The sequence below is a fragment of the Cnephaeus nilssonii genome, assembly GCF_951640355.1.
Source record: "Cnephaeus nilssonii genome assembly, chromosome: 15".
Classification (NCBI taxonomy): domain Eukaryota; kingdom Metazoa; phylum Chordata; class Mammalia; order Chiroptera; family Vespertilionidae; genus Cnephaeus; species Cnephaeus nilssonii.
The window spans coordinates 45978432-46122610 of NC_137086.1; the positions used below are offsets into that span (position 1 = coordinate 45978432).

Here is a 144179-nt window from a genome sequence, read left to right on the forward strand (position 1 = left end):
AATAAAGCAATTTATTGTGGACATACAATAAATTCCACATATGTAAAAAAGTTAAAACAAAAATATTATATAAACTTTACAGGTACATATTTGCATGTAAATATGTACATAAAATTTGAAGGGCTACACATATGCTTGAGAACAGCACTTTACCCTGAGGAGGAGAATGGGAAATGGAGGGATTTCAGCATTATTTGCAATATTTGAATTATTATTAACAGAATGCATACACATGTTACTTGAATAAAAGGTTAAAGCTTCTAAATTCAGAAACAAAGTTCAAATGTTGATCTAGTAGAGAGATACTTATTTGTTAGATAATAAAGAAAACCCACCACCCAGGATTCCTAAAAGCATTGGTGACAATTTTTGCAAACAAGATAAAAGAAAGCAGCCACACAATTTCTGTCTTAAGGAAAAGAATAATAATCAACGACAAGTCACAGCTGCAGAGACAGAGCACCACGTGCTTGCTTGGGAGACAACACAACACCTCCTCTCTCTACTGCAAAATGAGAGGAAAATGATCTCTAGAAATAAAGTCTTAATATAGAGCTCACCTTTGCTGAATGTAGGAAACCTATTCTCATTTCACCACTGGCTTTTCAGGAAAATGGGAAACATGCCTTGTGAGACAGCCTTTAGAAGGATAATATTTCACAAAGTATTTTATCAGCCGTACATTTTCTTTAACTTACTTTATGCCTCACTATTCATAATTATCAGAGTCCCATGGGATAGGCAAACAAAAGCCATTGCCTTTCAACACATAACCTCATGTTCTCAACACTTATTGGCTGTTCTGAGATGCTGATAGGTCTCTAACCAGTTTAATGGGGGGAAGGGGGAGGGAATGCTCTTTCATGCAAGAAGGGGAATAGAACTTTGTGATTAATAAATCTTTAAAGTGGAAAAACATAAAAATTCATATTGATTAGGGGGCATGCTCCTTCCCAGTAGACACAGAAGAGAGAGGAGGCTTTGTAGTGATAAGTTTATCATCACTGGCTATATCAGTCAGGTTAGGTTAGATTATCCTATTTAATAAAAGAGTAATATGCAAATTGACCATCACTCCAACACACGAGATGGCCGCCCCGATGTGGTCAAAGATGGCTGCCCCCATGTGAACACAAGATGGCTACCACAAGATGGCTGGCAGGGGAGGGCGATAAGGCCAGCAAGGGAGGGCAATTGGGAGGGACCAGGCCTGCAGGGGAGGACAGTTGGGGGAGACCAGGCCGGCAGGGGAGGGCAGTTGGGAAGGACCAGGCCTGCAGGAGAGGGCAGTTAGGGGTGACCGGGCTGGCAGGGGAGGGCAGCTGGGAAGGACCAGGCCTGCAGGGGTGGGCAGTTGGGAGCAACCAGGCTGGCAAGGGAGGGCAGTTAGGGGTTACCGAGCCAGCAGGGGAGGGCAGTTGGGGGGAACCAGGCCTGCAGGGGAGGACAGTTAGGGGTAATCAGGCTGGCCGGGGAGGGCAGTTAGGGGTGACCAGGTCAGCAGGGGAGGGCAGTTAGGGGCAATCGAGCCAGCAGGGGAGCAGTTAGGCATTGATCAGGCTGGCAGGGAAGTGGTTAGGGGGTAATCAGGCTGGCAGGCAGAAGTGGTTAGGGGCAATCAGGCAGGCAGGCAGGCGAGTGGTTGGGAGCCAGCAGTCCTGGATTGTGAGAGGGATGTCCTACTGCCCGGGCAGTCAGACATCCCTCAAGGGGTTCCAGATTGGAGAGGGTGCAGACTGGGCTGAGGGACACACACCGCTCCCCCCGCCCCCGTGCATGAATTTCATGCACTGGACCACTAGTGCTACAATAACAAACATCCCCCAAATTTCAGTGGCTTCAAACAACAAAAATTTCTTTCTTGCAAATACCATATATCTGTTGTAGGTCAGCAAGGAGGCCCTATACATTACTGTTACTCAGGAGCCTGTGCTGATAGAACAATCACCATCTGGAACATCGCTACTCACAATGCAGATGGAAAGAGGGAAGATAGGATTTTGGAGAGTCTTGCATTTCTAATAAAATGATCTGGCCCAGAAGTGATACACATAATTTCTGCTCATTGATGAGAATCCTATCTAATAATAGACAAATATGCAAATTGACCATACCTCCGACACACCCACAAGCCACGCCCACCATCCAATCAGAGCGAGTATGCAAATTAACCCAGACCAAGATGGCTACAGCCACAGAGAGCAAGGTTTCCTAGGTAACAGAGGAAGCCAAGCTTTCTGCCTGCCCTTGCCAGGCCTAAGCCTCCACTCAAGCTACAAAGTTTCAATTATAGAAGGTAAACAAATTCAAACAAATGGCGGCAGAATGGAGCTTGAGAGAGCAGGCCAGGGTTGCCACCGGCAACAGGGGAAGCAAAGCTTTCTGCACACCCTGGCCAGGCCCACCCGCTTAAGGCAACAAAGTTTCAATTATAACCCCAACACAAATGGCTGCGGGACTCGGAGGGAGCCCCAGGCTTGGCTCTGCTCCAGGCTACAAAGTTTCAATTATAGAAGGAAAATAAATTCCAGATACCAGGGCCTCCGCTTGCGTTGCCAGGGGGCGTGGCCCGCCTGCAAACCACCACAGGCCCCTCGCTCAGGCCGCCCCACGCCCCAAGGAATCCCCACCTGATCCGGGACGCCCTTCAGGGCAAACCAGCTGGCCCCCACCCCTGTACCAGGCCTCTATCCTATCTAATAAAAGAGTAATATGCAGATTGATCATCACTGCAACACACAATATAGCTGCCTCCATGTGGTCAAAGATCCTGCCCCCATGTGGACACAAGATGGCCACCACAAGATGGCCAGCAGGAGAGGGCAGTTGGGAGGCACCTGGCCTGCAAGGGAGGGCAGTTGAGAAGGACCAGGCCTGCAAAGGAGGGCAGTTGGAGGTGATCAACCCTGCAGGAGAGGGCAGTTAGGGGTAACCAGGCCGGCAGAGGATGGAAGTTAGGGGCAAACAGGCTGGCATCAGAGTGGTTAGGGGGTGATCAGGCTGGCAGGCAGAAGCAGTTAGGGGCAATCAGGAAGGCAGGCAGGCAAGCAGTTGGGAGCCAGCAGTCCTGGATTGTGAGAGTGATGTCCGACTGCCCGTTTAGGCCCGATCCCAGCCTAAACGGGCAGTCGGACATCTAAATGGGCAGTCGGACATCCCTTGAGGGGTCCCAGATTGGAGACAGTACAGGCTGGGCTGAGGGACAACCTCCCTCCATGCACAAATTTCGTGCACCAGGCCTCTAGTTACTTATATGTTCCCACTCGGTCACAGGGGCAAGGATTTTTAATTCTATTTTGTGCCAAGAAGAGAACCATACATATTTAGCAAATAAAACTAATTAATGTCACCTTAGCTGGTATAGGAGTGTCAGAGACATCTACACGGAGGATCTCAGGCCAACACCAAGTTAAATGAAGGGCAAGTATGTTAAAAAAAAAACTTTGAGCTTCAGGTTGGCTGAACCAGGGAGTAGAAATAATTCATTCTGCCTAGGAACCTTAACATAAATAGAAACATTTTCAGTAATGTCCAGTTTAGGATAATTAATTTATGCATGTGGGTGATGCTGGGATATTCCTCCCAATTGCTCACTAACAATTTATGACCAATGGTTTCCAAAGCTGGCTAATCATCCAGATCATCTGGGCAGCTTTAAAAACTAGAAATGTCTGGTCTCACTCCTAAGGATTCTAATTCAATATATGGCTGGAGTGGGCTTTAAGGTTCTATATACTTCACCCTCGGGCTCCAGAGTTTCCTATAATTATTAGGTTTGGTGACTTTTGCTGAAGACATTCCATTCAGCAGTCTTCATGCAAGGCAATGCACCAGCCTTTCCAACTTCACAGACCACTGAGACTGGTGAATGACCTGGGTGACCCAAAGGGAACCACTGAGCACCATGGTACACACTAGACTCTAGCAAACCATCCCCAAAGTTAGGGGCTTAAAATAGCAACAAGCATTTCATTCACTCATAAATCCACATTTTGGGCAGGGCCCTGTAGATGGCTGTTCTTGTTCCAAGTGTTTCCAGCAAGGGACCCTTGACTGGCGCTGGAGGATCCATTTCCAAGTTGGCCATAAAATGCTGACTGTCAGCAGGGGCTATTGAGTAGGAAGCCCAATTCCTCTCCATGTGTGTCTTTATGGGGCTACTTGGGCTTCCTCACAGCATGGCATCTGAGTTCCGAGAGTCCATGTTCACAGAGCAGAAAGTGGAAGCGGCCAGTCCCTTAAGTCCTCAGTCCAGAAACTGGCACAGTGTTACTCTTGCAGCTCTCTAGTAGCTAAGTAGCTACAGAGCCTGCCCAGATTCAAAGGGCGAGAGCTCTCACTCTCACTGGGAGATGTATCAAAGAATTTGCAGCCACCCTTAATCTGCCATAGTCCTTGCTCTGCCCTTTGGGCATCAGGCTTCTCACCTGTGAAATCAATGAGTGAAATTGGATTATCTCTGAGGGCCCTGCCAATCCCCAAAGGCTATGAGTCACAGGTTCTGATGCATAATTTGCTGATTGACAAAGAAGCCCAGTCTGTGAGTCCTTGCTCTCTGTGGGCCTGCGTGTGGTGACAGCTAAACTCAGATTCGTTATTTTTCACTACAAAGCCACAGCCATATCCTAATCTCTAGAACCTGACAGCAGCTGCCCTAACCATCCACATAATTATTACACCATCTCTTGGACAATAATTCATAAGCTACACATGCAATGAGTGGACAAGAAATTTCAACACAAGATTAGCAATGCTCAGGAATGCAATGAAGGGCTTCAATGAATGGGCTCTATTTCTAGACAGTTGGGTTCAAACACACCCACCCAACACTACAGTCTAGCTGTGAGAACTTGGGCAAATGACTTCATCAGTTTAAATTTCAATTTTCTGATTTTAAGTGGTGATATAAATAGCACCTACCTCATAGAGTTGTTGCAAGAGTTAGTCGCAATGAAGTGTATAAAGCATTTAGCACAGAACCTGATCCGTAGCAGGCACTTGGTAAATAAGCAGTGTTTTTATTGTCCTCATGCAATAGTCACTCTGGTCATTGTTGTGTATTTTCCAGAACCAGTGAAGACGGATCTTGCTGGAGTAAGCGATGTGAGGCCCAAGACGTACTACAATAGACCTGGCCACTGACCACTGGCCTCCTTAGGGAAAAAGGAACTATGATTGTGCAAACATCTCAAGTCTGCTCACCCATTAGCTGAGCACCGCTGGTCAGTCATTTACTGATCCCGGTGTGGACGAAGCTCTCACCTCCTCGGCTACCCAGAGCCTTTGTCGAGTCCACCGTGAGCCTCCTAGATGCTGGAGATGCAGCAGGGAAAACAGAGCTGCCAAGGCCCCTGCCCTCCTGGAGAGCCCTTCCATTGTTCTACCGTATTTGGAAAGCACTACGTTCAGAGCCCCCTGACTGAGCCATTCCCATCTGCCCTGACCTTCAGTCTCACATTCTAGAATCTGCAACTTTTCTGATACCTGAAAGCTTGCCTTGCAGCCTCTCTTAGGGGTGAGGGTGGGGGTAGGGGGATTGGAGGAAAAGACTGTACATGCTCTGGACAGCACTTTTATGACCATGTGGGAGTATTTTGGTGAAGTAGTAAAGTGCAGTTCCTCAATGTTATGCCAGAACTGCCAGCTCATTTCTGAAGAAATGCAAAACACAAACAAGCCGGCCTTGTTTGCTAGATCAATGCCGTACTGTGGTGCTAGTTTTAGGGAGGCGGCTGCCGCAACAACAGCTTGTAATATCCCTGCTGCCTTATTCTTCCTGAATAAGGAAGAAAAGCCGTGTAACATATGGGGGACACATCCAGACGTGAAAGAACCAGGCAACAGGAAACACAGTCTGGCGCTTCGGTGGGCGACAGTCAGCTCTTAGCAAAGGATGGATGCAGGCCAGCTCCATCGTGGCCACGCCCTCGGAGTCCCTCTCAGGCGCGCACACGCTGGCCCTTCCTTCTCAGGCACCCCCTGCATGGACTCCTCTACCCCTTGCAGCTTCTTAACCATGACCTTTCCCAAGGTTTCTCTTCTTAGTCTGCTCCGCTATGTGCTGGGATCACCCCATGCTGTTGTCTCTTTGCTGGCAGGCGCTGGAGAGAGATTTACAGCTCAGGCCTCTCCCTGAGCTCTCACTCACATCTATCCAGAGGCCTCCTGGACATGTCCACCCAAGCTCTTCAAACTCAGTGTCATAGGTTGAATTGTGTCCCCCAAAAGATGTGTTGCAGTCCTACCCCCGTACGTGTGACTGTGACCTTATTTGGAAATGGGCACATATAACCACGTTAAGATGAGGTCATTGGGGTGGGTCCTAATCCATGATGACTGGTGTTCTTACAAAAGAGAAAAATGCCATCTGAAGACAGAGACACACAGGGAGAAGGTCATGTGACGCCAGAGGGAGAGATTAGAGTGATGCAGCTGCAAGCCAAGGAAGGCCAAGGACTGGCGGCCCCCACTGAGGCCAGAAAAAACACGCGGAAGAAAGGATTCTCCCCTACAGGTTCAGAGGGAGCACGGTCCTCCTGACACTTTGACTTTGGACTTCTAGACTCTAGAACTGTGAGGGAATAAATTTCTGTTGTTTTAAGCCCTTCCTTTTGTAGAATGTAACCACCCTGGGAAATAAATACACTCAACACGGCCCAAATAGAGTTTGCCATTTTCTACCTTTCTCAGACTTGCTTCTCTTCTGGAACTTCTTATTGTAATAAATGAAACAAGTTACCAAGTCAGAAATCTGAGAGTCCACTTTGACTTCCTCCTCATCCCCAGGCCAGCCCATCAGGCACCGAGTCATGTCAACCATGACTGATTGATCTTCCTTCGAGCCCACTCTCTGACCTGGTCGCAGTGGAAGACTGTAGTAACCGCCTTTCCATTTGGCCAATCTCCCTCCATCTGATCATCTCCTGCTCCCAGCCCAAACCACCCTCCACATTCTGCCCCTGTGAGCTAAAACCCCTCATGTCACACCCCCACTTAAAACCTTCCCCAGTAAACTCTAAACTCATGGGCATCGCCTGCAGGGAACTTCCCCAATGATTTGGTTCCATTATAACAGCCTCCACTTACCAACCTGATGCTCTCTTGAGCTTTTCAGAATATGCCATGCTCTTTCATGCCTCCACGCCCTTGCTGGTCCTTGTGCCAAAAACATCCATCCTCTTATTTTCCTGGTAAAGGACGATTCATCCTTCAAATCTCTGATTAAATGTTTTCTCAGTTGTGAAACCTTCCCGTCTTTCCCCAGGCAAGTGTGCGTAGCTTATGTTTCCTCTGTCCTGCAAGGATACTTACCTTCTTGTATTATAACGGGACTGTTTACAGGCCTGTCTGTTCACCACACAATTTTGAGGGCACAGAGGGTTTTCTTCTTTGTATCTCTAATGTTTAGCATCCATTCATTTCATTCCTCTTTTCTCCATTCATTCAACAAACATGTATTGTAGTTAGCATCTGCAATGAGCTAGGCAAGGCCTGGGGACCCCATGAGGAGCACTACTCCTGCTCTCTGGGTATTTACTGTCCAGTGGGGGATAAAACTAAGGGAATAGACAGTTACAGGGAAGGCCAGCAATGCCACCAGGGGCACAGGCACACGATGCTATAGGAATAGGTGGGCATGAACTTTGCCCAGTCTCAGGGATCGCCAGGGGAAGAAAGGTTCAGGTATGTGGGGAGGGCAGAGACCTATCAAGAGCGCTCCTGGGCACAGACCAGGGGGACAAAGGGAAAAGGGTAGGACAAAGGAAAAGGACTCCGGTGCGGTGTGCAGATCCCAGGTCCCTTATAAGGGGACTTATCAGTCCTTTAAAGAGAGTGGACTTATCCTGAGAGCCCAATGAGTCACAGACATGTTTTAGGCACTTGGTCATTTCTCTCCCTTTTAATATGGTCTTTATCTAATTGCTTTTAATTAAAAAAAAAAAAAAAAAGGAAACCCATGATTCTTATAGTAAGCAAAAAGCCAAAGATATAGCAACAAGAAGTTCAAAATCACTCCCCGTCATTCCTATGCCCTGAGGTAACTTGTGCTGTTAAGCCTGGCTTCTCCAAGCTGTGTAAATACACGCAAACACAGAACAGGCATATGTATTGGGTTTTATTTGCTTATTCGGCTTTTTTTTTTTTTTTTTTACAAAAATGGGGTCATAGTAAACACATTTTTCTACAACTTGCTTTTGCACTTAATATATAGCATCTCTTCATGTGAATATGTTGAGGGAGGTGCTATTTTACTCCGTCATTTTGTTACTGATGGACTGTCCCGAGTTGCCCAAATATTTTGCCTCAGCAAACAGTACTTCTATAAACACCCTTGTCCTTATATTCTTAGGTACTGGGACTTTTATTTTTTTAATTTTTTAATATTTTTTTTTATTGATTTCAGAGTAGAAGGGAGAGAGAGAGATAGAAACATCAATGATGAGAGAGAATCATTGATCGGCTGCCTCCTGCATGCCACCTACTAGGGATCCAGCCCACAACCGAGGCATGTGCCCTTGACTGGAATTGAACCCGGGACCCTTCAGGCCAATGCTCTATCCACTGAGCCAAACTGGCTAGGGCTGTACTAGGGCTTTTATATCAACCTGAATGATGGCCCAGAATGGGGTTGCTGAGGCCCTGGTACACATTGTGAACTTCAATAAACATTGCCAGAGCGTTTTTCCCTGGACGTTTCAGCGGTTCACACTCCCACTTCAACGTATAAAAGTGCTTGTTCCCCTGCATTCTCTCGAGCACAGGATGTTCCCGGTCTTTTTAATTGTTGCCAATCTAATGAATAAATAATTAAATTTGACTTTCTCTGGCGAATCCTTCTCAACTCCATTAAATCTTCATTTCCTCTTCTGTGAATTGCCTGTTTGTATTTTTTCCTATATTCTCATTGCCCTTTGCCATTCTATTACCAGTTTATATGAGCTTTGGGCAAATTAAGAGTAATATCTTTCATATGTGTTGCAAATGTTTATCTCAGTCTATAGTTTGCTATATGTGTTTTCTTCTTCAAATTGGAAAACAGAATATGCATGATCATGTGCTGTTTTCTTTTTCCCTTCACAGTTTTTGGGATGTCCACTAATATTAAAAATATCCCTTCTGCCCCAAGGTTTATACAAGTTGGGGAAATGAATTTCCCACTATATTTTCCTTAAATACTCTATGTATATATTTGTTTACTTACAATTAGATCTTATACTCAAAACCACCTGGGATTTATTGTTGAATATGGTATGAAATGGTATCTATCTCACTTCACCCCCAGATGGAGAGCCAATTAGGTTAAGACCATTTCTTAAATCAATCACACTTTTCCCACCCAATGAAAATGTCACTTTTATCAAATTTTAAGTATGTAAACCTACTGTGTCCATTCCTGAAATCTGACCTTTTCCACTGAGCTATTTATTCATGGGCTAAAATATATGCTTTTGAATATGTATTTGAAATTTTAATATTTGGGAAGGCAAATGTCCCTTATTTCCTTTTTTTCACCAAAATGATCTGTCAAACTCTACAAGTGCTCTACAATGCTCCATTATAAGTATCCTTTTTAATTACGTTCATATGTCTTTCAAAGAGGATGTGGTTAAGAGAGTCTTAGCGAATCCTGGATGGTTGCAGGAATGAAAACCAAGTCACCCCAGGGGCCCCCTCACCACCCCCACCCCACACAGTCTCACACTCTGGTTCCCTGCTCACCAGACTACCCAAAAGTCCCCTAGGACACTGGACCCTGACTGCTGTTCTCCCCATTCCCTCCAGCCCCGGGGGTCGCCTCACCCAGATCCTAGGGGCATCCTGCCCCCCCTCCACCACTCTGCTCAGGCAGCTCTGTCCCAGGCTGAAGGGCAGCCTTTTGGGGGCTTTCCTGCCCTTCGGTTCCTGCCAGCTGTGAGCACAAAGGCAAGGAGGGCCACATCCCTTCCCCACCAGCTGCTGCTCCCGTTCCGCAGCTGCTCCTGAGCCCCCACAGACCATGCTGCTCTCTAGCACAAGGCTCCTTCCAGCAGAAGTTTCTCTTTGGTATCTGCTGGGCACCACCCCTGACCCTCCCTGGGGTGGAGTCGCTCGGGCCTCCTCTTCACAGGCACTGGTGCTGGCAGCAGGAGGAGGATGAAGTGAGAAGCATGGGGCATGGGCTGCCCTGTCTCCTGAAATCCACACATTGGAGTGTAACCCGCAGGCCCTCAGAGCGTGACCCTATTTGGAAGTGGAGTTGTTGCAGATGTCATTAGTAAGTCCTTAGAGTGGGCGTTCAGCCAATAGGACTGGTATTTGTGTAAAAAGGGAAAATGTAGGCAAAGAGACACCCACAGAGAGAATGCCATGTGAGGATACAGGCAGAGATTGGGGTGGTGCAGAAACACCAAATATTGCCAGAAAACCACCAGAAGCTGGGAGAGAGGCCTGGGGCAGATTCTCCCTCACAGCCCTCGGGAGGAACCAGCTCTACAACTCCTTGAGCTTGGATTTCCAGCTTCCAGAACTGGGAGACATTTCTGTTGGTTACGTACTTTGTTACAGTAGCCCCAGCAAAGTAATATCCCCAGCACCCAGCACAGCTGCAGGCAGGCTGCCTCCCCGCCTGTGCCCCTTGCTCTGATCTTTACGGGGTTGGGTGAGCCATGATTTTGGCCTCAATGGCACGGGTCCCAAGAGCTGTGGCTCTCAACCTGGGACGAAAGCACCTCAGCCTTCCAGTTGCCACCCGCAGCCTGGACCCCAGGCAGATGCAGGCTGAGGGCTGTGGCTTCATGGGGCTTGGGGGGGCGGGGGGGAATGTAGCTTAGAAAGGGGGGCACTGTGCCCAAGCGTCAAGGGTTCAGCAGGAGACAAGGAATTAACAACTGCTCTGCAAACTACCCAGGTTTCTGGGACTTAGCCTTCAGTGCCTCCCAACTCTCTGTTGGCCTCCACCACACAGGAATCCTCGCTCTAGGAAACGTGCAGAGATGACCTGGGAGCATTCACTAGGGCTGTACCCAGTCATTGCTCCTGCAATCACAGTGCCTCACAGTAAGTGCTCAGACTTCGTTTATTGGATGGATGGGTGAGTGGGTGGATGGATGGATAAGTGGATGGACGGATGAATGGACGGATAAATGCACAAGGAGACTCTTTGGGATAAACTTTCTGTGGTACATGATTCAACAAAGCAGCCGTGAAGTCAGTCCCTCGAGGAGCTTGTAGGAACGGAGTCAGCCTCTGAGGCTGTGGATTCCGGCTCCTGCCATGCAGCCCTGCATTCCTTCTCATCCTCTCCGGGCTGGAAGCTTCCCAAGTGCCAACCACCACAGCCAGGCGTCCAAGTTCCTTCCATTAGTGCTCCCTCCTGGCAGCTCTTCACAACAGCCTCACACAAAGGAGGTTTAAACAGCTTCTGGCAAGTCTCCCTGGAATTCACAACCAGCACCCCCACCCCAAAGTCCACCAAAAGCTTTAGACAAAACTCAGAGAGGAAACGCTGTGTTTAAAAATGGACGCTCTCTCACCCTGGCCAGGTAGCTCAGTTCGTTAGAGCATCGTCCCGATGCGCCAAGGTGGCGGGTTCGGTCCCCGGTCAGGGCACATACAAGAGTCAACCAGTGAATGAACAGATGTCTTTCTCTCTCTCTTTCTCCCTTCCTCTCTCTCCCAAATCAATCAAGCAATGAAAACATTTTTTAAACGAATGATCTCTTCTCCTGATGCTCAACAGCTTCTATTCTCTAGAAAGCACAAGCTCATCTGGAAACAACTGTGCCAGCGAGGATGCATGAAGAAAGAAAAATAAAACAAGCCCCGGAGGCCTGTGTGTCATTGTATTCCAGAAACTTCCACAGATGAGACACTGGGGACTTGCGAGCTGGGAATGGCAAGAAAAGTGCCCTGAGCTTGGCCCAACTTGGCTCTTAAAGAGAACCCACCACTCATTAACCAGCCCTAAAACCTGTTAAGTGAAAAAGAAAAATAAATGAGCTCATTAAATCCGGAAAGAGGGAAGACCTGAGGCTTAACCATGGAAATTCCCAACACCCAGTTAGAAAAACAAGGGGGTGTTGGGCACAATTAGACTCATGGCCTGGAGTAGGGCCTGGCCCCCAAATGAGGGGTTGGGCCACCCTGTCTCACCGGGGAGGGCTCCGCTGTGCCCAGCGCTGCACACAGGCGCCTGGGGAGGGAGGCGCTGCAGAGTGCGCCTGGCCAGCGTGGTCGGTGTGCTTACCAGTTTCAGGACCCCAGGTCTCTGGTCACACTGGTGGGGAGGGCCGTTGGGAAGCACATGGGAAGTTCCAGAAGCATGACGAGTTCTCCCAGGAATTATGACATCAACCCAGACTGCGGTAACTGCCTGTGACAAATACAGCCTCGGGTTTGGCTGAATAAAGGCTGTTTATCCTGTTTCATCCATTCCTCCGCCGTTCATCACCCGCTTACTGAGAACCCGCCATCTGTGTGCGCCGTGCTAGATCTGCGCCTTGGGGCCTGCCTGCTAGTGCCTGCTCCCATTAGCCTCTCCAGGTTCCTGGCTCCCGGCCCCAGCTTCAAACCCCCCCCCCCCCCCAGCACCCCCTTTGGCTTGGGGGTTCTGCGGACTCCCTTCAGATCTTCCTTCTTGGATGATTGGGGCTCTGATCATTCCTGGCATCTGCTTTTGTCTTGGTGAAAGGGAACTCCCGCCCACCCAGGCAGCCCCGGGCCTAAACAAACAATGACTCTGCCTCCAACAATGCTCTGGTGCCTGGGCAAGAACAATGGGAACCGAGCGGAGAAGATGCCTAACTCCACCTGTGTGCTGGGGGAGCCCTCAGCGGAAGCAAGCCTTCTTCCATCCACCCAGGTGACGGTCAGACTTCCCCCAATGGGGAGGGTGGGAGGCCATGGACACTTCAGGCAGGGGAGCAGGCAGGGCAAAGACATGGAGATGTAAAAGAAGACACCAGATTAACAAGGTGGACGCCATTCTCGAGAGATAACATAGGCTTCAAGGAAATGAATGAGCTGCAGAGTCCTACGATCTGGGTTTGAATCCCAGCGTCACTAATGACTGGCTGTGTGACTCTGGGCTGGTTGCTGAACTTCTCTGAGCCACACCTCCTCATCTGTAAAATGGCGATAATGAATATCCACACAGAGTGGTCATGAGGATTAGAAATAACCGGTGCCACGTGCTCCACCAGATGCTTTGCATACAGCCCGTGTCCAAAGGTGGCAGCTGTTGTTACCCTGAATCGTGGGGTGTATTGTCTCCCCCTGGGGGCCCTGTGCTCCCCTCGGTGCCTGACTCCGACTCAGTAAAGGTGAGAGGCGGCTTAGTCACCGGCATGACACCCAGCACCCCGTGACTTCCATCAGTGAAGCAAAAACACTCGGTTCCCCACTCCGCACCTCCACGGAGTCTCCCCTTTGCTCTTGGAAGCATTGAACACTAATTGCCATGCATGAGCAAACCCTGGGAATCTGAGGTCACTTCCTGAAGTCAGAGGGGTCGGACTGCTGGGCGGTTGTCAAAAGCGCTCCCAGGGCTCGGCTGTGAAGGTCAGGGCCACAGATTGTTCTAGATCTCAGAGCTTGTTAGACACACTCTGAGACAGCGTGACTTACAAGAAGGGTGACTGTGAAAGATTAAACGATTACATCTGCAATCCCTTTCTTCAGCGAGAAAAGCGCCAACTTCTCAGCCTGTAGACTCCCCCCGAAAACCAACTGGCCTTCCTGGGCTGTTCCCCTGAGGCCAGGGGCAGGGAGGGAAGAGCTGGGGCATCTGGAATCCCCTAGGGAGGCACCCAGGGGACACATCTCAGAGGTCTAGATGGATGGCAAGTAGCCCAGATATCCAGGAAGAGGAGGTGATAAGGGGTGCTCTGTGTGTTGAGCTGAAAACAAAGGCTTGCTGGGATCCTGGGAGCCTGGTCTGCCCTGGGGCTCCTGGGACCAGCTGGCACCTGGACGGCGGCTGTGAGAGAAAACCGGCGGCAGAACTCAGCTGAGCGGCAACCTCGTGAGCTCTAGAGGGGTCACCCCTGGCTGAGGTTACCCTGAGGGAATGGGGTCATCCTTTCCCTGGGAGAACCTGCAAGGCTGCTCGGGACACGGACAAAAGCCGCTTTGTAGAGAGCGGAGGGGCTGTTCAATAGCGCCACCGTGTGGCAGCGGCGGACACAGCGATTCCGGCGCCCTCTCCGTCACACACCTGACCTTGGATCTTACAGGGTAGGTGAGAGGAGCGATTTCAAGGAGAAGTTGAGTGTCTGCTGGGTAGGTGGAAGTTCCCTGCCATGAAACTGGAAAAACGAGAGACTTCTGCCCATATTGCACACCGAGTTGGTGGAGCAATCTTGAGCCCTTCCATGCTCTTTGCTGAATGGAGTCCCAGCCAGTAGCCTTACCTAGGAATTAATTGATCACCTAAAGACAATCCAAATTGCCCAGCCGGTCTTGCTCAGTAGCTGAGTGTCGACCTGTGAACCAGGAGGTCACGGTTCGATTCCTGGTCAGGGCACATGTTTAGGTTGTGGGCTCAATCCCTGGTAGGGAGCGTGCAGGAGGCAGCCCATCAATGATTCTCTCTCATCATTGATGTTTCTATTTCTCTCTCTCTCTCCCTTCCTCTCTCTAAAGTCAATAAACACATATTTAAAACGAAAGACAATCCAAATTGAATGGAATACGGACTGCTTAAGCATCAGGGTTGTCCAGTCCCTGGGGGTTTCCAGCTTCCTGACAAAGGACAGGTGCAGTGGAGTGACAAGGAAGCCCGCCTTTGAGTGAGTGAATTGAGAATCTCTGAGTTGACCCAGCCCACTAGGGTTTCCACCCACCACAGGTCTGCTGGGTGGCACTCTTCCTGCCTCGGGATCCTCTCCCTTCCTCTTCGCCATTTCTGCTGCATCTGCTTCAGCCCAGCCCTCAGGGCTTAGACAATTGCAATACCCTCCAAGCGACCTCCTTGCATCAGTCCCCTTCCCCCCAGCCTGGCCCCCCACTCCCTGGGGAGTGTTCTTCCTGAGCATTCGCCCAGTTCACGTGGATCGAGCACCCCTGTTGGGCACTGTGTGCATCAGCATCCAGTTGAAATGCAGGATCCATGCCAGGGAGCTCACAGAGGGAACGGAATGCAGAGGACCACTTACAATGGTCCAGGGTGAGCCGAGAAGGCCAGCAGAGAACAATGAAGCAACCCAGGATTAGCAACGGGGCCGCAGGAGGTCCCTATGGTGGGAGGTACCCAAGGAGGGGGGCTGTTATCGGAGCCTGGAAGAAGGGGCCACAGGGCAGGAACTTGACTGTGGAGAGAGAGGTTGTCCTGCAGGAGCTGGGGGTTGGGAGGAGTTGCAGCCTTTGCCAGTGGTGCTGCTCCAAGCAGAGAGAGGCAGAGACACACCCTGGCCTTCCCTCTCCCACCTGTGCCTCCCATTGGCCCAACCCAGCAGGAAGCCAATTGACAAGGGGTCCTGGGATCTGTCGTTTGCAAGGGCTGCAGAGTGTGATGCCCAGCGGGGAGCTGCAAGAATCCAAGAGCAAACAGGCCTGTTTCCAGCACGGGCTATGTGTTCACAGTGAGGCTGCCACGTGACCAGGGGAGATGCGGTCCAGCAGAGTGCTGGGAAGGGCACCCCATTCTTGGAGGTGACTTTTGAGCTGAAATTTGAAGGATGAATGCACGTTAACCAGAGGAAAAGGAAGGGGAGACTGGAAGGCAGTTTCAGGGCAGGGTATGCTTGAAGGCAAGGAACCAAGAAAGACCATGACCAATCGTGTAATTTCCTCACGAAGAATCCTCCGATGGCTCCCTCTCCTGTGGCACAAAGCCCTGCTCACTCTCCAGCCTCAGCCCCACGTCCAGGGGGTCCCCAACACGTCAGATGCCTTGTACTTTTCCCTGCACTTGTAGGGCTCGTGATTTCACCCTCAGCGGCTTTGCACAAGCCTTTCCCCCGTGTTTCCTGGAAAGATTCAGCTCAGGCATCTGCGGACTTCTGTCTTCCCTGGTCACAGTTCTGCTGCCCTCGGACCGACGCACAGTGGGCTCACCACGCACCATGGGTTTGTTTCTGTAGCCACTGCCTTGAGCGGTTGTGCAAAAGGTCCTCATGAGTCAGGTCTGCCTAACGCCATTATGTACTCCGGCCAAGCACCTGGCACAAAGTGGGCACTCAGAAAAAACCACGGGGAGAGGGTGGGGAAAGGAGGGAAGGAAGGAAGCAGCAGCCAGCGGTTGATGTCCAGGTCACACCACCGAGACTCTTCACAGCACCCATGTTGGAACGCAGAGACTATGTAAGTGTTTTATTATGATATAAACGCACTATTTTTTGTGGACATACATTTCATTTTCCAAACAAGATTCGGTGACATGGAAAATACCTTACGATTTTTCATTGTTTTTTTTTTTAATTTTATTTTATTGATTTTTTACAGAGAGGAAGGGAGAGGGATAGTTAGAAACATCGATGTGAGAGAAATACCGATCAGCTGCCTCCTGCACACCCCCTACTGGGGATGTGCCCGCAACCAAGGTACATGCCCTTGACCGGAATCGAACCCGGGACCCTTCAGTCCGCAGGCTGATGCTCTATCCACTGAGCCAAACCGGTTTCGGCTGATTTTTCATTGTTGTTCAAGGTTGTATTGCATTTCAGAATCTACCCCCATAATGAACTCATCCGCAAGCAGATGAAGAGTCTGGGATTCTGGCTTCTTCACCTACCCCAGCCCCTTCCCTCCCGGCGCGAGGCTCTGAGATTTCACTGCACACAAACCATGTCTGCATCTCAGGCTCCCGAAGGCACTTCTGCTTATTTGTTTTTCTTGCAAAACACCCAGATCAGCTTTCAAAATTGCAGCTAAATCTAAGGCAAATAACTTACTAAAAAGACAAGGGTGGGTCACTGAGTGGTTAGCACCTGATTTGTCCCCAGGCGCCTCTGTCTCGGCCACGTTCAGGTTGGCACAGCTTCAGCATTGTTCAGTAAATAGCCCCGGTGCCCATCAGCAGGGTGTCAGCCCAGTGACTTGTGGTGCAAGCACAGGATTGGACACTCTGCAAACAGTAAAAATGATGTCAAAGGTCCATGCCTGCTGACATGGGAGAATGTTCCTGACATCTTGCTAGGTGGAAACACATATGGTTCTTTATGCAGAAAATGATCTGAAATATGAAACCCAAACATATTTGTTATTTTTCCTTATTTCTAAAATTTTAATAATGATCTCAAATTGTGAAAAAGAATTAATTTCTAAAAGTTAAAGTTTTAAAGCACAAAGATGAAATATATAGAATTATAGTTAGTTTATCATGGGTCACATTGATATTTTAAGGTATTATGTCACAAGATAGATTTTACAAGGCAGGAGGCCTAGATTCCCCAGCTTTGTCACCTGGCAGTGGTGACGAAGACTTAGCTCACCCTGACTGGTGTGACACAGTTGGATGGAGCATTATCCCGTATTCCAAAAGGTGATAGGTTCGATTCCCAGTCAGGGCACATACCCAGGTTTCAAGTTCAATCCCTGATGGGGCACATGCAGGAGGCAACTGATGATGTTTCTACATCACATCTCTCTCTCTCTCTCTCTCTCTCTCTCTCTCTCTCTCTCTCTCTCTCTCTCCCCCCTTCTCTCTCTCTCTCCCTCTCCCTCCTTCCTCTCTAAAATTAAAAAAAGAGAGAGAGAGACTTAGCTCAATTGCTCTACTTCTGGGGACTCTTCCTGCCAAATCTGTATAAAATGCCATCTCCGAGGGTTTCCCCCAGTCCACTGGAGCCCCCCCCCCCCCCCGTTTCTTCCCAGGAATCACGAGATGGTATTGTGATGGTTTTCTCATAGAGCACTCTGCACCCTTGTGAGGGATGATCCAACTCCTTGCTCCCAGAACTACTTTGCATGTTGAATAAATGAATGACTCAACCCGTTGATGTGTGTTGTTTACTATGTCATTGCCCTTCAGTGTCCTCATCATTAAAATGGGGATCAGTGTGCCCATCGAGAGTTGCCCTAAGGGTTAAACGAACGCTCTGTGCACTCGCTGTACAGCATGATGGAGATCCGTGGTCGGCACCAGGAGGCGCATCTGACAACCAGACCTGGAGTCCATTCCACACCTTCTCCCTCCAGCCCATCCTCCGGCTGTTCACTAACGGGACAGAGAGCTTCATTTAGCAATCACTTGGCCCACGCAGGGAGGAGGAGTTGTGTGCACAGCACGTATTTTCCTTTTGCTGTGTGAAGTGAGAATATGGTGGTCCTCCAGCCACCAGCGGTCCTTTGAGGTCCTCACCAGAGGGCGGTCTAAACAGGCCCAAGCCACGGTCTCCCAAAGTCCAGGCTGGATTCTCCCCATAGCGACATTTTGTGCAACACAACTGTTTTATTTTATTATTATTTTGTTCCTTTCTAAGTTCTCACACAAGAATATGTTTCTATGATATTTAGAAGAAGAGGAATGGAGAGAGAGAGAGAGAGAGAGAGAGAGAGAGAGAGAGAGAGAGAGCCATCTATCAGCTGCCTTCTGTACGAACGCCGACCAGATATTGAACCTGCAACTTTTTGGTGTACAGAATGATACTCCAACCAGCAGAGCCACGGCCAGGGCCATTTTTATTATTTTGAATAAAAGTTATTCTAAACTGTCTTGTAAATGACTACAGTGATGCATACAGTTTTGTTAGCATTTTGTGTCAAATTAGGTTCACTCTGTTTTCTTTGGGGGAGGCACTCCAGTGGACTGGGGGAAACATCTTAACTTCAGATACAAATTGTAATGATAGCTAGCATTCACGTTTGTTACTTACTCTGCTGCAGACTCCATTCTGAACTTTGTACATATATTTGCTTATTAATTCTTCATGACAACTATAGGAGATGGGTGCTCCGATTATCCCCCTTTTTTAGATGAGGAAATCAAGGCTCAGAGAAGTTAAGTGAGAAGCCCAAGGTCACAAAGCACAACATGTAAACCCAGCACCATCGCTCCGGAGCCCACGTGCTTGACACCACCCTACAGCTGTCCAGGCAGCGCTGCACAGAGAGCTCGTGGCGAAAAGGAGAGCTGAGTATGAACTGTGCGTTCACTTCTTATTCTGTTACCCAATGAGCACACACATAGTATAGAACATGTTGAAAATAAAGTAGAAAAAAGGAGTGACGCTAAATCTGCCCACAGTGTGGATACTCCTCCCTTGCTTATCATATCCAGAATAACGGAGCTATTATGCATATTAATAAAGCCATCAGCTGATGCTTGGGTGACAGGGAAGCAACTGTGACAAGAGGTTGTTGCTGAGGAGAGTGTCCTAAGGGTGTGTTAGCATTGTAGTCAGACCACACTAAATAAGGACTGTGTGTCTCATACAGTCACAGAGCTTCACGGAGGGGCCTGGCTCACCCCTGTCTGTACCCTTACGATCATCCTTTAAGTGCCCTAAAGTTCTCTCTATTCCCTCCCTCCCTAGGAATTCTCTCCCAGCGTCTGCATGACATACTTTTCTCCAAGCTGCTGCTGCTTCGTAATCTCTCAGATGTGAACGAGGATTTAAAAGCCACTGGGAGTACTCAAGGCTGTACCCACAGCACAGGGCTCACTCCTACCCTGCACTCAGGCTTCTCCCTGCTCCTCAAGCTGCTAGGCATTTGCTTTTGCTCACTCATTCATTCACTCATTTATTCATCCACTCAGTGGATATTTATTGAGTCACTACTGTATACCACACCCTTAGCCCTCTAGGACCTGGGACCTAATGGAAGAGGGACACATTAGAAGGGTATTACAGCCCAGCCAGTGTGGCTCAGTGGTTGAGTGTCGACCTCTGAACTAGGACAGTGGTCGGCAAACTCATTAGTCAACAGAGCCAAATATCAACAGTACAACGATTGAAATTTCTTTTGAGAACCAAATTTTTTAAACTTAAACTTCTAACACTACTTCTTCAAAATAGACTCGCCCAGGCCGTGGTATTTTGTGGAAGAGCCACACTCAAGGGGCCAAAGAGCCACATGTGGCTCGCAAGCCACAGTTTGCCGACCACTGAACTAGGAGGTCACATGTGAGCTTGGTCTCCAGGAGGGGGTGTGCAGGAGGCAGCTGATCAATGATTCAGCTGATGTTTCTATCTCTCTCCCATCCTCTTTGAAATCAATAAAAAAATAAAATAAAAGGGTATTACAGTGATAATTGTACTGAAGCAAGTTGTGAAGGAAGAGAAGAGGCAACTATGAGAAAAACTTGCAGGGGGAGATGGGTAAGATTTAGATGAGATGGAGAAGACCTCAAGAATGAGGAACGAGATGAGGAAAGGATAGAAATTATTGCAGGCGGAGGAGCATCAAATAAAAGGCCGCATTTGGGGCTCTCCAGACCATCACTGTAGCTACTGAGGAGGGGGAACTTGTCAAGAGATGCACCCAGAACAACAGGCAGGGGCAGGCGCAGGTCAGGGTGGCGTAGGGCCACCGGCAGGACGTGGGGTTTTCTCCAGACTGCAATGCACAGCCAGGGAAAGGATGTGAGCCAGGAAATAACTAACTATCCTTGCCCTTGAGGCATTCCCAACACTATGATTAGGTTATGAGCTTCAAAACTTTAATTTAGCTTTGGTTAGAATGACGAGATGAAAAATCACACTAACATTTTACTAGAGGGCTTGTGAAGCTATAATCAAGTTGATAGCTACTTTAGAATTCCAAGTTCTCTGGCTATTGCCCTTCTAAGTAAACATAAGAAGGAGCAGGCGAGGGAATGATCATGGTCTGGGCATTACAGGGGCAGAATGAACGGACTACATCAGCCAAATAGGGAAAGGTCTTTCTTACATTTAAACGGGCATAGGTTGTTTCTTACTATCATAAATTACTATTTCTTTCCTCATTGTTTACTGGCAAGGATGAAGAAGCCTCATGATTTACTACATTCACTACAAAGTCTTTATTTTTCACAACACTCATACCTTTGATATTCGACATTGCCTTTGTTTTCTTAGCCCATTCATTGACAATCCAGCCCATGGCCCAAATCAGGCCTGCTCTGTTTTTATATGGCCATGTGTATTAACCAAGCCTTTTGTTCTGCATTGTGATGTTTTGACATCTGGGGCCTTGAGGACCCCACCCAGGGTTGGCCAATTCCTTGTCTTATTGCCCTTCACAAATGTTGCATTTTTTTTTACCAATTGAAGGCAAGACCCTCCACCAGCAAAAAGATTATGATTTGCTTTATTGTGAAACTCCTTTTATTACGGTGGTCTGGAACCAAACTCAAAATATCTTTGAGGTATGCCTTTAGTTTGTGATCTCTGCCATAACCCATATGACATGGTAGGTATTTTATTTGCTCATTTAAGCTATAAACATGTGTAAAATCACCTACTGTTCTCTGTGTGGGGTATAGGTCTGCTGTGGTCTGAAAGCTTCAGAACCTCTGGGTTTGGTTTTCTTCCTAGGGTCTACCCATAACTGAGTTTCCAGTGTTTGATATTTAAAAATCCTCACTAAGAACATTTTACACTGTGACTCAGAACACCCACATAGATAAGGGAAACAAATTTTATGAAACATTACTCATCTTTATAATGTGTGGATCACTTTAATGCTTTCCTCTTCTTCTCCAGTTTTAGAATATACTGCTTCTCATCTACTGTTTACACCACCCATTCGTGAGTCAATGTGCACATCTTAGTAAACATCATCATCCAACAGATTTACATTCAAACAACACAAAATGTTTCTCTTCTGCACAGTCTACTGATGAAAACAAACATAGAAATAGATAGTAGCAATAAAAGACAAACAGAATACAGATTTAAAACAATGCTCTAAGTGCAAATAGGAAAAAGAGCTAATTTTAAAAAAATTATTGTTTTTACAGAGAAAGGAAGAGAGAGGGCAAACAACAACATTGATTTGTTGTTCCACTTATTTATGCATTCATCGGTTGCTTCTTGTATATGCCCTGACTGGTGATTGAATGCACAACCTTGGCATATTGGATTTATGCTCCAACTAAGTGAGCTCCCCACCAGGACTAATTTTTCTTCATGGAATTCTTGGATAGGGTTTCATAGAGCAAGTAGGATTTGAACCGAGTCTTGAAGGATTGTCGGGAAATCATTGGTAGAGAAGCAAGAGAAAGGCGGGTTTCACTCCCTTTCAGAAATATACGCTCTGTAACAAAACCTCCAGGAGGCTGAGGACTGGTGTTACTCGATTGTTTATTTCCAGTTCTTAGCATGTTTGACACCAGTAGGTCTCACTAAGTGCTTGGTATGGGTTCCCACAGTAATTACCCCAGGACTTATTTGAGCCCAACCCTATCCACCACTAAATTATGTAAATTTGAGATTCTATGTCCTCTTCCCCCCCCCCCCCTGCTTTTCATTACTTTTCACTTCCCCCAGGGTCTATTTTCTTTTTAATTCATGCAATTAACTTTTGTTAAAGGCACACTGTGAGTAATGTTTGAAATCGAAATCTCAAATTGGTTTTTACTGCTCTATCTGCCGGATTTAGTCCTTGAGAAATTGGTCTGATGGGACCCACCAGCCAAAGCCACACTGTATCACTGTGAGTCTTCCAGCTCTGTCCCTTTGTCTGGTCTACCATTCCCAGCCTCAAGGACCCAACACCATGAGCATAAGGCCTAGAGGCCAGGCCTGCCTGCTCCAGGCTTTCTTCCCTTGTCCTCTCCCCGCTCCGGGCCCACTTGCCTCACCCTCTTACTACACTGAAGCCAAGAGGGAACCTATGGCTCTCTACCTCCTTACACCGACACCCACAAGGCTCTGTCCTGCATGCGACGCTGTGCGAAGTCGGGTGCCCTCTCCAAGATTCCTGCAGATTCCTCCTGGTCTCTTTGGCTCTGAGTCCCAAATCTCTGAGAATTCTTTATATCACTGTGTTTATGTCCCATGAGGGGCTCTTTTCTCTGCCCCATTTCCATGATTTGCCATCTACCCCAACCTCAAGCCTATTTACAGGGCTTCTCCCAAAGTTTGAGGTGATGGAGAGGGTTTACATTACCATATATCTAGGTGTTCTCTTTTCAGGTTTTTTTTTTTTTTTTTTTTTTTTTTTTTATCAGACATGAGTCTCTCTTCAGGTATTCCTTAAGAATCAATAACTTGCTTTATTATGTAGGTAATTTTAGAGCTCTCCTTTCTAGTTCTGGTCCTCTCTCTGCCTGTCCCAAACACAGCCCAATTGGGAAAATGCAATATTCCCAATGGGTTCCTCCATTTCAGTGGTGTACCATAGGAGTGATGGAGCTGAGATTGGGTGCAAACAATCAGAGAGTGCCTTGTTGGTAAAGAATTTAAAAATAATAATAAAACTAACTAAATGTTGGTCTGCTTTCTATTATCATCATGCACCAGCAATTATAAATGATGTCAGTGATAAAATACTCCTGAGGCAAGGGAGGATGAGGGGTCTGGATGAAAGAAATTGAAGGGAGTAGCCAAAGATCATATAGGCATAGCTCATAGACACAGACAACAGGGTGGCCATGGCCAGAGGGAAGGGGGATTGAGGGTTGGGTGGAAGTGAGAATGAGGACATATGTTATAGTGTCAACAATAAAACAAAAATACTCTTCCCTACTGGGCACGCTCCATTGTTACCCTTGTCCCCTCCCCCCACCCTGCCCCCACCTCAGTAAACACTGCTCCATTTAGGAACCCAAAGTGGGCAGGCACCTTGAAATGTCCACATTTTCATCATCTCTGCCAGGGAGTTTCTTTTTCTAAGCATAGGGAGCATCCTCCTTCTTGACATTCTTTCTTCCCTTGGCTTCTATGTGACCACTCTCTCCTGGTCTTTCCCCATGGACTCTGCTTACACTTCCTTTGTCTTTTGCCGAAATTGCCCCTCTCCTTCCCTGAATAAGGCAGGAAGCAGCATTCTTAGTTTATTCTAAAGATCCAGTTACATGAGCAACTCTTGCCCGAGCTTTGCCATGCCAGTGCAGCTGACGAAAAAACAGAAAAGCACCATGTTCCAGAGAGGATTCTCAGGCCCAGGAAGAGACATGCATCCTAATGAAGTGGTTGAGGTGAGCAAAAGAGACGGTGGGGGGGGGGGGGGAGGGCGGGGGTAAGGCTGTCCTTTGTGACGTGAGCGAAGCCGGTTCTCCTGAGGTCTGTTGTGGACACATGCTACACAAGATTCTTGTGCAGGACTTTAGGAACGAGAAAAAGATAGAGCCAAAAACTCTGAGGTAGAATTACATCACTCCACAGTGCAGTGGGAGATGTGAATGTTTTACATAGAGCGGGTGGTGGGTTTCCAGGTCATAACGGCAAAAAGGATCAAGGGGAAGCACCAAGAGTAGGTGAGCAGCCACAACCAGCAGCCTGTGGGTCTCCCTCCTGCGCTTACCTTGATGTGGGTACCTTGAGCGTCCTCCACACAAGAGCTGCTCATCGGTGGTGCCCAGTCTCACACATGGCCAGTTAAGGACACGCAGAAAGTCTGGCCTGTTCAACCACGGGTTCATCCGCATCCGCGGGCTGCCTCTGGCTCAGTGTCTAGCTTTTGTGAGAGGCGAGTGTGTGAAGAGCATCTCCAGCACCGTGGACAGGGGCAGAGTCAGGGCCCACTCCACACACCTGGGGAAGTAACAGGCGTGGCTGGTATCTCAGAGGGAACAGGAACAGGGGCGATTCAGCTCTTACCTCGCGTGGGCTTACAAGTGTAGGAAAAGGCCGGACACCCACATGGTGGGCACTAACAAGGCAAGGTTCATTGTCTTCCGCTCTGGAGGTAGAAGTCTTCAAACCTTCCATACCCTCCGTGAAGTGTATTATCCCGAGAGACAGAGGCAGTGGCCACTTTGACCCAACGTGAAGTGGGCATCTGAGGTCTTTCTGAGAGTGGGTCCTCAGTACCCACTCTCTGCCCACTCCAATTCCTCTCTAGGGTGCTAAGTTCCATGCCAGCTGGCCTCAGCCACACCTCTCTGCCTCTACCCCTCCACCCATATCCCCCGTCACCAGAATCTGGGCATTATAGCATTGGCTCCTGCTTGGCATATGGCGTCACCAAATACCCTGTTCCAGTGAAGTCGAGAGCTTCAGCCAACCACAGAGTCCCCGAGGGTCAGAAGGGCTGCCAGGCTGCAGGAGGGTCATAAACCATTTCTTTGGGCACCCTACCAAGGAAAGAAAAATAACATGAGAAAAGATGAAAATCACATAGGATGAGGGTATTTGTGTAGATATTACAAGACTACTTAAAAACTGTGGGTATGAGGAGTCCTTGAGAAGGCACAACGTCCAGAAACCATGAAGGAAAAGATTGCCATATTCTCTAAGTCCTTACTTAACATCTTCGGTAAGTCCCGTGACTCTAAGTGAAGTGATGTATAACAGAACCAGTTTCATCACAGACAACTGATGTAAACAAGTCAAGTTCCTACAGCATCTCCTTAAACATTATAACCAAACGGCATTGAACAATATTATGTTATTTGAGGACTGCTGTTTTGAACTACTATTTTTTAACCATGAATGATCAAAGTTATCATAAAGAAAATGGAATAAAAAAATACAGTCAATAAAATACTTCTAACACAGGTAACAAATTAGTATATCTAATACCCAAAGAGAGGCCACATATTTATTTAAAAACAGAACCCCCCAAAAATGTGAAAAGCATGTGAACATGTAATTGATACAGGAAGAAATGCAAATAACCAACAAACATACAAAAAGAAACTCAATCTCACTAATAGGAAAATGTAAATTAGTATAAGAATGAAATATTTTTCACACCTGAGATGACAAAAATTTTTTTAAATTTAAAAACATTTTAAAGAATTAACAAGACGAACAAGCAAAGAGGAAATAGACAGGAATGCCTACACATTGTTGGTGGGTGAATTGCTATCATACTTTGAAAGTCATTCTGACAATTTCCAATAAAATCCCAAATCCACATACCTTTTGGCAGAGAAATCTCATTTTAAGGGTCTATCCTGTAGTTACAAAACAGCAGTATTCAGATTTAATCCCACCATTGATTTTTAGTTGCAAACATTTAAGAAAAGAAAAATTGTCACAGGGAAATTTTTCACTTACATTTGCCCTGGAGATGATCACACTGAATAATAGCATATTTCACCCAACTTAAGTGTTCCTGGGAAATCAGACCCTAACAGACCTATGGGAAGACCGTTCCTGACCAGTGAATAATGGAACAGACATTTGGACTCATTTAACCCTTAATTAGCAAAACCAGTTAGAAATTTCCAAACTTTTCCCCATCTGCAAACTTCTCAGTGAACTTTTTCACTGGTGTGTGCTCCTTGTCCAGCAATTTAATACACTTGTTTCTTTTAGGTGTTCTGATAGTTTTTTAAAAAATATATTTTTATTGATTTCAGAGAAGGAAGAGGGAGAGAGAGATAGAAATATCAATGATGAGAGAGAATCATTGATTGGTTGCCTCCTGCACACCCCCCACTTGGGATGGAGCCCACAGCCCAGGCATGTGCCCTGACTGGAAATTGAACCATGACCTCCTGGTTCATAGGTCGACTCTCAACCACTGAGCAATACTGGCTGAGCCTGGTAGTTTTTTGTTTTGTTTTGTGTGTTTTTTAAGTCTTAGACAGAATAAATGAAACAGATGAATGATAGTTTGGATGCACTGAGTTCCAGTGCCCATAGGACAAGTCCTTGGGATAAGCGTGCAGGTGTTACAGGTATGTATCTGAAGCTGGGCGCAGGTGTCTGGGAAGAAGTAGATCAAGAAGCCATCAGCAAAGAGATGCTTATTGAAACCACACATAAGCTGGGATCTCTGCTGAGTAGAATGTGTTGCCTGAGGAGATAAGACTTCCACGGGAGCCCTAGGACCGTGGTCGGCAAACTGCGGCTCGAGAGCCACATGCGGCTCTTTGGCCCCTTGAGTGTGGCTCTTCCACAAAATACCATGGCCTGGGCGAGTCTATTTTGAAGAAGTGGCGTTAGAAGAAGTTTAAGTTTAAAAAATTTGGCTCTCAAAGAAATTTCAATCGTTGTACTGTTGATATTTGGCTCTGTTGATTAATGAGTTTGCCGACCACTGTCCTAGGAGATTCTCTAGAAGATACTGAAGCAGCAAGTGTGACTGGAGTGTGATCCTTGATGTCTGTTCTTTCTTTCCTTGCAGTCAACCGCCAGTGACCTCTTGTTGCTTATAGTTTTCAACTAGTATGTTGTTTCCTTCCACATCTGTAATTCTTTTTCCAGACCTCATTCAGGAAACAAGGGAGCCATGTGGCCATCTCCTGATGAATAAGCACAGATGTTCCAGGTTTTTCCCCCCATTAATTAGTATGACTGTGCAGCATTAAGAAAACAAGACCTGTCCGTGTTTCAGGGAGAAATTTCAGCCCTGAAATTCATGTGAAAAATATAGTTTTATCTAGATTCCACTCTGTTTCTGTTCGGAGCCCCAACACCATCAGCCCTGCCACCAATTCCCTAGGAAGAGTGGAAATTTAATCCCAGTATATTGTGGCTCGTCTCTGCCCACCTCACAGCTCTCGGCCTCCTCTGTGCCACTGAGAATTAACCATCAATTTCCCACAGACATATCACTGCCTGCTCACTGGTATCGAGTGTCCTACGATCTCTCTGGAGTCCAAAGTGCTTTGTTAAATTTGCATAGCGTAATGATAATTATGTTTTTCCACTGGGGGTGGGGGTGGAGGATGGGAGAACTCTCCCCATCAACAAAACATAAATAGGCTTCCCAGTCCCAACAGAGGCAAATGGCAGGTGCTTAAGACTACACTTTCAGGGACCACTGTTCATAGTGTGTAACTAGAGAAGGGTCTGAACAGAGCAGAGCATGGGGCATTAGAAACCCCGAGGAAGAGCTGTGGCGCTCTCTCTGTGTGCCGTTGGCCAGTGGTGCCACCTGGTGGACCTCTGCCTTTCTGTTGAAAATTGTTCTTTTCTTCCTTAAAGGCAGAGGACACAGATTGAGGGATTCTTTCTGATGTAATTGCTTGCATTTTGTTCTTCCTTCTCAAGGTTGTTTCATTTCCGGTCAAGGGAAGGGGTAACATCTGGTTATATTCCTTTATTTCAATTTCTTATTTGGTGTATTTTGTAACAAAACTCTCACAAAGGTAAATTAAAGGTTTAACTCCTCATTGATACTCTTTACCAAAAATTTCCTTTATCAGGGAAAGCAGGTTTGTTTTTCTTTTTTAGATTTTTGTTAAATCCTCACCCAAGGATATGTGTGTTGTTGTTTTTTTAGTTGATTTTATTTTTTTTAGAGAGAGAAACATTGACTAGTTGCCTCCCGTACACTCCCTGAATGGGAATCGAACCAGCACCCTTTTGGTGTATGGGATGATGCTCCAATCAACCAAGCCACTGGACCAGGGCCATTCTGCTTATTTTTATATAACAGTATGTAATACTGTTGTGTGTGTGTGTGTAATACTGTTTTATTTTTGAATCAATATCTTCTCACTGAATGTCCACATCAGTATGTAATTACTGTTTTTATCTCCTCCCAGTACCTTGAATTCTGTCCTCAAAACATGGCCTTCTTCTCAGGCTGTTGTAAGAGTTCGTGTATCTGCAGGATGGCAAAGTGGAGTGTGGAGGAGGCTGCAGAGGTTGGTTGCTTTTTGAGAACTTGATTTTCATCCCATGGTCAACAGAAAACTATGGAGAGCTTCAAACTGGGAAAAGACAAGGGCTCGGGATGCATTCTATACTGTCCTTTTAGCGTTCTATGTGAAGGACTGGCAGGAATTGGAGGGAAGTGGAGGCAGGAAGAGCAAGGAGAAGGCAGTTGCAGTGGTTAGCAGTGATCCTGAGGAGAAATGATGGTGACCTTGATTAAAGTTGTAGATGGGAGAATAAGAAAATATAAGGATTCTCAAGATATTTGATGGTACCAGATATAGTTTTTAGGAACTTTACCTAGGGAGAGACAGGAAGGAATCAAGGATGGAACTGAGATTTTTGGCTTTAAGCAACAGATTGGTGCCCTGTCTGGTGTGGTTCAGTTGGTTGGAGCATCGTCCCATACACCAAAAGGTAGTGGGTTTGATTCCTGGTCAGGGCACATACCTAGGTTGCGAGTTTGATACCCAGTCAGTGTGCATACAGGAGGCAACTGGTCAATGTCTCTCACATGTATGTTTCTTTCTCTCTCTCTCATCAATAAAAAAAAAATTTTTTTTTTTTAAAGTAACAGATTGGATGTTGAAGCTACTCCTTGAGATAGCCAATGCAGAGAAGGTTTGGAGGTGAACATGATGTATTCAATATGGACACATTGAGTTTCAGGTGCTTTGGGAAAATCCATTTAGCTGGACGGATCAATAAGTAATAACTCAGAGGGTCTCTCTGAGTGTGAAACCCTTCCAGGGGCTCATTGTTGCCAAGTGTACAAATTCCAAATTTCTTAACAAGACTTACAATTAATTTACCTTTTTTGGTTTCATATCTGCCACAGGGGTAATGCTCTCTGTCGTCTCAAGGACTTTGTGCCACCTGCCCTGTCAGGACCTATTTTATTCTCCTTGCATTCCACAGAGAGTGACAGCCAGGTAAGGTAACAGGATAACATGGTGAGCAAAAGACCACCTCATCCATGCCCTTGCGGAGCTTACAGCAGAATGGCATAGGCAATGATCCAATAATTACACAGATAAATAAAAATTAAATCAAACATTAAAATTGCAAATGATATAAGAGCTGCTAACAGAAGGTACCTAGTAAGGATGAGAGCTTTGTGGTTTTTGACCTAGTGAAGACTTGCCTAAGAAAGAAAAGATTGGGTTGATTCAGAGGGAGAAAATCTTTCTAGGCTTCGAGACTAACCCAGTGTAGGGTCATAACCTGGACATAATAGGTGTGGGAGCCGGATGTAAGCTGACACAGTCCTTGCACCTGTAGGGGCTAGCAAGGCTGGCGCCTACCCGCACAGATTTCCCAGGCCTGTTTGGATGGCAACTAATCAGTATAACGACAGCAGCCCCTGCCTACAGAGCTTTCCCAGGGTTTGTTTATATGACTGCTATCAGTAGGATAAGAGCTACTTTCATGGCTTACCAAGAAATATGTATCCAACTAGTGAGATTTATTGTAACAAGAAACCTGTCCTTCAACTTATCCCTCCAGTAGTGATTTTAGAGAAACAAAAAATGTTTTCCTTGTGAGTGATTCCCTGCTTAGTGTCTTATGTATAAAAAGCACTGTATTACTAATAAAAGCCGCCAGAAGTTCTCGAGAGTTCTCGGACCTCCTGATCCCGCTGTTGTTTCTCTTGCTTTTGTTTCTCTTATTCTTTTTATTTCTCAAATCCCACCTCCCTACCTCAGCCCGGTTCACCTGTCAGGCTGGTCCCTGACAAATAAGAAACTAGAGAAATATGCACTTTCCCTAAAAAGCCCAGGCTGGGTGAACAGGTAGGTAAGAAACGCCCAACCCCCTCCCCACCCCGCCCCACCCCCAAATTAAAAAAAAACACACCCAAAACCAAACACAAAAAACGCCTATTTTGTCCCTTAGCAGCTGCCATAGGGCCGTAGAAGGCCGCGATCTCGCATTGGTTGCTGGGAGTTGTAGTCTCTACCTGTGCCAGCAGGCATGGCGGCCTCCATGGCGTGGGGCTGTGGAGCAGCAATGGGTCTAGCCCGGAGCGTTGGAGCCGCCGGGGCGCTGCGCCCTGCGCCGACCTCCGTCGCCTGCTGTAAGTGGAGTGAGGCTTGAGAGCCGGGGCGCACAAGGAGTGCAGGGCCAGGCGGGGTTAGGCGAGACGTGAGGTCTGGGGCGACCTTGGCGGAGGGCCCTCGTAGGAATGAGCGCTGGGGGTGATTACAGGGTCCCGGGAGCTCAGGACGGGCCGGAGCCGTCGTGACCCCTGTGTGTGTTCCCGCAGGCGCCCGCGCGGGGCCGGGCCGGCAGCAGAGCACTGGACCTTCGCAGCCGGGCGCGTTCCAGCCGCCCCCCAAACCGGTGATCGTGGACAAGCGCCGCCCCCCGCGCCAGGAAACCCGGTGAGGCCCGGGCCTGGGCGCGACTCCCTCGGTGGGGTCTGCGCTCGCGCACCTGTGTTCGCCTTAGAGCTCGGCTCTCACGCGGGGCTGGAACGCCCAGGGCACGAGCTCGCGTGTCGACCCAGCTCAGGCTTGTCTGTCTCCCTCCCTTCTTCCAAGCCAGGGCTGAATTTCTCTGCAGTCTTAAATCAGAACTTCACCTAGGGATCCCCCAGGTTTGAAGCGCTTCCCACCGGCCTTGGGCATTTCTCTCTGAAGCTTGTCTTGTTTTACCCGTTTACGGTCAGGAGCCGCTCGTTCCTCGCCTGGGTAGAAGTGGGTTCGCCAGGACTCACAGTGTTTTAGCTTCTCCACTCACTGTGGTTTAGTTTCCTGGCAAATGGGTACAGTGGTAAAAATTTCTGCCTATATGGGTTTGAAATTTGCTCTTTAGAACAGTGTGTTTAAAAACCTGGTTTACTTAAAAGAATGGTGGTAGCTTTAGAGGTACATGTGAATTTCGATGACTTAGGATTTGCAGAAAATGTTTCTGTAGACCCAATTAAAAAGCCAGTTTGGGGGTAGGCTTTCTGAAGGGGCTCTAGGTTGCTGTTTTATTATCTCTGCGTGCGTGTTTGACATTTCAAATACTCCGTGGTTCTGAGTTGAAATAAAGTTGAATTTATGGAATCTAGAAATTAAGAAAAGACTTCCTTAAACAACTTTAAAAAAATGTTTTTATTGACTTCAGAGAGGGAAGGAGAGGGAAAGATGGGAACATCAGTGATGAGAGAGAATCATTGATCGGCTGTCTCCTGCAAGCCCCACACTGGGGATCAAGCCCACAACCAGGGCATGTGTCTTGACCTCCTGGTTCACAGGTTGGTGCGCAACCAATGAGCTACACAGGCTGGGCCAACTTTTTTTTTTTTTTTTTTAGGTGGAAAAGGAATATTTCCCCTAAATCGCAGCACTTAATGTAATTCAGTTAAATGAAAAGAAAACTACCTTGGAAAAATACTTAACACAATATAGTATGTTTGAGGTTGTGTATACTGTTATTTTTAAAATTATTTTAAACATATTTTTATTGATTTCAGAGAAAGGGAGAGATAGAAACATCAGTGATGAGAGAGAATCATTGATCGGCTGCCTCCTTCATGCCCCCTACTGGGGATCAAGCCTGCAACCCAGGCATGTGCCCTTGAGGAATCCTGGGACCCTTCAGTCTGCAGGCTGATGCTCTATCCACTGAGCCAAACCGGCTAGGGCTGGGTTGTGTATACTTTTAGTCCCATAAGAGTATAAAACTTAAGAGAGTAATAAGTACAATAAGTGTACAATAATGCACACAAAAGTATTTTTTTTTAAATTTCTTTATTGATTAAGGTGTCACATATTTGTCCTCATCCCCCCATTCCCATCCCACACCCCTCCCCACGGATGCCCCCACCCCCCTGTTGTCTTTAACCATTGGTTAGACTCGTATGCATGCAAAAGTATTGTTTGTAACAAACAAAAATTAAGATGCAGCCTAGATACCCATCAGTAGGGGACTATTACACAGCAGTGAAAAATGAATGAGCTAGAGCTAACATGAATGAATTCATAGAATGTGTGAAAAAAAGCAACCTGCAAAAGAACTGAGAGTACAATAACTTTTTTATATTCCCAGACATACATGCATATGCAAAGTATAAAAAATGTACAGAAGGAATTCTCCACTTTCACAGAACCATAAAACCTAGCTTTCTCAATAGCTGTACAAGCTGACATGATGTGCCTAGTGATGTGGCAAAATAAGATCACATCATCACCTCTGTAATATTTTTACCAAAAATAGTTAACCTTGGTCTAGTCATGTGGAAATAGGAAACAAATCCAGATCCCAGGGACGGTCTATAAGACAATAGGCTTTGACTCTTCTGAAAAGTCAGTGTTATAAAAACCCGAAGATGGGGAATAGTTCTAGTTTAAGAGACGGAAGAGACTAACAACCAGATACAATGTGTGCAGCTTGATTGTAGCTTAGATTGGGCAGCAAACAGCTATAAGAGACCTTTTCCAGGACAATTAGGTACATTTAAATATGACCTATATGTTATATTCGATTATTGAATTAATGCTGAAATTCTTAGGTGTCCTAAAGGAATTGTGATAAAGGTAGGAGAATGTCAGCAGACATTATTGTTAGCAGACACCTTCTAAAGTATTGAGGGATGAATGCCTCGCTGCTTGTCATTTTCAAATGGTTCAAGAACAGAATTACACCTATATAAAGCAAGTACAGCACAGTGTTGGCAGTAGGTGAAACTAGGTGAAGTATATTTGGATATCCATTATATTATTGTTTCAACTTTCGGTAGATTGGAAAATGTTCAAAGTAGGAAATTGAGAAAAGGGAAGAAATTCATTGGTATAATCACCAAATTTAGTTAAATTACATTATATTAATTTAGGGGTAGGGAGGGGTGCACAAGGGCTTCAACCATATTGTTTTTTTAATTCTTGAGATGGGTGATAGAGATATGAATTTGCATTATAATGCCATTTATACCTTTCTATAGGTTAAATATCTTATAATGAGTTTGAAATCAGTTAAAGAGACTAGAGAGATTATTTTTAAAGTCAGTTTGCCATTGATGATTTCTATGTTTATATCCTTTCCAACATAATTTATTATAACATATACAACTCAACATGAGGCCTGTGGTTATGGTCACAGGCTTTGGAGTCTGACAAGACATTTAAATCTTGACTTGATAAGTTTATAGATAATATAATATAGATAATATAATTAGAAGGTTATTCAACTTCTCCAAGCTTCATTTTCTTCATCTGTGAAAAGGAGATAAGGACACCAACCCCGCCTGATGGTTGTAAGGTTTAATTTATGCTGTAGATGTTTAATAAAACTTTCAACACAATGCCAGGTGAGTACTCAGGATTATTAGCTATTTTCATAAGCACTGACAATTTTGTAAGTAAGATTGATTTTTCTTATTTAGAAAAGGAAGAATAAAACACTTCAAAATCATAATCTTTTTTTCTTTTTTCTTTTAAGAAAGCAGCAGATTCTTTTTTAATGGTCTTTAAAGTTCGCTTTTATTTTATTTTTCCCCCTACAGGTTCTTGAGTCCTGAATTCATTCCTCCAAGACAAAGAACAAATCCTCTGAAATTTCACATAGAAAGACAAGATATGTTAGAAAGGAGGAAGGTGCTCCACATCCCAGAGTTCTATGTTGGTCAGTAAGAGCTGGATGCTTTCCTTATTAGTGGCTGGAGGGTCAGTTTTCTTGGCATAGAGAAGATTGTTTTCCATATGTCTGGGTTTGCCCAATGAGGTACTGATTTCTAACAGTATACTAAAATCTTCAGGAAGTTCTGAAGTTACTAGAAATCCTGTTGCTTATTTCTGCATCTTACATGAAAGTTCACTTCACTTGTGAATCCCTAGGAAGCATTCTTCGTGTTACTACGGCCGATCCGTATGCCAGTGGAAAAACCAGCCAGTTTCTGGGGATTTGCATCCAGAGATCAGGAAAAGGACTTGGAGCGACGTTTATCCTTAGGAATACCATTGAAGGACAAGGTAGGCTCCTTTCCATTCTTTTGATTTTCTGGAAAATGTTACCTCAGGATTCCTTTTTGTTTTCTGCATCCTGGGATAAGAAATCGGTAACTTGAAATTGCAAGGGAGCTCCGAGGGATGACAAGGACCCTGTGGCCTAAGAATGGTCTGAAGATTGAGGTTGCTGATTAAATCCAGTTGGTGCTTTGCTCTCTTTGGAAGGCTTCTTGTATCACAGGGACAACAACTGTTAGAAGTAGACTTTCCAAACTATGGCAGTATCACAGGAGGAGACAAGTGACTAAAGCAGTTGTTTTAGGAGCAAATAACCCTTGAGAACACTATAAACATAATGACATCCTTATGAGTTACTTTCTCCTAAAGTGAATGGTCCCAATTTGCTTTTATTACAACAGTCACCACAAGAATACTATCTAATAAGAGAGAAACATCCAAATTGATCGTACCTCCGCTATGCCCACAAGCCATGCCCGCCAGCCAATGAGGAGCAAGTATGCAAATTAACCCAACCAAGATGGAGACGGCCATGGAGCTGGAGTGAGCAGGAGGCTTGGGTTGCCCCTGACGATGGAGGAAGCCAAGCTTCCCACCCGCCCTGGCCGGCCCTGGCCTCCGCTCAAGGCTACAAAGTTTCAATTATAGAAGATAAATAAATCCCAGATACCTGCTTCTAGCTGGCCCTGGCCTCTGCTCAAGGAGGCGCTGAAGAAAAAAAAAGCCAAAAGGAGGGGCTGGGAGCTTGGGTCGCCGGGGGCCGAGGCCAGCCTGCAAACAGCCCTCAGCCCCTCACCCAGGCTGGCCAGGCACCCCAGTGGGGACCCCCACCCTGAAGGGGCTGTGGCCAGCCTGCAAACAGCCACCAGCCCCTCACCCAGGCTGGCCAGGCACCCCAATGGGACCCCCACCCTGATCCGGCAAACCAGCTGGCCCCCACCTGTGCACCAGGGCAAACCAGCTGGCCCCCACCCGTGCACCAGGCTTCCATCTATACTAACAAAAGGGTAATATGCTAATTAGACTGGGAGACCTTCCAGGAGACCTTCCGGACATTCTTCTGGACAAAGCCATGGTGGCGGGGCCGAGGTAGAGGTGGTTAGAGGCCAAGAGGGGACGGCAGTTGTGGGTCATCAGGCTGGTGGGGGGCGGGGCCGTTGGGGGTAAGCCTACCAGAAGGGGGGCCAGTTGGGGGCGAGCAGGCCGTCAGTGGGGGTCAGTTGGAGGTGATCAGGATAGTGTGGGGGGGGCAGTTTGGAGTGAGCAGGCCAGCAGGAGAGCAGTTGGGGGCGAGCAGGCCAGTGGGGAGGTAAGGTGGGGCCAGCAGGGGGGGCAGTTGGGGGTAAGCAGGCCGGCAGTTGGGGGTGAGTACACTGGCATGGGGGGCAGTTGGAGGTGATCAGGCTGGCGGGGGGGGGGGGGCGCGGCATTTGGGGGCGAGCATGCCTGCGGTGGGGGGCAGTTGAGGGCGAGCAGGCTGGCAGGCAGAGTGGTTAGGGGCAATCAGGCAGGCAGGCAGGCAGGTGAGCGGTTAGGAGCCAGCAGTCCCAGATTGCGAGAGGGATGTCTGACTGCCGGTTTAGGCCCGATCCCTGTAAACCGGCAGTAGGTCATCCTTCGAGGGGCCCCAGATTGGAGAGGGTGCAGGCTGGGCTGAGGGACACTACCCCTCTCCCCCTGCACGAATTTCGTGCACTGGGCCACTAGTAGTTTTATAAGAACCAGAGAACTTTTTTAAAAAGGCAATATTACATTTGCTATGCTTAATAAGGCAGAGGGACAAGTGGTGATATTTTAGAAAAATTATGAATCAAAATGGCAGAACAGTAAAGTTTTCATACTGAATGTTCTCCAGCAGCCAAGTATTGTATTCCAAAGAAATTGAACAAGGAGAGCAGTTGCTGTCTTTTATCCTCTAACGACCTGGGGTGCTGTGCATGTAAGAACTCAGTGGAATTGATTGGTTACAGAAACTGGTGCCTCCATTCAGGTCCTGTGCTTGGAGAAACCGTGTCACAGAAAGACATGAGCACAGGTGTGAGTCGGACAGAACTAGGTTTTTCTGTTTTAAAACTGAGATAACAGTTTCTACTTCTCAGGGTTGTAGTCAGTTGATTGTGATGTACATGAAGTTCTGGACACCGTCCTCAAAAGTGTTCGCTCCTTCTCGTCATTCCTTACAGTACATTGTGACTGTCAGCCACCTAGACCTTCCCCAGCAATCCTCCCTTTTTTTGTTGGTTCTTTCTAGTCCAGTGGCTTTACTTAAATCCATTTACTTAAACCAAAAATTTAATAGCTGTTTTTAATTCTCTTTCATACACCCAATCAGCAGGTTTTTATGGTTCAGTTTCCCAAAAAGTGTATCCCAATTTTGTCTACTTTTCCATCTCCCTTGCTACCACTCTCATCCTTGCCACTACTTTCTCCTGCTTGCAACTGTGTAGTGTTGCTGGTTTAATTCCTGCCTCACCAAGTTACTGTGTTCCAGACAAGTGGGCCTTTCTGGTTTTTCAAACACGGCAAATTTGTTAAGACCCGGGGCCTTTGCCTTTCCCATTCTTTCTGCCTGGAGCCTTCTTGGCCCTTCATTGTATCAGTTTAAATGCCATCCTTCAGAGAGGCTTTCCCGGGCTGTACTATTTGAAGTTGCCCCCTCCCCAGTCAGTGTCATCACCTGTGTTGTTTTCACTATATGAAATTACCTGGTTGGTTTATTGTTTGTCATCCACTAAAATGTAAGCTTTATAAGAGAAGCATCTTACTATTTGGGTTTTGCTGTAGGCACAGCTCCCAAATCAGTGCCTGAACCAGAATAGTTGTAAATATTGGAGTAAATCCTGGTATTAACCACTAGATGTTAATGTAGATCATATATTTTACTGTTTCTATTTATTTTGGGATTATTCAGGAGAGCTCAGAATAACCATTTGATGATACAGATGCTGTATATGAAGCTGTCACTTGTAGCCTCTTGGAAACACTCAAGGCTGTTCTTAGCTTGCTTCCTGTGGGAGGCTCCAGAGTGTTAAAAACCTAGGCCATCCTCAAGAGGGCATCTAAACCAGTTAGAACTTAAAAATGTACCTTTTTTTTTTTTTTTTTGCATCATTAATCCTGTTGCTTTTAATGTAGAAGATAGAACTTTATTTAAGTAATTGGGAAATAAACCACTTGATGGTGAAGCATTTACTCAAATTTTCTCCAACTAAGTTAATGCTAGTTAATGCTATCAGAATTGGAGATGTTGACTCAATATGTTTATAGAAGACATCCTTCTTTAGACTTTATCGTTCTAATTCATATTTTCTTATTTTTTAATCTATATAGATTTTACTTTATTTTTATTTCTTTCAACCATCTTCATTTTAAAGATTCAAATTTATGCCATATTTCCTACGTGCAAAACCCTGCGCGAGTTCCTTTACGAAAAAGCTTTCACTTTAGTGGGAGGCTCGTGCAGGGATCTGGACTTAGGTCGTAAGAATGTTTTCTTCTCTCCTTAGGTGTTGAGATTTGCTTTGAACTTTACAACCCTAGAATCCAGGAGATCCAAGTGGTCAAATTAGAGAAGCGGCTGGATGACAGCTTGCTGTACTTACGAGATGCCCTTCCTGAGTACAGCACTTTTGATGTTGATATGAAGCCAGTACTACAAGATTCTGGCCAAGAAGTTCCTATTAATCAGGTATGAGTTGTACATTTGGAACTGGAAGTTCAAGTATAATATGAGCCATCTTAATGAAAACTTTTCAAAGAATTTTATGACTATCAGCCTAATTTATTCCTTTTTTTTTTTTTTTTTAAATATATCCTCCTTAGCTGAAAGTAAAAATGAAGCCTAAGCCCTGGTCCAAACGCTGGGAGCGTCCAAAGTTTAATATTAAAGGAATCAGATTTGAACTTTACTTAACTGAAGAGAAAATGAAAGAAGCTCAGAAGTGGAATCGGCCGTGGATTGAGTTTGATATGATGAGGGAATATGATACTTCAAAAATTGAAGCTGCAATATGGGATGAAATTGAAGCATCAAAAAAGTCGTGATCTAAACATGTATTTAGCTCCTTGCAGAAGATATACTGACTCTCAGAGTATGTTTTTAGAGACCAGTTTAATTTCATATATAAGGACATAATCATTAAATCAACTAAGTATTCATTCTGAGTACTGTTGTAAAAAAAAAAAAATTAGCACATCAGTTTATTACTTTAAAAAGATAAATGTACATGCCAAGTGGTCTGGTGTCTATTCTGTTTCTGGAGGCAGAGCTACAATAGAGTCAAACTATTACAGAATCCCCTAATATAAGCCTGAAATCTGAATAAGGAAGTAGGTACACAGCCCTGACAATGGGATCTGCCCCATCAGGCAGGCACAGCTCACCCTACACCTCGTTAGCAGTAACAGGGCAACACACAGGTGGAATGTGGTGTCTCCTTGTTTAGAGTCATCAGAATCCTCCATTCCCACTCACCTAGTACCCAGCCCTTCATCCAGTGAAGTGAGATGGAGCCGGAGCAAAGGCCAGTGGCTGGGCAGGACAGAGTCACCTTGGGAGGCACCGGGGGCAGAGAACAGAGGGTGGGAGAGAAGGTATCTGACCCCAACTCCCTGGGTCTCCCAATCCTCTGTCCTCCCCACTCACAAGTCCCCCTGAAGCAGTGTCCTCAGCCAGCCAGGAGACCACAGCGGTAGAGGCTCCGGCCTCACAGTGATTGCCAGGTCTCCATGTCTGTTATCCTTGGAGAAGACCTAAATCTGTTTCTAAAACCTAAATCGGTCCTTGTCTCTTCCCTGCTTACAATGCTTCCAGAGCTTTCCATCCCCCTGTGGGGTGAAGTCCACTACAAGCAGACTCCAGGGCCCTGAATGAGCTGGCAGCTAAGGAATTGGAACGAGAGGGTTAGACTCACCAACTGAGCTTAAGAGAAGGAAAATTTAGAGAAAGAACCACTGAATCAAGATCCTGGCTAAAAAAGTGGAACTTGAATCAAGGAAAATTTCCGAGAAGTGCTAGCCTAGGTGTGCCCAGTGGACACCTAAGGGCCTCAGCACTGAGCAGCTTCTCCTTTCCTTAGAAAATGCTTTAAAGCCAATGAGGTGATGGGTGACAAAAAGCTTTAGAACACTGGTGATGTCCTACAGAGCAAGAAACAAATTTTACTTTTCCTACTAGACTCTGTTGAGCTGTCACATAATTGAGGGAAATTCATTTTAGCGATGTAGATAAAAACCAGAACGTATCCAGCCGCTCCCCACTCGAAAGTATTCACTATGAATATGGAGAACATGGGTGCGAACGCCAGGGATCTCAGAGGAAGAGTGGCCACTGACATGGGGAAGAGGCACAGGTGAGTGGTGCCCCAATGAAGGTAGGTTCCATTTTCTTTTTTTTCTTGGGCTCTTGGCTTAGGCTCAGGACTGGATTTGTGGTGAGGGAAGAATCCCAGTTTACTTCCCCTTTATTGAAACTAGGCAACCATAGCATGTACTTGAGAAATTGTTTCACTTGGATGTAACTGCACTTTGGAATTCAATCATAACAAAAACCTTGGAAAAAGATACAGATGGTGAATCTAGTTTTCTACTTGTCATTATGAAGCATGGAGTTTAAGAATTAATTTGTCTTCAGATGATACTAAAGAGAGTATGAAGACAGTCAAGAGGAACTTTCTAGCTTTTTTGCTTATCTCAGTGCACATGAAAAATGACATTTTTAGAGCATTTCTACCAGTAAAGAATTTAAGGAAGTGAGAATCATGTTTTAAAATAGGAGCCTTGCTATTGTGTGTGTTGTGTGTCATAACTTCCTTATTTATCTGTTGATGGACACTTGGGTTGTTTCCATGTCTTGGGGGTTGTAAATAATGCTGCTATAATCCTTTGACATGAGGGTGCAGATAATCCTTTGAGAGTGTTTTGTTTCCTCAGATATATATCCTGAAGTGGAAATGCTAGATCATATGTTAGTTCTATTTTCAGTTTTCTGAGGCATCTCCATACTGTTTTTCCATAGTGGCTGTAACAATTTGCAGTCCCACCAACAGTGCAAAAGGGTTCCCTTTTCTCTACATCTTTGCTTGCATTTGTTATGTCCTTTGGAGGATGACCATTCACATGCATAAGGTGATATTGTGGTTTTGATTTGCATTTTCCGGATGATTAGTGATGTTCAGCACATTTTCATGTACCTGTTGTCCATTCCTATATCTTATTTGGAATCTATTCATGTCCTTTGCCCATTTTTAAATTGGATTGTTATTTTGCTATTGAGTTATAGGAGTTCTTTCTATATTTTGTGGCCTAAAATATCGTCTATCTTAGAGAATGGTCCTGTGTATTCTGCTGTTGTTGGACGGAATGTTTTGTATATGTCTATTAGCTCCATATGGTCTCTAATGTTCAAACCCACTCTCATCATTCTTTGTCTGAATGACTCATCTGTTGTTGAGAGTTGGGTACTAAATTCTCAACTTTTATTATATTGCTGTTTATTTCTCCTTTTAGCTGTTTTAAATGTTAGTTGCTTTGAGTGCATAAATATTTACAATTCTATCTTCTTGATGGATGGACCCCTTTATCATTACAGAATGACCTTTGTCTCTTTATAATTTTTAAAGTTTATTTAGTCTGATATAAGTATAGCTACTCCTTTTTTGTGTGACCATTTGCTTGAAGTATCTTTTTCTGTCCCATTAGACTCAGCATATGTCTTTTTTTTTTTAAATTCTCACCTGAGGATATGTTTTTATTGATTTTGAGATAGATAGATTGTGAGAGAGAAATATCAATCGGTTGCCTTCTGTACATGCTCCGACTGGGGACTGAACCTGCAACCTAGGTATGTGCCTATACCAGGAACTGTACCCACAACCTTTTGGTGTACAGGACGATGCTCCAACCAACTGAGCCACTCAGCCAGGGCAATGTATGTCTTTTTAAATTTTATTTTTATAAAAATTTATTTCCATTTTATGAAAAGCAAGAGAACTTTCTCTGCCCAAGCTAAAAATGTAAGAACACATCCAACACATCTTTAATAAAAATGCAAAGTCAGAGGGAAGTTCCCAAATGTATATTACTTAAAGAGTAAAAAATTTTACAAATTTCATATGCAGTAAAGCAATAAATACTGTCATTTACGTAAACAACAAAGACACACACACACACACACACACACTCTCGTAAAAAGAGAAAAGGTCTGAAAGAGTAACACTGAGTAACACTGAAATGAAAACAGCAATTACCTCTGGGAACAATAATTGTGTGGGAATGCTAAATGCTTTTCAGCAATGGTTTGAATCTTTTAGATGAGACTCTATTCTTATATAATCTGTGTAACTAAAATAAACTTTAAAAAGACATTAATCCATTAAAATATATGCAGCTTCGAAGTTAGGGGTGACAGTGTCAGAGGCCAAATGCTGAAATCCTACCAAAAAAATCCATTTTTTCCTGATTATCTTTTGGGCAGCTATGCAAAATATGTATTTAGGGTTGCCACTGAGTTATTTTACAAATAGATTTAAGAAATATTATTAGTAATCTTTCACTTTGAAAAAGATTCTCAATTCTATCCCTTGCCTCAGATTTTCTTAATTATACAAATATTTTATCCAGAAAATGAATTACATGTTCTGATACTTAAAATACCTATTTCTTATCTAAATTGGCTTTTTATGATAAAAACTGTAATAAAAGAGTAGTAACTACCCAACAAGTAATGCCTTATTATACCAAAAATATACACAAAATTAAATGAAAAATGGCAACTGACACAGGACATTCAAAACATTATCTTTAAATATATGAAGCTCTCACAAATCCATAGGAAAACGACGAATGAACATGTCAAAAAGAATTATAAATGGCCAAAGAACAAGTATTCACTCTCTAATAGCCCAAACACATAATTCAAACAAGATATTTTCACCCATTAAATTTGCAGAGTTAAAAAATGATTGTTGGGGGATTCATTGGCTTCTCTTGCACTTGTATTGGTACATACACATATATATTTCTGAAGGAAAATTTGATAATCATAGTTATCAAAGCCTTAAAAAGCCGTAATCAGTTAATACTTACATAATTCATTCCAATTAAGATTTCCATTTAAACTGATTTGTACACTTTTAATTTACACTTTTGATTTACACTTTTAATCAAATATTAAAATGAAGAGAACTAAAAGGCATTTTTGTGGATCAGGACAGAAGACTCACTAAAGTCAAAGCAGCTACAAGCAAGGTCTTGCCAACTCCTCTCTTAAATTGGAAAAGCTGCCACAAGAATCAAAGGGAAATACATATGTTAAACTCTTAACTGCCCATGTGCTTTAATTTCCACAGAATCAGGAGGGCAGCCTTTCCTGAAACAGAGGGAATGAAGGGATGAAACCAGTGTTTTGTCTTCAAATCCTCGCCTCCATTACTAGGAATAAAGAAGCACCAGCTTTTTTTCGCCCCCAGCAAAGGAGCAGAGTGTGACTGCACTAAAATCTCCTTTAGTACTTTCCTATAAAGTTTACTCAAACTTGGTTAATTACTGGTTTAAGATGGTCTAGGTGATACTCTTCTATGAAGGATTCTGCTTGATTTAAAGCTCTTATTTTCACCAGAATAAGAATTATTTCTTTGACTTCATCCCTGAAAAACAAACAAAAAAAAGCATTTCCCCCTTAAAAATGCAATGTAGGAGAACACAGTGAATCATCAGTTGTTTATCTGAAACAAAAACTTTACCTTAAGCCAATATCTAAAATAGCATTATATATTCAAATGTTACTTTATCCACATACTTATAAATTCATACTATTTCGTGTATTGTATTCTGGCAAGAACGTGAATGTGAATGACTGTCAAATGCAGAAAGGCACAGAGCAGTTCTGTCATCAGAAATCTGAGTTGTGGTGTGCTGCTACCAGCGTGTATGGGCTATTATGGTGGGAGCCTCAGTGGGAGTATTTACCCCACAGGCATCACCTAATGCCACAGATCTGGGCTTTCTAGTTTTGGAGAGGTGGTTCATGAGAACACTACTGTTCTTAAGCCCCAGACATCCAATGCTATGAAATGAGATATGCAAAACAGAGACCTGGCTACTGTTGGGTAAACACCAGGCTGCAAACTGCAGACCTGTACTTAAAAAGTGTTCATACTTTAAAAATGCCCAGGAAAATTTAAAACATATTAAAAACATGCTTAATAAGAAACTTTGGATTTACTTTTTTTTCAAATTTACATTTTTAATTCTAAATTCCCCTGTGCTATAGTTTTCTGGAAGTGCTTATTTTGGAAGAGATTTACATTTAAAAATATGAACTATATAGATGCATGAGGTGTGAGTATAAAATAGTTATTCCAAAGGTTGCACATAAAAAATATCTAGTAGCCCTAACTGGTTTGGCTCAGTGAATAGAGCGTCGGCCTGCAGACTGAAAGGTCCCAGGTTCGATTCCGGTCAAGGGCATGTACCTTGGTTGCGGGCACATCCCCAGTAGGAGGTGTGCAGGAGGCAGCTAATCAATGTTTCTCTCTCATTGATGTTTCTAACTATCTCTCTCCCTTCCTCTCTGTAAAAAAAAAATCAATAAAATATATATTTTTTTAAAAATCTAGTAATTCTACAGCAATAGTCTCAACAAGTTTGTAAAAGTATAAAATCTTTCTAAAAACTGCTGAGAATATAATAGAATCCTTGAGTTATGCTTATGGAGGTACAATTAAATATGCATTACCTGAATTCACTTCTAGATAGTTTCTGTGCAGACTGCAATAAAAACTGGATGAAGTTTTCCAGCTGGGAAATAGATGTTCTCATGGCAGAATTTTCAAACCATTTTTCTGGTAAATATGCTGTTATCTGTTAAAACAAATGGTTGGTTTTAATAATGACAGTTATCATCTAAGGACTTCTGCTAACATGATGCCAGTTAATCTTCATAATGATCATGCAGGTAAATTTTGAGAATTTTTCCTTTCTTTGTCAAGGGGTTATACACATTTTAAGCAATCATACTTCAATACTAAGAGGTTAAAATAGACTACTCTTGACAAATAATTTCTAGTGGTACTTGTAATACTTTCTATACTCTGTATTCCTGAGCCATTAAATCTGTACAAAACACTATTTACAACTAAACACCAGAAATGCCTACACAAAACATTTTTAGTTTACACAGCTATAAAACACATTTGGTATTATTTCACTAAGATAGTGGGTGATCTAGTGATAGGGGTGAAGGGCACACAGTAAGAATAGGACCACAGTTGTTTAATGATTATTCACCTTACTAACTATAGGGAAGAGGTTTTCCTACAGAACCTGGGAAATTGGAGGCCGTGCTACAAGAAGAAAACAGGGCTGTGAAAGGATGAGACATCTGGGCCCGGATGGGTCCATTACTCGAAAAGAAAATACATTTTGAGAATGGATAAAGGACAGGAGACACTTTCATTTGGTTGCTATGCTTGGACCCTGACCCCCTCTGGGAATTGCCTTAGGAAGGCTGGCCATTCTAAGGTCCCAGGAACAGGTGGATCAGTTTTTAACATCACAGAAAATTAACTACCTTGTTATCGGACTTCAAGATCCTGGACCACAGACTCTGAAGCCATCCCTCCACCCTGCCTCCTTGCATGCAGCCTTTCTTCATCTATCTATATCGTATCTAATAATAGACAAATATGCAAATTGACCATACCTCCGACATGCCCACCAGCCACGCCCACCAGCCAATCAGAGCGAGTATGCAAATTAACCCAAACCAAGATGGCTACAGCCACAGAGAGCAAGGTTTCCTAGGTAACAGAGGAAGCCAAGCTTTCTGCCAGCTATTGCAGGCCTAAGCCTCCACTCAAGCTACAAAGTTTCAATTATAGAAGGTAAACAAATTCAAACAAATGGCGGCAGAATGGAGCTTGAGAGAGCAGGCCAGGGTTGCTGCCGGCAACAGGGGAAGCAAAGCTTTCCCACACCCTGGCCGGGCCCACCCGCTTAAGGCAACAAAGTTTCAATTATAACCCCAACACAAATGGCTGCGGGCCTCGGAGGGAGCCCCAGGCTTGGCTCTGCTCCAGGCTACAAAGTTTCAATTGTAGAAGGAAAATAAATTCCAGATACCAGGGCCTCTGCTGGGGTTGCCAGGGGGTGTGGCCCGCCTGCAAACCACCACAGGCCCCTCGCTCAGGCCACCCCACACCCCAAGGGAACCCCCACCTGATCCAGGATGCCCTTCAGGGCAAACCAGCTGGCCCCCACCCCTGTACCAGGCCTCTATCCTATCTAATAAAAGAGTACTATGCAGATTGATCATCACTGCAACACACAATATAGCTGCCCCCATGTGGTCTAAGGTCCTGCCCCCATGTGGACACAAGATGGCCACCACAAGATGGCCAGCAGGAGAGGGCAGTTGGGAGGCACCCGGCCTGCAAGGGAGGGCAGTTGAGAAGGACCAGGCCTGCAAGGGAGGGCAGTTGGAGGTGATCAACCCTGCAGGAGAGGGCAGTTAGGGGTAACCAGGCCGGCAGAGGGAAGTTGGGGGCAAACAGGCTGGCAGCAGAGTGGTTAGGGGGTGATCAGGCTGGCAGGCAGAAGCGGTTAGGGGCAATCAGGAAGGCAGGCAGGCAAGCAGTTGGGAGCCAGCAGTCCTGGATTGTGAGAGGGATGTCCGACTGCCCGTTTAGGCCCGATCCTAGGGATCGGGCCTAAACGGGCAGTCGGACATCCCTTGAGGGGTCCCAGATTGGAGAGGGTACAGGCTGGGCTGAGGGACAACCCCCCTCCGTGCACGAATTTCGTGCACTGGGCCTCTAGTATATATATAAAACCCTAATATGCAAATAGACCAAACAGCAGAACAACCGTTCGCTATGATGTGGGGTGTGCACGGAACATGGTGGACATTGGCCGCAGTGGGATGGTGGAGCAGGTGAGCAGGGGTGCCAGACCAAGGTGGGGTGCCGGTCGCTGTCATTAGGGTGACCCTCTGGTGGTTACTGAAAATTCTTTGCTCCCATGCACCACAGTCCTGCTGCTGGCGCTTGCACCTGCTGTCAGCGCCAGCCCCACTCGCACCCGCTGCCAGCACTGACCCTGCTCGCACCTGCAGCCAGTGTTGGAGCTGCCGCTTGCACCCGCTGCTGGTGCCCAGCACCGGCCTGATCGCTCAACACTGTCATCAGGTGCGAGCGGCAGCTGTCAGCCCCGATTGCCCCTGATGGCTTCTCCACCTCCCCCTGCTCCTGAGGGGCAATTGGGGCAGCAGCCGCAGCTCACACTCACTGACAGCACCAGCCCTGCTCACACCCGCTGCTGGTGCCAGCCCCACTGGCTCCGTGCCGTCAGTGGGTGTGAGTGGGGCCGGCACTGTCAGTGCATGGGAGAGGTGGCGGTGGTAGCGGGGCTGCTGGCAGACGGGACTGGGGGTCATGGCAGGAGGGGCTAGGCAGGGGTGCGGAGGATAAGCTGAGACCCGCCCCTGTGCCCACTGCAGCCTCGCGGTCCACAATTCCCTTCAAGGTGCATGAATTCGTGCATGGGGCCCCTAGTCCCTATATAATCAGCCAGCTAGTAGGAGGTGTTAGTGCAGATTTTTGTGGATGACCTGCAGCTCTCCCATTCTGCCAGCATCCTATGTAACAAAAGGCTAATATGCAAATTGTCCCCAACTGGGAGTTCGACCAGTTCAACTTGGAGTTCAATTAGGGGGTGGGGCCGGCCAGCCAACTTCCCATTGCCCCTCCCCCCTGCCAGCCAGGCCCCATCGCCCGACTGGGGCAGGCTGGCCTGACTCCACTGGTGCACAAATTCGTGCACCAGGCCTCGAGTTACTGAATAAAAGCTCATATATGATTCAAACCTGTCCCTCTTAATTAGCTTAAGTAGTGATAAGCAGCCTGGACCTATTTGTTGTCTGGTTTCATTAGCGTATGATCTACATAAACAAATTAAGAGTTAAGGAATCAAGTAGGTAATTCTAAGATACACAGGAAAAAAGTATGGTTTTGATTTTCTTCTAATTTAATACATTGCTTTAAATCTCTATGGAAGCATAAAAAGTCCATGTAAGTGCATTCAATTTTTCTTTTGGAAAAAAAGGTAAAAGTAATATGACTTGGGGAAAAGTTTTGGTAAAAACAAAAATGTTAACAAAATAAAATAAAAACTTCACAGCAGAGGAAGAATAAAAAGGAAAGAAAAGGGGAGAAAGGAAAAACCTGAGGTCATACTATTCAAAGAAATTCTTAGACAATCAAATAGGTTATGGTCCAGTTGATAACATCAAGATCACTACTTATATAAAGTCAAAGGGAGAAGGGACATGCACCCTATATTATTAAATGTTATATGAAGTGCTTTCTAAAATAAATCTGATTGGTTACCACTGAAAACACAGGTGAGAAAAAAGATGTATCCAACTCCTTAATCACTTTTTGCAATTATCCATAAAAAATGCAGATGCTCTGCTTAGCCTAAAGGCAGAAAGCCCTATAAGTTTTGTTATGCTAACTGCATCTCTTTTTTAAAGTTCTGAAACCAGCCTTTACTGGTTTATATTATTTGCATCAGGCTTTCCCTTTGTTTTGTATTACAAGTCTCAATAAGAGTCTCATGGAACCATGTAGCTTTTTCATAAATGATCCAAGGAAATAAAACCACAAGATCTTGGCTTGGTTTTCTAGCCACAAGCTGTGGAAGGAATGTCATATGTCTTCTCTACTGCATGGCACACTCCTGTGGTCAAAGGAGACTATACGGAACCTGACACACACCGCATGGATGATGATTTAAATTTTTGGTATATAATGTAGTTTAAAACTACATGAAAAAGAAACCATACCCAGAAAAATTATGGTTGGCTAGGATCTGCAACCTAATGTTTATATATATATATATTTAAAATGTAAAGCTTAAAGTAATTTTTCTCATATTCTTAAAAGTTCTTCAACAATGTGATTTTTATCTTATGGATAGACAATAATGATTTTGGACATTTAGGTTGTTTTTAATTAACTTCTGTTAAAAATAATGGTATACTAATATTATATCTCTTATACTTCAAATCTGTATGTACACCTCTGATTTTTAACTTAGCAATGTTACTTCTAGGAATTTATCCTAAGTCAAAGGGTATGAACTTTAAAGGTTTTGTATCAATCATGCCAAAACAGTTTCCAGAGTCGTATCCCTCCTTCCACAGTGCAGAGATTGTTCTCCAGAACTGCCGTGCCACACGTCAGGTGGATCTGGAATGGTAAGGGGCTGTTGCCTCCCAGTGCTTATGACAGCACTGGGAATTAAATGAAAATAACAGCAGTAAGTTTGCCAACATAACAGGTAAAATAATAACCTCATTGTACTATTTGCATTTCTCTATTAGTAATCTTTCCGACATGTTTAGAGGTTATTTTGTATATTATTTTTTTGTGAATTGCCTGTTGAATGTCTTTTGGCCATTTTTAATGGGAATGTTTGAATTGTTTACTGATTTGTAAAGAGCTTTTTTGTACGTGGATATTAATCCCTGTTATATACAGGGGTGGGCAAAAGTAGATTTACAGTTGTAAATAAAAAAGTTTATTCTTATTTTATAATTTATTAATTACTGTATTATTAGTTACTAGAGGCCCAGTGTATGGATTTGTGCACCAGTGGGGTCCCTCGGCCTGGCCTGTGGGGATTGGGCCGAAACCAGCAGTCCCGACATTCCCCAAGGGGTCCCTGATTGCAAGAGGGTGCAAGCCAGGCCGAAGGACCCCACCAGTACATGAATCTGTGCACCAGGCCAGTTTCGGCCTGATCCCCACAGGCCAGGCCGAGGGATCCCACCAGTGCACGAATCCTGCACCGGGCCTCTAGTATGCATGTAAGATCTTTGGTTAATCTCTTCTCACCCTCTCCCTCCCCCTCCCCATCCCCTCTGAGATTCATCAGTCTATTCCATGTTTTCATGCCTGTGCATTGAGCATCTGCCCCCTGGTGGTCAGTGTGCATCATAGCTACCAGTCAAACGGTCGCTTAGGCTTTTATATATATAGACTAGAGGCCCAATGCAAGAAATTCATGCAAGGGTAGGCCTTCGCAGCCCCCTCCCCCCCCACACACACCTGCCTTGGCCTGGCACTGCCCATGTGCACTGCCAGCCACACCCCCCCAGTTTCCTGGTTCTGCAGAACCCCCCAATCGATCGCCCTGCAGAGGGTGGCCTGGGCCTCCCTTTTCGGGGCAATTGCGGAGCCTCCCCCTCAGCGATCACCCTCGGCCAGTGGCCTGGGCCTCCCTCTGTGGGGCGATCAATTGCAGAGCACCCCCATCTATCGCCCCACAGAAGGAGGCCTGGGCCTTTCTCTTTGGGGCGATCAATCGTACCCCACAGAAGGAGGCCACGCCCACCCACCACAGTCCGCCAGTCGGTGGCCTGGGCCTCACTCTGCGGGGTGATCATGGGGCGATGGCTGGGCCCCTGACCAACTGCATCACACCCGCCTTGGCTGGTCTGGCACCAGTGGGTGTCATAGTGTGGTCGTCCTACTGTTCAGCCATTCGGTTGATTTGCATATTATGCTTTTATTATTATAGATTATTATTAAGCTACTTTTGCCCACCCCTGACAACTTTTATTTCTGTTTTTCAATTTACTTTCATTTTAACTTTTTATTGTAGAAAATTTCAAACATAAACAACAGGAGAACGAATAAGTATAATTGGCTCAATGAACCCATCTTCCAGTTTTAACAGTGATGAAAAATCTTGATACCTTTTTGGTTAATATTTTTTGAGCCACTGAAGTTTTATGTCTTTATCAAATCTATCACTTTTTTCCCTAATTTCTTCTGCTTTTATGCTCAGAAAGGACTCCCTTATCATCAAGTCATTTATCTTTTTAGTACAATACTTTATTTCATTTTTAACACTTAATTTTTTATTTCACTTGAAATTTATGTAGGTATTTAGTGGGAAGTAAGGATCTAACATTCTTTTTGTAAACAATTAACCAGTATGCTCATTTTTAAATACTGAGGAGTCTCTCTGGGTTTCTAGTCTGTTAGATAGACTTGTTTATTATGTGAACATCACAATTTTAATTATTTTGCAACAAGATAGATTTTAAAAATTGAAGTAAAAAATGATGATAAAATTAGAATCATATCATATGTAACTCACCTGGTTGCACTTTTTAATGATATCTGGCCCAGGCACGGCATTAAGAAGAGCTATGATAAGGTAACGATTTAGTAGCTTCCCCAGTCCTAGCTCTTTCAAGGTGTCATCTGGGAGGAGTCCAGTCCAAAAAAGAATATTGCGGAAGAGCTAAAATAAAATAACATGTCAAGTGACTATGTACCTTTTCTCCAAAGGAAAACTAGAATAGTCTCCAACAAACATAATAAGTTGGTCAAACTTTTAATCTTTCACTACAAATAGTTAATTGGAACTGTCAATTTTAGAATCAATAAAAAATGTCTAAATAAATACCTGATACATATACATTCCAACCTTGACATATTTGCTCATCCTATTTTCATTTTTTAGGACAACCACCCAAAATCCATCTCAAATAAATTTGCTGGGAGCCTTTACAAATCAACAACCTTCCTCCTCAATCCATACTCTCCCAGAGTCTGGAGCCACTATATGTAAGACCGCAGGCCCCCAGGATTCATAAAGGACTGCCTTTAAGCCAGTGCCACTGCTACCAATGTAGACCTTGAGAAATCAATCAAAACCGAGAGCCTCATTGCGTGTATATATAAGATAAATAATAACCTGTAAATTTGGAGATAAGTTGGATAAAATACTCAAAAGAAATTCTAATACAATTAATATGGGTTGCCTTTCCCTCCTCTAAATCCAGATCTATGAATTTTAGTGCTTTCCACTTTCTTTCCAATACTGTATTTATTACTCTAAGTGCTAAACTACATGAAACTGTACTAATATACAATGCTTTTTTATACATTGTCCTTGTGATATTGCTCCCTCTTCCTGGAAAGCCTTTTTCCTGACTCAACCACATGACAAACATGAATTCACCCTACTGAATCTATTCTTGCTGAGGTCACCTATGATCTCCTAATAGTCAACTCTGATAAACATTTTCAGGCTTTCTCCTAATTCTTTTCACTGGCATTTAACACTGTCTTAATTCTCGATAACTCCTTGCTTAGTTTCCCTGATCCCAGAACTCTTTTGTGACCATTCTAAGTTTCATAGTTCATTCTAAGGCTTCTTAGAAGACTCTACTTTCTCTGCCCACCTGTTATGTCAGTGTTTCTGAAGGTCTGCCCTGGGCCTTCTTTTCATGCTTCATCCAATCTCCTCAGAGATTGTATTCATGACTATGGCTCCAAATACATGTGGTTGACCTGCAAATCTCTAGCTCAGATTTGTCCCTTATGATTCAGACTCACATATCGAATAGCCTCTTAGACCTCTATCAGGAATCTTCAGTTTACTATGTCTAAAACAGATCTTATCTTCCCTCCCAAACCTGTTCTTCCTGTATCCCCTCCAATGGCCCCAAAGAATGTCATAAATTACGAGGCTGCTGAAGTCAGAACCTTGGCTAGCACTATACATCCTTCACATGTTATTAATTAGTCATCAAGTCCTTTCAGTGATTCAGCCTACATATCTTTTGAACCCATCTTCTCTTTACCATCCCTATTGCCACTGATTAATCTTTTAGTCCAGGGGTTAGCCAACTATGGTTTGTGGGTTAAATCCAACTTACTGTCTGTTTTTGTAGAGTTGGTGAACTAAGAATGGTTTTTATATTTTGACGTGATTGAAAAAAGTAGAAGAAAATTTTGTGCCATGTGAAAATTATATATTTAAATTTCAGTGTCCATAAGTGAAGTTTTATTGAAATACAGCCATGCTCATTTTACATTACTGTTGACTGTTTTTACACTATAGCAGCAAAGCTGAATAGTTCAACAGGGACTATGTGGCCAAGAATAGTCTGGTCCTTTACAGAGTTTATTGTTATAGTAATGGAATACATAGTAAACTGGAGATAAAAGAAAATTCTTTTTTATTTTTGCAGTTCTCTGCTTACCTTTAGAGCTGACCAGAATTGTCTTTCTTGGAACTTTGAATGTGGTGATGTTTTGTTTTCTACAGCACTAATGTGAAATGAAAGACAAAGGAGAAAATACAAACAATTGTTAATCTTTCAGAACCAGAGTTTAAAAAACTGAGTGTTTTGTATTTTTTTAACCAAGCAAACTAAGCTTTAATGGAATATAAATGGAGGTGTTCTGATAATATAAAAATTACAAATGCATGCACACTTTGACCTAACAAACCTATTTTTGAGGATGGCTTCTATAGATATACTTACACATGTACAGAATATCTGTAACATTATTCACAACACTGTTGGTAATAGTTTGCCACTTATATGCCCATCACTTATAGTACATCTATATGATAGCATATTTAATGCAGCTTAAAAAAAGAAGTGAGGAAACTAATGATGACAAACTACTTATATGAAGATTTCAAAGATGAACTAAGTCCAAAAAACAATGTACAACTGTTTACAATATACTTTCTTTGCTCTAGAAAGGGGGAGGAAATAAGATTACAATATATAAGTATTTAATTCTAACTGCAAAAAGAAATTGGAAAGGTAAAAAAATTACTGATTATTATTATTGCATGCATTCATGTACACAATGGAGAAAGGTAAAAAATTGGGTGGATGGAGGTCAGGAGTGGGATGGAGTAAGACTCTTCATTTTAAATATAAATAACATTTAACTCTTCAATCCTGTGAGTACTTGATGGGTAGCTTAGATCATGATCCATAACTATAACTGATGTCTTCTTCGCAAATGTATGAACATGTATCAAATACGATTTCTTTCATAATTTAAGTAAATACAGAATTCACAGATAAAGTTTCTGGCCCCTCAGTGATGTTCCGGGCCTTCTGCTGTGCTTTCTCTGTGCCAGGCATTGTTCGGCACACTCTTCATCTTCACACTGTCCTTTAAGGTGGGCATTAATCGAATGTCCCATTTTACATTCGAGGACAGAGAAAGGCCCAAGGTCATTATCTAGTAACTAGAGGCCCGATGCATGAAATTCGTGAAAGAGTAGGCCTTCCTTCCCCCGACTGCCGGCACCGACTTCCCTCTAGTACCCGGACCTGGGCTGGCTTCCTTCCTGCCGCCCGCAGGCACCCGGGACATGGGCTTCCCTCCAGCCCTGGCTTGTCCGGAAGGACGTCCGGAATGACATCCGGAAAGATGTCCGGTCTAATTAGCATATTACCCTTTTAATATTATAGAAAGTTGGTGAATCTGGGCTCTTAATTACTCTGCTATGCCACCTATCATGTTCTTAAGAATAACATTAAAAACAAACAAACCACCCTATCTCCAAGTATCAAGCATTGTACATGGTATATAGAAGGTAACTGAGAAATATTGAAATCTCAATTTGCATCTAAATAGGTATATGTATACTTTGAAAATACTTAGTATAGTTTCTTTTGTATTACATTCTTAAATCTGTATTACATGGTTATTTTATACAATCTAGACATTAATAGCTCTTACCTCTTTGGATACAGAGGAATATAAACATCATCTTCTATTGCTTTCTTCATTCTTGAAACAATGGATATAAGTAAGTCCTATTATTTGAAAATTTAAAAGCATCAGTGATAGTCAGGGGTTGAAATATATTTACCAAAAGAAGTAATTTATTTTGTACACACACAGAATTAGGTGTTAAAATATCAATTAGGTACAAGAGAACTTAGTTCATCCATGTTATTGCATGTCACTGTAGTTGGTACATTTTCACTGCTGTATAGTGTTCTGTTGCATGAATGCTACTGATAAAGACATTTAGATGGTTTCCAGTTGGGGCTATTATGAATAATGTTGCTATGAAAGTTTTTGCTCATGTATATAGGAAGTAGTAGTGGTATCCCATTTATAGTCCCACTGGCTGTGTATGAGAAAACCTGTTTACTTATACCCTCATCAGAATGCGGTTGTTGTTTCTTTATTTTTATTTTTAAATATATTTTATTGATTTTTTTACAGAGTGGAAGGGTGAGGGATAGAGAGTTAGAAACATCGATGAGAGAGAAACATCAATCAGCTGTCTCCTGCATACTCCCTACTGGGTATGTGCCCGCAACCAAGGTAAATACATGCCCTTGACCAGAATCGAACCTGGGACACTTGAGTCCGCAGGCCGACGGTCTATCCACTGAGCCAAACTGGTTAGGGCCGGTTGTTTTTTTAAATCCTCACCTGAGGATATTTTTTCCCTTGATTTTCAGACAGAGTGGAAGGGAGGATGAAAGAGGGGGGAAGAGAGATACACATACATAAATTGATTGCCTCCCAAATGCTCCCCAACCTGGGCGGAGGATTGAACCTGCAACTCAGGTATGTGCCCTGGACTAGGAATCAAACCCACAACCCTTTGGTGTGCGGGCTGATGCTTTAACCACTGAACCACACTGGCCAGAGCCCTAGTTTCTATAAATCAGAACTAAGTATATTTTTTCCCAAATAGTTTTCTGATAATTACTTCTTGTGCTTCTTCTGTAAACAAAGATTTATAATAAATTATATTGATTTATAAATAAATTTCTAACTCTAGAAATTATTACCTGTTTGCCTTTACTAACTTCATTCTCACAAGTGGAATGTTCTTCAAGAATCATCCTGCAGTGAACTATTAAACTTGTTGTCTGTGAGGTTGACAAAGGATCCCATATGAATTCTACAAAGTCTGAAACAAAAATTTCAGTGGTGCACAATTATTTACTCAATTGCTTTGCTTGTTACATGTAAACAACCGAAGCTTTTTAGCAAAGATTACTGCCTCTTGTGGTTTAAAATCTACACCAATCATTACCATTACATATTTGCATACATCCTCAATTTCCTTGTCCTTTTGGGCTTTGCTGAATTTGTCTGGCTAAACCACCCCTTGTTAAATCCACCTTGTCACTGAGTCTGTTCTTGTAATCATGCAATTAAAAAGTGGCTGGAAAAAACTACACTTTAAATTCACCACCGTGAAACTCAAGTGAACCCTGAGCTACACTGGCCAGGGCAGTACTGAGGAGAAACATAAGGGGACAAGTTAAGGAAGAGAAAAAAATACATGTAGTAGGGATAGAAGTGTGCCACTAATAAATGACCTAGGAGTTATAAAAGCAATACTAATGTCACAAATGCTAAAGGCCAAAGATTATTATCAACAGTTTGATAGCAAATCAATTGCACCAACAAGCATTTTTTAACCAGCTTAAATTATGACACCTGTTGATTTTTACTGCTTATTACATTTTCTTGTATTAAAAAACTTCTGAGAAAAAAATTGTGACTGTAACAGAAAATAATGATCTTATACTTTGCCCCAAAACAATTTAATTAAGATTACAAAACAGTACCTATAAGTCGTGGAATAATTGTTTTGTTGATGACAGCAGACAAGATTTTCTTATCAGAACTATCTTCCTTCTTTGAATCTTCCATACTATTATCTATAAATTTTTCTATAGATGTGAACCATGGCATCTGTTTTAAACCTATGGAATCAAACTTATAAATAAAATTATCAGTTATAAATAAATTCTTAAGCATTAGTTTATTTTTAAATGACTAACTTTTTCAGTAACTAATGGAGCTTTCTAAGGATCAAAAGCAAATAATTCCATAATTTAACTCCATATATACAGTACTAGAACACTACAGCTAGGCAGGATGACATGAGTAAGACAGGATGTCTATGCAATATGCATGCGTTTCATACATTTTTATGACAAATCCCAAAATGCCCACTGTGCGTTAAAAGCTGACCATACTGCAAGTACTGTCAGGAGCAAAATACACATTTTTAAGATAACTCAGTAAGTGCTATTCTTATTTATTTATACAAATTTATTTACCTCATGCAAAATTCATTTCTGGCTCTCTAAAGTCTCATAAGCACAAATATGTATTTTGCCTGTGATTTAGCTTACTAGGCAAATAGCAAATGGCCAGTTATTTGTTGAATGAATGAATGAACAGATCTCTGCTGGGCCTAACAGAGTACTCCATTCAGCTTGAGTGGTTAACAACTAGGCTGCTGTCCCATCAACTACCTACCATTTTCTTAGAGATAAGCTTGGTTTCTATACTATACCTAACACAGAGCCAACAGACATGCATGACTAGGGCAGAAAAAGATAAAAGAACATGACGCCATCCTTCTCTTTGTTAAATCTTCACCTTCAGCTCCCCTCTCTTCCTATAATTTCATTATCTCATTTCTGTTTCCTTATTAGGCATATCGAGACAGATGTCCTGTTATTATTTCATTCTCTACAAAGTGAAACTTCCTTCAAAAACTGTTCCCTCTCTGAAAAGTCCCCATTTCTATTAATGAAACTACCATTGTTCTAACAACCCAGAATCCAAACGTCGGGGTTATCTTTGGATGTGAGGTGTTAGGTTTATTCTTAGCATTTTACTGATTCTTGCTTCATAACACCTCTTGTAATCAACTTTTTTCTCTTTTTGTTACTACCACCCTACGTAAGGAATTCATCACCTTGGACTTGGGCTACAGCAAATCCTTCCAATATATACCCCCACCTTTTATCTTCCTTCCCTCTAAGTTAGCCTACTGCTAAGATTTCCCAAACCATTACTTTCACCATGTCACTCCTCCCATTATTTACCAAAGAAAGTTCATACATATTAATTTAGGACCTGAACACTGTGCAGTGTCTACCTCTTGAAGTCTATTTCTCCCTATGCACCTTTATGAAATACATTCTCCTGTTTCCCCTCCTTTTAAGTCCTATATACCTTTCAAATCCCCATTAAAATCCCTCCTCCTCAATGCACTAGCTTCACTAACCAACTATTCCCAAGAAGTCATCTCCAACTTCAGAATTCCTGGTACATGTTGATTTTCCAAGACTAAAATTCTTACGGCCTAAAACTACCTTTATTTTTTGAGTGACCTTAAACTTATCAAAGCAGCAGCTTTAAAAAAAAAAAAGTGTTTCCTTTACTGGTGTTTAGTGTTACTCAGCTTCAAAAATAAAGTGCAAACCAAGAATAAATATAGATTATTACTCCAAATCACCAACTATCAAATCCAACTCTAAAGGTGAGGTATTTTATAGCTAACTTGATAACAAGGGAATTTAAGTAACTAATGTGATCAGGATTTTTCATATGTTAAGCTTAAATACCTTAAGAGGATTCCAATTAATCAACTGAACTCGTATTAGGGGGTTTAAAAGCTTTGGTATGCATAAACCAATGAAAGCTTCATAATAAGAATCAGGAAACTTTTCTCGCCATTGTTGAAATTTTAACAAAATATTCTGGATATTACAAAAATCATCATGCACATCTTCAAAGATCTTCTTATGATCCTGTAAAATGTCACCTGTGAACAAAATGAGTTTTTATTATGCATTTTAACCGAGCTTCCTATAAGCAGTCATATATAACTACTAAATCAACTGAGTTGAAACTTTCCTTTGATATTGACATATAAACTAGTTTTCATTAAAAAGTTACTTTAGTAATAGTAATATCAATACTAACAATCTACCATTTATTGAGCCCCTGCTATATGATAAAACATTACAAATATATGATCTCATTTCATCATAACTATCTTTCCTAAAAGTTAGGTGTTACTAGCCTACCTATTACAGACAATAAACAAGCAAGCAAACACCATCAGATTTAGGGACGTCAAGGAATCTGTACAAGATCACACTGAATGGAGGCCCTCTTCAAAGCCATCTCATTGACTGCAAAGCCCACAACTCTTTCAACTATACATATTTTACCTTCTCATAAAGGTAAAATGGCTTTACTATATTCAATTATTTTAAATGACAAGTGTTAATACAGAAAGTACGTGGTGAGCACTGAAACCCATAATGCTCATGGTTCCTTTGTAACAGGAAATGAGGAAGGCTGAGGGAAAATAACCATAAAGATGCAGTAATACTCACAATGCTCCTCCGTTTTATCCCAGTTTTTCAAAGGTAGGAAAAGTCTCCAAGAACACTTCTTTTCCCTAAAATTTCCTATTGTATACAGCTTATGTATTTAAGGACAATCAATACAAAGCAATTCCCACTTCGAATAAAGATACATTAGAAACTTGGTGGCTGACCTTGACTTTTTTGGAAGTCAGCCGTGTCTGCTGAAGATAGTTCATCATCACTAGATGTCCCTTCCTGATGATCACAATTCCCAGAAAGTGCCCTTGCTTGTCTTCTTTGTGCCCTGTATTTTTCAATAAACCCAAAATCAATGAAAAATAGCTCCTGCTGAAAGTAAATGCTTTAAAACAGTAGAAGTCATAATACAACATTATATTGGCACACAATTTTATGTTAATATTTTTGACATTTAAGCTTCATTATTTTGAATTGGTTGTTCTCCCTCTTTTTTCTTATGATATTCCCATTTAGGATATTCCCATAGGCTACCCAGACTTTGAAGAATGGGTAACAATATAATTAGGACTGGCTTCTACTGAGCAGCAATTTCCAGCCTGATAAATGCCATTTTACTTATTCCTTTTGACTGATCCAAATACACCAGTGTGTCTTTAAACCCTGGGATTGAGAGTTTAAATTATATTTAATTAAGATTGCTAAGCTATTTTGGTTTTACATCATTCTCACAAATTAATTTGTTAGGTTATGGTTAATTATACCATGTAGTTAAGTATATTTAAGTAGTGAAAAATACTTGCTCAATGATGCTTTTAAGTCTTCACTTTATATAGCTACCTTCGAGATTCAATTTCTTCTAAAATCCATTGAGTTTTTTCATCTATAACCAAGCTTCCATTTGTTGATGTCTCAGCTTTGCCTATTTTCAAAAGAAATAAAGTGAAACACTTTGAAAACAAAAGTTATATCTTGGTTGTGTATATGTGTGTGTGTGTGTGTATGTATGTATATATATATATATATATATATATATATATATATATATATATATATAAACATATATTACATGCTTAAGTTCTATATTACATCATGCAATGAAAGTGCAACGTTAATTCCCTATCACAATATTAATAGGCATTGAGTTTGGGAGCTTAAAAAAATATATATTGAGGACAGTAACAAAATTCCTCTAATTTCTTTGTCTCGGATCCTGTTTTAGCAGTTTTCACCAGTTTTTTTGTCCCTGTAGCTAAATGCTAGATACATTTGCATTACCAATATGTTATTCATATTATTTCCTATTTTGGCATGTACCATAATGCATGACCAACTCAATGTCCTGTTTGAAAGTCATTTTGCTTTTGCTATTATCACCTACTTGATAATCTCATTACTTTCACTATCCCTTGAGCACCTTAATCAAAGAAACACATCTTAGAAAATACAAAACCAGTGTGAGAACTAAAAGCACCCCAATCTTAAACAATGAGATTTTATAGATGATACTATACTGAAATCAACCAGAATTTCTTTAACCTCCATAACCAAACTGTGGAAGGGCCATGGAAATTTTATAAAGTTAGATTTCTGACAAAGTCTATGAATTTATGCCAACTCATATCAAAATAGTCATTAAATGGCCATATACATATTTTGTCTTAATACTAAGTAACTGGAAGTTATATTTTTTGGTCTTAAGACTTAATTTAAGACCTTTTAAAATCCTAGCTCTAAATGTTTTGGGACTTTTAGAAGGGAGTCGGTTAAAGATTCATGGAAAAATACGTAAAAACATTATTTTTTAAATACAGGAATATTTTTATTCTCTAGCTAATAATTTAGCATAATAAATAATGAATTATATTGAAGATGTAAAACACTAACGTGATAACTGTTGTAAATACGTTGATTCATGTTTTAATTCATCTTGCCTGCGTTTCATAAAGGTCATGGCTTGTTTTAAAAGGAGTGCATGCATGGATGATTCTATTTCTTGGATGTTGATAATCTGCAATACATATATAAGTAACATTTTGTGGATCATCAATAATAATAAAATGTAATCATTTATGTATTTGCATGTATATATGCTCAATTCTCATATAAACATTTGCATACTATCACCTCTAGTTTAAGAAAAATGCTGTGAGGAACAGAACTAGCTGCTAATACTTTCAATTTAATAAAACCAGAAAATCAACTTACAGTACTACACAGCTATAAATATCATAAATAATAAAACCAAATGGGCTGAAGTCAGGAACATAGGTAAGAGTGGACAGATAAGAATTTTATTTGTTTGAGCTAGAAAGAGGAGAAAACGATGGGTTGTTGGGTGTAGCCATTTTTACAGGCTGAGGGAGCAGTCTGTGTGTGTGTGTGGTGGAGGGGGGAACTTGAGGAAACTGGTAAAATATAAAAAGTGGAGAATGGAAGAGACTAGACAGGTAAAAAAGCTGTGAGGCAGAAATGAGTGATTAATTGAAACTGGCATTCTTATATTTCTGAGGTAATTTCCTCCACTCCAATGATGTTTCATAGATAGATGCTGCTATGGACACATCAATGTGTAGACTAGTAAGACTTTAACAGTGTGATTTTTTTAAGGATGAGTGAAGAAAACTACATTGTAATAAATACTTCAGAAAGTAACTACCAAGTGATATTAAAAGGTGGTCAACTTAAAATAATAGTAAATAAAAAATAATGCAGAAAGTAGAGTGTACTGTATTTCTAAAATGGTTAAAAAAAAAAGGAACAAGATCTTACTATATGGACTTAGAATGTATATAAAAAAGCCAGAAACTATAAAGAAAAAAAATATGATTCATAAATCTGATTAACACAAAATTCTCAAAAAAATGTGATTAGAAAACCATCGCAAAAACAAAACCAGAAGACAAAACAAACTAGAAAGTTTATATACATCAAGTAGGAAAAAGCATTAAAAATTTAAAGCACTAAAAAGCTGCAGAAAAAACACCAAGAAAAAAAAGGGGGAAAAATCTCCAATTGAACCAAAAAGATAAGCGGGCAAGGGGAAAAATAATTCAAAAGGAGAAAAGCTACATGTGTTAGTAAAACAACACATGTCTGAGATAAAAATAAATATATGAAAACAATAACCTTTTTTAATGTAGTAAACTAAAAATAAAACATACAATTTTTCTAGAGAATAGTTTAGCAATGTTTCATAAGCCTTAGAAATATCTAGACCCTTTCACTTAATAATTCACTTTTTAGGAATTTTTCTAAAACAGATGAAAGTTTAACACATACATTTATATACAAAACTTTATACTATCCTAGCTATTCAATATTAAGCAAATGCTTAATATCACAGCATATAAAAATGTATAAGGAAAAATACTAGAGTTAAGTACTTAGTTGTGGAATTTAGGCTTTTTGTAAATCATATGATAAGAGAATTTCTCTATAAAAAATAAATGATATAAATATCTATAGTCATGTACCTTTTCATTAAGACAGTCAATTAAATTGTCCACATAAATTTTCATGCTTTTATAAAATTTAAAATTTAGAGCTTGATTTGATGAATTTTCTAGGTTCTGGATGGCATTCTTTGAGCTCTTGACATCTTCTACATATTTTTCATATTCCCTCTGGTGTGAGCGGTGAGTATCCTGTAGTAATGTTAATCTATAGAAATAAAATAAAGACAAATAAAAACTGACTTATTTTTCAAACTTTCATTTCTACTATAGTAAGTAGCAGTCTGATGAGAGTTTTTTCAAAGCTACCTTACAGAGACCACCAAGGAAACTGACAATCTCATAAACCTGGGCTTATGAGACTTGCTGAGCAGAGGAGAGCATACAAAGAAAGTGGTCTTGAAGGGAAAGGTGGGAAAGGACACTTAGGTTTTTAGGTGCTCAAGCTAATAACAGGGTCGTTTCAGTCCTTTCCTTTTGCATAAAATCCTGAGTTATATGCAATACTACATGAAATAGTTGTAATTCTAGTTCTTTTCTTCCAACTAAAATAGTATTAAAAAAAGAATAAATGATAGTTGTTATAAAAATAATCTTGAATTAAGGCAACCTCATCATTTAATATCACTACTGAAAAGCAATGATGTAGAACTAAGGTTGGAGAATTTTTTTCTATGAAGTCCACATAATAAATATTTTGAGCTTTGGAGGCTAGATGGTTGTGTTGCAACTATGTATTCAATTCTGTGTTGTAGTATGAAAGCAGACAGACACATAAATGCACAAGCATAAGTTCCAATAAAACTTTTATTTACAAAAACAGCCATGTATCTAGAATACAGATAACATAATATTTAAAAACTGGTACAACTGAAGATTTCCATATATTTATTTCACTATAAAATGCTATAAAATGTTTTCTACATCAAACCATTTAACTGAACAACTATGACCAAGACATTATGGCTGCAATATGGTAAAGGTATGAAGTTACTTTAAAGCTGATTTATACAAAAGATACAAGGGAGAAAAAATTTAACCTCTTCCTAGGGTATCAGAAAAAATTCCCAGGTATTAAAAAAAAAAGAAAAAATTTTAAAAACACAGTACTTACAAAAAAAAAAAATACAGTACTTGCTTTGGCAGGAGAAATAAAATCTCTCCTTTTATCAAATCTTATAATAACTAGACATTTACTATCAGACTTATTCTTTTATATATCTAAAGATGAACACTACATCCTGAGTAGTAAAACAGAAAACATTTAAAATGAAACTATCATGGGGTTTGCCTTAATTTTAGCAAAAATGCCATTAAGATTAATACTATTTAAAGGAGCAGTAGAATAAAGCTGTGTTTTGAAAGGTAATCTTTATCAAGAGCCATAAAAATATGCATAACTTCCCAGCCAGTATGGGTCAGTGGTTGAGCATCGATTTATGCACCAAGAAGTCGCTGGTTTGATTCTGGGGCAGGGCACATGCCCGGGTTGTGGGCTTGATTCCCAGTGTGGGGCATGTAGAAGGCAGTCGATCCATGTTTCTCTTTCATCGATGTTTATCTCTCTCTCTCTCTCTCCCTTCCTCCCTCTCTAAACATCAAGAAAAAAATGTTTTAAAAAATATGTATAACTTTTTAATATGTATGACCTTTTGCCAAGGTCAACTTTCCCTGGATATTTATTTTAAGAAGTAATAGATGAAATGATCTACAGAAACAAAATGTCACTATCTGTAGCATTATCTACAATCAAGAAAATTTAGAAAAGTGTCCAAAAGAGAAATACTTACGTAAATGATATGTCAACTATATGGATGAACAAATATTACTATTATGCTTATCTTTTACTAGAGGCCTGATGCACGAAATTTGGAGCAGGCCTAAGCCGGCAGTCAGACATCCTTAGCACTGCTGTGGAAGCGGGAAAGGCTCCTGTCACTGCCGATGCACTCGCCAGCCGTGAACCCGGCTTCTGGCTGAGCGATACTCCCCCTGTGGGAGTACACTGACCACCACGGGGCAGCTCTTGCGTTGAACATATGCCCCCTAGTGGTCAGTGCACGTCATAGTGACCAGTTGTTCTGCCTTCAGGCCAAAACCGGCTCTCCAACATCCCCAGAGGGGTCCCAGATTACAAGAGGGTGCAGGCCAGGCCGAGGGACCCCACCAGTGCACAATCAGGGCCGGGGAAGGATGTGGGAGGTTGGCCAGCCAGGGAGGGACTGCGAGAGGGCTCCAGGGTGTGTCCGGCCAGTCTCGCTCAGTCCCGATTGGCCAGACCCCAGCAGCAAGCTAACATACCAGTTGGAGCGTCTGCCGCCCTGGTGGACAGTGCACGTCGTAGTGAGTGGTTGAGCAGCCTTAGGATATCATTAGCATAATGCACTTTGAATGGCCGACTGAATGACCGGACACTTAGCATATTAGGCTTTTATTATATAGGATTGTAGTCAAGAATTTTTAGCAAAATTTATAATCTTAACCACTTTATGTTCAATATTATAGTATTAACTACATGCACATTGTGAAATGATTTCTAGAACTTTCTCATCTTGCTAAATTGAAACTGTATGCCTACTGATCAAAAATGTAACTGTAATTGCTGCATTTCTAGCTCTTTCCCCTTCTTCCCCATTCCCCTGGCAACCACCATTCTACTTTTTGTTTCTAGAGTTTGTCAACTTTATATACTTCATGTAAGTAGAATCATGTAGTATTTATTTATCTGTGACTGGCTTATTTCACTTAGTTCTCAAGGTTCATCAATTTGTAGCATGACAGGATTTCCATTTTTTTTTTTAGGTTGATAATACTCCACATTTTCTTTATCTATTCAACTGTCAATAAATACTTGGTTGCTTCCATTTATGTTATTACAATTAAAGTCTGTAATGAACATGGATGTGCAAATATCTCTTCAATTATTTTCAATTCTTTTGTCTATGTATCCAAAAGTGAGACTGGTGGATCATCTAATTCTATTTTTGGTAGATAATGTAGTTTAAAACTACATGAGATAGAAACCATAGCCAAAAAATTATGGTTGGCAAGGGTGTGCAATTAGGTTTAACCAATTCACTGAAGTATAAAGTTGGGTTGCTGATTTGAGATATCCCTTCTTTAATGTAAGCAAATAGTTGGATCTTGTTTTTTTTATTTTTTAACTAGAGGCCCGATGCACAAAATTCAAGCAAGGGGCTCGGCCCTTGCAGCCACGGTGGCTTGCCTTGACCCTTGCACCCCTGGCTTTGTCCGGAAAGTCGTCTGGCAGGAGGTCCGGAAGGTCATTTGGCTGTCCTGTCTAATTAGCATATTATGCTTTTATTATTATAGATTCATTCAGCCACTGGAAGTGTTTTGATTGTAGAGTTTAGTCCATTTATATATAAAATGATTACTGAAATTTCAGGAAGGAGTTACTATTGCCATTTTGTAAACCATTTTATATCCATTTTGTCTCTTTTTCTGTCTTTCTAACTTGCTTTTTTTGGGGGGAGGGCGATAATGATATGCTCTGGAGTCTTTTCTCATTTTCTTTTGTGCCTCTTTTATAGATATTTCCTTTGTATTTACCACAGGGATTACAAAAACATTTTATGTATGTATGTATGTAGTTATGTATTTATTTTTTAAATATTCCCAAGGATATTTTTCCATTGATTTTTAGGGAGTAGAAGAGAAAGGGAAAGACTAGACAGAAATCTCGATGTGAGAAAAACACACCCATGGTTGCCTCCTGCATGAGCCCCAACCAGGGCCTGGGCAGGGGAGGAGCCTGCAATTGAGGTATGTGGCCTTGACCAGAATCAAACCTGGGACCCTTCAATCTGCAGCTGACACTCTATCCACTGAGTCAAACTGGCTAGGCTACAAAACATTTTAAAGTTGTAGTAATATATTAATTTGGTAATAATCACATACAAAACTACTACTTTATATCTTCCCCTCCACTTATTATTAATGTCCTACATTACACTTTAAAATTTTATATTCATTAACACAGTTATAGTTATTTTTTTATATTTTAATTTCTATATCTGAATTAAAAGCAATTTTCACACCACCCTTACAGTATTACAGAATTCTGTTTGTCTATATATTTAACTTTACTAGAGAACTTTATATTTGTGTATGCTTTGTGCTGTCTAGTGTCCTTTCATTACAATCTGAAGGACTTTTAGCAATTTTTCTAAGGCAGATCTAGTGGTGATGAACTTCCTCAGCTTTTATTTATTCGAGAAGGGCTTTATTTCTTCATCATATGTGAAGAACAGTTTTGCTGGATGTAGTATTCTCCGTTGGCAGTTTCTTTCTTTAAGAACTTTGAATATATCATCCTACTCCCTTTTGGCCTGATTTTGTTGAGAAATCTATGGGGCTCTCTTGTTCATGATAAGGTGCTTTTGAAGCTTTCAAAATTCCATTTGCCTTTAGAAAATTTAATTATAATGTGTCTCAGTGTAAGCCATTTTGGCTTCATCTCATCGGAGTCCTTTGAAGTTATTGAAATTCATTTCATTCCGCAGATTGTTAAAAGTTTCTGGCCATTATATATTCACACCAGAGGCCCGGTGCACGAAAATTCATGCACTCGGGGGTGTCTCTCAGCCTGGTCTGCGCCCTCACAGTCCGGGACCCCTCGGGGAATGTCCACCTGCCAGCTGAAGCCTGCTCCCCGGGGGATCGGGCCTAAGCTGGCAGTCAGACATCCCTCTGGCAGCCCGGGAGCCCTCAGGGGATGTCCGACTAACGGCTTAGGCCCAATACCTGTGGGAAAGACATCCTTAGCACTGCCATGGAGGCAGGAGAGGCTCCCGCCACCGCCGCCGCTGCATTAACCAGCCATGAGCCTGCTTCTGGCTGAGCGGCACTCCCCCTGTGGTCAGTGTGCATCATAATGACTGGTCATTCCTGGTTGTTCTGCCATTAGGGTCAATCTGCATATTACCTTTTTATTATATAGGATAAACTCTCTGCCTGATTCTGCCTCTCTACTTCTTGGACTCCCATAATGTATATATTGTTCTGCTTGATGGTGTCCTATCAATCCCTTAAACTTTCTTCACTTTTCTTCATTCTTTTACCTTTTTGTTTCTGACTTGATAATTTCAAATGATCAGTCTTACTAGTCACTGCTTCTTTCTTCTGCTTGATCAAACCCATTGATCCTCTCCAGCAAGCTTTTCAATTTAATTACTGTATTCATCTCCAGAATCTTTTTTTTTTTTTTATAGTTTCTCTGTTGATATTCTAACTTTGCTCATGTATTGTTATCCTGAGTTCATTTCGTTTTGTTCTCTTGTAGCACACTGAGTTTCTTTAAGAGGATTAGTATAAATTCTTAGGTAATGCACGATCTCTGTTTCTTTAGGATTGGTTCTGAAGATTTACTTTGTTTCTTTGATTGAGCAATGTCTCCCTGTTTTGTCATGTGTTTGGTTATTTTTGTGTATTTGAAAATGCTTTGTACTGGAGAGGAACTTCACCAAGTAGCCTGGCTAGAGATTCTTTAGGGAGAGGGTGTTTTCTCAAACTTTTTATGAGGGATGCATCTTCTCTAAGCTTCTACATGAAATTTCCCAAACACAGAGGTTTGTGTGTTTCTTTTTCAGGAGTTTGTAGTCTCTTGTTCCCTCTGGCTGGCACTGCAATAAGCCACTAAACTCTCTTTTATCCTCTGTGGCCCCAGGTGTTCCAAGATAGACAAGGCAGAAATTAGTACTTTGGGGAGTCTCCCTAAAAGCAAGAATGTTGGATGTATGTTCCACTCTTCTTTTTCCCTTCCAATGGAGAAGCCATGAGTTCAGTTTTTCTCTCTAATCACAAGCAGTGATAGCTTATGGGAGGGGCTGATGCAGTTGAAATGAAATGGCTTTTTTTACTCACTACAATGTGACTATTCTTGGCTTTGAGCCTGCCTGCAGTACTGTGACTTCCTAACTGCTTTCTGTAGTTCTCATAAGGCTTTTATAACACATATTATTGTTAAGTTGGTATCTCTGTGAAGGAATGACATCTAGAATTTTGTATTCTGGCATCTTGCTGTCATCACTCCCAATATAATACTTAAAAATTAAGGGCTACATAATAATGCAGATAAATGCTTATAACAACACTAAGAAAAAATACATAGAATTTCCCCAGCCTGGGCCCTGGTCAGGGCACGTGCAGGTGGCCACCAATCGATGCGTTTCTCTCACATCGGTATTTCTCTCCCACTCTCTCTAAAAATCAATGGAAAAATATCCTTGGATGAGGATTTAAAAAGCACAAAAAAAAAAAAAAACCCGGCAGAATTTGATATTTATTGAATTTAGCCATGTAATACATACCTCTTATAAAGATCAAAAAGACATATACAAAAAAAGAAATCAGTTGTGTTAGTGTAGTAACACAGGTGATGCTATTTTTCCTATCAATCTATTTAAGATTAATACTTGTAGTTAATAGTTTAAAAGACTATACATATAGTGCTAAATTTTCACTATTAAATGTCTAGGACAAGTGTAAATTTTAATATGAATATTACTTACCTACTATTTATTTGCTTCTTTATAATTTCTAAATTTACTGGTGGAAATGAAATGGAAGTATCAAACTTCTTCACTGTTTGAAATTCACTACTGTGAGAAAGATCTATGTTTCTTCCCTAAAAATAATATAAAAATTAGTTTTCAACATTCATTAATCTTACAATTATTAATAACATAAAAGCAGATTATATACTTCAAGAATTCACTAGGTCAAAATTCTATGTCATTGACATTTTTCATAGATACAATAAAATATTTTTAAATTCTCAGTTTTCAAATAAAGAACTTTAAGTTAACATGTAAGAGGCAAATTACAAAATCTTCTTTTTCTTTTTCTTTAATCCTCACCTGAGGACAAGAGAAAGAGGAAGAGGAGAGAGAGAGAGAGAGAGAGAGAGAGAGAGAGAGAGAGAGAGAAGGAGAGAAAGAAACATTGACTGGTTGTCTTCCATATGCATTTGACTGGGAATCAAACCCACAACCTAGGTGTGTGCCCTGATCAAGAATTGAACCTGAAACTTTTTGGTGTATGGATTAATACTCCAACTGAGCCACCCGGACAGGGCACAAAATTTTATTTTTCACAAAAGCATGGTTCTCAGTGTTTTTAAAGATAGTTTGGTTTATTATCTAAAGTAAAAATTATGCAAACGAGTAGTTAAGAATAAGAACTGTGGCATGTTTTTCCCCAAAAGTATTTTTTTAAATGTTGTTGTTATACTGATTTTAATAAAAAAAAGGGGGGGCGGGGGGAAACGAGACTAAGCCTGTTATAGTCATAAATAGCCTTCTAAATCATTTCCCTGGTCAGAAACTTCTAAATTACAACCAAAGACCAACCTTTACTTAGTTTTTTAATTTTAATAACATGCAGATTTTTACAATACTTTCTTAGCATTTTTACTAAAAGATTAAATAAAACCTTGTATTTTTACAGTATTATACAATTTATAAGCACTGTGATTTAGATCATTATAATTTTGAGCATTATAACCTACTCAGTTAAGTAACATTATCATTCCCCATGTTATTGATTTAGAAAACTGAGATTTAGAACAATTAAATCATTTGCTCAAAGTCATACAAATATTTATAGAGCACTCACAATATCAGGGACTGGGGGATATAACACTAAACAAGATAGTTAATAATTCTTAACTTCATGGGATGTATATTTAATTTTTTAAATATATTTTTTATTGATTTCAGAGAGAATGGGAGAGGGAAAGGGAAATAGAAATATCAATGATGAGAGAGAATCATTGACTGGCTGCCTCCTGCATGCCCCATACTGGGGATGGAGCCAGAAACCTCTGACCGGAAATTAAATCATGACTTCCTGGTTCCTACGTTGACACTCAACCACTGAGACACATCGGCCAGGCTGGAACATATATTTTAATGGTAGTGTTAGAACTCAAATCAAGAACTTCTGACCCCAAGTACAATATTCTTTTTGTTTGTGAGTTTTGTTTTAAACCTATTTGTTTAAACTTCACATTTAAGAAACTTACCATCATACCTAATAAAATGGTAATATGCAAATTACCATCACTCCGCTACGCCCACGATTGGGCCGTTGGGAGGCTGGGGGCGGGACTCGGGGTGGCCGATTGGGCTGACTCATGAGTCCCCGTCCCCCGTTCCTCCTGCCGTCCCCAACGGCCGGAGCTGCGGGAGGACCCATGGGGCCAGCGGAAGGCGCCGGTGGCGGAACTCCAGGTGGCTGATTGCATGGCTGCCGGCACCAGTTTTCCGCCAGCAGCATTCCTCTGGCCACCTGCCGATCAGAGCGCCTCCCGCCAGCGTGATGGGCCACCCAGAGTTCCTCCACCGGCGGCGCGGAAACGGAGCTGGAGGAACTCTGATTGCGCTGGCGGCCAGAGGAAACGGCACTGGAGGAACTCGGGGTGGCCGATCGCGCTGGAGGCCAGAGGAAATGGCATTCCGATCAGCGGGTGGCTAGAGGAAAACTGGTGCTGGCAGAAAACTGATGCCAGCAGCCAGGTGAAGGAAGGTCTTTTGCACGAAACTTCGCGCAATGGGCTTCTAGTATACTATATACTGTCATTTACTATACAATTAAAGATAAAGATACAGCCCAGCTGGCGCAGCTCAGTGGTTGAGCATCAACCCATGAACTAGGAGGTTACAGTTCGATTTCTGGTCAGGGCACATGCCCCAGTTGTGGGCTTGATCCCAGTGTGGGGCATGCAGGAAGATGATTAATAATTCTTTCTCATCGTTGATGTTTCCATCTCTTTCTCCCTCTCTCTTCCTCTCTGAAATCAATAAAAATATTTAAAAGAAAGATAAAGATACATTCCTTTCAAATAGCTTGTAATAAATATGTGGAAGGTGTTTAAAATCTAGTGGGAAAAGCACATATGTACATGGTGTAGTGGGTTAAATAGTGGCCTGCCCAAATCCCTAGAACTTACAAATATGAACTTATTTGGAAAAAGGGTCTTCGTGGGGTATAATTAAGTGAAGCATCTCAAGATGAGATCATCCTAAATTATCAAGATGGCCTGAAATCCATCAAGTGTCCTTATAAGAGACACTGTGTAGAAGCACAGTGAAGTCCATGTGAAGAAGGCAAAGGAGTAATGTAGTCACAAAGCAAGGAACACCTGGAGTGACCAGAACTTGGAAAAGGCAAAAAAGGGATTTTCCTGAGAGCCTTTAAAGGAGCATAGCCCTGCAACACCTTGATTTCAGACTTCTAGACTCCACAACTGTGGGTGAATAAATGTCTCTTGCTTTAAGCTGTCACATTTGTGGTAATTTGTTATAGGAGCCACAGGAAACTAATACATGACATAAAAAAAAAAATTACCTTTGTGATTTTAACTGCTTTCCTCATTTGCTGCTGTTCCCAAGTATCTTGATTTTCATCTTCCTGACTTTCTTCACTTGTTTCTTCATTTCTGGTTGCTAGGAAAAAATAACAGCTCATGTATAAATATTCAATATTTTTCCAATTCTAATACAGCAACTAACATTTTTGGGGGACTCATGTGCTGGCTTAGTAGCCTTTTAGATGTGTTAACTTATTCTTCACAATAATTCTGGGAAGAAGGCATTATTACTACTCTCATTTTATAAATGAGAAAACTCAATTATTAGAAGGTTAAATAACTTGTGTGAAGATAGGGTTGAAGCTGGGCCTTGAATCTATCAATTTAACTCCAGAAACTGTATTCATCACCCAACTGTCCTACTCAAAACATCATAGACTCATAAAAAAAGCTTGAAAAACAAAACAAAAAACTTTTGGTTTTCCCTACCAGTCTCTCAATTCTGCATGAGACTCTAAATATTTAAAAATAACTTTTAGGTTATAAGGAACCAAGTCTCACTCTGAAATAATAGCATTTGAAGTAACAAAAATGTTGGCAAAACATAATATTGTTTATAAATGAGAAATGTGAAAATGGTCCTTTGAGATCTAGATTATTGTTTGAGGAAATTGTTTATTATAGCAGGGAAGATTTTAATACCTGACATCTAAAATCCCTGTAGATGCTTACATGTTTAAAAACTAATCTTTATATGCCCTGGCCAGCATGGCTCAGTGGTTGAGCGTTGTCCCATGTACTGAAGGGTTACCGGTTCAATTCCTGGCCATGGCATATGCCCAGTTTTCAGGTTCAATTCCTGATTGGGGTGTGTGTGGGAGGCAGCTAATCAATGTTTCTCTCTCACATCAATGTTTCTCTCTCTCCCCCTCTCTTCTACTCTAAAAAACCCCCCCAAAAACACAAAATCAATAAAAACCCATCTTTATAAAGGTGACAATGAAAGTTTTTAATACCAAAAATAAGACTGAAATTTTTTTAACCTGTCAAAAATATCAAGCAGAGATCAAATGATCTATCCTATATAATAATAGCCTAATATGCAAATAAACCAAAAAGCAAATGACCGGTCACTATGACACATACTGACCATCAGGGGCTGGCAGACACTCAATGCAGGAGCTGCCCACAGGCCTCAGGCCAGCCAAGGTGGGTGCTAGCAGGGGCCCCCAGACTGCCCCATTGGTCACCCCGTGAAGGAAGGCGACCAGTGGCGGTGGGGGGCGGGGCTGGTGAGTGGGTAGCGCCAGGCTGGCCAAAGCAGGTGCCAGCAGGGGCCCCCTGTTCACCCTGCTGGTCACCCCACAGATTGGCTCTTATTGCTGGCCTGGCCTAGGGACCCTACTTGTGCAAGAATTTCGTGCATCGGGCCTCCAATATATATATATATATATATATATATATATATATATATATATATGTATATAAAAGCCCAGCAACCGTTAGGGAGGAACGACCAGAACAACCAGTCGCCATGACACGCACTGACCACCAGGGGGCAGACGCTCAATGCAGGAGCTTCCCCCTGGTGGTCAGTGTGTTCCCACAGCAGGAGTGCCACTCAGCCAGAAGCTGGGCTCATGGCTGGTAAGCACAGCAGTGGTGGCGGGAGCCTCTCCTACCTCCGCGGCAGCGCTAAGGAGCAGCAAGGCAAGTAGTTAGGAGCGAGCAGGCGGGCGGTAAGGAGCAAGCAGGTGTGCAGTAAGGAGTGGCGAGCCAAGTGGTAAGGAGCAAGCAGGCGGGCGGTAAGGAACGAGCTGGCGGGCGATTAGGAGCAAGGGGTCCCGGATTGCAAGAGGGCACAGGCCAGGCTGAAAGGATCCCCCCATGAAGAGGGCCTCTAGTCCAGCGGTCGCCAACCTTTCGGACCTCACAGACCATCGGTTGGTGACTGCTGCTCTTGTCTATATATATAAAAGCCCAGCAACTGAATGGCGGAATGACCGGATGACCTGTGGCTATGACATGCACTGACCACGAGGGGCAGACGCTCAATGCAGGAGTTGTCCCTTGGTGGTCAGTGTGCTCCCATAGTGGGAGCACCATTCGGCTGACTGGGATAAGCGGCTGCTCCCGCAGTGGGAGCAGCCACTAGCAGGCCCATGGTGAGGCTAAGTCTCTGTACCTATCAAATACCTGAGACAATCCAGACTTTGGCCTGACCCCACCAGCTGATGCAAGCCCTCTAAGGTGTGTTCTAGAAAGAGCACGGGGAGCTGGCATAGGCAGATGGCAAGAGGGTATGTGACTGTGGACCCCCCGGGGAGGCTGTCCTGATGGCTGAGGTTCCTGGAGCATGGATGCCCTGAACATTCCCAATGGTGTCACCGACCTGGCATCACACATCAAGGACATTCACTGAGTGGCTTTGCGGTGCAAAGCTCTCTGCCAGGTTCCTCTAGGACACAGAACATGCTTTTACCCAAGACATTACCCCAAAATATCAGCTCAGACTAATTTCCTCATTCAGCAGTAGCTCAGAGAGGGGGTCCACAGCCGCTCAGCTGACCAGGATGAGCGGCGCTCCCACAGCAGGCCGATCGCCGCAGGCCACACATCCCCATGTGCACGAATCCATGCACTGGGCCTCTAGTAGTAAATAATATACATACCCTTTGATAAAATTTTGATACAGATATGTCTTTTAGAGGTCATGATGTCATTGACCAAGTTGGTATTAAATAAAAAAACAACTTTAATATCCATTAGACTATGAGACACTACATTATGCTTTTATGCAGATTTTAATCATAGTATTATCTATATATATAAAAGCCTAACTGACCATTATGACAGAACGACCAGTCGCTATGATGCACAGTGACCACCAGGAGGCAAACTCTCAATGCAGGAGCTGTCCCCAGCCCCCATGCCCCTATCGCCAATGGGGCCTGCCGGCCAACCTCCTGGTCCTTTCCCCCGGCCGGGGGTGGGTGGCGGTGGATGAAGACGGCAAGGGAAGGAGGAGGGGAAAGGCGGGGAGGCAGGGAACCGTGTGGTGGCGGCATGAGCAGGTGGTGAGGGGAGGAGGAGGCGGAGAGGTGAGGAGGCGGGGAACCTGTTTGGCCCTGATCGCCACCCAGGCCTAGGGACCCCACCTGTGCACGAATTTTGTGTACCGGGCCTCTAATATCCTAATAAAAAGCCTTGATGTTCATATATTGTAAATAAGTTAAATATGTACTTGTTTCTTCAGCCATTCTTTGTCTAAGTGTCTGAGGCTTTAGGGTAAATGGTATTCTTTTTTCATGGTCATCAGGCTCACTCTCAGGATCTTCATCACTATCTTTCTTCGTATCAGCGATGGTAGAAACATGTTTTACATCCAAAGAAATATAGTCTTCTTGGGCCCTGGCCAATTCACGTTTTCTGCGGGCTGCCTGAATAAAAGCTGCATCAGGGATATTTACTAAAAGAAACAAAGAGGGGGATAATAAAAACCAAACACCAACAGAAATAAATACTCTTCACATTAAAAAACAAACAAACTGGTTTTCTAATTTTTTTTCACTATTTTGATATGAATGTAAATGGCTCACAGTGTACTTCTGAAATAGAACACTATTTTGACAGAGATTAATTAATTTTTAATTTTTAAAATTTATTTTTAAATGAACCAAATGAAGAAGTATCAGAAAATATACTGAAACCACTCCAATTTATCTTTTAACTCTTTTATTCATCAGGTGCTGTTGCTGACTTTTTGTTGAGGGCTAGCAATTTTATTTCTAGAAGCTCTGGATTGTTAGGGTAGAGATGGGAGAGGGCCTAGCATGAGTTGCTCAGTCAGTGACAATTGAAGAGGTTAGTTGGTGATAGACCTAATAAAAAACCTTAATGCCCATATATTGTAAATAAATTAAATATGTACTTGTTTCTTCAACCAGGAAGAAACAGATCAGTTGGTGATAGACCAGTTTGACATACAAAGTAACAGGGATACTATACTATGATTCACCCCTCCCCATTGGACATCCAGGCATATAGGGAAGTGAGAAACAGACTAAAATCATCACAGAGCCAAGTTAGCCTTCAAGGTAGTGTGGTGATTCCCATGTGAATACATGTGAGATGCTAAAAAATGTACAGGAAATAATCAGGTTCATTTACCAGGTGAAAAAATATTTAAGTAACAACATCTTTTAATAGAGCTGTGTTTTATTTTTTCTTTATTTTATACAGTATAAACCTTATTAATATGGACTCTTTAAATTCAAAACAAGTTTCTTCATGCATGATCTAAACTGAAATTAATCTTTACACTGTGGGAAGAAATGGTTTCGTAAGCAAAATACTAAGGTAAACAAAATGGCAAGAGAAATTTTTACCATTTCAAGCACTTCAAAATATTAATGAGGGGTGTCAAGTCATTGAGGCTCAAGTAATTATTTTCTAACCTTTCCCACAAACTGGTCCAAATTCCTTTGAAAATAAATAGAAAAAAAGGTCAAATTCCTAGAGATGCAGAAATGTTCCAATTTTTTAAATAGAAAATAAATAAATAAAAAAGAGACAGATTTCAAATAACCAGTGCTTAAGAAAAACAAAAAGTGCTATGAAGCAGTAGCTGCTGAAGTGCTACTGCTAGTACGTGGTAATAACTAGAAACCAATATGTAACCAGGAGGTCATGGTTTGATTCCCAGTCAGGGCACATGCCCAGGATGCGGTTCGATCCCCAGTGTGGGGCATGCAGGAGGCAGCCGATCAAGGATTCTCTCTCATCATTGATGTTTCTGTCTCTCTCTTCCTTCCTCTCTGAAATCAATAAAAAACATGTTTTTTAAAAAAAGGACACAGGCTCTGGGGCAGTGGCTGGGTTTGTATCTTAGCTGTGCTTCTTATAAGCTGTCTGAGGTTGGGCATGTTATGTAATGGAAATGTAATGCAGAAACTTTGACCATCATCAGTAATAACCTACTTGTCCCATACTTGACTACAGTTTATGTTATTAATAATAAGATCAATGGTACAGAAAATACTGATATTAGAAATAAAGTTCCTAAACAAAATCACAAAAATTACCAACCTATTGATGAAAATTCTTCTTCCAGAGAGCTAGAGCTGTCAGAAGATGAACTCTGATCATCCTTACTTTCTGAGGCATCGTATGTTCCATCCTCTTCATCTGTTGAAAGGTCAACTGTTCTGCATTCTAACGGAATATTTTTTAATGTAACAAAAAGAGTCAGGATATTAGAATTAATAATTAAAATTCTGAGCAACACCATGGCATACGTATAATATGGTGTTCTAATTTTACTCCACATACTTAAAGTAGACATACAGATCTTTCTCCAACTTCCGTTCTCTCTGAAACCAATGGACAGTCTAAAAAATATACAAAGACTTACCCTACTTGAGAAGAGGAAAGGGAACACCAGAGAAAAACAAACAAAAAAGAAAAAATAGTTGTAGAGAATAAGTATAAAACAACAACAAAGTTAATGTGCCCTTAGAATGTGTTAGGCACATTGTAACTTGTTTTATACAGTTTATTTCATTTAATATTCACAATTCTATAAAGTAAGTGCTATTACTGAGGACAACTAGCATCTTCATCAGGACTGGAGAGGCTAAATAACACGTCCAATGTCACAAAGTTAACCAGTGGAGAAGCAGGGCTTTCAACTAAATTTCATGTGGGCGGGGAGGGGATGATAAATACCAAAACCCAATTAGGGACAAACAAATCCAAGATAAAAGTAAAGCAGTGAAGCTCACCAAAGAAATGGTCCCACATTCCCCTATTAGCTCATTTTGATTCATCAGCATATATCAAAGGACACACCAGAAAAGCTGTTGAATCTTCTATTGGGATCCTCTCCTTAGACCTCCTCTAAATCTCTGGCCTTTTGAAACCAGATAAAAACCCTTAAGACCAGTGGTCGGCAAACTGCGGCCGCGGTTTGCCGCTCTGTTGACTAATGAGTTTGCCGACCACTGCTTAAGACAAAGGACCCAGTGTGTGCTCTCTCTTGAGCACACCCGCACCCCCTTCCCTTTTCTCCTAAGCTCCAAGCGCCCCCAGGAGACTTGCAACCAGGGGAGCAGCAGGCTGCAGCAGCTCTGGACCTGTCTCCAAGGCCCCTCCTGGTGCCTGGGTAACTTGTTCCCTGAGCCCAGGCAGCCCAGTCCAGGCTCACTCCTGCTGCTGTGATCTTGCCTCTTCTATCTTAAGCCTTTCTTTTGTTTCTCTGTTCCACGCTTTAATAAACACTCGCTCAAAATCACCTAGACCCACACGTTCCAGACCATGACGGGGCAGACCCATTCCAGTCCCAGTCCCTTTCCGGTGACAAGATGACTCACGTAGAGTAGAAAAACATACATTCTATGCAAACACATTGATGCTGCTTGAATCCTATACTTAAGAACACATAGGTACTTAAAAATTACTGCATTGTATTCAACGCTGTTATTGACACAGTCTACAGTGTCATCAACATACTGTTACTTAGTGATATATATATATTATTTTTATCTCCGTTTTCGCAAATAACTGATTTAACTCTTTTGTGACGATTTAACATAAACAGCAAGTCCTGCACTAAAGCTATAACTGGTGATGGTTCAGCTGATGGTACAGATGAGCCTCCAAACCGCGCAGGATTCCTTCTACTCCCCCAGGAGCCCAATGGGGTGATGCGGCTGGCCGACTCGCTCACCATCATCCCACCATTGAGCGTGGCTCGTGGTCGGCAGCGGGTTACAGAACCTCTAGTGGCCTCTTCCCGCTCCGCCCCTAGCCCGTCACCTGGGGCGCCCACCCCGCCGTCCCAAGTCACCTGGGACGCCCGAGCCGCCGTCCGCTCGGGGAGCAGCTCCGGCCGCGCGCCGGGAAGTGGCCCAAACCCGGCCCCGGCCCCGGCCCCGGCCCCGAGGGCCCCGGACGCGAAGGGGCCTTTCCGCTGCCTCCGCGCGGTCTCCATCAGAGGGCGGCCCTTCCTCCTCAGGGCCCGGGACTGCCTGCTCCCCCGGCACCCCGCGTTCAACCGACGGCTCCTCGGCGCTGTCGCTGTCACTGGAGTCGGCTCGACGCTGCCGGAAGGTCCTTTTCGGCCTGTGAGCCATGGCCGAGTCCTGGGCGCCCCGCGCGCGCCCACTTCCGGCGCAGCCAACCCAGGTCACCGCCAGGCAGCACAGCGCGCGCCCCCGCCCCCCGCCGGCCCCTGCCTGCGCGCGCCCGCTCCGCGCACTGGCCACGCCCTCTTCGGCGTGCGCATGCGTGCCTTGCCTTCTGGGAGTCGGTTGACCTGGGGACCCGGGATGCAAAGTGTTCCCTCTGGGAGGTCAGCCTGTGCGGGTGGTGCCGGCACGTTCCCACCGACTCCCGGTACTCCGTGCCTGGGAGAGCAGCGCTCACAGGCTGTCCTTGTGCAACCCTAACTGGGAATCGCTCTGCCCGCGTCCTGGCCGGGAACCCAGTCTGCTGTTTCCTACTTTCTGGAGAGAGTACAGTTCTCTCTCTAACCAGGAATTAAACAAAAAGAAGTGTGTGTATTGCTTCTGAAAGCTAAACAGTAAAAATCTACGTATAAACGATTGGTGTACAAATAAGTAAAAATCTTATGATTGCTTCTAGGCATCAATAGAACCTGGTTAAATGCTTTGGTCCACAAGAAAAAAAAAAAGTATCTGAAAAAAGGGGTGTAATTTAGAAAGATGCGGGGGGAGCGGGAGAAAGAGAGAGTTCACCCTGGACTCAGAGTGGTTGGTCCACTTGGTAAAACCCATGCTTACTTCGGTGCCTCTGACCATATCCATGTGGGGCAAATAAACATTTAGTTTAATTCCTCCGCATGTTTCCTGTTTTAAAGTTCAAGACTTTCCAAGAGGTTCATAGAAAGGATTATTGTAAGGGATAAGTTTCCAGACACGTTGCTCAGAAAGGGAGAAATTTAAGAAAAATATGTGTGATGTTGGTGTTCCAGAAGGCTGTCCTTTCCCTTCAGATGTCACCAATTTACAATCTATGTTCAAGAGAAATGTGACTTCAGTGTTTTCAGCTAGGTTCAGAGCCATCAGCTGATGTGGGATAGTTGCTTACCTCCTCATTTTAAACTACATTGCCTCCACAGACAGCACCCTTCTCTTATGCATCTTGATGCGCCAGTACTTATTATATAAATACTGAGTGAACATGAATTCAACAGACTAAACGTGTGGATGAGGGTATTCTGAAACCCGAGAACAAATTAATCCATGTAACTTGCTGGAGGCTGCAAATATGTTAACAAACAGGTGGTATACTACCTAGACAAACAGAAAATAACTGCTATTTAAGACATAAACCAAATATTTGTTCTAAGGGAGAGAAATGAGATAGTGGTTTTCTCTGGGTATGGCCTGGATGGGAGAGGACGAAAGAAATAGAACTTGTTTAATAAAGGGGGAAACTGTGGGCTTCCTCCCCTGATCCCAGGGAAAGAAGAGTAAATGCTCTAGAGTTGTTAAATTTAGGGGTGAGGGAGGGGGGTGGATGTCTAGTAAAATCTGAATTTCAGATAAACGAGGAATTTTTTTAAAGATAAGTATGTCCCATTTAATATTTGGGACATACTTGCATAGGAAATATTGGAACTCCTGTCTAAGATAAAGAGAAATGGGAAATTTTTCAAAGGGTAGAGTAGTATGTTACATCCTGGGGATGATAGTGGATCTGAAACCTGAGGAATAAGATGGTCAGTGAGAAGCTCCCAGTTGCAGAGGGTAAAGGAACAAGGGCCTTTTAAGATAGAGTGCTGCCCCACTCCCCCGTTTCACCCCCCAAGCCTTTACTGAAACTTGCCTCCACAGTCTTTAGTGGGAATGAAGGGTTTGGCCCCTGAGGTCAGGGTGGTGGCAGCACCTTCTTGATGTCTCCTCCGTTTCTGAGCTGAGAGTGCCGGAGGAGATAGAAGCAGGCTGCTGGGCACAGCGGCTTAGGATTGGCTGTGAGATAGACCTCTTCCCCAAATGTACCCAAGAAGGTGCAACTTTAAAGGGTAAAATGCCCCCCAGGGTTATACATGGAAACAGAAAAAGAGCAGCCAGAGAACAAGAATTTCCTCAAACAACCTTTCTGGGTACCTATAATCATCATTACCTTATAGCATTTGCTCTTTCTCATGAACACTAGGAATATGTTCTCATAAGAGAACAAGGATAATGCCACATCACTTATTAGACCCACAGTATACTTACTTATAATGCTAACTTATTATATCAATTGACTATAAGGAAACTTTGCATTAATCATTAAGGTACAATTTAAAATTTCAGAGGTTAATGATTGAAGAAAATTGACATATGAAAAATTCCCAACTTCTGGAAATAGATGTCATATTTACTCAAACAGACCATTTCCCCCTAAAGTGAAATGGCATTTTCTTCAGCTTCTCTTGCCACTGATTAGTGTGTTCTGAGCTCCCTCTAGTGAGAAATACACTACTTACAGAAGGATTGTGTCAAAGAATCTTTGGGAAATTGCTTCCTTTCTTATTAAAGAGCTATTTTTTTTTTAAAATTCTCTCTTGTTATAAGTAATGGATATATTTTAATTTTTAAAGCAGCCTATGTCAAACTTTCTCAGAAAACAACATTTTGGGAAGTCATGTTTATACGCTCTTTGGGAATTAAAAAATAGATATTGTGAAAATGTATCCATAAAAGTATGCACTGAATTATGCTTTCATTTTTTTTCAGCATCTATTTTTTTAGCACTTACTACGATAGGAGCCTTGTTCTGCAACCAGAGGGTCACAACATACTGGGTCCTGCTCCCAATGGTCTTGTGCTATTAACCAAATTAGCCCAGGAGGTTTACTTATTGAAAAATTTTTTGATTGTGGTAAGAACACTTAACATGAGATCCACCCTCTTAACAAATTTCTAAGTGTACAGTACAGCATTGTTCATTATAAGCACGATGTTATACAGCAGATCTCCAGAAAAAAATTTTCTTTTGTTTAACTGAAGTTTTATACCTGTTGTATAACTGAAATTTTATAATTTGTCAATACCTATTCTTTATTTTTTTTTTAAATTGTGTTCATCTCAACAGGTGTGAAGTGATATTTCATCATGGTTTTCATTTGCATTTCCCGGATGATTAGTGGTGTTGAGCATCTTTCACATACCCGAATAACATACATCAATTCAAAAGAAGCAAACAACATACACCAATTCAAGCTACTTAAGAAAGGGGGGGGGGGGGAGAGAGAGAGAGAGAGAGAGAGAGAGAGAGAAAGAGAGAGAGAGAGAGATAGATTATAAAAATACAGGGTATTTTATCTACCCATTCTCACTTGATCTTTTACATCTATTTCATTCTTGCTTTATCTTTTACTCAAAGTCTTCACTATCTTTATCTACAACTCCAGGAAAAATGAAGAGAACACACAAAATTCTAAAGCTATAACTATCAAAGCTCTATAAACCCTAAAATTTTCAATGCCCAAATTATTGCCACTAACCTTGATGCAGTAAGATCAATCTCCTCTTAAAATCACAAGTTGTCTCTTTGTGAGTTAAAATCAGGTTGCCTCATGCATTTGGACATTATTTCCAATAGTCGATTCTAACCTATTACAAGCTGATATGACAGAATGCTACAGGAGATTCATGTGATGGCTCCAGCTTTTTTTTTTTTTAAACCAGCAAACTGCATTTCTAAAACACCTACCTAAGTAGACTCTACCTATTCTAAAACCTGGATATTGAGTTTCCCAAAGGAGGTATTAGAGAAAAAACTGCCTTCAAGTCTCAATGGAATACACCTCACCTGGTGATGTTAACCATCCACATCCTACTAAAACTCCAGGATGTTGATCTCAACTTAAAAGACATATACTTTCTTCTGACTTTAAATTTAGGATTCTTAGGAATTGTCCAGAAGCTTCTGACTATAGAAATTTTCCACCCAAGGTGATGGAACACATTGTTGACTACAGAAAAAGCAGCTTCCACCCAAGACAATGGAAGAATAATTTTCTTATTCTTTATTACCCATTTGCTTTTCTTTACTAGTAATCTTATTTATTGTTCTATTTTGACAGCCTTTATTAGACAAAGAAAAAGACTTCTCAATATGGTATCCTTTATCTTCATTCTATGATGTGGACTCTGTATGGCCTTTGACCACTTAAGAAAAACAAAACTTTATGAAGTGTTTTTCTCAAGTAATAGCTGTCATCTGACTAATTTAGTAACCGTTCCTTCAAGAAGTTCAAAGGTAGATTATCATTTATAGGACCTTCCGTAAGTTAAATCTCACTCACATCATTAATACTAAGTTCTATTTAGTCTTATAAAAATTAAGCCATGACCTTATATTAGCAAAATACTTTTGCTAAAGTTATTACCAGCAAAACCCAGAAGTAATATTAGGATCTTCCTGAAATCTATTTAACTTCATTCAAGGCATTTTCCCAACTTGACAGACAAACATTTGGCCTGCTCCAGTTGAATTTGTTCTTAATATAATGTACCTACTAGTATAGTACTAAGTATGTGAAATATACCTTTCTGCCTTATGCTAATTTAACTTGTGTTTTCAGAGTAATTGTTAGAGATTTTCAGAAATTTAAAAGTACTAGGAATTATATTTTCCTGAAAAGAATGCTCAGAAACCTGTAAAAATAGGCAAGTGCAAGCAACTTGGAAAATTTTCCTGTAAGGAAAACTAACTCCCTCTTTATGCATATGGGCTATACCTCTCACATTAAAAAAAAAAAAAAAAAGAGTAGCAAAAATTACACAGTTTTGTCTCTGAAAGCCCAATAAACCCATTTAAATTTAAATTCATTAGCTAGAGTTATCATGGATAGTCCCATAGCCTTTGAATTATTCTTAACTAGTGAAGAAAAATTTGTGCTATATCAATAACTTTGTGTGTTTTTTAAATACTAGAGAACAAGTAGAATACTTCATAACTAAACTAAAAAAAGGTACCTGGCTTTCTAAACAAACCCAGGTGTAACAATTACTTGAGGTTTGTATTCAAAGGTGAATAAACAATGATCTTGTTTCAGGTACTTGGTTTTTATGCAGTTGACCAATATGTCTCATCCAGAATCCTAAATGTTACTGCACTGGTCATGTTAGACGATTTAACAACTCATTCTATGACAGAAGGAGGAGGGATTAACCCTCGTTGAACTATAGGCTCTGTTCTCTGAACATCCCTGATTTTGATCAGCAAAATCTCAGCAGTAGTGAGAACCTGAATATCATGGATATCACCTGCCTTTGCTCCAGAAGGAAGATTGAGAAGAAGAAATGCAGTCTCTGACATCCAGAAGTTGGCCTGATGCTATTATCAAGCCACAATGTTGCTACATACTGACCCAGCACTCACAACTAGGCTCTTGTGTTGAGGACATCAACATTAGACAAAGTCATTCAGTGGCCATAAGTGATCAAGACAAAGACAAGACTACTCTGTAATCATGTCTATGAACATTGTCCAAATCACAAAAGAAACTAACATTCCTTATCCTGGCTGATGTGAGTGACTACTGCTTCTTTGTCAATTACAGGTAGAGCTTCACTCTAACTTTCCCTCCTACCTTAGATTTGTTAAGATACCCAGTTACAGAATTGTTTCTGCATTTTGACAGCATCCAGCTCAGAGCAAAGCCCTGCTTCCTTCCCTCTATGGAGGGTTACCATCTAAGACAAGCTCAAATCTTATGTTTTCTAACTCTTGTGGTGTATATTCATTCTCCCTCACTGCAAGGAGCAATCAACCCTGCTCAACTGCAGGTGTAATCCTGGTACTCCTTTTTTTGTTTGTTTGTTAATCCTCACCCGAGGCTATTTTTACATTGATTTTTTTAGGGAGAGGGAAAGACTGAGAGAAACATTGATGTGAAAGAAACACATTGATTGATTGCCTCGTGCACGGCTCATGCAAGGTACCTGCTCTTGACTAGAATCAAGCCCGGGACCCTTTGGTCTGCAGGCTGACACTCTATTCACTGAGACAAACCGGCTAGGGTGATCCTGGTACTGTTTGGCTGGAGGGCATTGACAGACTGAATGATATAAAATTCCCAATTTTGTAAGACAAAAGTGATTGCATATTGGCCATTTCCTGAAGTTCAGGTTACTAGATCAAACATGGTGGTTTCGAGGTTCTATCTCAGAGAGTCAATGGCAATTTTAAGAGAAGAGCCCTTTGTACTACTAGATGCTTGACTAGCTGTGAGAAGTTATGAAAAATGTGGCATTAACAGTTGACTAGTTTTTAAATTAATTTTCTCTGGAGAGAGAGATAGGAAGTAACTAGATATTGGATAGGCTTGAGAGGGTTTATATGTCACGACAAAGATGAAAGTAGAAGAGTTGAAAATACTGCAGAGAGAGGGAAGTCACTGGAATTTCAGAAAGAGTTGGAACTTAGTGGTTGAGAAAGAATAAGCCCAGAAAGTAATTGCAAACAGAAGCACTCATAGCATACTTACCATGTGCCAAAGATTATTCTAAATGTCTTGCAAATCAAACTTTTGAAGAACATTGTACTAAGTCCATGGTCGGCAAACTGCGGCTCACGAGCCACATGCGGCTCTTTGGCCCCTTGAGTGTGGCTTTTCCACAAAATACCACAGCCTGGGCGAGTCTATTTTGAAGAAGTGGCGTTAGAAGAAGTTTAAGTTTAAAAAATTTGGCTCTCAAAAGAAATTTCAATAATTGTACTGTTGATATTTGGCTCTGTTGACTAATGAGTTTGCTGACCACTGTACTAAGTGAAAGGTACCAATCACAAAAGAACAGAGGGTGTATGATTCCATGTAGATGAAATGTCCAGAATAGGCAGCTCTATAGAGACACAAAGTAGATTAGTGGTTTCAGAGGCTACAGTGAGAGTGGAATGGGGAGTGACTGCTACTGGGTACAGGGTTTCTTCTTAGGATATAAAAATGTTCTAAATTAAGATTGTGGTACAACTCTGTGACTATACTAAAAATCATTGACCTTAGAGACTTTAAAGGTATGAACTTTATTGATTATATTGCAATAAATATTTTTACAAAGCCTTACATGGGTGTATTCTATTTATTAATTGATAACTTAATACCACAAATACTCCAGGAGGTCAGTATTATTATATTTTATAGATGAGGAAACTGAGATACAGTGAAGAAAGGGGGGGCAGAAAAAATTTTTTAATTGAAATAAGCGAACAACCTATAAGATAACATAGATATGGTTGTTATGGGTGATTGATCATCAAGAAGTTGAGAGAGAGCCCAGCCAGTTCCTCCTAGAGTGCTGGGTCTATGGGTGAACATTCTTCCTGCTGCAGGACTTAACACTGTGAAACTGTCTACCATACCCTCAGTCCTGGTACCTGGAAAGGATGTTTCATGGAATTCTGGGTGGTTGGTTCTTTTCATTTAAATAATGATGGACTGAGGCCTTGGTCAACTTCTTGACCCCATGTATATATACCAGTTTTCCAGGAAGCTGGACAAGCCTGCCCTAGGAGGTCATGGCATGCCAGAACAAAACATGTAGACCACCAAAGCTTGGGGCAGCTTAGAGAGACTGGGACATTCACAGTGCTCTAGAGAGGTACTATTGGAATGTCATATCATCCTTTATCTGTCAGCCTATTTAATCCCGGAATCTAGAGTGCTACAGGTTCACACAGACAGCTGGCCCCCCTGAGAAACCTGCTAGCCTGGGAATTTTGGCAAGAGCCAACAGGCAGACAACCACACAGAACAACACGGTACTGAAAACCAGTGCCTAAGAGCTGCCAGGTTGGCCTGGGCCAAACAGGTAGGTGGGCGGCTGTCCCTTCTGGGAGACCCCACCCAGGTACTTTGATTATGCCATGGCATCACTTGGCTAGATAAATCCCCCAAAATGATCCAAATGGAGTTTTGTTGGTTGTAAGCTCAGATTAAGTTTTAAAAACACCAATTTGGATATTTTCAGCTGGACCATGAAAAGATCCCCGCGCCTAACAGAACTGCTGTGTGCCTTTGAGATGGTCTTGCCTTGTAGGACGTTCCTTTTAATAGTCCCATTCATGTCATGCTTTGGAAGTGATGGACGTTTTCTCAAAGATGGCGCACCTTTTTGATCCTGCACCTGTTCCCACTGGCATTTGAATACCACACTCACCTGTCTCTTCTTGGGACTGGGTGCACTCCTAGTTTGTGACCTGATTTTAGAGGGTGTGATGCCAGACTCGACTCTGAAGACAAATAGTTAAACAGGACAAATCATTTGACTATTTGGCCAGTCTATGTCAGACCAAAATTATTTATCAAATATTTATTGTTTGCCAAGAAATGCTACTTGTGAATTGAGCATGAATTAGCAAGATGAAGAGGTGGAGAAGAAAGCTTTCCTGCTGAGGGAACAGCAGGATCTCTTTGGTGGGAGAGACAAGGTGAATTCAAGGAGCTGGCTGATGCTCCTTGTGCTGGAGTGGGGAAGAGCTAGGGGAGAGTGGGCCAACATTATGATGGAGGGTCAGGCCAGTAGGAGGGCATACATGGCCTGCTAAAGATGTAGGACTTTATTCTAAATGCAACCGCACTCAAAGATAACTTCCATTTTTATTGCTGCTTGTGGCAACAATTTCTTACTATGATGAATTTTATATCTGTGATAGGAAGGAAAATTGCTATTTTAAACAAAATTTACTGTAGCAACTTTTGTATTGTTGCACAGTGGGATAATCTCAAGGAAGCTGTTTTTTGTATTTGTTATGAGAAAACACAGTAATGTACTTGGAGCCCGCTCTGGACCTTGTCTGGAGGGGTAAAGACAGGACCAAAAGTGAGAATTCAATTGGTCTGTGTAATAAGTAAGAAGAGTTTCCTAAGGGTGTTTATTTAGAAGCATAATTGCTGGGTGATGGAGCCTGCACATTATCAACTTTATGAGATATTGTTGATTGCATGCTGCCTATGCACATTCATACTCCCCTCTGCAGTGTATGAGCTCCCATTGCTCCATATTCTCAATGATACCCAGAATCATCGATTTCTGAAATTTTACCAATCTGCTGAGTGTGCATGTCATCTCATTATTGTTTTAATTTGCATTTATCTGATCACTGGTGAGGTTGAACATTTTTCATATGTTTATTTGTCATTTGTGTTTCTTTTAAAATATATATATTTTTTATTGATTTCAGAGAGGAAGGGAGAGGGAGAGGGAGATGGCAATATCAATGCTAAGAGAGAATCATTGATTCGCTGCCTCCTGTACGTCCCCTACTGGGGGTGGAGCCTGCAACCTGGGAAATGTGCCCTGATTGGGAATCCAACCGTGACCTCTTGGTTCACAGATCAGTGCTCAACCACTGAACCACACACACCAGCTGGGCTGTTTCTTTTTTTGTTGTTGTTGTGTATTTTTTTTCATTTTATATTCTTTGTCTATTTTTCTTAGTGTGTCTAAAATAAGATTAGAGCTGTGCATTAATTTTTTTTTATTTGTTCCTTATTGATGTTTTGGCATTTAAAAAATATATTCCAGATCTATTATTTTTGTTATTCTTATCATTGTAAATATATTTTCCCAGCCTGGGAATGATTTTTGAATTTTGTTTCCATGTTGTTTTCTGTTTTACAGAAGTTTTAAATTGAATGTAGGTAAAATTTACAAGTGTTTATCTAAATAAGTTGTGCTCGCCAAAACCGGTTTGGCTCAATGGATAGAGCATCGGCCTGCGGACTGAAAGGTCCCAGGTTCGATTCCGGTCAAGGGCATGTACCTTGGTTGCGGGCACATCCCCAGTAGGGGGTGTGCAGGAGGCAGCTGATCGATGATTCTCTCTCATCGATGTTTCTAGCTCTCTATCCCTCTCCCTTCCTCTCTGTAAAAAATCAATAAAAATTAAAAAAAAATAGCTTATAAAAAAAAATAAGTTGTGCTCTTGGGATTTTGTTTAAGAAATCTTGTTTAAGAGACCTTAGCACAAAGTCATATTTTCTTTTAGAGTTTTAAAATTTCTTGACTAGAATCATTTCTTACTCATATTTAGGTCTTCAAAACATTTAGCATATATTTTTGTGTAGAATGTAAAGTGGAGATCTAATTTTTTAAAATGTAAATTATGGGTAAAATATTGTCTTAGCACTATAAACTGAACAGGACATTCTTGCCTTCTGTCACCTACCATGTTCCCAATACTGTTCCTTTGGCCTATTTGGTCCTACACCAATATCACACAATTCTCTTACCCTAGCTTTCATAAAAGCTTTACTATCTGGTGGGCCAAGTTCTACTTTCTTGTTTGTTTTCAAATTGTCTTAGATATTCTTGTCCTTCAGCTTTTTCACATGAATTTGATGCAATATATATTTTAGAATTTTTCCATTTATGCTTCAGGTAAGATTGGTCTACAGTCTTTTTCTTGTACTCTTCTTGTTTTGGTGCCAGGCCTTCCCTCTTCTGTTATATGAAACAGCGTGTCTAAAACAGAGATTAGAGCTGTGCTGTACAATATGGTAATCACTGGTTACGTGTGGTTAGTGAGCACTGGATGTGGCTAGCATGAATTGAAATGTCCTGTAAATATAAAATACCCACTGGATTTCAAAGACTTAATATGAAAGAAGTATGTGGACCATCTCATTAATACTTACATCCCTCTCACAATCTGGGACTGCTGGCTCCCAACCGCTCGCCTGCCTGCCAGCCTGATTACCCCCTAACCACTCCCCTGCCAGCCTGATCGATGCCTAACTGCTCCCCTGCTGTCCCGATCGTCCCCAACTGCCCTCCCCTGCTGGCCCGGTAATCCCCAGCTGCCCTCTCCTGCAGGCCTAGTCCTCCCCAACTGCCCTCCCCAGCCGGCCTGGTCACCCCGAACTGCCCTCCCTCCCCTGCAGGCCTGGTTGCCCCCAACTGCCCTCCCCTGCCGGCCATCTTATGGTGGCTATCTTTGACCACATGGGGCAGCCATCTTTGACCACATGGGGGAGGCTATCTTGTGTGAGGGTGTGAGGGTCAATTTGCATATTACCTCTTTATTAGATAGGATTGAGTCAATTTTGCTAATTTATATTTCTTTAGAAAATCATCCATTTTATTCAAGTGTATACTTCTAGTCTGATAAAGTTTTCATACTATATAAAAATCTTATATAAAAATTTCAATTCTATGTGTATATTTTTGGAACTAATATTTTTTTACTCTTTTTAAAATCAATTTTACTAGAGATTTGTGAAGATATTTTTAAGTGTCTTTTGTTTTATTAATTGTCTCTGTTTCTTTTTTTAAATAAACTTTTTATTTTGAGATAATTATAGATTCACACATGTAAAAATAATACAGAGAGATTTTGTGTATCCTTTACCCAGTTCCCCCAAATATAACATCTTGCAAAAGTATAGTGCAACATTAAAACCAGGATGTTGACATTGATATAGTCTTTACTTTCTTTAGGTATTTTCTTTCATTATTATTATTACTAGAGGCCCAGTGCACAAAACTTGTGCATGGGTAGGGTCCCTAGGCCTGGCCGGTGATCAGGGCTGATCTGGTCCTTCCTTCATTCTGTGCCGCCCCCTGGTGGTCAGCCCACATCATAGAGAATGGTTGAACTCTCGGTCTCCAGGTCAAACTCCCGAGGGGACACTTTGCATATTAACCTTTTATATAAATATATAGATTATTATTATTTTGGCTTTTGAGATGAACAGTTAGCTTACTTAATTTATATCTTTTTGGCCTTTTTATATATGCATTTAAAAGCATAAATCTAACACTAAGCATTGCCTTACTGTATTCACTACTTTTGATATATAGAGCTTTCATTATTAATCACTCTTTAGCAATTTCTATTGTTATTTTGTTTTTAACCTATGAGTTATTTAAGAGGCCATTTTTCTAACTTGTCAAACATATGGATATCTTTTCAAAATGTTCTTTTTTTCTATTGATAAGTAATTCAGTTTTATTGTGGTAATAGAATGAGGTCTAATTAAAATGAGTTTTAATTTTCATTTTATTTGTTGAGACTCTCTTGTTGACTTCGAGCCTGGCCAACTTTTGTAAGTATCCCATAAGTAATTAAATTCTTGTGGGGTTTAGGGCTCTGTGAATATCTAACAGACTAGTTTGTAAATGTTATTGCTTAAATAATCAATATCTTATTTTTTCCCTTGCTTAATATATCAACTTATGACTGTGGTAATAAGATTGCATATGTTTTAAAAAACATTTCTCCCTATAATCCTGTCAGTTTTTGCTTCATCTCTTGTAAAGCTATGCTGCTAGGAACACACAAGTTCAAAAGTATTATACTTTTGTAATTATGTAATGCCCTTCTTTATCTCTCTTATATAATTGAATTCTATTTTATCTGGTATAAATATTGTTACACCAGCTTTCTTCTGGTGAGTATTTGCCAGTATACCAGACAGTTTCCCTGCCTTTTATTACTTATTTCCTTTTAGGTTTTTATTTATAACACAATTGTGGAGTCAAATCTTCCATAAGACTTGCAATAAAAAATCTAGTAATTTTTCTAGAGAAATACGGTAGAGGAAAAAACACCGTATTTCCCTCTACCTAGATGAAACAACTTTAAATTCTTTTAGATGAGTCCTTTAGGATTTACCTCCCTTTATATAGTATGCTAATATTGGTACTTCTCCACTTTTATGTAGAATTCTTTATTAGCTTCTTACTATGGAGTAATAATAGCAAACATATTTAGAACACTTGCTTTGTGTCGGGCACTTCTCTATGTGCTTCAAGTATATTATTCACACAATCCTAAAAAGACCTTTGAGAGGATCTGGGGGAACTGCTTTTTAAACACTTTTAACCAGTCTTTCTATTTACACTATAATTTTCATTATTTTTCCTCATTTCAGCGATCGATGGTGCCACCATTCTAAGCATTTTAAGCCTGCAGTGTAAATCAGGTCACTTTATTGTTTTTTTCATGACCAGCTACATCAATTACCAAAATTCTACTTGCATCCAGCCGGTATGGTTCATTGGTTGAGCATCAACCTATGAACCAAGAGGTCATGGTTTGATTCCTGGTCAGGGCACATGCCTGGGTTGCAGGCTCAATCCCCAGTAGGGGATGTGCAGGAGGCAGCAGATCAATGATTCTCTCTCATTATTGATGTTTCTATCTCTCTCTCTTTCTCCCTCCCTCTCTGAAATCAATTTTAAAAAATTCCACTTTCTCTACAGCTTCTTAAATTTATGGTTAGTGATCTTTTACCATTGTCTTTTTTTTTTTCCTTCATCATAGGCCTTAAAAACTATACTGCTATTTTCAGTGTGATTTTAGAATGAATCATAAGTAAATTTATGTATTTCATTTCTTTTTTTTTTAACCTACAAGTCTGGCATAGCTTTTTATCTATTCATTTTCAAACTCTCTGAATTGTTTTCATTTAGGTATATCTCTTAGATATAAAGTTGGAATTAGAAATGCTTCTGTTCGTTAATAGAGGCATTTCATTTGTTTACATGTATTAATTATTTCTACAATTTTGTTTTATATTTTCTCTTTATTATCCTTTTATTTTATTCTGTTTTTCTTGCATACAGGAGTGTGGAAAATAGGTTTACAGTTGAGTATGTGAAACACAGAGTTTATTCTTGTATTATTTATTAATTATTGTATTATTTATTAGTATTACAACTGTAGGCCTAATTTTTGCCCATCCCTGTGTACTGTAATGTGAGGCTTCCCATATTTGTTCCCTGTTGTTATACTACAAAGGCTTGGAAAGTATAGTTTATAATTTTTAGCTTTTAGAGATTATCTTTAAACATTTAATATACAGTTGATCAATATTCCTTTTCAACTTCTAAACAAGCCATTATCATTGAATCCCCATTTTTTTTTGTCTAGAGTTTTAGTGAGCACTATTTTTAAACATAAAATTTATTTAAAAAATTTTATTGAATTTATTGGGGAGACATTGGTTAATAAAATTATATAGGTTTCAAGTGTACAATTCTATAATACATCATCTGTATATTGTATTGTGTGTTCACCATCCTATGTCAAGTTTTTTGTGTCACTATTTATTTCCCCTTTACTCTCTTCTACCTTTCCCCATCCCCCTTTACCTCTTGTAATCACCATTCTGTTGTCTGTCTATGAGTTTATTTTTATTCTTTGCTTAATCCCTTCACCTTTTTCACCAGCTCCCCAAATCCCCTCCCCTCTGATAGCTGTCAATCTGTTTTCTGTATCTATGAGACTGTTTTTATTTTGTTTATTAGTTTATTTTGTTCATTAGATTCCATATATAAGTGAAAGCAAATGATATTTGTCTTTCTATGACTGGCTTATTTCACTTAGCATAATGCTCTCCAGATCCATCCATGTTGCTGCAAAAGGTAAGATTTCTTTTTTTTTTTTAATTGAGTAGTATTGTGGAAATGTACCACAGCTTTTTTATTCATTCAACTACTGATGAGCACTTGGATGGTTTCCAAATCTTGGCTAGTGTAAATAATGTTGCAGCGTACATAGGGGTGCATAGATTTTTTTTTAAATTAGTGTATCAGGTTTCTTTGAATATATTCCCAGAAGTGGAATCTCTGGGTCATAAGGTAGTTCCATTTTGAATTTTTTGACATAGCTCCATACTTTCCACAGTAGCTGCACCAATCTGGATTCCCACCAGCAGTGTGTGAGGGTTCCCTTGCCTCCACATCCTGGACAACTCTTGTTTGCTAATTTATTCATGACAGCCATTCTGACAGGTATGAGATTACATCTCATTGTGGTTTTAATTTGCATTTCTTTAATGATTAGTGATGTTGAGCATCTTTTCGTATGTCCATTGGCCATCTATATGTCCTCTTTGGAGAAGTGTCTATTCAGGACTTTTGTCCATTTTTTTTAATGGGATTGTGTGTGTGTGTGTGTGTGTGTGTGCTGAGTTTTATAATTTCTTTATACATTTTTAAATGGGATTGTGTGTGTGTGTGTGTGCTGAGTTTTATAATTTATACATTTTGGATATTAACTTCTTATCAGATGTATCATTGGTACATGTTATTCCATTCAGTGGGTTGTCTTTTCATTTTGCTGGTGCTTTCCATTCCTGTGAAAAACCTTTTCAGTTTGATATAGTGCCATTTGTTTATTTTGTTTGTTTTGTTTCCCTTGCCAGAGGAGATATAGCAGAAAAAAAAAATTGCTGAGAGAAATGTCTGAGATTTTACTGCCTATGTTTTCTTCTAGAATTTAAAAAAATATTTTTTTTTATTGATTTCAGAGGGGAAGGAAGAGAGAGATAGAAACATTAATGATGAGAGAGAATCATTGATTGGCGGCCTCCTGCACACCCCCCTCTAGGGATCGAGCCCACAACCCGGGCATGTGTCCTTGACCAGAATTGAACCCAGGACCCTTCAGTCTGCAGGCCGATGCTCTATCCACTAAGCCAAACCATCTAGGGCTTATTCTATGATTTTTATGGTTTTGAGTCTAACATTTAAGTCTTTATTCTATTTTGAGTTCATTCTTGTGTATGGTGAATTAAGGTGATCTTGTTTCTTTTTTCTTTTTTTTTACATATCTGTCCAATTTCCCCAACACCATTTATTGAATAGACTATCTTTACCTCATTGTGTGTTTTTGCCTTCTTTATCAAAGAATAATTGACCATAAAGGCAAGGGTTTATTTCTGGGTTCTCTATTCTGTTCCATTGATCTATTTTTTGTTTTTTGTTTTTATGCCAGTACCATGCGGTTTTGATTACTCTGGCCTTGTGATATGCTAGTAGTGTGACATCAGGTAGCATGATTCTTCCAACTTCATTATTCTTTCTCCAGATTGATATGGCAATTTGCCGTCTATTGTGGTTGCATATAAATTTTTGGAATATTGTTCTTGTTTTGTGAAGTACACCATTGGTATCTTGGCAGAAATTGCATTGAATCTGTAGATTGCTTTAGATAGTATGGACATTTTAATGATGTTAATTCTTCCTATCCATGAACACAGTATATGCAACCACTTATTTGTATCTTCTTCAATTTTTCTTCAGTGTCTTATAATTTTCTGAGTATAGGTCTTTTACATCTCAGTTAAATTTATTCCTAATTTTTTCACAATTTTTTATTTTATTGTTTAAAGTATTACATATAGTAGTACATATATCTCCTTTTTCCCCCCATTGACCTTCCCCCAGCCTCCCCTACCCCCTGTAGCATGCCCTCATCCCCCCCACCCCCAGTGTCTTGTGTCCATTGGTTGTGCTTATATGCATGCATATAAGTCCTTCGGTTGATCTCTTTCCCCCCTCCCCTATTCCTAATTTTTAAAAAAATATATTTTTACTGATTTCAGAGAGGAAGGGAGGGGGAGAGTGTGAGAGAGAAACATCAATGATGAGAGAATCATTGATGGACTGCCTCCTGCACACCCCACACTGGGGATGGAGCCTGAAACCCAGGCATATGCCCAGACTGGGAATTGAACTGTGACCTCCTGGCTCACAGGTTGACACTCAACCACTGAGCCATGCTGGCTGGGCTATTTCTAGGTTTTTGTGTTTGTTTTTTAAAAAAATGCAATTGTAAATGGGATTGTCTTTTTAGTTTCCCTTTCTGATAACTCATTATTGGTGTATAAAAATGCAACTGATTTCTGGGTATTTGTTTTGTATCCTGCTACTTTACTGAATTTATTTGTCAGTTCTAGTAGTTTTTTGGTGGAATATTTAGGGTTTTCTATATACAATATTATGTCATTTGCAAATAATGACAGTTTTGCTTCTTTGCCAATTTGGATGTCTTTTATTTATTCTGCTTGTCTCTTGCTCTAACTAGTACTACATTGAATAGGGGTGATGAAAGCAGACATCCTGTCTTGTTTCTCCCAACTGCCGACATCCTTTCATAATAATGCTTTTAGTTATTGCCCATTGAGTATGATGTTGGCTGTTGTTTGTCTTATATGGCCTTTATTATGTTCCCTCTTTTCCTACTTTGCTGAGTTTTTATCATAAACTAGTAGCCTTGTGCACGAAGCCGTGCGCCAGGAGCTCGCTGCCGCCCTCCAGTAGCTCTCTGCTCACTGCCCAGCCCTCCTGTAGCTCTCCCCGTGCCCCCCTCATAGCTTGCTGCCCTGCCCCCTCCTGTAGCTCTCCGCCACCAGCTTGTATCTCGCTGCCCCACCCTCCTGCTGATCCATGATCCAGTCATTACGTGGTTGGTCATTATGCTTCACAGCGTAATGACCATTTGCATATTACATCTTTATTATATAGGATGGGTGCTGGATTTTATAAAATACTTTCTCTGCATACATTGATATGATCATGTGATTTCTATCCTTCAATTTGTTTATGTGGTGTATCACAGTTATTGTTTAGCTGATATTGTATCAACCTTACATCCCTAAAATAAATCCAACTTGATCGTGGTATATGATCTTTTTAATGTATTGCTAGATTCAGTTTGCTAATATTTGTTGAAGATTTTAGCATCTATATTCATCAGGGATATTGGCCTATAATTTTCTTTCTCTGTAGTGTCTATCTGGTTTTGGAGTTAGGATAATGCTGGCCTTGTAAAATGAGCTTGGAAGTCTCGCTTCTTCTTGAATTTTTGGAATACTAGTGGTTTGAGAAGGATAGGTGTTAGTTCTTCTTTGAATGTTTAGTAGAATTCATCTGTGAAGTTACCTGGTCCAGGACTTTTGTTTGTTGGTTTTTTTTTTTTTTTTTTTTTACTGCTTCAATTTTATTAGTTGCAATTGGCCTATTTAGATCTGCTTCTTTCTGATTGAGTTTTGGAAGATTGTGTTTCGAGGAATTTATCCATTTTGTCCAGGTTGTTGTTATGCAACAACAGGTAACTGAAACAGAATTCTTGGACCCATAGATGATACTGCCAGTTCATGGCAGTAAGAAGAGATAAAGAAAGAACAGATCCAAGAATTGGGCTCTGAAATGTTTCCACATTTAAATGTTGCAGAGATTGTGGAAGAGCAAACCAAAATAAATAAATATGTCAATAAGTAAATAAAAATAAGAATAAGACTGACAGTTATTATCCCTCAGTGCTTTTAAGATTTTACTTCATTATCTTCTGAAATCTTCTTTTGAAAATGATAAATCTGCTGTCAATCTAGTGTTTCTTTTAAATAATATACCTTTTCTCTCTGGTAGCTTTTTAGATTTTTTTGATATTTCATAATTCTACTCTGTAGTTAAATATGAATTTATTTTTAATTATCTTAGCAGTTGAAGTCCATGTTTTATCTGAAGATATATGCTTTCAATTCTGGAAAAATTCCAGCCATTAACCTATAAAAAATGCTCCTCTACCTTTCCTCTAGTCTGCGGGATTCCTATTAGACAAAAGTTGATATTTCTCAAATTTTTCCTTCATGTCTCTTACTGCTCTATACATATGCATGCATGTGTATGTGCAGGTATATATGAACATGCACATATGTGCATGTGTGTACAATTTTTTCGGTCTTCACTGCTGTGCTTTTGGTGAATCCTTAGACTATTTTCTGATTAGTTAATTCACTCTTCAACTCTATCTATTCTTTCTAGAATTTATCTTATTCATTGATTTTAAAAGGTTTTAACGCTCATATTTTTATTTTTGAGATTTCTATCTATTTTCTATTCACTGGTCCTTTTAAAATTTCTTCTTACTTTTATTTTATAATTTCATTTTCTCTTTTATGATGGTATTTCCTTCACTTTTGTCATTGAAGGACCCATTTATTGAAAAGTAATTCAGACTCTTTTATTAAATTAGTTCCACTTGGGATAAATTCAAACTCATGCTAAGTTTATTAAATGTCTCTCTAAGCATTTTTTGGAATTTGTTTCACCTCTTCTTTTGTCCTCCCATGGATTCCAAAATCTGCAGACCTAGGCAGATAGTAGATAGCTTTAGCTTGCTTTCATGAATTGGAGATCCTTCACCAAACCCTGTCTGAGGCAGTGGGTTTTGCTCAGATTTCCTGCCCAGATTAATATATAACTTTTATTCCCCATTAATTCATAGGAACTGGATTTCTAATTACTCCTGTTTATTGAGCCCAGCTCCCATTTTGCATTTCTTTGTATTGTCTGGGTACATTTATCTCCTGTTTTTGAACAGTTTTTACTTGTTTTGTTGCTTGCTTTCATATTTTTCTCTATCACTGCTATACATTTTAAGAAGGAGTGTTTCAGAGTGTGAATTTATTGCTCTATATTCCCTGAGCTCCTGCTTTATAACATTTTGTTGGAGGTTTAGTGAAGAGTCTGTTGCCTGAATCCTGCTAATTGCCCCTGTTGTCCACTTGGGTTTGTGGATAGAGTCCCAAACTGAATCAAGAAGCACAAAGTGTTCTAAAGTTCAGGCTCGTCAAATAAAATGTATCGGGGAACTTGGGGCCTTTTTTCCTCTTTCTAATCCTAGACCTTGGGATCTACTAGCTCTGACTCCCTACTGCCTACATCCTTTCTATATCTCTTACAGGTTCTGAGACTTTAAATAGCAGTCTCTCCTTGCTGGGGTTGTAGTGGTGGCAGTGTGGTGGAGTGCACATCACAGAAACCATACCTATACCAGAGGGTATCAGCTCCCTCTAATTCTCCAACCCTGTCAATCAACCTTTCTATGGGAAGATCAAGTTCAGGGTCTACAAAGGTCTGAAAGTGTTTGTACCTGGTCTGTCCAAATCCTGTAAAGACACAAGGAGTTGAGAATACAATATTCCTTTAATACTTCTGATCTAATAATTTCATTTCTGGAAGTCAGTTCTATGGAAATCAGCAGAGATGTGGTTAAGATCTAGGCATAAAAATATTTGCCTAACTTGTACCTATATTAGTGAACAATCAATGGAAAAACCCTAATGTCCAAAAATCATACTTGATTTGGATGATGGAATATTATGTAGCTTTTCTTTTCAGGGTAGTTAGTGACATGGTACATGGTCACAGTATAATATTAAATTTAAAAAGGAGAATTAAATGCTACAATATATGCTATAACTTTAATTTTAAAAAGCAGAGTAAGAAACATAGAAAAAAAGTTTTAGAAAGAAAGAACTGAAGAAAATACATCCATCTATTAATAGATTTCTCTTTCCTATTTTCAAAAGTTTCTTATATAATTATATATGACGGTTACAATCAGAAAAAATACATTGTTAAGTTTAAAGACATCTGTCTTCTAACAGATAATGTTTTGATATTAAAGTGACAAAGTAAAAAATTAGGGATTAAGCTAATATCTAAACATCTGCTGTTATGAAGAAGTTTCATTGTATGTAACTGTATATAACTTTCTGTTCTAAATAGTTAATGCAAAGATAAAGAAAAGACTATGAATTGCTGTATGTAATATTTAAATTTTGCTTGCAGGCATTAAAAAAATCCTAAAAGAAAATAAGATGACATACACTCTTTTTCATAACAGGACGACAAATGTCTCATTAGGTAAAGTGCATGTTGGCATAAAAATGAATGTAATTTATATTTGAATTTTTGGCTAGTCAAATGACATATGTTTTATTGTCTTGTAGTTATAATGAGCAATATTTAATTAAAAGCTAATTGAATATTCTAGGCAGCAATTATCTTGCAATAGAGATGCCAAATTTGACATGAGGATGCAGGTGAGCAGAAAGCAGAACTTGTGTAATTATTCCTCTGGGAGATGGAAAAGAAAGGACTGCACCAACCGTTGCCACAGAGAAAGATATGTGCTGATCTGCCCTTAACTGCATGGTTTCCTTTGTTCAACTTTGTTTATATATTTTTTTATCAGGTAAACTATGTTCAAACTAAAGCTAATGTAGCCAGTATTCATCAGTTCACAAACGCAATTCTATAGACACCCTTTGAACATGAGTCAGGGAGACAAGAGTAAGCCTTGCTCACTTTCAGTAATTGTGACACAAATTATGTGTACTATAACCTAAATAGGTGTCCTTTAACACATGGGATAGAGGACAAAACAAAAACAAAAACACTCTTTTAAAACTAGAGTAAAATTGGGCAGAATCCACCAGTTGAATTTAAATGGAATCTTTTTATTTTTGGAGACATTTCAATATTATATGTATATTATTTTGTACATATATTTTATACATAAGGCCTGGTGCACGAATTTGTGCTCAGGTGGGGTCTGGTCAGGGAGAGGGACCACGGGCGTTTGGCTGGCCAGCCCCGCCCTCTGGTTGAACTCCCGGTTGAAGGGACAATTTGCATATTAGCCTTTTATTATATAGGATTCCCAATCGTTTTTGGCTCTTCTTATAGGGCAGTTGTCCATCCCTTTATTTTTGCTTTACTGGATGATGTTTAAGAAATCTATGAACAGTGGGATACTAATTAATGTATTTTCCTGGCTTTACTGCAAACTGTACCAGTTATCTCTGGAACTTGAGAAGAGACTACAAAGAGAACCATTGCCTCTATTTTGTTGTACTGAGGTTCTGTTCAAGGGAATTAGCAACTAAAACTGTATTCAGTATCTAATGTGGGAATAAAGCCAATAATTAGGTAAAAAAAAAGTTTATAAAACAGATTAGATTGCAATCTAAAAGCCCACACAGCCAGCTGGGCAAAAAAATAATACCAAAATGTGATTTTTGACACATCAGAAAACAGGATCCTCTTTGAGCTACAGAGTAGCTTTTAGTAAATTCAAAAATATGAAAAAAAGATGTGGTCTTTTTATCACCACTATATCATTATCTTGAATCAATAGCTGTAATTAAGCTGAGCCAGACTATCATCTGCTATTGAAATATATGAAACTAATTAGACATGAGATATGTTGCCAGAATAAGATTGGGATGATAAAAATGTACACAAACGAGGCCTTCTGAAATGATGAACACAAGTCATAATAATATTTCTGGAATAAATTAAAAACAAGACCAAAGAGAGAATGAAATCAATCAGGTGGATAGAGATCCTACGTTTTCTACATGTGGGCTAGATAATGACACCATGGGTAAGGGAAGGGGAGTAGGGTAGGGACATGAAGACAGAAGAACGTAAGATCTGAAGATTGTGGTGAACCTTCAATGGAGCACTCATTGCTAACGCCAGGATCCAGTGGGTGTCCCATTGTCCTTCTCATTGCTACCTGGCATATGTAATAAGGATAGCCTTTACACTGTTATTTATAATAGTGAAACATTGGAACATTTTTAGGACCCTTGATTAATGAATTAAAAATTACATTTTAAAATGTTTATTAGTTTTGATTTTACAGTTTTTTTATGTTTTTAAACTGAGGCTGAAGTGCAAAAGACTGACAATCTGGAAAAAATTCTTTTTAAATAAGAGATATATTTGGTATATGCACTTAACAAAATACTAAGCAGAAAATTATAAAAAGTATTTATCTGAAAACATATTTATGTTTTATGTAGTTGAAAAGTGGGCTTCAAAATTTTACATAAATTATTATTCCATTTATTCACTTAAATGTATGTCTCTGTACAGGAAAAAGATTTACCATCAACATACTAATTTAATATTTAGCACTGGTTATCTTTGGATGTTAAATAACATGATTTTTGTCTTTATTTCATTTGTTCATTGTTACATTTTTCACAATTTATTTGCTTCAAGTATACATTAATCCAATGATTAGAAAAAACAATGCTGTGTAGAAAAGAATAATTAAATGTAAAAACCAAAGCCATAAAATAATTAGGAAGAAACAGGTAAATGGTTATCTCAACTTTACTTAGCAAAAAGCTTTTAATTTTCAAAAAAGCTCAAGATATTTTCCATCATAATTTTTACATAGCAAAAACACTATTAACTAAATTTAAATAAAAAAAAACTGGAAAAAAATTGTAATTGTAACAGTAGGAACAGACCAGGTTATGCTGAAGTAACAAACAGCCCCTAAATATAAAAAACTTAACATAATAGTTTACCTCTTGTTCCTGTAACATGGCCAGTGTGGAGCTAAATGGAGGCCCCACTGGTGGTAGCCATTCAGAGATCTAGGCTGGTATATAGGTTCCTATGTGACTAATAAAATTTTTTAAAAATGATAATATCTAGCATTGGGAAACAGCTCAGTCCTACTATTTAAATACCTCACTGGGAGTTTAGAATACATTGAAAATTTTTTGGGAGGAAAATTTCACCAGCATAAAATAATGTAAATATACAATAACTAGAGGGCCGGTGCATGAAATTCATGCACGGGTAGCGTTCCTAGGCCTGGCCGGCTATCAAGGCCTATCATGTTCCTCACCTCCCCGCCTCCTCCTTCCCTTGCTCCCTTAGTGCCCTGCAGCTGCTGCTGGTCACCCGCCATGTTCCACGCCTCCCACTGGTGGTCAGCACATGTCATAGCGAGCGATCGAACTTCCAGTCTCCTGGTTGAACTCCCGAGGGGACACTTTGCATATTAACCTTTTATATATATAGGTGGTTATTTATTAAATATGAATAATCTATTCAAATGCCATAATAGCATAACACCACTAAAAATACTATTTTGAAAGAATATTTAGAAAAATTGGAATATAGTTTCAATGCATTTTCAAGAGTAATAAGCTTTTTTTCAATGCATCACATAGAGAGTATATGATTCTCAGTAACAATTTGCATCCTCTCTAATAAAAGAGAAACATGCAAATTGACCGTACCTTTGCTACACTCACAAGCCACGCCCACCAGCCAATCAGGGCGAGTATGCAAATTAACCCAACCAAGATGGAGGTTAATTTGCATATCCAGGCCAGAGCGAAGACTGAAGACAGTGTAGAAAGAAGCCAAGTACTGCAGAAGGAAGTGAAGCTGCAGAGAAGGAAGCAAGCCAGACAGGGGAGAAGGAAGGGAAGCAGGCGGGGCAGGGGAGAAGGGAGAGAAGCAGGTGGGGCAGCGGAGACCACAGCAGGAAGCCCTATTGCAGGAATCTTCCTGCAAGGGGCCTCTAGTAGAAATATAATCTGTATAGCAAAATTCTTAGAGTGAAGCAAAGCAAAGTATTCTTAATAGTAAATATTTCTGATAGGGGATGCTTTGTAATTATAGGTGATTTCTATTCTCATGTTGCATTTTTCTCTGTTTTCAAAGATGACTAGTATTTGGGAAGGAAAAGGGTTAGTAGCAGCCCTGCTTTTATTCTCTTATTTTATGGAGGGGAGCCTGGGGAAAGAGAGAAAGATGACCTGGTCCAGTTCCTTTGTAAATATGCTTTGTAAATGACAGACCTTCTGGCAAACAGATTAGTGATATTTAATAGTGAGTGATACTCATCTATGACACACTTCCAGCAATAAATATCTGGTCTGTTTAGAATTGCTTATAGTAAAATACACCTGTAATCTGTGGGTTTCTGGAGCATAAGTCATGGGAAGATATCACATAAATTATGTACTTATCGAAATACATAGAAATGCTTCCTGACTAAATTAGCTCCCTTTTGTATAAATGCTACCTGTACCGATCTCACAAAGACCTTGAACACTTTATCTGGGCCAGAGCATGTCCTAATGTAGCAAAAAGAACCTCAGCCATGGTGTTGGCAGTTTGGGACTTTTTCACATGATCTCTGCCTTGTAATTATTTGAATTCTTAAAGTTATTGAGAGTCAAAACTGGATCAGAGCGCTGTGCTTGTGAACCTAATTTGACAATATGATCCTTTGTGTTAGCTCATATTATTTTCACTACCAGAAAAAATATTTAAAAGAGGCAAGAAACTCACAGGAATGTGAGGTACAGTCTAGATTCATGAAAATATAGTAACTGTGATGGTTTATATATTAGCTTCCAATTTTATAAATGACTTTGAGGGGCAAGGTTAAATGCAATGTTCACAAGAAAGCTATTTGACAACTCTGTGTTTTACATTACTATGGTCACTGGGAACACCATTGGAATCTATGAGAATGTCAGTGTTCTAAAACTTGCTATTGCATCTCAGATACATGACCTCCATCAGTTGAATGGTGGCATGGTACACTAGTGGTAGCGAGAACAGTTCTTTTCTGCCTTTTGCTGGAAGGGCTCACTGTACATCCCTCATGAACAAGTCACCTGAGCCAGGAGTTGGGAGATAAAATGGTATATTGGGCTCTGGAATGAGGGTGCCTGGAATTGAAACCCAGGTACAAAATTAACCCATTTTGTGACTTAAAATATTCAATAGTCTTTATTTAGGCAAGAAGCTTACTTATTTATAAATTAGACATAAATGTATCCCTTTTCTCATTCAGAGGGTGTGAGAAGTAAAAGTATAGAGAGGGCCAGAGGAGGTATGGTTATTAACTCTTTTAATAAATTCAGTATTTCCTAAAAGCTTAGCTAATTATGTTCTTGCTGTCACTGAGTTAGGGTCTTCATAAAACGTTCGACGTTTCTCCATATTTATCCATACCTTTTGGAACATGGTCTTTCTCATTATCAGGAAAGCCTGTTAGGTTAGAGTACAAATGAAAACAAAACAAAACAAACTTCTTTGTGGAGTTTTGAAGAGTAAAGCAAACTAAAGGAAAGCCAATGTGTTCATTGGATTTTGATTCTAAGGATGTGAGCCCAGAGAAATTTGGACCCACACTGAGATGGCATTTATGGATTTTGAGTACTTATTGATTTTAACACATCTCATCATCATTTCATTATCTTTCCATGTTTTCAGAAAGCTCTGTAAGATCAAGAAACTTATCCAACTTCCAATGAGTATTCACAAAGCACAGCTAGGCAAGTACCCATTGTCTCCAAGGAAAACTGTTCTATTTCCTTCATAGCTCCATAATTTCATTTAATACTTGCTTGTCAAAGCTGATGGAATTCCACGGCCCTGATTCCTGTCTGCTAGCTTCAGACTGACATTTTCCATTTCTACAAATCCTTTGGTAGTAATTGAAATAAGAACTCTTCATTTTTTTTTCCACCTAAATAGTTTCCTCCCCACCCTGTGGAGACACTCATCTTTAACGAGTTAACAGAATAAGGCAAACCTATTTCTCATGTGTGCCCAGGACATAGAACTGTGAAGTTGGACTGCTGATTCGGTCCAGCTTTGCTTGACACATGCAGGATAAACCCTTTTTCCACCAGAGCCCTGTGCTTGACTGCAGCCAGGAGCCCTTATTACGTTCTATGTGGATGTCACGGAACACTGAGCATTCAACAGTAATGATTCTGGAGTTCCATTTCTTTTCAATGGACTCATCTCCTGAAATCCATCTTTCTAATCTCTGCTGTTCTGAATCCCAGCAGAGATATAATGAGTTTAAGTGATCATCAATTAATGTCAAAACTCTGACTTGGGGTGGGGAAAACACAATGCAATTTACGGATGATGTATTATAGAATTGTACACCTGAAACCTACATAATTTTATTAACCAATGTCACCCCAATAAATTCATTAAAAACCCCTCAATGTAACACCTTCAGAAGTGCCTTTGACAACCACTAGAATGCAAAATGAATTCACTAATGATCAGTTCTGGAGCGGAAGAGTCTAAGAAATCAGTGATGATGGGACATTTAGACTGAGCTCATAAAATATTCATGGATTTTAAAAATGTGGATTTAAAAAAGTTGAGCACAGGGTATAAAATAAGGGCCCAAAGAACAGTAACAGAATATAAGGGCCCTGGAACTATTTTTTTTTTTTTCAAATTTAGAGTATTTCTCTCCTTTTGATTAACAACAGTTTACCCTGGTACTTGTTAGAGAGAAAAATTCAGAGGCCTCTCTGAAATCTGAACTCTCTCAGAAGTCACATTTTCTTAGTATTTATTGTATTGTTATGATAAAACATGGGCCTTCCTATAATTTCAAAGTGCTTCAAATCAATTGTACACAGATGGTTTTCAACAGAATGGGCTTACTTTCTTCTGGGGACAAAGCACTAATGCAATGTGTTCCCATGCAAATTCTCATGCGCTCTATTCCTGCCTTTTTACACATGTCATCCTATATAATTAAAGGCTAATATGCAAATCGACTGAACTGCAGAGTGACAGGTCACTATGGCGTGCACTGACCACCAGGGGGCAGACGTTTGACTCAGGAGCTGCCCCCTGGTGGTCAGTGCAGCCAGAAGCTGGGCTCATGGCTGGTGAGCACAGTGGCGGTGGCGGGAGCATCTCCCGCTTCTGCAGCAGCACTAATAATGTCCAACTGTTGGCTTAGGCCTGCTCCCCAGAGCAGCTGGCCTAAACTGTCAGTTGGACATCCCCTGAGGGCTTCCAGACTGCAAGAGGGCTCAGGCCAGGCTGAGGAAACCCCTCCCCCCCCGCAAATACAAGAATTTTGTGCACCAGGCCTCTCGTGAACCGATAGGGCCTTGCAACAACCAGTTTGGGCCCAACCCACTCAAGGGAGACTTTCAGTGCTCTTTTACCAAGTGTTTGGGGCTCAAGTATGCATAGGACTACATGGCTCTTTGCCCCTTTTACATGGCAAAAACACCGTCTTAAAAATTTCACTTTTATTTTAATAGACAGGTGCATGCATATGCACAAATTTAGTAGATACTGCCAACAGTTTTTTACATTGTTTCTCCAATGGATTCCCCAAATGGCGGTATATGCACATCCTCACTGACGTGATCTCTAGAACCCTTATGTCCAGCTAGCTCACTGGGACCACTAAGTGCACAGCCCTTAGCATGCTGTAGGAAGCCCACTGGAATCTGACCTGCCTGTCTCTACTTTCTCCTCCCATCATGAACTCTAATTCTAGATGTTAAGATAAGCACCAGCTTTCTGGGCAACCTGTGCTCTTTCTTTCACACTTGCACTTTTTTCACACCGTGTTCCCTCAGCCTGGATGCCCTTTACCTTTCTGTTACCCTACCAACTTGTTCTCAGGGTTAGGCAAAGTCAAGTTCTTTCTCCTCTGCATTCTTGTAGCGCTTGCTACTCTCTTACAGTGTTTAAAGCATTTGTTGAAGTTGTTTTCATGTTTGGCTTTTGTATCACTTTACCTCTCAGCACTTAGGAATGAAACCAAAAAGCACATAGTTTGTTTACTTGCTTGTTAAGTGAGCGAATGAGCCAATGAATGACCGAGAACTGCTGTTATACAATCCGGCCTGACGCCCACTCCCATTTTATTCCTAGCTTCACCAGGGCAAATTGGGTTATCATGGAGAGAATTCAAATTCATAGAGTCCTAAGGCAGGAAGAGAACTTAGAGTTTCACAGGTTATTTTATGTCTCCAAATTCCAGCAGAGTCTATTTACTATGCCAGATAGAGCCAGTCATATATGCTTAGCTGGGTAGTTGGTAGCTATGCAGTTTGATTTTGAAGATTCTTCCGCTCTTATCTTCCCTCCCCGGTAAGAAATGCCTAAAATGCCTTTTCTATGCACTGCCAGAGAGAAAATGTGGTCTCAGCACAAATACAGTGATGGATCCAGAGGGCTGGCAGATGAGTCAAAATCGCTTGTTTTTATTTAAACGAACCATCATTATTCAGATAGTCAATTTTGCTCCCTGCAGCAGGAAGTCTGAGAGGCACATTTTCATGGCAGTTGCACAGGCTGTATTCTACAGGTACTTTTAAGGTACCATTTCAATTTGACATACCTATGAAAGTGGAAAGTTCTATTATTATCTTCCTTTTCAAGGCATAGGGGGCTAAGTAACTTGCCCAAGACCCTAGTGACAGATCTGGGATTTGAACCTAATCCCTCTGGTCCCAGAGACTGGGCACTTAACCACTATATTATATTGTTTCACAGTATCCTCTTTTGGAGAACCAAATTGCACCCAACATTTTTGCTATATCTGCTTTTTTATTTCACTCCATCTTATTGCTATATCTGCCTTCTTATTTTACAATGTGCATAACCAGGCTGCTAGAAGTCCTACAGTGAAAACATGTTTACATTGGGTTAGCCAAGTGCTTTCCAAATTTACTGTTACTTGCCTATGGAACCCATGGTTTATGGTACCAGTGTTCTAGAACACATGTGGGAAAATATAGTTTGAAAGGATCAGCAACCAATTCTTTTCAATGCACAAGGTTCTGTGGGAGTTGAAGGAGACACTGTGAAAGCTAGGTTGGCAGAGAAAAGTTGTCATAAAGGCAAAGGGAGCAGAAGTTGAGACTCAGCACAGCAGAGTGCGTGCCTCATTCTCTGATGGGGTGGCTTGGTTTGTTAACCACCTAGTTTAACCTGTGTTTTAGCTGTCAATCAGGGATCACAGTGCTGACTTCCCAGGGTTGTGATTGAAATTAAATATAGGTTTATATAAAGGTGCTTATCCCAGTGCTTGGCACATACAGCTGCTACCCAATATTAATTTCCTTGCGTGGTTTTCCCTCACAGAAAGACTAACTTAATTGACCTTTTAGCTGAGGGCTGATGCTCTCTGTGACAACTGTGCCTGCCTGACCAAGGTGCCATGTCTCTTTGCTTCAGGATATTCACTGGGAAAATTGATCGGAAACAATGCTTTCTGTTGAAAAATGAGTTAGAGAAAATGTTTTTGTGGATTTGAGGGAGTATCCACACTTGGACTTTGATTAATATCTAAGAGGATCTATCTTTTAACCTATCCCTTGCAAGATAAGAGGGCTTAAAAGAATAGTTTTCCTTTTGCTTTCCTTGTATTGTAAAGATACAGATAAAAATTGAATGCTCAGGAATGAAAGGGGGAAAGGCAGAGGAACTATTGGTTCTGAGAGGGAGATGGAAGACAGGCTGCTGTATTCTCCTTATTCCCTGGCCAGGAAGCCATGGCAGATCCCCGTGTTACTGCTGGTCCTCCCCCTCCTTCCCTGCTCTGGGACTCACTGGGCAGCTTTAACCAATGAGCCCCCCACTTCTGTGCTATGGGTGGGCATGGTCGTTAACAGGCTCTGAGCATTAGATCTTACTACACGTGAGGAGACATAGCCCTGGAGACATGATCACTTGCCACTCTTCTACTTTTTCTGTAATCTCAATGGTATGGAATAGTCCCCTGCCTCTCCACTTTCCCCATGGAAACTGGCTTCCTTCTCCCTCCTGGGCTCTGACTGGCTCTTGGGGAAGGCTCCTCCTCCTCTGGCCCTTCCTTCCTCATTCAGCCTTTCACATTTCACATCTTTTTTATCCTTGGGTTGGATCCATTCTTCCTCTGGACCCTTCCTCTTTGTCCCTTCTCCAATTCTCAATTCATATGACTGTCCCACCTTCTTCCCCCTTCTAGGATTTGGGGCTTTCCCAGGCTTCCCCCTGGGACACCTGTGCTGCTATTTGAGTGTCTTTAATCTGTCAGGGCTGGCCAGGGACAGAGACTCTCCCTGCCAGAAGGCAAGGGCTGATTGCTTCTACACACACGTCAGTCTGTAACTGGCTCTGACCTTTATGCTTTTTTTTCTGGTACAAAGAGACAGATACAGCAAAGGACAGTAGGTGGGCCGCTAGGAGAATAACATGACCAGTCTCTTGTCACCAACCTAAAGAAACCAGAGTTTATTTTTGAGCCCTACAGACTGTCTCCCTTGATTACAAATCTTTTATTTTTTTCAGAAATAGGAGGTTTTAGTTCTCCATCTTGTTTTCAAATCCCAATGATCCTTCACGGTTCAACACACATGCCACACCATCTGGGAGGCTTCCCTGATCTTCCTGTCAGAGGGAATGGCTCCCTCCTCCCTGACCTCAGGGCTTCCCTTATGGCCCTCTGCTCATGTGGCTTGCATGGCAGGTGCTGTCAGTGTCATTCTCCTCTCCACTCAGCTGCCAGTCCCCTCAGGGCACCTTCTTCGGCTCTGCAGCACCTTCTTGGAAATAGCTCAGCTGGGTGTTTTCAGAAGAAGAATGATTCTCAAGTTTTAGTCACTGTGGGAGGGATGGAATATACACACAACGGCCAGACTGTATATAACAAAAGGTCCTGACCCACAATCTCTGTAGCAACCAGCCTGGGAAGTCCACCCACAAGCTCTGCAGCAGTCAGCCCAGAACCGTTAGAACTTGGTCAATAACTGCCAGTTTTCATCAATTCTTTTGCCCCCACTTCCAACTCAGAACCAACCAAGAAAGTAAATTATTTTCCCGACCAGTCACTTAGGAAACCCCACCCCTCGTTAGCCTTCTTCAGCTTCCTCACGTTAACTATCTCCAATCGGTGCATACCGGAAGCCTTCCCTCTTTTTCCCACTACAAAGCTTTCCTACTCCTGTGCTTGTCTTTGAGTGGCTGCCAAATGTAGCTAATGGTGGCTGACTCCATGGCTAGAACCAATTCTGAATAAATAGCCTTTGCTTGTTCTCATTTGGAAGTTTTTATCTACTTTTTAATGGCATAAGAATCATTAATAAGTGCTCTTGTTAAAATATATGGTGCTGAGTTCCAACCTCCAAGATTCTAATTCAGTAGGTACAAAATGGGGCCTGAGAGTCTGCATTTTTAATGAGTCCCCAGATGACCTTGATAGCACTGAGATGGAGTGGTCAGAGGAAGGAGTGCCATGATAAAATATTAATTCATGTTCTCCCTTCACCAAATTTCCTTTCCCTTTGCCTTGCTCCTGTCCACACAGGGAGGCTATTCTGAGTTCAGCATCTCAGGGGAGAAACGAGGCACGCCGAAAGGAAATACTTAAGGATTTTTCTCTTGGCTTTTGCTTCACCAAAATTCAAGTGTTTAGGATAGTGGCTCTTAACATGGGGCTATTCTCCCTGCAGGAAATATGCTGCATTTCTGATTTCCCATGTAGGGGGTATCTTATGGGTATGTGTAGGATGCTACCAAATGTCCTAGAATCACAGGACAAGCCTCCACCTAAAGAATTATCTGTTCAGAATGTCAGTAGTGCTGAGGCTGAGAAGCCCTGGTATAGAAGAGTAGAGAGGCACAGATACAATGTTAGGAGTTTGAGGCAACAATGATTTCCTCCATTTTCTAAGATTCCCTAGATTGGGGGAGTAAAGGTAGAAGGAAAGAGAGGAAAGGTTTTCCCTATGTGGAGGGCCCTGTATATGTTTCCTGGAGAGACCTCTGGGGAGACAAAAGGACTTAGAGGGGTGCAAGTTGAGTCTGGATCAAGAGGGACAGTTGAACAGCTTCAGAGAGATGGCCCCACCCTACCCAAAGCTGCGTTATCCCAACATGGAAGTGCGAGTGAGAGAGAGAAAGTGAAAGGGAGAGAGAGAGAGAGAGAGAGAGAGAGAGAGAGAGAGAGAGAGAGAGAGAGTTGCTTTTGGGTGACCATGCCAGGTAAGAGGGAGAAGGGATACCTCAGGGTTAAATGATGGACAGATGACCAAGGGCCAGATGGGAGGGCTCCTTGGAGGACAGATAGCATAAGATAAGCAGAAATAACTTCTTCTCCTTGCCTTGCACTTTGAAAGCCCCTGAAACCTAGATGAGGCCCTGGGAAAAGTGGCATGATAGACCCTAATACACTGAGATTAATTTTCCAGTATAACCAGCACCTCAGGGAAAATAAATCTTCCTATATTTGTCTGTGTTCATGGATAATCTGCTCTGCTTCAGAAACCTCATGTGTTTATTCAGGTTAATATTAATAAGTATGGATATTAAAAACTGAACAGGGTCCAAAATAGAAAATAAGCTGAGTTAGAGAAAAATAAAGAGACTCTTTCCTGCACAGGAGTTTTTGGCCTGTACTGCTGTTAGTCAAAACCATCTACCCCTACATTCAGGCTGGGCATCTAGAATTACAGCTGGGCCTTACTGTTCTCATTAATATGGCATTGTACTATTTCTCTATCTTCATTAGCATAACTTTTCTATTCAGGCAAATGGCTTGAGTGTTCATTATGGACATTTCCCAAAAGACTCATCAACTCTTTAATGGAAAACATCAATAGGTGGTTTAAACCGTAAGATTTTTAAAAAAAATCCCTCTTCTCAAAATCCTCACCTTGCTGATTTCACCAATCCTCAACTGCTGTATTGTAATCCTTGCATGACCCTGATCAAGCCCCAAAGTTGTTCTTCAATCCCCCTCAAAAGACCTGCCATAAATCCATCTTCCATTTCTCAATACATTCTGACATACCTTCTCCATTTCAGTTGCTGACAAGTTGTGCCAGGTGGCCTTCTCCCTTGATGGTGGTGAGCAATAAACTCAGCTTTGTCTACCAACAGGTTGTGTTGGTGATACTTGGGGAGCCAAGTTACTATGCTTGGTGATCATGTTACAGAATTTACCAGGCGACCGAAAAATACACAGAGATACAGGAAAAACCAATTTATTTCCAGATGTACTAGCACCGTGACTCAGGGGAGCCTGTTCTCAAATCCTGAGCAAACCAATATGGAGGAAGCTTTCTCTTTATACCCTTTGGTGTCTTTGTCCCTCAAATAAGGATCAGACTTCCGGACCTTTCACTGGCTTTGCTAAAAGCCCCGTGTGTTGGGATGGGAGCTGTGAGACCACTCCTAAAGGGCTGGCCTGGCACTAGCACTGATAAACCCCTCTGGGGGTTGTGTATTGTTCATGGTTTATGGCCTCTGTAAAATGTGAGTATTTAGGTAAACAGGTCTTGCAAGACCAGATAATTAAGGAAGGGGCAGTGTCTAGACTATAGGCTATCAGGAATGTGCATTAGGGATAATAATTAACTAGATACAGAGTCAGGCTGCTGGTCTCCCCACCCCAAAAATGTCTTATTTTCCTCATCAATCACAGTAACAACTATTGAAAACCAAAATTCAACAGAGTTCATTTGAAGATCTAATTGGTTTTATTAAGCAATTCATGAATCAGGCAGCAGCTCTTCTAGCTCCTAGAAGGGGTTGTACAAAATGTCAGGGTTTTGTAGGAAGAAGGGTGGGGCAAGGGAGTTATTCACAAGAAAATAAAATATTATTTTACCCCAGGACATTTCATTTGGGACGGGGGGGGGGGGGGGGGGGGGGAGGGAGGAAATGGCAAGGATTTTTATCATGCAGATTGCCTCTTCTTACGATGGGGTAAGTGGATGGAGGGACCATGAGACAGATTACCCTACAGGTTCTTGATCAGAAAATTCCAGGCTGGTTGATTAAAATTACATTTCTGGGACAGGTTGAAACTACAATTAGACCAGGTATTCAATCTAGGTGTGCTGTCATGGGCTTTAGTACAAGTGACACCATTTTGGGCCTGTGGTTTTCTCTTTACCAAAACAATCAAGGGATGCTATCCCTGCTCCCCACGTTTCCCCTTTTCCTGGGCTATCTTATGTCCTCAGGCCTCCTGATTGCTCCCACCAGCCCAGCTACGTTACTGACGGCCCACTTCATGCCTGGCGTGGGCGCAGCTTGTTCAGTGCTCTTTTGTTGATTGCAAAAGGGGTCCACATTGAGCCTGGAGACAAGGAGGTAATGACCAGAAGCAAGCAGTCTGGTTCACAGGGTTTTCATCTAGTTGGATGCTTCTGGGATTCATGGTATAGCTGGATAGGTTGATTATTGTTGGGGAAATGTAGCTCAAAACAAAAATATTCCTCCAATCCAGAAAATCTCCACAAAGGTAGTAGGAAAAGGAAACTGTTTTATTACTGAATAAGGATTAAGCCAGAATGTGAAGCTCCTCACAGGCAATCTGCTAAGAGATGGCAAAGAAGAAAGGAAATGCACCCCTCTGTATAGCCAAGCAGATACATTTCATCACCTACGTGTCCTCAAGATAAACAAAAACTTGTTCTCAAGTAAGAGGACTTGTCAGAACCCTTGGTCACACATAGTTCATCCTCACTTAATCTTGTAATTGGGGTGGTCATCTGTGTTAGCTAATCCGCTTTATCTAGAGAAAAAACAAACTTCTCGTATGATTATGACAAGAGGTAGTTCTGCAACTTGGAGCAAGGCACCCACCAAAGTTAGGCTTCTAGCTTATCTCCCTTGATGTTTGCATTTCAAAAAGCGGTGCCCAGGTCTTTGAAAAAGGCATTTCTGGGTTATAAAGCTGACAAAAAGCCTATCTAGTTTTCAAAAAGATTTATATAGCTTTCAAAGAAAGGAGAAAGTACTTACAATTTTATGTTTTCTAAAGTCAATGCTCCAAGAAAAAGGAAGGCATGGAAATCTCTTTATTTTCAACAGGGAGAATTAAGCCTCTTATTTAAAATTTTCCTTTGTCCTTACATTATGCATTGATTTGACTGAGATGACAAGTTCTGCTATAGTGATTATTTCATCTATGTGGGGCGAAAAATTTGTGCTTGTGTCATGCACTTTTTAAAGCCCATCTTCAGGATAGGCTTCCATTGTCTTCGCATTATTTTGCTACTGTATAAGTTGTAGATAACTGAGAGCAATGCAAAACAATTTCTGTATGTAGACATGTGAATTTTGTCTTGTACAGTAGAAGTTCAATTGATTCCCCTCCTCTACTATGGAAGAAGCGAGTTTGGCTTCCATTTGCAAGTTCATTTTAATCTTCCTGATCAATAGATCTGTCTCTTGTTTGGCTTCTCCTTTGAACCAGATTTTCATCTTACCAGATTCTTTATTGAATAATGAGTTAAGTAAAACCTTTAACATGTGTTCGTTTTATATCTGTATGAGAGTTAGGATTTTACCTTTTTTGAAAATTACCTTTTAACACCTGGCATAAATCCAGTCTTATCAGCATTCCCAAGTTCCATTCTCAGCTCTAACCTTGACTGTATGACTTTGGAGAGACCCCTGTGCTAATAAATTATTATCTTTTTAGTGCTACTTAAGAACAAATAGAAATGGACATTGATCAGGAGCAGAACCTGGTCAGATGCCTCTGACAGCTCCATAGATAACTCCTGTGAAACCTGGTTTACCCAGTCAGAAGAATGGGATCTATTTTGTTCACCTGTTTTCCATCTGTGGTTTTCGATGTCCTTTATATTTGATTAGAGGCCCGGTGCATGGATTCGTGTACCGGTGGGGTCCTTCAGAGTAGCCTGCGAGCCAAAACTGGCAGTCCAAGCCACCTGCCACTCCTGCCTGCTGCTCCTGCCTGCCACTCCTGCTCATCCTGGTCCGGCTGTGCCTGCTGCCGATCTGCTGTGGTCTCTGGGCTGCGGCTGCCAGTAAGCCCTGTTTCTGGTGCCTGTTGGTCAGATAAGTGGTGCTCCCACTGTGGGAGTGCACTGACCACCAGGGGGTGGCTCCTGCATTGAGCATCTGCCCCCTGGTGGTCAGTGCACATCATAGCGACCCGTCAACCGGTCATTCTATCGTTTGGTCATTTGGTTGCTTAGGCTTTTATATATATAGATGGCCAGCCTTTTATTTGTCTAATGCACTTTATTCTGATATTCAGGGGGAAGGTGATATTTGTTCATCTTCTTGCTCTATAGTGTTATGGGCTGTTTGCTTTTTACTGTTCTCAAAATGGCATCAGGATTTATGATCTGATGCTTCTGGTTCAGTGAGTCTCATATCTCCTGCCATTGGCAGTGCTCCAACGCCTGGAGTTTCTGAGGAGCCAAAAAATAATAATGACAATAATGATTTGGCCAGGCATTGTAAGATGCTGTACATGATGTGGGGAATTTTTTTCTGATACTTTCGGAGGACAGGCTTTCTATTTGAAGCATGAGATGTGATGAACTCACCAGTGCAATAACTAAGAATGAATTTCCCACAGGCTCCTTCATTATTGGGGCTCTGGTATCACACTTGTATTTGACTCCTAGCTTGTCATTTACTAGCTGCATTGCCTTAGGTGAAGCTAATCTCTCTAAGCATCAGTTTACCTATTTGTCAAATGGGGATAAAAATAATATTCATCCCCAAAAGCCTTTGCCTTCCCTCTCTGTCTGTCTTTGGTGTTCTTCCTCCTGCCAGTCGCCAGATGGTGTCAGCTCAAATGACATTTTCTCAGGAGGATTTCCCTTCGCTACCTTCCAGTTATAATGTCCCAGACTAGCGTCTTACCCTTTTATAATTGTGTATGAATGGGTATGTTTATGTATTTTCTGCCTTACCTTCTAGGGTATACAGTCCATGAGGGTGTAGGTGGGGGAGCATTTTACCACTCTATGCCTAGCACCTCCTACTGTGCCAGGCAAGTAGTCTGTGCTCAATAACTACTGGTTGAATGAGTAAATGAAGTGTTTTAAATAACATCCCAAACAGAAAAGCACTTAATAAATGGTATTAGACATTAGCAGAGCAAGGACAATGGGCCAGGTACAGAAACTCACCAGGGCAGAAAACCCCGAATGCCTAGCAAGGGGCTAAACTGGGAGAACAAGAACTTTGCCCCGTGGTAACCTATCCTCCCATAGTGTATCACTCGTCATGCAGTTTGGACCCCTGATTTTTCATATCGCTGGTCAGGTGGTTTAGATCCCCTGACCTTTTCCTCCCTAAAGATAACACTGAGGTCTCAGTTGTATTTCAGCTCCAGGCTCCAAAAAAGCAGCAAAATCAGACAAGTGGCACCGTGGCTGCCTCAGAAACAGCTACGTTGACTAATGACCCCTGTCCTGGCACTGACCAATCAGTGAAGAACATGACCCTGAAAGAGCACACCTGGAAAGCTGATGCATATTCTGTTAAGACCCTCCCTGAGTCCTCCCCTAAGATTTCCACCTGCAAAAAAGAGATAAATACGCTCAGGACAAAGGACCCAGTGCACGCTCTCCCTCCAAGGAGCATGCCCCTGTCCTTCCCCCACAGGAATGTATCCCCCAACCTTTAAGCGACCCCATGAGACTTGCAACCAGGGGAGCAATGGGCAGCGTCAGCTCGTCCAGGACAACTCCCTGAACCTGTCTCCAAGGCCCCCTTTGAGCCAAAGCAGCCCAGCCTGGGCTTTCCTGTTGTTTCTTCTATGCCCTCCCTTGTTTCACTGACCTAAGATATTTTTGCTGCCATCATGGATCCCACACCCTTTGCTCAGTGCTGTGTAGCCCTTCCTTTTGGATATCCCCATCTCTCATCCCATTTTCCTTAAATAAACTCAACTTTTCTTTATTCACTGCCTGAGATGGCTATTTAGCCTGACTCAATCTCCCCCAACCCCCACCATGGACTTTAAAATGGTAGTTGTTATTGTTGCTGCACTCAAAGGAAGACATTCGGGGCATTCAAAAGGCCGTGAATAGAAAATAGCCTCTTTTAGATATTCAGATAAACTAGAAACACCTTTTAGCACAGCCTTATTCCATGATATATGTTCTTTATTTCCCACTATCTGTTTAAACATCGCATCCTACCCCAGAAAACTCTGAAAAGCTATTAATTTTCTGCTTTGGCTTCTCATATTATATTCTATATACTGAGCATCTCGCATGCTGATGGTATCTGGCTTATCATCAAATTAATTTTTATCAAAAACGGAAAAGGCAATTGAAATGATTTCTTGACTGAGGTTTGCAAAGCTCTGGGCCGGGGCGCTACTAATTCTGTAAATGCCGCTTGGTGAAAACAAACAAAACAATGATTTAAAACGGTTCTGCATCCTCTTCTGTTGCATTGCATCCCAGATTATTATCATGAAATTGTTACCGTGGTTAGCTAGTTATTAAAAGGAAGAAAGCAAATTGTTAAGCATGGTCAGCTGGGGACACCGAGCCTGTTTGCTTCACAACCAAAGAATTGCAGCATTGTCTCTCCAAGGGGAATTAATACCCCTCCCTGTTTCCCATCTCCCCCCCCCCCCCCCACCTCTGGTAAGGGAGTGAGTGTGTGTGTGTGTGTGTGTGTGTGTGTGTGTGTGGAGCAGGGCGGAGATAAGCACATGGGTAATAAAGTAAATATGGCGCAGGGGAGGTCCTTCACCATAGAGAACTGTCAGTCTAAGCTGGGGAAAAGGTCATTGGCTGGGGGGTGGACCCAATGCAAGCCCACAAAAACTTGGGAAGATGCTTGGTTCTTTTGAAAAAACTCCTGGTTACAATCACAAGAAACAAAGATCTCTCTCTCTCTTTCTCTCCCTCTCTCTCTCTCTCACCTGCCCGTGCCCCATGCATTTGCACTCTCTCTCTTGCCTGGCAACACATGACCATGCAGGCCTAGTGGCTGCCTGGGGCCCGCAGAAGGCCACTCGGCCTCCAAAGGACTATGAAGCAAAAGCTCTGGACATTGGCGTTCATTTTGGCCCTGCTGAAGGCATGGTTGGACAATGTCCATGTCGGGATGGAGGTAGATGGGCCATTGGAAACCCAGGGGAGGGCCAGACTTCCTGAACAAATCCCCCCCCCCCCCACCCCCCCAAATGGATCCTCAGGATTCTTTCCTCAGGATCCAACAGAAGAGCCTGTTTCCCACCACCAACAAAACAAGACACGCCATACCGTGAAACCAGAAACACTGGGAGACCAAGAGAAATTCGTTTGTTCTTTGAGACCATTCTTTTGAGAGGGTTAATTCACGAAAATCATGCTTCCTAATTCTGTTTTTGCCTATGAGGGGAGATGTAAGTAAATTCAGGCAGGCGATAAAACCGGGACATTTTATTCCTTCTAAACACAAATTCAGTCTGCTCAGAAGGCAGGTTTTAAATGAAAGCCATGATTTTCCTTTTGGCTCCAGGCTGGGGTTTCTGCAGCACCGTTGCTCCAGCTTTGATGTGCGCACACAGGCTCCCTGCACGTCGGCTGGAGCTCCGAGTGTGTAAAAGGTTAGGTCTGCAGGCGGACGCTCCGCACTGCAACCGGGAGGCTCCGCAGGTGGCCCTCCCATCCGGGGAGACACAGACAAAGCCTCCAGATCTGCCCATGTCCCCAGTGACCTTCCTAAGTGGCGCTTCCTATGATCTCTGCCTTCTCAACGTGAAGCTTCCAGTCCATTACTGTGACTGAGAGGCTCCACATTAGAACAGAAGGGAGCGAGGTTAGAGGTCATTTATTCCAACTCCTTCGCTTTGTAGAAATGGAAGGTGTGGCTCCGAGAGGGTCAACACCCCACCAGTCACCCGCTGGCAAGACAATCCAGATGGTCTGGTTCCAGGGTTGTCCAGCACTGCCTTTGCCAATGAAGGCAAAGGGACTGTCTTTTCTTTACGCTTGGAGTTTGGAACCTGCAGAGAGGACTGTAAGTGGTTTACAACCGTTTGCAGTTGTTAATTGTAGCTGGCAGGTCAGTCTGTTCCCAAAACAGTTCAACAAAGGTTCTTCCAAAACAACTGAGGTCCTTGTAGCCGAGAGGCTAGGTAACAAAACAACGCAAATATTCTTTTGCAGCAGAATCTTCCCATGTTCACACACTGGTGCCTTTGAATACCTTCTAAAGCTTTAGTGAAAATTGCCAGAGTATTTCTTTCTTAAAAAATATATATATTTTTACTGATTTTAGAGAGAGAGGAAGAGAAAGGAGTAGAGAGATAAAAACATCGATGAGAAACGTCACTTGGTCGTCTCCCGCACCCCCATCCCCCCCACTGGAGATCTGAGGGATTGAGCCTGCCACCTGGGCGTGTGCCCCAACCAGCGACCTCCTGGTTCATGGGTCCATGCTCAACCCTTGAGCTACACAGGCCAGGCGCCAGAGTATTTCTTTAATACAATTTAAGTGAGGAAGTCTAGTAGAATCATCCAGAATTTCTATAATAAGTCTGCTTTTTCCGAAATTATGATTATTTTTCTTTCCTTTCCCCCCGTAATTACATGTTGGGCTCCTTTTTCTGTTGTTATACCTACTGCTGTGAATGGAATAGCTTCTATGTCAGATAATGGGCTGCCTGCCTTGGGTAAAGCCCTCCGATCTCACTCCCATTCATGCCATTTGCACGAATCCTCTCTCTAGTAAGCAGGTCTTCTGACAAATTACTTGTACCTTAGCCTTTTAAGGCAGACACAAATCTTCTGTGTTTTTGAAAGCGCTGTGTACACAGCACGCAGAATACTGGCTTACTTAAAACACACCAGAAATATAGCGCGGCACTAATGAACCTCTTACCCACGGGTTTCTGAAATAGGCTAGAGGGCTGGATTCTTTTCTCAAAAAATTCATCAGAGGCAGCTAAGCTGGCACACCAACACACTGAGTCCTGTGACGTGAGCGTCTTCACTGACCCCTTACATTCGGATTATCTTCACCTTCTTTTCTCAGATCCTTTGATGCTCAGATACGCCTCCTGGGGTGAGACATTTCGATGTGTAAAAGGAACGCTAACATTTTTACTTTTCAAAATCAAAGTCGGAGATCAAATAAAAGTTGCATATCCCTTCACATTTAAAACTCTCATCCCCAGCAGTATTCCGAAAGTCCAGATAAAGGAAAGGCATTCTCCTGCCTGAGCCTGATAAATACCAAAGACGCATGGCTTCTCTGGAAACACCGATCGTCATTATTTTTTTGCCTGTGTTCATGGAGACAGGTTTTTTTTTTCATATTGGTTTGTCAGTATTCATGTTCTAAACTCACTGTCATTTAGAATTTCTTCCTAAATGTGCGTGCCGGGATGCTGCCATTTCCTCCACCTTTCGTGTGTCTCTTTGGCATCACTTTGGGGCCTCTTCTTTAGCCACCTGAATCCTATAACCTCTGGGCACGCCTGACAATTGCCAAAATCCGGCAGCAAGGTCCGGCAGCTACCCATATGCCATAGGACTCCCCTCAGACCAGCAAGATGCACACATTGTTAAGTACATGACCCTCACTTTCTTGGACATGCACGTTTCCTTTCTTCCCATTCCACCGTCTCTACACTCATTTCATCCACAATGGCCTTCGGCTTAGACAATGATAGAGTCTTGTTTTCGGTCTCTCAATCTCATCTCTTGCCCCTTGCCAATCTTCTCAAGACTTTTAAATACATATTAAAAAAATAACTTGGATCAGACTATTTTGCTGTTAAAAACATTTTGATATTTCAAGGATAAAAACTTCCCAGTGTGGCCTATATTAGCTGACAGATCCATCCCCTTTCCATCTCAATGTCAGTAAGTTATTCTTTTTTCTTATCCACTTCACATCAGAGTCTTTTTTTCCCAAAAATATGTTTTATTGTCCAGCTGGTGTGGCTCAGTGGTTGAGCGTCAACCCATGAACCAGGAGGTCAGGGTTCAATTCCCAGGAAGTCCTGGGTTGCAGCTTGGTTCCCAGTAGAGGGTATGCATTGATTTCAGAGAGAGGAAGGGAGAGGAAGAGATTAGAAGCATCAATGATGAGAGAGAATCATTGACCAGCTGCCTCCTGCATGCCCCTCCCAGGGTGAACTGGGAGTCACTGAGAATAAGTTGCTTCTTTAGATGGCGTTGGTCATGCCAAGTACTAGAAACCATTTGCCCAATACCCCATACCTCTCATTACTCTCTTTCACTGCACCTTATGCATTTTTCTTCATAGCACATTAATAAGTTATATATTTATGTTAGTTCTCCTCTTCTGTACTGCCCACTGGGCTATATATTCCATGTAGGTAGGAAAAGTATCTATACCTAGTATCTAATACAGTGCCTGGAACATTAATAGGTACTCAATAAATACCAGTAGAATGAGTTAATAAATGAGAGAGTAGAAGAAAATTATAGTAAAACTAAAAATAAATAAATAAAAAAGAAAGATACAAAGAGAATAGATATCACTGGGCTCAAGAATGGAAGCTTAAGGAGCTAGGGTAAACCCCAGTGGTAAAAATAACCTACTCATTAGTTTGCATACTAAATCTTACAACAGTATAAGTGGTTACACAGATGTAGAAACAATAGAAATAATTATGATACTCTTTGCTTATATAGCTCTTTGCTATACAATAAAAAACCCTTACAGGAACTCTAGTCTCTTGCAAATGGACTAACATTTGTTAAATTAGATGCCACAGTGGTAAATAAAAATACTTGCATGTTTTTAAGTGTGTCTCTGTTAGGGTCTATGAAATTGATATGATATCTATATGGTAAGCCAGATATCTTAGTTTTTAGGGCTACCATAACAAAATACAGGCTTACTTCATTATATTTCACATTGCTTTATTATATTTAACAGATGTTTTGCATTTCACAACTTGAAGGCAAGACCCTCTGCCAGCAAAAAGATTACAACTCACTTGAATGTGATACTTGCTTTATTGCGGTGGTCTGGAACCTAATGAGCAATATCTCTGAGGTATCACAGAATGAAAGGCTTAAACAACAGAACTTTACTTTCTCCCAGTTCTGGAGGATGGAAGTTCAACATCAAGGTGTTGGTAGGTTTGGTTTCTTTTGAGGCCTCCCTTTTTGGCTTGCAGGTGATGGCCTTCTCACTGTGTCCTCACATGGCCTTTTTTCTGTTTGCATATATTCCTCTTCTTATGAGGACCCCAGTCATATTGAATTAAGGCCTCACCTTTATGACCTTCCTTACTCCCAATTACCTTTTTAAAGACCCTCTCTCCAAATACAGTCACATTGGGGGTTAGGGCTTGAATATATGGATTTTTTTTTTGGCGGGGGGGGGGGGGAAGAGGGAACATAATTCAGTCTATAACAGCAGAGAAACTTCACAAATAAGAAAAGTTAACTCCAAAGATATTGATTAGAGTAATCTCCAGAAAATCTAGGCCAGGGGTCCTCAATCTTTTTAAACAGGGGGCCAGTTCACTGTCCCTCAGACCATTGGAGGGCTGGACTATAGTTTAAAAAAAACTATGAACAAATTCCTATGCACACTGCACATATCTTATTTTGAAGTTAAAAAACAAAATGGCAAAAACACCCGCATGTGGCCCACGGGCCGTAGTTTGAGGACGCCTGATCTAGGCCAAGACTTACCTTGTACTTTTGAGCCTTATCTTTAAAAAAGAATGTGGACATGTTTTGGTGAGGCCTCTAAATTTTCTATTAATGCCATGGGTCATGTAGGACCTATGAGTGCTAGCCAGTACTTGGAGATTTATCTAGGCTCAGCCTCCAGCAACCCCATGGGTACGTTCTTATTCTTGTTTGATGTTCCTGCTGCCTTTACCTCTCCACCAAGCCTTTTTGCATTGATCCCTGACTCCTTGCTTGGCTTTTAAATGCCTTGAACACAGCCCTGTTTCTCACCCTGCAACCTCAGGCCATCGAAATACGCTCCTGTCAGCCTAATCTTATAAGGAAGAGAGATTGGATCTCGCTTTGTCATGGAGAGTAAAACTGAGCTATTTTGTACTTCTTATAGGAGAAACCAATTTGAATTGAATTAGATTAGTGAAAGACTATAATTATATATCATTCAGAGAAAAACACATCTTATTAATTTGAGACTTGCATAATGAATGGCAAAATCAGTGCAGAGTCTAGGCAGAGTGCTGTCAAGAATTGAAATTGTTGGGTTTGTCCTGTTCATAACAGCATTAGAGAGCTAGTCATACTCAAAGGGTAGTCACACAAGTGCTTTCTGATCCTTGAAAGTGAAATAGAGTATTAGCAAATTATGAAATGCAACGATAACCCTGAAGAAATGAAAAAAAATTATAACCTTGAAGAAGTGAAAATAACAATCTTTATGCCATAAACAGTATAGTTTGTCAATTCCATGCCTGTCTCAACTCTCCATTACTTAGATATTGCTGAATAGATAGAAGCTATACCTGTTTCTCATAGAAAGGACACGCAGACATTGCTTCCAGCTACAGGAGACTGAAAACTGGCTAATGTTTGAAGTATCCATTGAAGGTTTGTAGAAGCAGATGGTTAGAAATGTGCTATATTTGAACTTTAAAACTGCTTTGAAGAAACATACTTGTCTCAAGTGTCTGAAGAGCAGAGATTTGTCTTAAGAAAATCGGTAAGTGTGACAATTTGAAGTTCAAGAAGTTCTGGACGGATGAGGAATTACCCATAATCTAGTTGCTATTTAACATATAAGTTAAATCACTGTGGCCACCTCTTTAGACAAGCTTCGTAAATTTCCAGAGATATTAAACTCCAAGATCCTAAATGCTCAAGGCAAAGAAAGTAAAAGAACTAATATAGTTACAAGGTCTCGCAGGAAGCTAAGTATATTATTAACATTCATAAGAAAATTTCCAAATTAATGACCTGGAGAAAATAATATTTGGGCTTAATGATTCTAACAAAAGACATCTCTCTAATAATGAGTAAATAATGTCCATTTGATTTTTACCTTGTGGTGGGCCTGAAGATTTGTAAAGTAGTTAACACCTCTTTTAACCTTGGAAAAGCGTTGTGTGAAGTAGCCTCGTTATATCTGACTTTAATTTCTTCAACTTTAGGACATCAAATTCTGAAAGGCAGCCATGTTAGAATAAATGTATTACTGTGACCTGTGACTTATACATCAGAATTTTTGAGAGAACTGAAGTGTGAAAAATCATTTAACCAACTAGATATTTTTTGAACACAAGATCCAATTAGCTTTATTTTTTTCTCTATACCCCACCAATTAAATAAACCTAATTCATCTTTTTTTCTCCCCTTCTGTTGATAATGCTATTTGGACTTGATTATTTCTGCTCCCTGGGCATTGTGTGTGACAGGCGTGAGCTGAAACAAAACTACGAATTCTATTTAGTTTAATTTGATGCAGTTTTTTTTTCCAAATGAAGTTTATCTTCATCTCCTTTATAATTGCTACTGGTGATTCTTCGTCTTTGAACTCAATTATACTGTCAAAACTGAACTTTGAGCAAATGAAACCACAGAGACCCAGAAATTTCAATGAGTTCATCAGTCCAGATACTAGTGTGACTGGCTTATTGAACAGTCTGAACCTGGTGACACAGGAGCATGACAATGTTTTCTCCATCCATTGCTTTTAATCGTGCTCTGTTGCATTTCTCTTTCTTGCCTCTTAGCTACCTCTTGGGCACATGTAGGTGTTAAAGCTCAATCCAGTCCAACTCAAGCCTCATCTTCTACCTTATTCCCAAGAGATGCCTGGCCTATGGCTGGATGGATTTGTACTGGGAAGGTGGGGTGGTTCGCTCCTACACTTCTCCTGGCTACTCTGAGTTGGGGCAGTGGGGAGGAAACAGAGTAAAAAGGCAGAGGCCTTTGTACTTACACCATTGCAATCCTTTCTTACCCACTGCAGCGTTCCCAGCCAACTATTTTTGGATGGCTGATCTCTCTGTGTAAGTGTAAGGAGCTGTTTTATCTTAGGATCCACCTATGCTTGGGTTTTTCTGAGGCCCTTGCAAAACGGCCTCCAAAGTGCACAGCTGGCCTCCATAGGAGCTGTGATTCTGACTTCTGCTTTCCCACACCACTTCCCTCTTCTTGCTTCCCAGCCATCTCTCCCCAGTTTCTAGATCCTACTTGAATAATAATAAGGCCACTCAGGCCCACCTACCTTGCATATATGCCCACTCTGACCCGATGAAAAAGACATATCTTGGGCATGACGAAGGGTGGGACTGCAGGTTTTCCCCTTTTATCCTGCCACCTTTCACTGATTCTTATCTCCTCCAGCTCATTCAGGCACAGGAGGGCCAATCAGCAGGTCTGCTTCAAACACTGCCTCACTATGAGATGCATCTCCCCTTCCAGCAGGCCTCTGCATCTCAGCTTGGGGCCCAGCGCGAGTCTTCTCTCCATTCTGTGCGCTGAAGAGGAAAAGCTTAAGTTCTTCTCTTTAGATGGACTCCTCTCAAGTCTTACGACTTTTTTGGATCCCCACCTAGTCATTTGCTAACCAGCACAGGAAGTGAGGATGGCAGGTGAAGCATAGATAGGTCAAGGTGTTGTCTCTTGCTCTGTCTGGGGATGCGTCCAGCTCAGTGGTTTTCCTTTCCCATATGAATGGTGGAATCCTTACCTTGTCCTTGCCCCCACTTAACCACCTGTTCTATTAGGAAATGACCAGCCTGAGGACAATAGCCCAGACCAGCAAGGGCCGTGGATTGGAATCTGCAGAATCGAATGAGTAGACTCGAAACAAAGTGTTGCTGCCCTGAGGCTGTTGTTTGGGATACTGATTTTAAGCTGTTTATTAAGAAACAAAGCTCAGAAAGAACCTTTGAGCCTCCCACATTTCCTGCCTGAGAGATGGAGACAGAGAAAACTGCTTCAGGAAGGAGATCTTAGCCTAATTGGAATTAAGTATGGTAAATGAGAGGGCTTCAGGCAGGGGCCTCTTAGCTAGATACCCTGTGTGTCCCATTGTTCCTGAGTCACCTAGAAAGAATTTGTCTGATGTGTACAGGGTGGGGCAACATTAGGTTTATAGTTACTCGTATGGAAATAATATAATAATTAATAAGTAGTGATACAAGAATAAACTCAGTGTTTCGTGTACTCAGAACTGTAAATCTACTTTTGACCCACCCGGTATATTCCCCTTTTCCTCACCTACCTGTACATGGCCCATTCTCACTTCTGAAATCTAATACTCTGCCCCCCTCTTTTTCTCCTTTGTCCATGTATACCCAATGTTGCCTCACTGCCTTTGGAATTTTCATGCTTCTGTGAATTCCCCATGCACATGTGTTAAAATTGGATTTTCTCCTGTTAATCTGCCTTTGTTAATTTGATTTTTAGCCCAGCTAAAAGAACTTAGAAGGTGGGAGGAAAAGTATTAACATTTTTAGCCCCAGCAGAGATGATGCCAGAAAAAGAAGGATGGGACCACAGTCTCCTAGACAACATTCCTCCAGCCCCTCCCTGCTCAGCGGTCAGCGGCACATCTCCAACGAGGGGCTGGTAGCAAACACGACAATTCACTGCAGTGACACCCGGGATGTTTGCTTCCTGAGCTACTACTTAGGACTTGGTAATTATAAATTATTCGATTAGCTCGTGACATATGAATGGCCACTTTTTTTCCTAAATAAAAAACGGTCAAATATTGGCAAGTCAATAGTGTTAAACTTAATTAAAATGTGGATTTAGTCATTCTCAACCAATCCTGTTATTTTGTTTGAGTTCAGAGTTGCAAATCTCCTCTGACAGTTTTGGAGAGGAGAAAACTTGGGGGTTTTCGTCTGAAGTCCCTGACTTTCGCTGTAGGCAAAACTGATGAGCTTCCTAGCTTACTGTGGGGAACTTAAACAGAGATGAAAAAGCAAACTTTAACAAGAAGATTTTTTTCTTTAAATTTAGAAGAAAATTTATCAATTTTAGGAATAGTTTTGGTACATACTTAAAAATATTTCAAGGCTTTTTTTTGAATAAGGGAATGCCACCTGTTATCCAGAAAATAATAATATATAAGAAGTCAGGGAAACCTGATGGTAGCTCTTAAAATGTGTCAGTTGTAAAATATTCTATCAAGTGAAATCAGGTGGAATGTCTCCATATTACATTGTCGGCTTCTGTCATTACTGCTGTTACCATGCCCACAGAAACTCTGGTGTGTGGAACATAGGTATTCTCATGAGGTTGTTAGGGCAATAAACAGTCTCACAAACAAAAAACCCTTTGTACCAACATGGGAGAGAGAGAACATAATTTTAATAGTGGCTACTTATCAGACTTGCATGTATGTAGTGTATCGGTACATGAAAAAAAAAAGTGACTGCAGAGTTTAGACAGAATTTTAAACACATTTATACAAAAACGTCAGAACAACCAAAACTTCTCTTATTTCCTTGAGACACCAGGGAATTCACTTGTGACTGTCTTATGTGCACCTTGTGAGAGACCCTGGGCTAATTCTAACACTTTCAAGGTCAGAAGGCCCACAAGTGTACACTGTGAAATTAACAGATGATTGAGCCTTTTAATTGGCCTACTGTATGCTCAAGGAGATACCCTGATGAGGGGAGAGGAGAGGGTGGGTAGGCAGAAAATATCAAAGAAAATGTCATCCTTATACTCATACAGGGTACAGGTAAGAGTTCATTGATAGTTACACTCCTATGATCAGTTTGTTGCTGTGTATCCTGAAACTTCAACACATTCACTTCCTCTGACCCAGTAAGGAAGTTTGAGGAATCATTTTGTAATAAATATTTACATTTGTCTATTTGTATACAGGGAAGTTCATCTCAGAATTATCCTATCTAATAATAGAGTAACATGTAAATTACCATCACTCCGCTACGCCCATGATTGGGCGGCGGGAGGCTGGGGGGCGGGACTCGGGGTGGCCTATCTGGCCATTGAGAGGCACGGATCCGCTGCCACTGAGGGGGGCTACCCTGCTGTTGAGAGGCGCAGGGGGCGGGACTCCCGCTCCCTGTGCCTCTCAATGGACAGATCTGCGGCTGCTGAGGGGGCCTGCCGCGGACACCCAGCTGTGCCTCTCAACGGCAGGGTAGCCAGGTGTCCATGGCAGCCCACCTCATCGGCTGTTGAGAGGCGCAGGGGGTGGGAGTCCCGCCCCCTGCGCCTCTCAACAGCAGGGTAGCCCCCTCAGCGGCCGCGGACCATCAAAAGTGGGGGAGCTGGGTGCCTGTCTGCTCTGGCACCAGGCCTTTCAGAAGCCTCCACCGAGCCGGTGGAGGCTTCTGAAAGGCCTGGTGCACCAGCGGACAGGCACCCAGCTCCACCGAGAAAAGCGAAAGTGTGTAGAGGACCCTACACGTGCATGATTCAATCATGCACTGGGCCTCTAGTCTATAATAATAAAAGTGTAATATGCTAATTAGTCTGGACGTCCTTCTGGACAACCTTCCAAATGAAGCCAGAGCTGCAGCTGCAGGATAGAGGAAGCCACTGCAGCTGCGAGGGAGGGATCCAGGCAGCAGCTACGGCTGCGAAGGCCTACTTTTGCACAGATTTTGTGCATCGGGCCTCTAGTTTAGATATAAGAGCAAGAATTAGGAACAATCTAATGTCTATCAATAAGCACCAATTAAATTAAAATGGAGCATTCATGTGATGGAATATTTTGATGTTATGAATATATTTAATGACATGAGAAAATGCTCATAACATTAAGTTAAAAGAGACAAAAACCTTGTGTGTGTATGTGTGTGTGTGTGTGTGTGTGTGTGTGTGTGTGTATATATATATATACTAGAGGCACTGGAGCGAGGGGAGGCGGGGTCCCCCAGCCTGGCCCTCTTTATTAGATAGGATAGCCATTCTGACAGGTGTAGGTGATATGTCATTGTGGTTTTAATTAACATCTCTCTGATAATTAGTGATGTTGATAATTTTTTAATCTTTAATGTAAAATTATTTGTGCATCACTTTTAGAAAGGGGAAAAATGACCAACAAAACATCAGCCCCCCCAATAAAACATCAGCCTACAAAACATTATTGATTTTATGAAAAATCTAAGTTTGAAATATTAAGAATTCATTCAAAACTAGAGGCCTGGTGCATGAAAATTCATGCACTGGAGGGGCAGTCCCTGAGCCCGGCCTGCCCCCTCTCACAGTCTGGGAGCCCTCAGGTGTGGGAGGCGACCCGGTGATCAGGGGAAGGCGTTGTCTCATCAAACCTCTGCTGCTGCCACTGCCAGCAGCACAAGCCTTGGCTGGCCCTGCTTACCTGAGCCTCAGGCGGCCCTGGACGGCTGGGCAGCTGCCATCCGAGGCTTGCCTGCACCTTGGGCTGGACCTGGGCCGCTGGGGGGCTGAGGGGACTGAGGGACTCTGGAGGCAGGCGCGCAGAGCGGCCGGATCTGCCTGGGGGAGCAAAACCCAGGCAGGTCCGGCCGCTCTGCGCGCCTGCTGCCCTGGTGGGGCTGAGGGGACTGGGCACTGCCATCTTGTGGCTGTGGGTCCCACCATCTTTGAGGGTGTGGCAGTCAATTAGCATATTCCTTCCTTATTGGCAGTGGGTGCTGCCATCTTTGAGGGTGGGGCAGTCAATAGCATATTTTCTTTTTATTAGATAGGACATAAAAATCTTCATATCTAGACATATATAGGAAAAAAAAGGATTTTAATAGCGCTGTGTTTACAGAATGTATGAGAGATAACTGATATTTTACTTTATGCTACTTTTTATATTTTCTATAGTTAAAATTTTTATTCAGAAGAACCAAATGTTGCTAAAAATGAAGTGAAGTAAATTATAGTGAGCTAGCATTTAATAGTAGTTGCTGTTCAAGGCTATCTAATTTTTTAAATGAAAATTCCTTCTGAACTCTCCATTTGTCTTGTAAAAGGGACATCTGTTTTCATATCTCTCTGGCTGTATATTTAATTTGTATATATTATCTCTGAGTACCTTGGGTCTACTTTTATAAATGCATTCTGTTACAACTCCTTTTGATCTTGAAGAAATGTCAGACCAGGAGCTAGAAATCAAAATCATAACTCCAGCTCTGTTATGATCTGGTGATACATCTGTACACACATTTCTTAACTTCTGCCCACCCTGGCTTGCGTGCCATTGGACGGAATATGGACAGTGGAGCCCAAAGTACTACAACAATCAGCCGGATTCACTCTCCCACAGGCGGTAGGTCAGGAGAATCCAAACCTAGGAAGGAGCAGTTATGAGGGCTTATGTAGGTGGAGGAAAGGAAGGGAGTTGCCATCATTCCAGTTTCTCCCTTTTACAAGGAAAAGGAAGCAAGGAAAGACTTTTTTGCCTCTCTGAAGGATAAAATCTTGAATTGTTTCTCTTCTCTGTAATGAAAGAAGTGGGTGGAGTTGTCAAAGCAAATAGAACAAACTGATGAAAGACACTGAAGGGCTAAGCTCCTCTTATGGTTTAAAAACCCGTCTTTCAAATTAATAATGTAAGCAGAATGCTCCAATTTGTCTCTAGTGTCTAACAGACAAACTCTAATTATAAGGACCTTGCTTTTTAATTGAGAAGTTACAATACAGTTTTAAAAAAGGATGCTTAAACTTATATGCATATTATTTGAAAAAAAAAGTATTTAAAATGTTTGAATATTGGTAATTCACATAAGGCACATCTGGTGATTCTTAGGTAAAGAGATTATCCCATCATCCAGGGACCCCATGCTGCTTGTTAAACTTCATAGCATTATTTTTAACATTTGAAGATTGACCACTAGATGGCACTTAAAATCCACGAGACTGAGGAATGCTTCAACTGGGAAGCAAAAGACACTGGACAGGAATACAACTTGAGTTCTCAGAATGCTATTACCTACTTTGCAGGAGAAGAAGAAAAGCAGATCCAAGATTACTTTGAGAGAATTGGAGAAGAGGATTCTTAAAGCGAACCTATAAATGATAGAACATTTCTCTTTAAGTGTAATTTCCCTTCACCTAAATTGCTATTGATGAACAAGTTTTTAGTATTAAGACAACAGGCTGTTGGACTAATGAGGGTTTGATATAAACAGTGAAAGGCTGTGTTCCCTCTGAAGAGGTCTGGAGCATGCGCAGGGAATTTAAATGTGGGGTTTAATCCCAGCTTGGTGCCTGCTCTGTTGATTGGCACCAGGCTCACTGTTCTTTTTGCCTGTGGTTAATTTGGTTTGTGCTTCTCTCAGACAGCAGGGGAGCAAAACCCAGCATAAGGACATCGTGATGCACAAAATGGAACAGTAGAATGTAATGACTGATTTCAGAGACATGGCCACAGCCAACCAATCTTGCTGGATGTGGCAATTGGATATGGACGGAGTAGCAGGTGAACTTGAAGGAGCAATTGGCTCATTTTTTGGCCAAGGTGTTATGCAACAAAAGCAGAGACAACAAAACAACAGCCAGACCTGCAGTGCTAGGTACCAGGCAGTTGTGCAGCCAGCAAGCGGAGGAGGGGGGGAGGGATGGCAGGAGCTAGAGTTGGGGAGGATCTAGTTCAAACTGTATCAATCACCAGTGTGACCTTGGGCCTTGGGCAAGTTAAGGTCCTTAGGCCTGTTTCCTCACTTAAATATTGAAGAGTTTGGTTTGTATGATTTCTGATGTTCCTTATGAAGTTTCTAGATCATGTCAGGACATAATCTAGTTTTTTTTTTAAAATATGTATTTTTATTGATTTCAGAGAGAGGAAGGGAGAGGGATAGATATAGAAACATCAATGATGAGAGAGAATCACCAATCGGCTGCTTCCTGCATGCCTCCTACTGGGGATCAAGCCCACAATCCAGGCAGGTGCCCTGACCTGGAATCCAATCGTGACCTCCTGGTTCATAGGTCGATGCTCAATGACTGAGCCACACCAGCAGGGCAGGACTTAATCTTCTTATCTAGTCATGTCAATTGATGGTGGCTGGCACCAGTTCAATGCCAACAGGAATCCCCAACTTTGGGTGTGGTAAGAAGGAAACTTAATTCATTGCAAAACAGCTCAGTTGTAATACAGCCCAACTGTGGATACATAATGGCTAAGAAAATAGGGCTGTAAGGTAGCTATGAGGAAGCCTTGGGTCCTGGTGGCCCTTGGGCCGGATTCCTCTCCAGGTAGATAGCTCTGCTCCTCATGGCCTTGCCTGGTTTGCTCTGGGGAGACATCTTCCAAGCTTCATTTCAGCCAGGGAGATGCAATCTTCACTCTTCCCTGGAAAGTGAAAGTACACTCTCCTATCCAGAGGGGAGCTGGCTTATATGGACAGGAGACCCCACCCCGGGTCCCTGATTGGTCTATCCTCATGCAAACGAGGACTCCAAATCTTTGCAGTTTGATTGGTCCAAAAGGCACTGTCTTGACTGGTCAGAATAGAGCCACTCTGATTGGCCAGAGCTGTGCAGCTATGATTGGATGGGGAAAGTCTCAGTCTTATGGGATGAAATAGGATTCCAGGAACTCCATTATAAGGGCTGGCTCAGATAACAGAAACAGTGCAGGCAGGCAGTTCGGTGCTGGCTTCTCCATGAAAGGCAGTTTGTGTGAGAGGCTCTTGTGCAGAAATGGCTGTTAGGCTCTTTTGTTAAAATTTGAGCCCAGTTAGCCACCAGGAGTCCTTCTTAGTAGGTGTCTTCCCCCCCCACCCCCCCCACCCCGCCCCCGCGGATTACAGTCATCACAATAATTTATATGGCCATAGCAGAGACTTTATTTTCTTGTTTTCTACAATAAGACATGGAGGCTGAGAAATTGGTCAATGTCCTGGGTCAAGTCTAGAGGTAGCTTACTTTTGCAGCTCATTGTGACTGAGACTTTTGTCAGCTTCACCTGGAAGCCGGTGGGAAATGCAGACTCTCAGGCCTCATCCTGGAACTAGTGAATCAAAACCTACATTTTTTTTTACCTATGCATTTTTAACGAGAGCCCAGGTGATTTATATGCACATTAAAGTCTGGGAAACACTGGGCTGTACCACGCTGCCTGAAAAAGCCTGCTGACTACCAGACAGTTAATTTTATAGCTTTTCTGTATGAGGACACCCTTGAGCTGAGGGGTGGGGCTGATATCTTCCTCCCACAGATGTCTATTAAGTATCTACTATGTCTTAGTCACTGTTCCTCTTCGGGGTAACAGAGAGGAACAGCAATGAGAAGATCTCTGTCCTCATGGAGAAGCAAAGGAGTTACTTATATGAATTGTTCTTCTTTCTTGTCCTCTTATTATATCTTCTATCTCAGAGTAGAATTTTAGGGAGTAAGATGAGGCTGGCAGTCTCTAGCAGCCTTTAGAACTTCTAAAAATCTAAGACAGGGTTTCTCAACAGCAGCACAGCTGACATTTTGGGTCGGATGATTCTTTGCTGTGAGGGATTTTCTTGTGTTACAGGGCATCTAGCCGCATCGCTGGTCCCTAGCCATGACATAGCAATTCCCTAGTTGTGACAAGCAATCATGTCTCCAGACCTTGCTAAATGTTCCTGGAGGCTGATCTGAGAGGAGCTGGGATACACACACACACACACACACACACACACACACACACACACACAGAAGTGGGCAAAAGTAGGTTTACAGTTCTAATACAAACAAATAATACAATAATTACGAAATAATAATACAAGAATAAACTCTGTGTTTTGCATAGTCACAACTATAAACCTACTTTTGCCCACCTCTGTATAGTCAAGAGGAAGGCAGCCAGGAGCCAATTCTTGAGTCTGATTGGGTATAAGATTTCCAAAAAAAGAGAGGTAAATGAGAACTTGAGATTTTTTTCTCACTGTCAATCCACTTCTCCATAATAAGGAAGCAGATACGAGTTTCAGAGCAGATCTATTCAGAATGAAGTCGTGTCCATGTACTTAAATTTGTTTAGAATTTTCTCTAAGGGACATGCAGAAAAGTAGAAGATGAGAAATCTTTACAGTTTCTAAATTCAAAAACTCTCTAAAATTAATTAGAATTATTTCTCCGGACAGTCGATAGTCAAAATTATACACCCCACTTCTTTTTTGGGTGCCAAGTACAGTGGTATTGCATGTCACACATTGAGCCTACCAGAGGACCCATAGATAGATTTGTACTTTGCTGTAGGTCCCCAGACACGGATATGCCTTTTTCTTCTTTGGAGTCAGTACAATTTAAATAATATGCTCAGAAGACCCCTTAACCACTAGCTCTTCACGTTCCTTGCAATATTTATAGGTGGAAGAGAAATTACTTCTGAAGTGATTTTGGTTCAAATAAATATCACCAAAATGAAACGAGAGCATTTCTCTTGGATAAAATCCAAAGCAGAACAGAGCTGTACAAACCCTCTGCATCCCTGTATTGTGAGTGCAGGCCGATGTAACCTTTCCACATTCTGTGTAAATTCCAGAAGGCTAGTCTGTCTTGACTCAGTTGTAGATTGACCTCTGTCCTGTAGGGACTAGAATTGACTTCCTGAAATCCCTCTACAAACTAAAAATCTACTCTCTCAACTCATTTGTTTAACCCCTGTGACATATGTTAAAGCTGTGAACTTTTAAATGCGGAAGGGATGCTGAAGGTGGGCTTGAGCAGCAGGGGGAAATCTTGGTCCCACTCACAGCCTTTCTGCCGACTGGCAATGTGAAGTGTATTATTGAAAAAGGCTGGCAGCTCAAGGCATTGTTTGGCTTTTTTCCTTGGCAACTGCAAGCAGCAAACTGTAGGGAAGTTTTCTCCTAATCTGCTGGCACTTTCTACCCTGGTGAAATTCAATATGTAGTTTGTGGTACACTGTTCCCTAAGAAGTGAATAATTAACTCGGAGTAATTTCTCTGCTACCATGTTTTCTGGAATATTTGCTTACTGTGGAGAATATAGGTACTCTGTTTCAACGATCACCAATAACCATTTTTCTCTGACGGCAATTGGAGTGAGGTAGTTGGGAGTACCCAGTTGAAAATACTAAGTGTAAGTATAGCCCTTAGGCAAACTGCAAAGCCTACTTCCTTGCTATACAATGAATAGATTGAGAACCCCATGGCCTTTCCTAAAAGCAAGTTAGGAAAGCAGAATCTTGGGCCCACCACACACCTACGGAATCAGAATCTGCATTTTAACAAGATCCCCATGTGATTCATATACAAATTTAAATTGAAAAAGCAGCACACTCTCGTGCTCAATCTTGACTGCATGTTAGAATCTCTCTGGAGTTTGGAAATATTTTGATGCCCAGGCTAATCCCTACACCAGGTGGTTTATAAGCAGTTCTCAACTGGGGGTGACTTTTCCCCCAAGTGGACATCGGGCAACATCTGAAGACTTTTTTGATTGTCAAAACTGTAAAGGTGCTACTGGGGTTTAGTGGGTAGAGGCCAGGATACTGCTAAGCATCCTACAATATAGCAGATAGCCCCTCATGACATAGTTTTCTGGACCAAAAGGCTTATAGTGCCAGAACAGAGAAACCATGTTCTATCTAGACCAATGAGATGAGAATCTCCGAGGGTGGGAACTAGTAACCATATATATTTATAATACTTCTTAAGTGATTCCAATATGCACTTAAGGTTGAGAACCACTGGTAGATTTGTTGATCAAGACAAGGAGTTGAGATTTAAGAGGTCCAGAAAGATGATTTGGTTTCAGAATACAGGTAGGTTGAGCTGTGGTGTGTGTCCAGTGATTTAACTTGTGGGGAAAGGATGACTGTGGGATAGGGAAATAGATGGGACAAGTTAGAAATCCGAAAATTGTCTGCATTTAAATAAGCAGATCCAGAGACTGACTTTAGACCCAGCAGCAGGGAACTAAAGGAAATTAAATCAAGACCAAAATGTCTAGCCATAGGACTTTTCTAGTGATTTATTTCTGCACAACAAACCACTCCAAAACTTAGTGGCTAAGACAACAATGTCTTATCATCTTACCATCAGTTCTGGGTTGACTAGGTTCAACTGGAGTGTTCTTGCTTAGGGTCTCTCTTGAAGGTGTTGCCAGATATTATCTGAGGTCGCAGTCTTCTGAAGTCTTGTCTGCACAGCCCATCTGAGATGGCTCATTTACGTGGCTGGCAGTTGATGCTGGCTGTTGCTGAGAGCTCAGCTGGCAGCTCATCTGGGGTTGTAGACTGGAGCACCTCCCATGACATCCCATGTGCTTTGGGCTTCCCTCAGTATGGTAGCTGGGTTCCTAGAAGGAGCGTCCCAAGAGCAAGTGCTCCAAGAAGCCAGAGTACGTTTGGACCCTTGTGAATGAACGTCATAGGTATATACGCTAGGTCTTCAAGTGCTAAAGACTATTGGTGACTTCTTCAGAACTTTACTTTCTGAGAACTGAAACTTTTATGTAATTAAATTCATATACTGTTCAATTTTGTTGACTTAAGCTCAAGAAGTAAGATTCAGAGATAATTCTATTGGTATTAGAAATAAAAAAACTACTGAGAAAATATCAAGTGTCAACATGTTTTCTCTTTTTATGGTGATAGTAGGGATAATGAGGAGGGGATTTGTTTACTAAGAAAATAAATTTTTTAAAAATGTAAATACCTTGGCCAGAGTGGCTCATTTTGTTGGGCATCATCCTGTGCACCCAAGCATTGCCGGTTAGATTCCCAGTCAGGTCAACTTTCTCTCACCTTTGTGATGCTGGGGTTAGGCCTGGCAATGGTAGTATCCCTGGCTTTGCCCACCATTGTCCTAGATCTTGCCATCAGGCTGTTTTCCACCCTGTGATGTGACCTATGTATGCTTCTCAATAAAAGAAGAAAGTAACCTTAAAAAAAAAAATTAAACAAGATTGTTTTTAATGCCCAGGAGTGCTGCTCATTATAAATGACTCATTCATTCATTAAACCAACCATGCAGAAAGATATGGTTGTTAATTCCAATTTGTCTGTAATATATTTGAAATAACATAATAGTTAAAACTATTTTGTTTTTAGATTTATTGATAATTTAGACCCATTTCTCCTTAATGAAAAGTTGTTTTTTTTTTTAAATTGTAAATCAGTTATCTCTCTGAGATAGTTCACATTGCTTCATTGCTTTGGACAGTAAAACCGGTTACAAATTTGATGGTAATGAAAATGTGTTGTTTACATTTTCTGAAAAGAGAGAAAAAAAGCACTTTCTATAAGGTGAAAATCCACTAAAAATCATGGGGTATTCCTTTTTCTTCCTTTTCCTTCTGTTGGTTTTCATGAGATTGTATGAAATTTATTTCAATCAAAGCAACTGACTCCCTGGTTCTTGCTCTCTTCTGTTAACAATATGAGCTCCAAAATTTTAATTAAATAAATGTTTATAATCAAGCAGTATTATTGCTTTTGAGGTAGAACAAATAGATTACTCTTTTACAGTAATTGGTTGACTCTTCACTTAGTTTATGAAAAACATTTTGATATGATTGCAATTAACCAAGTTATTAATAATAAGAAAGGGATAAATGAAGGCCAAATATTATAGGCATGTATTTGGGCAGCTTTACCAGGAAACTAAAGCTTTACACTCTCCAGGGAGCCACTGGTCTATTCCCTGTAGATTGCTGGGGAAAAAGACTGGACAGGGAGGAGAATAGATGCATGCTCAGGAAAGCTGGGGTGATGTCAGGAAGGTACTTGTCTGTCAGTCAGACCTGGGAACAGGTCATGGCCAGAATGTGCATGGCTCCTGCCATGGTGTGAAATTTGGGATATTTAATCCTCTAAACAAAGAAGTTTTCCCTCTTGTGCTCTTGGTTCCTCTTATACTCTTGGGACTCTTATTGCTCAGGATGTGCTCTCCTGTGTTAGCCCACATGGCCGATGGACCCCCACACGCAATGGACTAATGGACTGTAGCTATCCTGAAGCTGAAGTGGACTCAGCTGAAAAATGGAACAGAAACTCTGGACACTGGCTTTGCTTTTAGTTTTACTGAAATCCCAGCTACGCTTCTGTCAGGGAAATGGGACTTTGGAAATGCAGAGATGTAAATCCATGCAAATAAAAGTCATTTATTCTCCCATGCAAGTCTCGGGTAATTCTTTTTCTCAAGATATAAGGACTCCATCCCCAGCACCCAGCGGGGAAAGGGACACGACAATTTCTCTAACAACCATTTTACCGGTTCCTTAAGACCGTGTTTCACTTTTCCCACCATACAAGCAAGAACCACAATAGTTATGAGACTGAATAATTCCTACTTCCTTCAGGGATTTTCTTAGAAACAATTTTGCTTTGTGTGATTCACAGTTATTCCACATCAAAGAGGTGTCACTCAAAGAAACCTGGCCTATAAAATTTTGGCCACCTTTGACAGAGACAAATCACAAAAGCTCAACATGTGGACCAAAGAGTGTGGGTGAAAGAGGGAAGGATCTTGTGAAAAGAGCAATTGACAAGGATAGAAAAGCTTGCAATCTAGTTTCAACTCTGTTCCCACTTAGATATAAGTCCTGGGACAAGGATTTGACTTCGTAGACCACCCCCAATGCTCCCCAGACTTAAAGTTGTTCAGGGAGAGGCAAGACACATCCCTGACTTGCCTACCCTAGATGAGATACTATCCATGGTACTTAGAAAGGGAAAAAGTGCTGTGTAATGCAAGTGTCATGTCCCCTATTACCTCTGCTGTGATTTTCAGGGATCTCTTCCTGGAGTTGCTAGGAGCAGCTCTCCACTTGAAATGAAATGAACGTAAGTCCTTTGTTCATGCAGTTCTGCCATTAAAGCGCTGTTAAATAACAGCTCTGAGACAGTTTGTTCCCCAACAGAAACAGAAAGACATGCAGCATCCACTGAGCCTGGAGAGAACTAATTAATAATAAAATAAGACTTTACTACATGCATGTGGAAATTAATGGTCCCATGAGAGAAGTAGACAGTGATTAGACATAAACTAAAAGAACAAATGACGCTGGGCTCAAACTAATCATTTCATTTCTGCTCTATGCTGCAGCTGCATTATCTACCCTTTGCTTTCCATAGATTTATTCTAATACTAAAAGAAGTATTTCTCAAGGTAGTTTTAGTTGTTTGTGTCACTATAAAATATCCTTATTCTTATAATCCAACCCAGAGCATCTTAAATACTGACAATGTTTTCTCATTCTATATTTGCATCTGGGAAAGGGAAGATCAGTAAAGGTATCTTTAACCATAGGGTATTAATCATAAAAGAGAGATAATAAGACACAACTCCTAAGTGGTGATACCTGGCATTTAGTGAGAGCCCAGTAAATAATGTTGTTAATGATTTGTTAAGTAAGTTAATAAAGTAGAACTATGAGAACTGTTAGAAACAAAGAAGAAGATCGGTTATACTTTGTTAGAGATCGTGTGAATTTTATGTTTTCATTTTCCCCTTTTAAATAAAGTCTTGTTGATTGCTTTATGCTTCCAACCTTGCACTAAATCATGCCACCTTTGCTTAAGACTTAGAGAAATTATAGGAAACCAATTATGTGCTAAACACTTGCACCTATATTGATCTTCCCAATAGCTCTGCAAGGTCAATGTTGCCAGATTGCTATGCATTCCCATTTTATAGATTAGAAAAGTGAAGCCCAGTGAAGTTAATTAATATGCCAAAGGACATATAACAATGATCAGGAGACCCAGACTTGAACCCATATTTAACTGTAAGACTGACTTTTGCAAGATCCAATATATTTTTTTACTTTTATTTAGAGTGCATGCCTAATGCTTCCAAGATCTGTACCAGGAATAACACACCAGCATCTCTGCCAAAAGACTTGTACTTGTGCAATAATCATATTTATATTGTTTCCATATAAAAATGTATCTGGTCTAAACATCACTACTAAGAAGATCAGTGATTTTTCACTGGGCCTTGTTAAATTATAGCCCTAGATGTATATGACCAGATATAACATGGCAGACCTATAATGTATCTCAAGTTTTATCTTTCACTTGGAGATAAAGCTTTGGAAGAATTGTAAGGTAAGTAGTTCAGAGTCATCCATCCATTCATTTAATGAATGTGTAGTGAGCTTCTAATGTGGAAGGCATAGTTCTAGGTGCTGGGAATACATCAGTGAACCAAGTAAATAAAAAGTTCCTTCTCTCATGAAGCTCACATTGCCGAGGCATTGTAGTAGGGGTTAGCTAATATGCAAATAAATGAGTAAATGTGCATGTCAGATGGTGATAAGTACTGTGAAGAAAACTGTAACAGGAAAGGGAACAGAGGATGATGGATTAGAGAGTGAGATGGTCTGGCACTATCTTCTATTGGGTGGTTAGACAAGACTTCTCTGATGTGGTGACAATTGAAAGAGGTAAAGGAGGGATCGATGGGGCCCTCCGAGCATTCCAAGAAAAGAGAACAGTGAGCATGAAGGCTTTGAAGTGGGAACATTTATGGTGCATCAAGTTCCTCCAGGGAGGCCAGGGTAGTCAGAACAGAAGTTAAGGGGAGACAGGTAGGAGATGAGGACAAAGGCAATAGGGTTGGAGGGCAGATCATATGCAACAGTAAACTTGGTGCTTGGTCCCCTGACCCACCCAGCATGTTTTTCCATTTCTTATTTTCAGAATTTTTTCCACTGTCTCTGTTATCTCTAGACTTCCAGAAAGAAACCCTTTACATGTGTGCTGCCCCCTGAAGGCCATACAGTGCAGTGCTTATGTTCAGATTCTGGAATTGGGCTATGTGCGTTCAAATCCTCTTTCATGTATCTTTGGGCAAGTTCCCCAGCCTTTCTGTGTTTTACTTTCTTCATCTGAAGAATAAAGATGGTGGTGGGATGCTGCTGCTGCTGCTGATGATGATATCATTTACATCCTAGGGCTATTTAAGTATCACATGATTTAGTATGTGGAAGGCACTTAAAACAATAAAGCCTGGCACATAGAAAGCGCCACGCAAGAGTGGACTGGTCTTATTAACAGAGAGGATAGTGATCTGCTAAAGTAAATCACAGTGTCCAGAATGTCATTTTTCTCAAGATTATTTTCTTCTAAATGACAATATTTCCTGACAATTTTTAATAGTGGAGTCCCAGGCATGAGAAGTACTATCTAGGGCAGATTTAAAAAAAAAAACATATATTTTTATTGATTTCAGAGAGGAAGGGAGAGGGAAAGAGATAAACATCAATGATAAGAGAAAATCATTGATCAGCTGCCTCCTGCATGCCCCCCACTGGGGATCAAGCCCACAACCCAAGCATGTGCCCTTGACCGGAATTGAACCTGGGACCCTTCAGTCCGCAGGCCAATGTTCTATCCACTGAGCCAAACCAGCTAGGGCAATTTTTTATTTTATTAGGAAAGACTTCCCAGCATGCCTCTTACAACACACCACCATAGTTTACTTCTATTTATGAGCAGGCCAATCTTTTCCTCCACCATAATTCTGCTCCTTAGTTTTTTGTTGTTGTTGTTGTTGACCCAATATGCTTATGACTTTCAGTATCAAAACCTTCATTTTTATTTTATGTTAGGTTGTAAATGTTATGCATCTAAGAATCCACACTTGCATAAAAAATAGGGCCATCATTCCTCTGTGCACTTGGAAAGGAGAAATTGCTCCAAGCTGCAGGAGAGGTGGTTCATCTTACACATCTGGGAGTGAGAGGCAGTGGAGGATTGTGCTATAAGGGGAGGGCCATTGTAGCATATGCTCATGAATAATGAATCTGACATTATAGCTATGCAAATGGAACACAGCAAGCTCTAAGCTAAAACTTGGTCTCATCATTTATTCACGGCCTCTTGTGTTCAGCACCTGGATAGTGCTCGGGATGGCAAGGGAACAAAGCAATCTGCTTGCTGTACTTGGGGTAGAGAAGGTCTACGTGAGGAAGCCAGATATTTGAGATGGTGCGATTTCCATTCCAAGCTCTGAAGGTAAATGAAGGTGAACAAAATCCTTGAGGAAATGCATGCCCCGTTGCCTAAAGAGTGGACAAATGTGCAAGCTTATTAAGGCACAAAGTGACAATAATTGCTGATGCTTAGGGTAATGGACAGAGACAAGTTAGAGCCTGAATGTAATCCAACACATTTTGTGATCTTTGCATTTTAATATTTAAATTTGCATGGAATAGACATCAAGATCGATTTGATTTCTCTGGGGGAAGTTCTACATTTTTCTTGCAGTAAACAATGTATTTTTCAAATTCAAACATCAATAAAATACTGCAATTACGGAGAGATGAGGAATTTGGATCACAAAGGTGTCTTGATTTGTTTACTCATTGTACACAGGGACCATCCTTCATTTCTACCCATTCACGAAGGAAGGATTGCCCCTGGGGAATTCCTAATGATGGAGGGACTCTTATTTCTATGCTTGATTAGGATCCCAGTGTAAATCCACAGCCTGAGAAAGGACCTGGGTCCAGTAACTGTCCACCCAAACAGCTGCAGAGAATGAGGCGACTCGGGCTTGTTTTTACAAGCTCTGCGGAGGAAGATTTCATATTTCCCTTAGGTTACACAGTTATTTCCTAACACTGACAGTTAGGAGAGTCTTCCTTGTATTGCAGACAAATCTGAATTGATCTCAATATAATAATATGAGAAAAATCCCTGTCAGCACTGAAAAATAGGAAACATTGTCACCCACATGCCAAAGGCTATGAGAAATTTCTGCAAGATGAGGCTGAATTGAGCAAAAAATGGAACAGCCTGTGAGTCACCCTGCACATTAGAATTGCCTGGAGAATAATGAAAAGCCCAGATGTCTGAGCCTCGCTCCCTGGTTGTTTGGTTGCAGTGGGTCTGGGTGAAGCCCGGGCATCGGTGTTTGAAATGCTCTTTAGGTGATCCGGTGCCCTCCCTGAAGCTGGCTGGTGGGCAGTGGCTTAGGGGAGGGGCTGGGGCTGGAGGGAGGGACAGGCTGAGGGGCAGAGAGTGAAAGAGATTTGTTGGTGCACAAAGGGCTCATGTCACCCTGAGTGGGGACTCCCCAGTGGTGCCCAATCTCTGCAGCTTACGCTCATGTGGACAGCAGCACCCTCCCCTCCCACCTTTAGGCACAGAATTCGAGGAAGCTGTTCCTGCAGTGGAAGGCTTGCAGGTGATGGGAAATGGCACGGGAAGGTGTGTCAGCCCCACTCAGGCAGTGGTAGGGACCTGGGAGGGTGTCCTGAGGCAGCAGGTGCATCTCCCCAGGCCTGGCACTGGGACCTGTGGCTGCACCAAACTGAGGGGAGTTGCCAGAGGCCCTGCTCCCTCCAGCTCCCTCCAGCTCCCTTTGTGATGCTGGATCATGAAAAAGGCAACTGGTGCTTAATCTAAAGATCCAACAAGAGTGGATCTCTCTTCAGCAAACAAGCAGAACTTAAAGAGATCCATGAAAGAGACACAAACCCCATGCATTTAAATGAGCAGAATGTGGTGAGGGCCAATTAGAAAGCCCACTATATTGGTTCTTCCCCTTGGCCCCTGGTGAGCTATCTGCCGGGTCCAGTCACAAAGCCATCTCATTTCAGTACTGGGTAACAGTTTAAATCCTATATAATAAAGAGGTAATATGTAAATTGACCCTCACGCCCTTGCACAAGATGGCCGCCCCCATGTGGTCAAAGATGGCCACCACATGATAGCCGGCAGGAGAGGGTAGTTGTGGGTCATCAGGCCAGCAGGGAAGGACAGTTGGGGCGACCAGGCCTTCAGGGGAGGGCAGTTGGGGGGACCAAGCCTGCAGGGGAGGGCAGTTGGGAGCGACCAGGCCTGAAAGGGAGGGCGGTTGGGGGGGGGGGCAGGCCTGCAGGAGAGGGCAGTTGGGGGTGACCAGGCCTGCAGGGGAGGGCAGTTGGGAGCGACCAGGCCTGAAAGGGAGGGCAGTTGGGGGGGACCAGGCCTGCAAGGGAGGGGAGTTGGGGGCAATCGGCCGGTAGAGGAGCAGTTAGGCGTCAATCAGGCTGGCAGGGGAGAGGTTAGGGGGTGATCAGGCTGGCAGGCAGGCGAGTGGTTGGGAGCCAGCAGTCCTGGATTGTGAGAGGACATCCCCCGAGGGGTCCCAGATTGGAAAGGGTGCAGGCTGGGCTGAGGGACAGCCCCCCCACCCCCACCCCCAGTGCACAGATTTTGTGCACTGGGCCTCTAGTTTTAATATAAAGCTTTTCCTTTCCCTTCTCTCTGCTCTGCTTGCTGCTCAGACCTGGCACCCAGACTAGGAGGCAGGGGCAGGATAGGGCATTCTTGGCTGGTGCCCCCATTATCTGGTGCTCTCCTGGCTTGGCAGATATTCAAGATCAAGACTCTTTCCCAGACACACCTGAGTAGGTTCTCAGAAATGTCTCCCTGAAACACTACTGCATTTCTCTGGATGAGGTTGCAGCTGCTCCCTCACTACCTGCTCACATCTCCTCCCTGTCTACATCTCTTCAAGAGATCTCCCTAATGCCACACTCATTGAGGAGGGGGCTTCTCACAACACACTCGCACCTTGCTCTAGAGAAATCATCACTCTTCAGCCACTACAATTCAACCCTTTTATACCTTTTAGGTGGGTGGGTGGGGGGTCTAAGATTTGAAAATCATTTTACAGACACCAGTTTACAGATACTTCCTGATAAGAACTACTTGGTGGTCCAGTACCCTGGTTTGGATGGTGGAGGTCAGGCCCTCACAGTCCGGCCTTGAGGGTGTATGGCCTTTGCAGTAGCAGTACCACAGGGTCCCTCCCTCAGAAGGGTCCTATAGTTGGATTAATATGTTGCTGTCACTATCTTGAACTTAATAATTTTTGAACAAGGGCCCTGCATTTACACTTTGGATTGGGTCCAGAAAATTATATAGCTAGCCCTGGTTGCTCCTGTTAAAGTGGGGGCTTCCTTTGAAACTGAGAAAGCATTTGGTTTGTAGATTTTAATTATGCCCATTTCTGAAGATTTCAGGCCTGTGTAGTAGAATTTTCATTTTTTGAGTATGGATAAACTGGAGGAAAAATCCACACATATCCGTTTGGGGCCTATCAAGAGTCTTT

At 41.8% G+C, this 144179-nt stretch overlaps 2 protein-coding genes across 7 annotated transcripts; one reads left to right on the plus strand and one right to left on the minus strand.

The window, feature by feature from the left end:
- The first annotated feature begins 30582 nt into the window (after positions 1-30582).
- Positions 30583-38731, plus strand: MRPL19 (mitochondrial ribosomal protein L19). Its single transcript, XM_079792632.1, has 6 exons — positions 30583-30699; positions 30889-31006; positions 34114-34232; positions 34445-34579; positions 38080-38261; positions 38396-38731. The coding sequence occupies exons 1-6, from the start codon at positions 30597-30599 to the stop codon at positions 38615-38617; spliced, it is 879 nt and encodes a 292-aa protein (XP_079648758.1). The 5' UTR covers positions 30583-30596; the 3' UTR covers positions 38618-38731.
- A 143-nt stretch (positions 38732-38874) lies between these two features.
- On the minus strand, positions 38875-78526 carry GCFC2 (GC-rich sequence DNA-binding factor 2). 6 transcript variants are annotated; one of them, XM_079792627.1, is made up of 17 exons: positions 78172-78524; positions 76413-76538; positions 74569-74793; positions 71363-71460; positions 68524-68639; positions 62012-62198; positions 60423-60546; positions 59376-59457; positions 58751-58863; positions 57807-58006; positions 56010-56160; positions 55221-55342; positions 54148-54224; positions 52638-52704; positions 50741-50887; positions 44310-44434; positions 38875-43218 (listed from the first exon to the last, which is right to left on the minus strand). In XM_079792627.1, exons 1-17 carry the CDS (start codon positions 78455-78457, stop codon positions 43101-43103), a joined length of 2364 nt encoding a protein of 787 aa, XP_079648753.1. In that variant the 5' UTR covers positions 78458-78524; the 3' UTR covers positions 38875-43100. The 6 variants fall into 6 exon arrangements, 5 of the variants coding, with proteins under 5 accessions (XP_079648753.1, XP_079648754.1, XP_079648755.1 ...); XM_079792628.1 differs by lacking the exon at positions 78172-78524 and adding an exon at positions 77345-78165 and having other exon boundaries at positions 76413-77257; XM_079792629.1 differs by lacking the exons at positions 38875-43218; positions 44310-44434; positions 50741-50887; ... (1 more) ...; positions 54148-54224; positions 55221-55342 and having other exon boundaries at positions 56018-56147; positions 78172-78525.
- Between the last annotated feature and the right edge of the window lie 65653 nt (positions 78527-144179).

Excerpts from the sequence above, each read along its gene's own strand:
- MRPL19 (XM_079792632.1), top strand. The coding sequence starts at position 30,597 with ATGGCGGCCTCCATGGCGTGGGGCTGTGGAGCAGCAATGGGTCTAGCC. Across the intron at positions 34,233-34,444 it reads CATCCCAGAGTTCTATGTTG|GAAGCATTCTTCGTGTTACT; the intron begins GTCAGTAAGAGC and ends GTGAATCCCTAG. Across the intron at positions 38,262-38,395 it reads AAGAAGTTCCTATTAATCAG|CTGAAAGTAAAAATGAAGCC; the intron begins GTATGAGTTGTA and ends TATCCTCCTTAG.
- GCFC2 (XM_079792627.1), bottom strand. The coding sequence starts at position 78,457 with ATGGCTCACAGGCCGAAAAGGACCTTCCGGCAGCGTCGAGCCGACTCC. Across the intron at positions 62,199-68,523 it reads AAGAAGCAAATAAATAGTAG|ATTAACATTACTACAGGATA; the intron begins GTAAGTAATATT and ends TTATTTCTATAG. Across the intron at positions 52,705-54,147 it reads ATTCCTCTGTATCCAAAGAG|TGCTGTAGAAAACAAAACAT; the intron begins GTAAGAGCTATT and ends ATTTCACATTAG.